We start from the raw sequence: 137,395 nt of genomic DNA, 5'->3' as shown, positions 1-137,395 counted from the left end.
TGTCCTTTTTTGGTTAGTTGGGCCAATGATGTGTCAATTTTATTTATTTTTTCAAAAACCAGCTCTTCATTTTGCTGATCTTTTCTATTTTTTCATTCAATTTTGTTGATTTCTTCCCTAATTTTAATTATTTCTCTTCTCCTACTATTTTTGGGTCTGGCTTGCTGCAGTTTTTCTAGATCCTTGAGGTGCATTGTTAGTCCATTTATTTGGTACCTTTTAAATTTCTTGAAGTAGGCACCTATTGTTAAAAACTTTCCTCTCAGCATTGCTTTTGCTGTATCCCATAAGTTTTGTATGTTGTATTGTCTTCATTTGTTCTGAGAAATTTTTGATTTATCTTTTGATTTCTTCTGTGACCCCCAGTTCATTCAGGAGCATGTTGTTCAGTCCCCATGTGCTTGTGTATGTTCTGGGGATTCCTGAGTTGCTTATTTCTAGCTTCATTGCATTGTGGTCCAATAAGATATATGGTATGATTTCAATTTTTTTTTTAATTTGCTGAAATGTGCTTTATGACCTAGCATGTGGTTAACCCTAGAGAAAGTTCAATGCACTGGTAAGAAAAAATGTGTATTCTGTGGGTTCGGGGTGCAAGGTTCTGTAGATATCTGGTAGGTTTATTTGGGCTCTAGTGTCGATGAACTCTTGTTTCCTTTTTGATTTTCTGTCTGGTTGAACTGTCCATGGCTAAAGTGGGGTTTTAAAGTCCCCCATCACTACTGTATTTGAATCTATATCTCCCTTTAAATCCTTTAACATTTCTTTTAGATAGTCACGTGCCTTGTAATTAGGTGTATATGCATTTATAATAGTCACATCTTCCTGTTGAATTGATCCTTTAATAATTAAAAGTATTTTTCTGTTGAAGTCTGTTTTGTCTGATATTAGGATGGCCATACCAGCTCTTTTTTGGTTTCTGTTAGCATGGATTATTTTTTCCATCCTTTCAGTTTACATGTATCTTTGTTGGTAAGATGTGTTTCTTGTAGGCAGGAAATAGATTTTTTAAATCCATTCAGCTACTCTTTGTCTTTTAACTGGGGAGTTGAGACCATATATATTCAGGGTGACTATTGCTAATTACCAACTTTGCCCTGTCATATTTCCGTAAATAGTCCTATGGTTGTATTTTTGATTTCTTTGTACTTTTGCTGGGTCATTTTCTGCCTTCATCTTTCATGGTGATGTTCTTGTTTCTGTGTTTCTGTGCATTTTGAGCATCTTTCTAGGGCTGGGCAAGTAATTACAAATTCTTTCAATTTCTGTTTGCTGTGGAAGATCTTTATTTCTCCATTCATAAATGAGAGTTTTGCAGGATACAGTATTCTGGGTTGACAGTATTTTTCTCTTAGGATTTGGAATATATCTCACCATTCTCTTCTTGCCTGTAGAGTTTCTGATGAGAAGTCCTCAGTGAGTCTAATTAAATTTCCTCTGAATGTGATTTGGCATTTCTCTCACGCACATTTTAAGGTCTTTTCTTTATGTTTTACTGTGGGGAGTTTTACTATAATGTGTTGTGAAGAAAATCTTTTCTGGCCATGTCTGAATTTCCTATATTTGGATGTCTCTTTCTTTCTCAAGATTGGAGGAGTTTTCTGCTATTATTTCACTAAGATGGCCTTCTAATCCTTTCTCTCTTTCCACACATTCTGGAAATCCTAGATCCATCTATATCTTGGGTCATTTGATAGGATCTTATAGATCTCCAATCATGTTTTTTTAGTTTTCTGATTTTTTTCTTTTATTTGGTCTGACTGTAATATTTCCAGAAATTTGTCTTCTAGCTCTGATATTCTTTCTTCTGCCTCACCTGTTCTTTTGATAAGGCTTTCTATTGCATTTTTAGTTGATCTACTGAATTTTTCATTTCTTTTCTTTTTTTTTAAACAGGCAGAGTTAGACAGTGAGAGAGAGAGACAGAGAGAAAGGTCTTCCTTCTGTTGGTTCACCCCCCCCAAAATGGCCGCTACAGCCAGTGTGCTGTGCCAATCCAAAGCCAGGAGCTAGGTGCCTCCTCCTGGTTCCCATGTGGGTGCAGGGTCCAAGCACTTGGGCCATCCTCCACTGCCTTCCCGGGCCACAGCAGTGAGCTGGCCTGGAAGAGGAGCAACCGAGACTAGTACCCGGAGCCCCAACCGGGACTAGAACCCAGTGTGCCAGTGCCCCAGGCAGAGGATTAGCCAAGTGAGCTGTGGCTCGGGTCTGAATTCTTCATTTCTAATATTTCATTCTAGTATTTCATTTCTAGTATTTCATTCTTTAATATCTCAATTTCTTGGGAGTACTTTTCTTGATTTCTTAATTTTCAATATCAAAAACTTATTATTATTATTATTGAAGAGTTGTAGTGTTCCTTTGAGGGGTCCATAGTGTCTTCTTTATTCTTATTTAGCATTTTTCCTTTGCTTTTTTGGCATTATGTATTTTTTCTTTTTTTGTCTGTTTGCTTTTCTCTTTAATTTGTGTCTTTGTGCTTGTGGTGAGGTTTCCCTCTGCTATGAGCTGCTATGTGTCTGTGTGTTGCAAGTGGAAGCACATAGCCCCACCTCTTGGAGCTCACTTCTCAATCATGGTGAGGGCGGGTATGAGCTCTGCTGCACTGAGCTCCACCTACTGGTTCCCAGCTCACTTCTCACTGTTAGATGGAATGAGCTTGAGTTTTTGATACTCAGGACTTCTCATTGTTGTACAACTTGTGTAGTGGGGATGAAATTATTCTGAAGTGTTGCGGTCCTCATGCCGAGGTGGGGAGTGTGGTGAGTGTGTGCCCATGTGGCAAAGGTGGTAGCCTCCTGCTTATGTTTGAAAATGTAAACAAACAATATGGCTTCTCCCAAGTCCTTGGGCCCCTGTACCTGCGTGAGAGACCTGGAGGAGGCTCCTGGCTCCTGGCTCCGGATTGGCACAGCTTTGGCCATTGTGGCCATCTGGGGAGTGAACCATCAGATGAAAGACCTCTCTCTCTACCTCTGCCTCTCGGTTACTCTGCCTTTCAAATAAATAAATAAATCTTTAAAAAAATTTTCAAAAGTGTAGTATGGGTAATAGAGCTGTAGTCTTAAATGAGATTGTTCAGGAGGCATGTGTGAGGTAGGGGGACAAGATAAAGGTGGTGCACTAACTTTAACATTTACTTGTTTATTTCTAAAGATTTATTTATTTATTTGAAAGGCAGAGTTAGGGAGGGAGAGACAGAGAGTTCTTCCATCTGCTTGTTCACTCACCAAATGGCCACAACAGCCAGAGCTGGGCCAGGCCAGAGCCATGAGCTTAATTTGTGTCTCCCACATATGTGGCAGAGACCCAAGCACTTGGGCCATTTTTTGCTACTTTCCCAGGTGCATTAGCGGGGAGCTGGAACAGTAGTAGAGGAGCCTGGACTCAAACCGGTATCATTTGGGATGCTGGCATTGCAGGTAGCAGCTTAACTTACTGTGCAGCAATGCTGGTCCCTGACATTAACATTTAAAAAGGTAAGACAATTATGCTTAGTGAAATAAGCCAGTTCCAAGAAGACAATATATGTTTTCTATGATATATGGTAGATAACTTAGAATACAAAAAAGAAGTATAAGAATGCAACTGACATCTTATAATTTGATTATTGTTTTTAGCTCTTGGCTATACTCCTGTGGAACAGTGGTCTTTCTAATTTTTACTTGTTAAACATTATGTTTGATGGTGCATTAAGCCTATGATTATAAAGTCAATTGAAATTATGTGATTGCAAATATTAAAGGAAAAAAGGAGAGAGGGGGGTTTGAAGGAGGGAGGAAAGTATGGTTGTCTTCTTAGAATTATACCTAAGAAATACATGAAATCTTTTTGTATTGATAAATATGTTTTTTAAAAAGGATGAAATTGCAAGAAGCCTCTGGGAGGACTGCTACAGAGATAAAAGAGAAATCAGGGGAGACCATGACACAAGCACTATAAAGAAATCAAGTAAGATGATTAGAAAAAAAAGAAGTAATTAGTGATCTTACAGAGAGCAGTTTCCATAGTGAGATGAAGCACCGAACCAGCTTATGGTGAATCAAGCTGTGGATAGAAAGTAAACAGGTGAGTGAGGTGAGGCTTTGCTTAGAAAGGGATATAGGGTGAGGTGAAAGCAAAGGTGAGAAAGTTTACAGGTAGAGAGAATGGAGCAGGTTTATATAATGAGGGGCAAAAGACAGTTTTAAAGGATATGAAAAGAAAAGGAAAGTAGGAGCAATTGAGAATTGAGGAAGGCAGATCTAGGACATATTAAGAAGGAGCGAGGGGCAGGAAAGCATTAGGAGATCAGGTAGGATAATTCCAGGGAGGTTATAGCTCCTGACAATGACCATATTGAAACCATGAGTGGATCAGAATTACCTGGCAAAATTGCCCTACCAAATACTTTTGCTGGGTTACATCCAAAATAACCTTCTGTCTTCAGTCTATTTAGTTGCACAAAAGCTATATCAAACACAAGGTAACTTGGTAATAGACAGGGTGATATTTTGACATACTTGATCAACTTAATCAAAAAAAGATTACAAATAATTTGAGTGTGGAATCAGACATTTAAAATGTAAAAGGGGTTTCCAATTCTAATAATGGTAGAGTTAGCAGTATCACATAACAATGGTGTATTCTCTTTGAAGACAATGAAGCTAACTGAAGGCAGAAAGAATTTTTATTGTATTTTAATTTTTAAAGCAATTTTAAAAGATTTAATTTATTTATTTAAGAAGTAGAGTTACAGACTGAGAAGGAGAGATAGAGAGAGGTCTTCCTTCCACTGGTTCACTCCCCAAATGGTCAGAGTAGCCACAATTGGGCCAATCTGAAGCCAGGAGCCAGAAGCTTCTTCTGGGTCTCCCAGATGGGTGCAGGGGCCCAAGCACTTGGGCAATCTTCTACTGCTTTCCCAGGCCATTGGCAGAGAGCTGGATTGAAAGAAGAGCAGCTAGAACACGAACTGGTGCTTATATGAGATGTCGGTGCCACAAGCAGAGGTTGAGCCTGCTATGCTATAACCCTAGTTCCTAGAATTAAAAAAAAAAAATATTTACCCTTTCTTAACATCTTAGTTTAAAAAAATTTAATTATTTTTAACAGATTCAATATAGTTTGTAGATACAATTCTAAGAATATAATATTCCCTTCCTCTCATTCAATAGCATGTTGTTTAATTTCCAAGTAGTTATGAGAGTTCCATTCTTCTTCTTGTTGATTACTAGTTTTATTTCTTTATGGTCTAAGAAAATATGTGGTATGATTTCTATTTTAAAATTTGCTGAGATTCGATTTATGGCCTAACATACGGTCAATTCTCGAGAATGTTCCATGTGTTGATGGAAAGAATGTGTATTCTATAGTTGTTGGGTGAAATGTCCTGTAAATGACTATTAGTTTAATTTGCTGAATAGTATATTTCAACTCTCATCTACCTTTATTGATTCTCTGTCTGGATGATCTATCCATTGATAAGAGTGGGGTATTTAAGTCAACCACTATTACTGTATTGGAGTCTATCTCTCTGTTTAGGACTAGTAGTATTTGCTGGTGGTCTTGTGTTGGTGTATACATACATTTATGATTGTTATGTCTTCTTGCAGAATTGAACCTTTTATCAAAATACAATTCCTTTTTTATCTCTTTTTACCATTTTTTAATTTAAAGTCTGTTCTATCTGATAATAGTATAGTTCTTCCTGCTCATTTTTATTTTCATTTGCCTTGTATATCCTTTTCTAGCCTTTCTTTTTTTTTTTAAGATTTTTTTATTTATTTATTTGACAGATAGAGTTACAGACAGTGAGAGAGAGACAGAGAGAAAGGTCTTCCTTCCACTGGTTCACCCCCAAATGGCTGCCACGGCCGGCGCTGCGCTGATCCAAAGCCAGGAGTCAGGCACCTCCTCCTGGTCTCCCACGCCGGTGCAGATGCCCAAGCACTTGGGCTATTCTCCACTGCCCTCCTGGGCCACGGCAGAGAGCCGGACTGAAAGAGGAGCAACCGGGACTAGAACCCGGTGCCCATAAGGGTTGCCAGCACTGCAGGAGGAGGATTAGCCAAGTGAGCCATGGTGCCAGGCCCCCAGCCTTTCACTTTCAGTCTGTGTGTATATTTGTTTATGAAGTGAATTTCTTGGAGGCAGCATGTAGTGGGGTCTTGTTCTTCATTTTTTTAATCCATTCAGCACACCTAATTTTTTTGGCTGGAGAATTTATTCCATTTATATTCAAGGTTAGTATTGATAAGGACTAAGACCTGTCAATTTTTTTTTATTGGATACTGATTATACATGTTCTGTTTGTGAATTTGGTTGTGAGATGTGTTTTCATAATGTTTAATTATAATGCAGGACACCATTCAGAATGTCTTGGAAGGCTGGTCTGGTAGTGGTGAATTCTCTGTTTTTACTTATCTGAAAGATACCTTATTTCTCTTTCACTTTTAAAGGATAGCTTTGCTGGAAGTAATATTCTTGACTGGAAGTTTTTTCCTTTATGATCTTGACTATATCATCCCACCTGTAGGGTTTCTATTGAGAAGTCTGATGTTAATCTAATTGTTTTGGCTGGCGCTGCTGCTCAATAGGCTAATCCTCCACCTGCGGCGCCGGCACACCGGGTTCTAGTCCAGGTCGGAGCGCCAGATTCCATCCCGGTTGCTCCTCTTCCAGGCCAGCTCTCTGCTGTGGCCTGGGAGTGCAGTGGAGGATGGCCCAAGTCCTTGGGCCCTGCACCCACATGGGAGACAAGGGGAAGCACCTGGCTCCTGGCTTCACAGCGCGCTGGGCGCGGCAGCCATTGTGGGGTGAACCAACGGAAAAGGAAGACCTTTCTCTCTGTCTCTTTCTCTCACTGTCCACTCTGCCTGTCCAAAAAAAAAAAAAAAAGAAAATCTAATTGTTTTCACTTTATTTGTAACTTGAAACTTTTATTATTTTTAGTATTCTCTCCTTGTCCTTAATTTTGGTAACAATTTGATTACTATGTACCTTGGAGAAGATCCTTTTTGGTCAAGTCTGCTTGGGGTTCTTTGATTTTCTTGTGTCTGACTATCGAAGTCTCTTTCAAGATTTGGGCATTTTCAACTATTCTTTCATTTAGCAGGTTCTCAATGCCTTTTTTCCTTTCTTCTCCTTCAGGAATACTGATAATACAAATATTTGCTTGTTTAAGGGTTTCCCATAGTTTGCATAGACTTTCTTCATTCTTTTAAATTATTTTTTCTTTATTTTTGATTGGCTTATTTCAAAAGTCTTATCCTCAAAGTCAGAAATTCTTTCACCCACTTGGTCTTTTCTGCTCTTAAAGCTCTCAATCATATTTTTATTCCACAAACTGAAGATTTCATCTCTAAATTTTCCATTTGGTTCTTCTTAGTGAGTTCTAGCTGCTTAGTAATTTTTTCGTTCATGTCACTCATTGATTTCCTCATTTCTTTAATCTATCTGTATCCTTTTGCATTTCATTGAGTTTCTGTACAATCATTATTTTGAATTCTATGTTTGTCATTTCATAGATTTTCTTCAGATCAGGGTTCTTTTGGAGGCATCATGCTACCTTGATTATTCACGTTTCCTGTGTCCCTACATTGGTATCTGTGCATCTGGTGTAATCATCCCTTCTTATTAATGGAGTAGGTTTTATTGGAAAAGAGTTTGGTTTAGTTCCTTTTGCTTTGGTTCTGGGTGAGCCTAGGAGTATAGTAGCTGAATAATTTACTTTGTCTTAGTCAATTTCAGGTTTGTCCATCAGTGACATAGTGGTCTAGGTGTGGCTTTGAGATGAATATGTGTTTCCTAGGGTGTGTATCTTTGGTCCACAGAGAGTTCTTTGTCAGCTGTTGATTACGATAGCTAGGGCCTTATTTTTGGTGCCAAGGGAGACCAAGTTGGCTGTCCCCTTGTCCAACTGGCAAGCCTTAGTTATGGCTTGTGGGACCAATTGCTGTGGCTCTAAAACTGTGTGAAGCTAGGAGAGTTTAATTGGTGTTATAAGAGCAACAGCCCTAATCCTGGGATTAGGGAATGTGACCCTAATCCTGCTCCAGTCCTATGGGGTGACTTTAATGTATACAGGAGATTTGTCTCTGGAGAGTATGAGTCCAGAGAGGTGGAATAAAGGTAGGTTCTTCCCTAGTTTTACTGGGTAGATTACAATCGCATGGAGATATTTAGAACTATTACAGTCCTGGTGTTTCAGGGTATAATGGGGTAATTACTCATTTCTCCTAGGGTGGGAGTGGATTTTTTTTATGGGCTGCTTCTGGTGTTATCCCCCAGAAGCTAAGCTGAATCCCCCGAGAACACATAGAGTGTTTGAGCATAGCTGAGGCTAATGCCCCAAAACTTCCACAATTTTTTTTCAAGGATTTATTTATTTCACTTGAAAGTCAGATTTACAGAGAGAGAAGGAGAGGTGGAAGAGAGAGAGAGAGAGAGAGAGAGAGAGAGGGCTTCCATCCGCTGGTTCTCTCTCCCATTGGCCACAATGGCCAGAGCTACATTGATCCGAAGCCAGGAGCCAGGAGCCAGGAGCTTCTTCTGGGTCTCCCATGCAGGTACAGGAGCCCAAGGACTTGGGCCATCTTCTACTGCTTTCCCAGGCCAGAGCAGAGAGCTGGATTGGAAGTGGAGCAGCCAGGACTCCAACCAGAGCCCATATGGGATGCTGGTACTGCAGGCGGCAGCTTTACACACTATGCCACAGCAGCTGGTCCCCGAAAACTTCCACAATTACAGTATATAAGTGATTATCCTTTGCCTTCCACATTGTTCTGATTCTGATGTTGGTAGGAGTAGAACAGAGGTATGGTGCATGACTTTTTTCTGCCAAGTATGGTGCTCTGGGGGAGTTGGGGAGGAGAGGGAAGCAATGCAGCTTCCCGGCTCCAAGCCTGGCAATTGCTCAGACCCGTCAGCTCCCAAGGCTGAAGTCAGTGGGTGACTATGGAATTCCCTCTCAGCTAAAACTACAAGCGGTGGGGTGCATGGCAATTTCTTCCTACCTTGGCATGGTATGATGGTAGCTGGCAGCTGGCGATTGTCTGTGCTGCATGGATAGCTGTGGTGGTGTCTGTCTTCTCTCCTCTTGTTCATTGCTTTCTCACTTCTTTTTTGAAAACTTTGGTCAGTCAGAGCCCTGGAAGCATGGTCCCTCCTTTGTTCTTTTCTTATCTCAGAGCAGCCGAAGTTAGCATGGCTATGCTCTATTCAGTCATGGTAAATTATAGCCCCAGTTTCCTGAAATTCCACACCACTCTAGTCCTGGCTAAGTGCAGAGATTGCTTTCTCATAGACATGAGTGTTTCTTTTCTACCATATTTCTAATTTTTTTTTATTTTATTTTTATTTTTATTTTTTAACAGGCAGAGTGGACAGTGAGAGAGAGAGAGAGACAGAGAGAAAGGTCTTCCTTTGCCGTTGGTTCACCCTCCAATGGCCGCCACGGCCGGCGTGCTGCGGCTGGCGCACCGCGCTGATTCGATGGCAGGAGCCAGGTGCTTCTCCTGGTCTCCCATGGGGTGCAGGGCCCAAGTACTTGGGCCATCCTCCACTGCACTCCCTGGCTACAGCAGAGAGCTGGCCCAGGACAGAATCTGGCACCCCAACCGGGACTAGAACCCGGTGTGCCGGCGCTGCAAAGCGGAGGATTAGCCTAGTGAGCCGCGTCGCTGGCCTTCTACCATATTTCTAACACTCAGTCAAGTCCCACTGATGTTGGAACATAAGAAAATCCTTCAGATTTGTGAGGTAGAAACCCTGTGCATGTGCACAGAGCACCCCTGGCCACCATGCAGGTGGAAATAAAAGGAAATCTGACTCTTTAACAAAGGAAGCTACAATTTTCATCTTAGGTCGCTCTGTGTTGTGTGGATAGAATGAAAGCTGAGGGCCGGTATTGCAGTGCAGCAGGTTAAGCTCTGTGATGCTGGAGTCTCATATGGGTGCCAGGTCAAGACCTGGCTGGTCCACTTCTGATCCAGCCCTCTGCTAATAGGACTGGGAAAGCAATGAAAGATGGCCCAAGTCCTTGGGCTCCTGCACCTGCATAGGAGACCCAGAAGAAGCGCCTGGCCCAGTCCTGGCCATTGCAGTTAATAGGGGATGAACCAGTAGATGGAAGATCGCTATATCTGTCCATCTGTCTCTCTCCCTTCTTTCCTCCCTCTCCTCCTCTCTCTGTAACTCTGCCTTTCAAATAAATAAAAAGTGAATCTTAAAAAAAAAGAATGTAAGCTGAAAGCAGTCTTCATGCCTAGAATGATATCATGGACATTATGCCTAGAAACTGAGAAGGGAAACACAGGAAAGGAAAAAGCCACGGGGTTGGTGGGTTTCCCTTCAAGCCCTTGACTGACCCCCAACCTGTGTATGCTTGAGTGAGGCTCCAAAGGGCCCAAAAGGAAGACAGCAGATAGAAGGCTGAAAGAGCAGAACAGTGACTCCAGATACTGTCCACTGTGGGGAGCAAATGGGAGCAACTCGGACTAGACTAAGTTACTGGAATTAAGACTTATTCTATGCATCTGCTCTCCCACAATATGGCGCTGGGAGAGGAGGAAACAGCTTCTACACAGCTGCCTCCAGTTCAACCAATAAACTGTAGGACCTGCTCCTGATTGGAGGAGAGCAGCGTACTTGGCGTGTGGGTAGCAGAGTTGGGATTGGTGGAAGAGGACTATAAAGGAGGAGAGAGACAACATGCACAGGGAACATCTATCTGAAGGAATACCTGAGCAGCCCTCGAGAGAGCCGGCTGGCGGTGTGCCGCTCCCCCGCGGAAGTGGGGAAAGTGGCTAGGGGGAACCGCCCTTCCACGGAGGTGGAAGGGTCGGTAGCCAACCCGGGAAGAACCAGCAGCAAACCCGGGGAGGGCCGAGCAGACGAAAGAACAGCGCAGGGTCCTGTGTCGTTCCTCCACGAAGAGGGGGAGCGACAGTTCACTCCACTTTGGGAGAAACAAAATCAGAGATTAATGGGAGGGGACTAATAGTAGACTGGGTGGAACAGAAGGAAGAATTGTTGAGCCTACAGGTGGATCAACAGAATCCATTCAAAGTGAAACACAAGAGAAAAAAAAAACAGTTTTTAAACAAACAGAATAACTCATAGGACAATCTAGGTAGAAAAGGAATATCAGAAAATATGCAAAACAAATTGTTTGAAGCCAAACAATTTACAAATTGATTAAAATAAGCAGCATCCTCCAATTCTAGAAAGTCAGTGAACTCCAAGCAGGACAACAAGAAAGACTATCATCGAGGCATATCACAGCCACAGGTGAGTGTATTTCCACCCTCTCATGATGCTCAGAGTCTTGTTCAAAGCAGGTATTGTGAGGACAGGTACTAAAGCTTACATATTCAATCACCTGGTACAGCGGGCTTCTGTCTGGACTACTAGAGTACTATTAAAATAGATTTGTTATTACCTAGAAATAGACTGAGGTGTCTGAATATCACTTGGTGCAAGGTTAGTATTTTTCCAAGTAATGTTTTTATTCAGTTTGTATAATGTTCTGAATTTCATAGAAAGTTCTGGGCTCCCCTTTTACATTCTTGTTCCCTATCTTTGTCAGCCCATTTCCTGAAGTATTAAACAAATTGTTTTAATTAAAGTAATGTTTAGATTTTGAATTTGGCCCTAACACAATAATTGCCATCATGTTATTTAAAAACCTAATTCATTTCAAAGTTCTTTCATTCCATTTCTCAGATCTTGGTATTGAAATGGAATTTTTGGGACTACTTTTTTGATAAGCCTCTGTTTTAGAATATTAATTAGCCATTATAAATTTATACACTAAAAACATTGAGTGATGTATTTGAATAGTATTGGCAGTAGTAATAGTAATAGTATTCAATTTAGAAAATTATACTCTACATCAGAGTAATAGGAAAGAAATTATTCATCTTGTAAAAGGGTACATAGCAAATTTTCCGTAGAAGCTTCTGGTGACTTGTAGATTTTTTTTTCAACTTTGAAAACTACAGTTAAAGTTGTTTCTGAGATTATATTAAGTATAAATGCCTTAAAAATTCAGAGGTATTGTCACTTCAGAGGAAGACAAGTCAATCATTTTGAATTTTTCAGTATACTTTAGTGAGGAAATAAAAGGGGAAAGAATTCATTAGCAATAACTAAATTTCTTACTCCTTTGTAATACTGATTGTGACTTTCTGATGTGAATCTTCACTGTAGTTATTCACTTTTACATTTTATGTAGTCAATCCAAGTTAAGCTAATTTCTGTAAGTGGAATGCAGTAAAGATCCAACATCATTCTTCTGTCTCAGAATTATATGTTGAAAAGACTATTCTTTCATTAAGTGATTTTGGTACTCTTGTGGAAAATTAGTTGACCATTGATAAATGGATATATTTCTGCACCATCAGTTATTTTTAATTAATCTACAGGTTTATCCTTAAGCCAATATCACAGTGTCTTGATTACCTTTATTGTAAGTTTTGAAGGTGTGTGAGTCTTCCCATATTGTTTTTATTTTTCAATTTTTTTTTCACTACACAGGGTTCCATGCAATTCCATAATTTCAGAATAAACTTGTCAGTTTTCACAAAGGAGTCAGCTGGGATTCAACCAATGTTGTGCTGATTCTGTGGATCAATTTGGGGAGTACTACCATGTTAACAACATTAAATTTTCCAATACACAAACATGGTATATTTTTCCATTAGTTTAATCTTCTTTAATGTTTTTTAATGATATATAGTTTTTAGAGTATATACTTATCAATTTTTTGTTAAATTGATTCCTTCCTCAGTATTCTTTTAAGTGCTATTATAAATGGAATAATTTTCTTAGTTTGATTTTTGGTTTATTTACTGTAAGTGTATGGAAGTACAATTGATTTTGTGATTAGACTGGGTCCACCTGGATAATCTAATATAATCTCTCCCTCTGTATGTTCTTATATTGATCAGATCTGAAAAATGCTTCTTGCTATGTAAGGTAACATATTTACAGGTTGTAGAGAAAAGGATATGGACCTCTTTCGGGGTCTCTATTCTGTTCATTATAGGCTATCTCACTGTGATAATCAACTTCTCCCAGAAATTTTTCTCACAGGAGATAGAGGGAGATGTCTTTCAACAGATAAAACAAGAGGAAAGAGGACATACTGCTTAGATCATGGATGTGTGATGATCCGAGGCTCACAGGGACCTATCTCTGTATTACCCCAAGGAGCAAAAAAAATGGTTCAGTGTTAGCCAATCCAGTGTTTGTGGTGATTTCATAGATCATGATTACTGCAAAAAATGATAATTGACTATATATAATGTGAAATTTTCTATGCATATAAAATACATATAAATACAACATAATGACCATATAGAACATCAACAAGAGAAACTTCAGCTGACATTGGGTGAAGAGTTCCTATGGTCAGGAACTGTTTTACCTCTTTTGTTACCTCTTTTACATTGTTATTTTTCCTACTACACGGCTGAGGAATCTGAGACCTAGAATCTTATGTAAATACCTGAAAAGTCTGATTCCAGCACCCTCTACCCTTAACAAATGGTCCCGCCTCTTCAAAAGCAATCTCTTGATTTAATCATCGGAGTGACCAAATAAGCAATCAGTGTCAGGGGCTGTGGCAGGATCTTGGGATGCAGCCAGATACCTGATGGTCCTGGTCTTTGTGGAACAAACACTAATGAGGATACCAGTAAGGAAATGCCTATTTGAAGTAATGGGTTCATAAAGGGAAATGTGTGTGATGCAAATTCATAGCAAGGGCACCAATCAAAAACCTAAGGATGTCAGGAAATGTACCCTAGATAAAGTAACATCTAAGTGAACCTCTTTAGGGTATGTGTAGGCTTGCCAGTTAAATGGATGAGGAGGTGAGTTTCAGGCAGAAAAAAGTCATATGCAAAGGCTTAAGGGCAGCCCAAATAAGTCTAGTTCAAAGGAGTAGCAGAAATCCCTCTCTCTTATATGTGTGTTTATGCAGGAAATATTAAAAGGTAGTCAGGACACAGATTGCAAAAGTCTTTGTAAATCATGGTGGGAATTTCGGAGTTTCTGTAAGAGCAATTAGGAGCTTACAGTAGATCTTGCACAGGGAAGAGGTACATATTAGTGTTTATAGCATTGTTCTTTGTCTTCTGATGGCTCTTGCAGTTTTTTTTTTATAAAAATGAAAGACTATAATTTCCATGCTTTTGGTGTATTAAGCATGAATGTTTTCATGGATTATGTCTCTGAAAAGAACTTCCCGGATTAAGTGGCATTTAACTGGCATTTCCCTTTCCTTTAGAAAACACACAGATTGACATTTAAGGGCTGTGTAGTTAGCAGGACATATCTTCCTGACTGTTGGCTCGTTTTTATCCCCCACTGGTTGGTTTTTGCACGTGCCAAAATTCAGTTATATTTGTTCACAAGCTTCTATTTTTGCCAATTCTATGTGTTTTTAATGAATGGATGGAATATAAGTTTGAAAGAAGTATATTCTTCCTGTGTAAACCAAGTATAACACTAAACATGTTGGAAAATTGTAAAAGTTTGGGAAAAAAAATTGAACATAGAAGAACTTGATGCTCAAATTGCTTGTCAATGGTCTTTAAGAATTCCTCCCATTTAAGCTAAAACTGCAAATCATAGGGGTGAATTATGATGGTTGTTTATGACTTCAAACCCTAAGATGTGGTTAAATGTACAAAGAAAATTCTTGTACTTCAATCAAAAGACTGGTGCATGAATATATATTTATTTATTTTAAGGTCAAATAAGCAGTTTATTTTTTAAATTTTATTTGTTATACAAGTTTCATGTATTTCAGATATACAGACTTAGGAATATAGTGATCAAATAAGCAGTTTAACATATCCTTAGGATATATTGATTTTTACATCTTTTGCCCAACTTCTTTGATTCAACATCAGCCTTTACTGTATCAGGTAACATGGCTTTTGCATACTGCACATAAAATAAACTTAATGAGTAACAGAGCATTTAAAAACCACTTAAATATCCATGATTGACAAAACTCTCTTTGAAGAGTTGACAGTATTGAAAAATTTGGGGCTCACTTTCTACTTGGGCCACCATTCAGTGGTTTTTTTGACTGGTGAAGGTCTATTTCTAATACATTAAAGATGATTTGGCCACCAAAAGACAAGACACAGGTATCCTGGCAGCATTCCCTTCCTTCTGATCCACCAGTCAGATTTTTGGAGCCATTTCCATTTTCTTCTTTCTTCTCCCCAGGAGCAGGGGTAACTTGGAAGAGAATTCAACAAAACAGCATGATGAGATTAATGAACGCTCACTGCACTCAGCCCTCTCCCCACAGCGGCTCCTGCTCCCAAACAAGGCAAACCAATGACAGAACACAATAGTGTTCCGTGTGAGAGGCATCACTTTGGAATCTATTTTCTAAGTATTAATATATGTGTGTATTTTTATTAAAAATGACTATAAAGTCAATACAAGCTTGTGGTAGAAGTTCCAAACAGTATAGTACAGTAAAGTCATATTGTACCAGATCGTATCAGTGGGGCCTTGAGCAAGACACAGAGCCTCCCTCATCTTCATTGGTTCCATTCACTAAATAGAATAATGAGAGCTAATTTGTAAAACTGCTTTGAGGATGTGAGATAATGTATGTAAAATGCCTATTATTATTATACTTTATGGTAAGATAGGCACTATTTTCACACCCATGATCAAAGAATAATTTTCTTTCTTTTTTTTTTTTTAAGATTTACTTATTTATTTGAAAGGTAGAGTTACACAGAGAGAGTGAGAGAGATCTTCCATCCATCAGTTTACTCCCCACTTAACCGCAATGGACAGGGCTGGGCCAGGAGCCAAGGAGCTTCATCCGGGTCTCCCTTGTGGGTGGCAGGGGCCCAAACACTTGGGGCATCTTCCACTGTTTTCCCAGGTGCATTAGCTGGATAGGAAGTAGAGCAGCTGGGACTCAAACCGTTGCCCATACGGGATGCCAGCACTGCAAGCAGTGGCTTAACCAGCTGTGCCACAGTGCTGGCCCCAGAATAACTTTCTACAACTGAGAAGCTTGTTGTTTTCCAGCAAGTTGAAAATATTGGGAGGGATATATGTAAGAATGGCAGGGTAAAAAAAAAAAAAAAAAAAAAAAAAAAAAAGGACTGCATGCCTGGGGTGTAGGGCCCGGGATCCGTGGATTCTTTACTCACAGTGGCAGTGAGACATGGACAAGGAGCAGCCACTAACCCCCCAAGGGCAGTGGGGCCTTTGTGTCCCAGCAGTGGTTGGACACACACACACCCAGGGACATTTAACATGCAGCCACAGGTAGCCACCTACAGCGACACATCCAAGGCTGCTGCATCTAGTCATGCTCCTCAGTTACTTATATGGGTTTGTACAAAAAAGTGGACCAGAGTCAAACAGACCCCTGGGCACCTAGCCAAGCAGGTAGACCTGTCAGTTACCATGACACCAGTTACCATAGAGATACTGAGATACTGGAGCACAGAGATGAAAGAGCAAGGGTGAAAGGTGCGGGAACCTGATAACTTCACCTTCCCAAGTTCATCTCCTCAACTGTCCACTCAATCAACTGAATCAACTACGATGGTAAATGGACATTTACAGATGAGATTTACGTTATACAGTGGCACTAGGAGACTACAACTGACCAAGCAGGGGCCCATTGCTCTAGACCCACCCTGCAATCCATCACCAGTTGATGTGGACAGTGTCATAGGGGGCTACCCAAGATCTCAGTCTGGCAACTTGTGTTTCATACCAGACAAGCTCACCCTGTCCCCCATCCCACAGCCTTGACTAAGCATTTGTGTTGATTCTAGCCTCAAATAGCCAATAGCCTCGAAAAAGCTAATATCTCACTTTCTCTTCTCCTTTTCAAGTCTCCCAGGCCTTTGAAGTCTCATGGGTTTTTGCAAATGTCTCTGAACTGAGGCACCTAAATACTTTGTGTCTCATCTACCACCTTCTAATCCATCTTCCACGCTGATATCAAAGTGGTCCTCTTAAAATGCACAACGGGTACTGGATCTCTCAATTTTTTCATCATTGTCCACTGTGTATGTTTCCATTTTCTTGCACAGCATGCTTATTACAAGAGTTAATATGTGCCGGCACCGCGGCTCACTAGGCTAATCCTCCACCTAGCGGCGCTGGCACACCGGGTTCTAGTCCCGGTCGGGGCGCCAGATTCTGTCCCGGTTGCCCCTCTTCCAGGCCATCTCTCTGCTGTGGCCAGGGAGTGCAGTGGAGGATGGCCCAAGTGCTTGGGCCCTACACCCCATGGGAGACCAGGAGAAGCACCTGGCTCCTGCCATCGGATCAGCGCGGTGCACCGGCTGCAGCGGCCATTGGAGGGTGAACCAACGGCAAAGGAAGACCTTTCTCTCTGTCTCTCTCTCTCACTGTCCACTCTGCCTGTCAGAAAAAAAAAAAGAGTTAATATGTATAAAGAGCTGAGTCCCTGATACACAGCAGGTACCACAGAAATGCTCTTATTACTATTATTTTAAAAATTTATTTCTTTATTTGAAAGAGTTACACAGAGAGAGAAGGAGAGGCAGAGAGAGGTCTTCCATCTGCTGGTTCATTCCCCAATTGGCCACAATGGCTAGACCTGTGCCGATCTGAAGCCAGGAGCCTGGTGCTTCCTCCAGGTTTTCCCCTGAGCGTGCAGGGGCCCAAGGACTTGGGTCATCTTCTACTGCTTTCTAGAGCCATAGCAGAGAGCTGGATTGGAAGTGGAGCAGCCAGGACTTGAACTGGACCCATAGGGGATGCTGGCACTGCATGTGGCAGCCTTTCTTGCTATGCCACAGAGCCATCCCCATGTTATTGTTTTTAATGACCTGGTCTCCACTTCATTTAACACAGTCCCTCCTCTGCCCACAATGTTCTAAGCTCACTGTGCTACTGTTAAGGCAGCTAGGTAGATATTAGCCTGTGTATATAAGAGGGACTGAAGAAAATGAGAAGTTTTAAAGAAAATAAACTTATGTGCAATGGAATGAGGTAGCAAATCCTGAAAGTAGAACCCCGCCTCTTGTCTGACTCCCCTAGCCCAAGGTGTCCTTGCCTGTCCTTTATCAAAAAAAGAATTCACTGGAGCCAGTGCTGTGGCTCAGTAGGTTAAAGCCATGGCCTGCAGTGCCGGCATCCCAGATGTGCACCGGTTTGATTCTTGGGTGCTCCACTTCCAATCCATCTCCCTGCTAATGTGCATGGGAAAGCAGCAGAGGATGGCCAAGTCCTTGGGCCTCTGCACCCACATGGTGGGAGCTTCTGGCTTTGCCCTGGCCCAGACCGGGGTTGTTGGGGCCATCAAGGGAGTGAACCAGCAGATGGAAGCTCACTTGCTCTGTCTCTCCCTCTGTCTCTGTAATTCTGCCTTTCAAGTAAATAAACAAATCTTTAAAAAAAAAAAAAAAGAAAAAGGAAATTCAATGAATTTCCTTTCTGGGCTGAAGGACTCATTTGCTCCTCCAATCGATAAGAACGCTGATGGCCAGTATTGTCCAGAGGGGTTTATTTAGGAGAATTCCATATCCAGAAGTCCTCCACTCAGATTTTCCCAAAAGAGGGAGGCAGAGAGAGGAAACGGGGAGCCATACTCATGTCCATAAATACGCCAGTCTGAATGCAGACTGGGCTCTCAGGACCTTATTAAGTTGCCCGCCGGGCTGTCAGGTGTAGGGATTTTTTGTCTCTTCACCTTTTCCAGGGAAGGCTAAAATTAGCTTTCTGTCTGCTTGTTCGTGGGCCACATTCTTCGGTGTGCACAGAACATGGTCTCTGGGTTTTACATGTTCAGGTCAGCGTGTGTGCGCAGGCGCCCACCTACACACCACTCCCTGCACTTTTTAGAGGGTTGGTTGCCTTCTATGTGTGGAATGGTCACTCTTTTTTAATCCCATCTTTCCCAGTGTTTCCCAACTCTATTTCTACATGAATTTCCCCCAATTCTGTGCAACCATGGGACACTGTACTGCTTCTCCAGTTGCAAGCACTTGCCTGGATTAACATTTGTTTATATGCACCCTCTGCCCAGGTGGTGAGCTTTTAGCAAGCAAGTATTGTACCTCACTTGTTCCACGAACCTAAATGCCCGTGTATAGAAGGCTCCTAGTATTTAGCAAAATCTCTTTTGAACAAATGCGAAGTGTAGCCCAGCTACACTTAGACAAAATGCAATTAATATTTTAAGATATAGAAGGAGATTCCCACTCAGGCAGAGTCAAAAACCGGAGAGCCATAGTTGAACTTCTAGGTAAGCAATGATGGCTGGGATGCAGCAGAGCTTATCCGGTTAGGAGACCCTGGCTTTTTGACCCGTTGCTGCCACATTAAGCGTTGCGATGAGCATAATCAACGTGTCCCACCTGGGGGTCTGCTGGGGGGGGGGGACGGGAATTTTTTTCCACTTTCTTCACATTTTCCCGCTGCTTTAGTAGCAGTGGGGAGGGGGGCCGGTCTGAAGGTTCCCCAGAACGGCTCTGCTTTCTTGTTCGGCCGGCCTCGGAGGCCTTCCCGAATCGCAGCGCCGACATCCCCGCGCTCTCCAGCCAGCCCCGCGGCGGCGGGCGGACGGCGCGGGGCTGCGGGTGCCCGGCTCGCCCCGCCCCAGCCCGCGCGTCACGTGCGCGAGGAGGCGAAGTCGCCGCGGCCGCTGCCTCCGCCCCCGCCGCCTGCGCGGCCTCCTCTTCGGCGTGAGGCTGTGCGCGCAGACGGCGCGAGGGGGAGCGAGCGAGCGGGCGCCGCCGGGAGCCCGCAACCCTGGCGCCCGCCGCAGCCCGGAGCCCCGCAATATGCCGCCGCGGCCCTCTGGCTCTCGGCCATGGCGAGGCTCTGCCGGCGCGTCCCTTGCACCCTGCTCCTCGGCCTGGCCGCGGTGCTGCTGAAGGCGCGGCTGGTCCCCGCGGCCGCCAGAGCCGAGCTCAGCCGCTCCGACCTCAGTCTAATCCAGCAGCAGCAGCAGCAGCAGCAGCAAAGGCAGCGGGAGGAGGCTGAGGAGGAGAGGCCAGGGGTGCCCGGGGCAGCCTCTACCTTGACTGTTCCAGGTAGGTCCCGGCAGCCCGGCCCTGCCTTTCCATCTCGGCCATCGATGTCATCCTTCGCTCTGGCTTCCTCAGCCAGGTTGCTTCCCCGCGTCAGTTCCTTCGCATCCTCATCCCTCTGTCTGCCCTGCCTGCCTGCCGGGTGTTGGGTCGTTGGGTCGTTGGCTCTGGGATCGGGAATCTGCCCTCCGGGTAATGAGCTTTCTGGGAAGCGCCGGCGGTGCCGTGGGTTGGAGAGGGGTCGAAGGGGTGGGGGAGGGCGACTGCCTCGGTTGATCTTTCTCTTCTCCCTTCCTTCCTGATTGCTTCCCTTTGCCCTGGGAATGAAAACACACACACACACACACACACACACACCCTCAAATCCTCTTAGCATTTCTGTATTTTTGTTCTTAATCCTTCTCATTCCTAGACACGGAGGAATCTTGACATAGACACCCACACACCCCATTTCAACGTTTCTCCCCGCCTACTATATTTAAATTTAGACCTGGAGAAAGAGATCTTGGTATTACAAAACCTAAGCCCACCTAACAGAAAGCCAGGAAGGGTTTAAGGCAATTTGCAACCTCCCCCTCCCCGCCACCAAATAAAAGACAAAACACAAAAATGCCTTCGATACAATAAGAATGAGACAACATGAAGCCAGAGTTTGTAATTGGAGGGAAGGGAAAGGGAGCGGCGAGGGACAGTTGAGTGGAGTCTGGAGTGAAGGTGGTACAGCAGAGTCTGCCCCCAGAGAGGGAGAGCACCCTGCTTGTTCAAGAACTTAGCAGAGCTCGACACTGCAGAACACACCTGTGTTATATGTGGCTAATCAGTCCCCCCATTTCTGCGTATTGGGCGCCCCAGCCCCACCAAAGCTTCCCTGGTAATCAAAAAGCTGGATAAGCCATTTAAATAATGTCTCCCCACCTCCCTACCCAGTTGCCTTTCTTGTTGTAGATGCTGCCTATTATTTGGGAAGGGAAAAAAAAAAAAAAAAAAAAAAAAAAAAAAAAAAAAAAAAAAAAAAAAACTACACCCATCAGTTTTCTGGCAAGTGGGCTTAGGTTTTGAAAACCAGGGCATACTATATTGTAACATTTGTTGGTGTTTTAAAATCCTGCCTAGTAACATTATACAGGAGGCTGAAGATGAGATTCTGAAGAGTGGAATCAGCATCTTGTTTTGTATTGCTTGCTCATCATCAAAGAGCAGTACTCAGGCATGCCAGCTGTGATTCATGACACAGCCAGGCTGATTTAATTTATCAGAGTGCTTTGAGCATGGGGTGAATCACCAAAGTGTGCAGGAAAGCATGTGTTTCTGATACCCTCTTAAACCAATTAATAGCACTCAAGGATGGCCAGAAGTCCTGAAAGGTATGCGATGTGCGCTGGTTTTCCTATAGCTTCTAATAACTTAAAGTGACAGCAGCGTGGTTTGGGTGAGGCTATGGGTGGACATGCTGCTCACTGAACTTAAGGGAACTGGAGATGCAGAGATTGTGTTCAAATATGCAACTGAAGTCTTGGAGAGTGTTGGTAGGTTTTATGCTTTGCAATAAATGATTATTCAATTTAGCTTTCAGAAATATTAGTTAAATTGGTTTTGACTACTATGGTATATGTTGGAATGAGGGTTGTGAATAACTTCAATGATATGAAACCTTTTGTATTTAGTATGCAAATTACAATATTTTCTGAGTTTTTTGAGGGATTCTTTGAAAAGTAAGATTGTTTGGAAATCAGCAATTTTTGTTTTATTTACCTATTAGGTTGATTACATGAAGGAACTACTAAAGCCTGAAAAGTACTGAGATTCTTATTTCTTAAAAACTAATCAGTCAAGCCAGTGGCAAACAAGAAGTTCAGTTGACTGGTATTTTAGTTATTCAAATATCAATCCAATCCATATAATGAAACCATCCTGTAAACAGATAAAGTTAAAATATTCCTCGGCATGCACTGTGATTTGTTGAAATTGAACCGGTCTTCCTGTCTCATCCTTTGTTCTCCTACTGTCCTCACACAGATAGTAATCTTTTTTTTTTTTAAGAGATTGATTGATTTACTTGAAAGAGTTACACAGAGAGAGGAAGAGAGAGAGAGGGAAGGAGGGAGGAAGGGAAGAAGGGAGAGAAAGAGAGATAGATTGATTTTCCATCTGTTGGTTCACTTCCCAAATCACAGCGATGGCCAGGCCAGGCTGAAGCCAGGAGCCAGGAGCTTCCTCCGGGTCTCCCACGTGGGTGCAGGGGCCCAAGGACTTGGCCATCCTCTGCTGCTTTCCCAGGCATATTAGCAGGGAGCTGAATGGAAAGTGGAACACCTTGATCTTGAACTGGTGCCCATAGGGGATGCTGGTTACCCAGTTAGTAGTCTTTCAATAAAATATACAGGATCATTTCTGCTCAGTCCTCCAGTGGCTCCCCATCTCTCTCACACTTGATGCCCACATCCTGAAAATAGCCCATGAGGGTGTGAGTCATTTGTATCATGCCCCTCCCTTCCATCTTAGTCCTTACCCTAACTCTGCTGTAGCTGCACTGATGGTTTTTTAAGTCTGAAGTGGGTTCAGGTGCTGGGCCTTTGCACTTGGCACTTTTGTGCCTGGGATTTTGGAACTCCGTAGGCTTCAGGTTTATTGAAATGTCACTGTAATTGAGGGACTTTTTTCTGAGCAAATGTATTAAGTAGCAGTATCCACAGCCTTCTACCCGTAACCTGATTCATTCTCCATGGTACTTCTTATTTTCAGCCCTTTTGATCAGTCTGTCTCCTTGTACTGAAATGTAAGCTCTAAGAGGGCATTCTTGTTCATTGCCATTTCTTTAGCATCTACAAGAATATCTGGTATGAGTGGACACTAAACCATTTGTTGGATGAATGAATGATGCATGAATGAATATGTTAGCATCAAGGATCACTTTCACTTTCTGAGCATTGGCCATTTACTGTCTTGCGCAGTTCTTCATTGGAACTTAGCAGGATATGTATACAAATTTTACATAAAGATTTCTAAGTAGAGGTTATAAAGTTTGTACATTTTAGATCTTTAATTTTAGTGTTTATCTTATGTTGACTATAGAGGACTGGTAGAAATACTTGAGTGAGCTTACTAGGTTCTGTCAAGAATATATTTACCTAACTGTACTTACAATCCTCTTATGAGCTGGAAGAGTATTAACACACCATTCCTTTAAATAGCTGTGATTGAGTCTGAAGTCATTCTTTGTCTCTATGTTGCTTCTGATTCTTTGGACTTACGGAAAAAAAAAAAAAAAAAACTTAGAAAACAAAGGCATGTTTGTTCAGTGACTGGTATGTGACCGAGTCTTATCAGTACATGGTGGAGAAATTGCCACTGATACCTTAGTTAAAATACCTTGAATTTTATTATGAATGTTTGTTCCTTTATATTGCTGAAAAATAAGAGAGATTTAAAAAAAACTTGGAAGATTTTTAAAAATCTAGATTTCAGAAAAAGCACATTTTCGTTTTTCTTATTAACGTCTAAAAACACTGTCTTCTGGGAGTAGTGAGAATGAAGACAGACTAAGGTTTGGCTCTGTCAAATCAGTTGCTTTCCGCAGTGGACAGATCAGCTCTGATTTCTCTATCTGCACTGGTATTTGCTAGAAATAAATATTTGAGGGTCCAGAGGAGAATCACTTTGGAGTCTGGTGGTAGTGGAGACAAGCCCATATCATATTTACCCTGTTGGCCCATTAGATGGGAGATATGCTGGGGTGGGGACAGGGCAGCTGGAGAAGATAATGAGCCCATTTAAAATCTGCAACGTGAAGCACAGACACAGGATCTCTGTGGATCTTGAGGAACCTCTCCTGGGTCCAGAGAAAGCTGCTTGAGAGGGATTTTTTATGGTACGAAACATTTTGATGGTATATTTCAATGACATGTATTGTTCAACTTATTTTGGAAAATGTCAGATACATGGAGAGCAAACATGACAACATGTGCTCCTCACGTAGCTTTAACAATTATAAAAATTCTGCCATTACTCTTTCTCTAATGCTTCCGCTTGTCTCTGCTCTGTGGAATTTCTCTGTTTTAGCTCTGGTTTTGAGGTATACTGTACAGGAGATGGAAGTGTGCATCCCTTAACTGCACTCTCCTTGACAAATGGGTACATCACCTGTATGAAACTATCACCTGTATCAAGTTTCAGCACATTTACATCTGCAGAAGTTTCCCTTACTTCCCTTTCCCTTCACCTAGAAATAGCTGCTGTTTTGATAGCTTTCATTATTGCATTTGTAGAACTTCACAAAGTGGAGTCATGTGGTATGTACTATTGTGTATGACTTCTTTAGTGTGGTATAATTTTCATAGTTGTGTGTGTGGTGGCACGTTCAGTGTGTTTCTTTTTACTGCTAAGTAGTCTTCCATTGTATGTACTATTACATTGCAGTTTGTTGCGTCTCCTGTTGCTGTTTGGATTGTTTCCAGTTTTAGCTGTGGTGAGTGAAGCTGCTACATTCATGTCCAGATCTTTGTGTGGACATGTTTTCTTGTTTCTTGATTAAAGGATGAAAGAGTGTAGTGTCTGGGCCAGAAGATATACTAATAAAAAATTAATAAAAAGATTTATTTGAAAAAGTTAGAGAATGGAGGGCTGCGCTTCCATCGGTTGGTTCATTTCTCAAATGGCTAGGCCAAAGCCGGGAGCATTATACATATCTCCCACATGGGTGGCAGGGGCCCAGACACTTGGGCCATCTTCTGCTGCTTTTCCCTGGGCTATTGCAGAGAACTGTATCAGAAGTGGAGCAGCTGGGACTTGAAATGGTTCCCATATGGGATGCCAGTGTCACAGGCAGTGGCTTTACCTGCTGTGCCACAATGTCAGCCTCAAGACATACTTTTGGAATTAAAAAGTAAATTGTTTTCCCCACATTCTATGTTTCTGGTGCCTGCCTTACTTAAAGAAAAGATTACTTAAAAATTGTAAAATTTTATAAATTATTACTCTATATGTCTTCCAAATTAGTTTATTTAAACTTTTATTCAGTTTTAAAACCTGTAATACATGATGTTTTCATGTTGTAACTAGTGAAATGGATACTTATAGTCAAGCTAATTTAACATAGGCATCCTCTCCTGTAGTGACTCTTTTTGTGTATAATGAGAGCACCAAAACCTGTCCTAGCAAATGTCTGGTATATAGTGAACAATATTACAACTGTATTCCTCAGCCTCTCTGCCCTATAGCAATTTCCTCTTGCCTCTGGTAACCACTGTTTTATTCTCTGTTTAAATCTGTCCTTCATGAAAGCTTTACTTATTTACTTTTGTTTAAGGAATTTGCAAATTAATAGGAAAAGTGTGATTAGAAATTAACTGTGCTATCTAAAAGTACTCATGCTTTAACGGCCGTATTCCCAGATGGGGTAATTATGATTTCTTTCCAGGATTTTAATAGCTCCAAAGGAGCTATTTCTTGGTGTTGATTACAGGTTGAAAAACACATGTGTTTGTGTCAAATCTGAATCCAGTATTTTTAGTGGTGGTTTTACAGTGTTCTTGATGTGACTTAACAGAAACTGTACCAAATATCTTCCTGAAACAAAATTCTTCCCCCAAGTATATAAATATTTAACTTGATTCCTTTTCAAAGTCTGTCTGACTAGGTTTTGTTGTCATTAATTTACTTGGCTTAGTGTAATGTTTCTTAATTTCCTTTTGTCCAGATTGCCTTAGCTAGGAAATGGATACACTATTTTCCATCTGATCTTGGTAAAATATGTGCTTTGGGATACTTACCTGAAAGACTCTAAAACTGTGGAGGCTATGTATAATAGTGAAATATAAGCTTAAGAAAACAACTTGTGTTTGCTTCGAATATTCTATTTGGAAGATGCTTCTCTTTTTTAACAAAAATTTATTTATTTACAAGGGAGGGAGAGACAGGCAGATCGAGAGATAGAGACAGAAATCTTCCATCTGCTGGTTCATTTCCAGATGTCCGTGACAACCAAGCTGGGCCAGGCTGAAACTAGAAGCTGGGAATTCCATCTGGGTCTCACATACGGGTGGCAGGAACCCAAGTATTTGAGTCACTGCCGCTGTATCCCAGTATGTGTATTAGCAAGAAGATGGAATCAGAAGTGGAGCTGGGACTTGAATCTGGGCACTCCAGTTTTGGATATGGGCATCCCAAGCAATGTCTTAACTACAGCAAATGTCCACCCATGGAGATGCCTAATTAATTGGCCTTTTGTGTAAACGCAGTCTATCCAAGATATGGAAGATTCTGTGCTTTTTGAATTATTTTTAATGAATGCTCTTTTCATAGCAACTAGGTCATTTTCTTAAAAACTTGTTGATGATGTCTGGCAATAAAGACCAAATTCAGTTGGTTCTAAAATGACCAAATGACTCTGAGTGTAATTTCATGTGGGATAGTTGGTGTAAATGAAATGAAAGTCATTTTCCATCATTACTAATGTCACATGCACCTCAGCAAACCAGGGCTGCACAGTGCCCTAGTGATGTACTGTGGCTCTTCAAACCTTTACTTGATAATGCTGAGCCTCCAAATTAAGGTTCTATGTCTTGCCTAGAAGTTAATATTTAAAAGGAATTTCACTTATAAAGGGGGAAGATTTTTGTTTATATTTAATGTAATATTTTTTTCCTGAAGCAAATTTCTGTATTACAGCAACTTAGGGAATAATTTACAATGTAAACACTTTCCAGGGTTATCAGTTATTAGTTCAGTTTTGTCCCTGTTCAGTAAAGAAACATTATTTATAAGCCATGCATTTTTAATTCACTTGTTAGCTCTGTTGACATTTAGAACCCTCACTTGGCTAAGCAAAAACAATTCATATCTAAGGACTAGTTGGGCTTTAAGTGGCCCAGTTGACCAGTTGGAACCTGGTGATTTGGTCCCTTTTAAATTCAGGGCTGATGTAAAGTCCCCAGCTTATATTTGGCCTAAGTGCTCCAGGAATGTCGTGAAATTCCATATCCTTTCATTTTTCCAAGAAAAAACCAGCATTCATGGTTTTATTCCCATCTACCTGCTTCTTGGTTCTTTTATTATAGAAATATGATACCAACAGGGTAGATGATTTTTTTTTTTCCTACAGTGTTAACTATAGCCAGGACTTGTGCAGAGACTGCAGCGTTCCTAGATTTTGTGACTCTGGATTTTATGAACCATTCTACCCTTGTCTGCTTCCCTAGGTTCTGGGAGAGAGTAAAAAATAAGCTAGAAAAAGAAGAAAGAAATAAGAAAAATTAATCTGTCTAAATATGTCTCAGAATAGTTAAATGGATTGTGGTTCTTTAAAACTTAAACATACTGCTACTGATCTTTCATATTGGCATGAGTAGGGATATTTATAAATGTCTGGGTGACTTAGACAAGAATACCAAAAGAAAAGCAATTAACTATAAACATGAAATAGAAGGAGACAATACTTTTGTGTGAGGGGAAACATGTCACCAGGAATAATAAGTATAATGAAATTTCTTTAACAATTTGATTTTAAAGATTTATTTATTTGAAAGGTAGAGTTACAGAGAGATAGAGGCAGAGGCAATGAGAGAGAGAGAGAGGTGTCTTCTGTCTGCTGGTTCATTCCCCAAATGGCTGCAACAGCTGGAGCTGGGCTGATTGGAAGCCAGGAGCCAGGAGCTTCTTCCAGGTCTCCCATGTCGGTGCAGGGGCCCAAGCACTTGAGCCATCTTCTGCTGCTTTCTCAGGCCATAGCAGAGAGCTGGAACGGAAGTGGAGCAGCTGGGATTCAATGGGATGCCAGCACTGCAAGTGGCAGCCTTACCCGCTATGCCACAGCGCCAGCCCCTTGAAAATGTAACTCAGTAAATTAACCATGATCAATGATTAGAAAGAGTCATGAAACAAGCATTATGATTAATTCAATTTGTGGACATGAATCTAAAAAAATACATCCACTTATTTGTATTTTTTCTCCAAAAAACACATTTATATAATGAGTACAAATTTCACAAGTACAACTTTAGGAATATAGTGATTCTTCCCATCATACCTGTCCTCCTATCCCACTCCCACCCCACCGCTTCCTCCCTCTCCCATTCCCAGTCCCATTCTCCATTAAGAATAAAAAGAAAAGAAAAACTGTTCCTCGACAGTCAAGACAAGGGCTGTTCAAGTCATTGCTTCTCAAAGTGTCAATTTCACTTCTACACATTTTCTTTTAGATGCTCTATTAGTTATCACAGATCAGGGAGAACATGGTTTTGTCCCTTGGGGACTGGCTTATTTCACTAAGTATGATGTTTTCTAGATTCATCCATTTTGTTGCAAATGACTGGATTTCATTTTTTTTACTGCTGTGTAGTATTCCATAGAGTAAATGTCCCATAATTTCTTCATCCAGTCTGCAGTTGATGGGTATTTAGGTTAATTCCATGTCTTAGCTATTGGTGAGTTGAGTTTCAATAAACATGGGAGTGCAAATAACTGTTTTATTTGCTGATTTCATTTGTCTTGGGTAAATTCCCAGAAGTGGGGTGGCAGGTCATATAGTAGGTCTGTATTCAGATTTCTGAGGTATCTCCAAACTGATTTCCATATTAGTATTACCAGTTTGCATTCCCACCAACAGTGGATTAGGATACCTTACCCCTACATCCTCACCAGCATTTGTTGTTTGCTGATTTCTGTATGAAAGCCGTTCTAAATGGGGTGAGGTAAAACCTCATTGTGGCTTTGATTTACATTTCCCTGACAGCTAGTTATCCTGAACATTTTTTCATGGGAATGTTGGCCATTTGGATTTCTTCTTTTGAAAAATGTCTGGTTAGGGGCTGGCGCTGTGGAGCAGTGGGTTAATGCCCTGGCCTGAAGTGCTGGCATACAATATGGGTGCTGGTTTGAGACCTGGCTGCTCAACTTCTGAACCAGCTCTCTGCCATGGCCTGGGAAAGCAGTACAAGATGGCCCAAATCCTTGGGTCCTGCCACCCACATGGGAGACCCAGAAGAAGCTCCTGGCCCCTGGCTTCAGATCAGCGCAGCTCCAGCAATTGTGACCAATTAGGGAGTGAACCAATGGATGGAAGACTTCTCTCTCTCTCTCTCTCTCTCTCTCTCTCTGTCTCTCTCTCTCTCTCTCTCTGCCTCTCTTCTCTGTAACTCTGACTTCCAAATAAAATAAAAAATCTTTAAAAAAATTTAAAAAAGTATGTTTATGTCCTTTGCCCATCTCTTTTATTTTAAAGTTTTTATTTAACGAATACAATTTTCATAAGTACAATTTTAGGAATATAGTGGTCCTGTGCCACCACCACCTCCCTCTCCCATCCCATTCTTCATTAAGATTCATTTTTATTTAACTTTTATACAGAAGACCAACCCTATACTAAGTAAAGATTTCAACAGTTTGCGTGCGCGCGCACACACACACAAATGTAAAAAGTACTGTTTGAGAATAAGTTTTGCAGTTAATTCTCATAGTACAACTCATTAAGGACAGAGATCCTACATGGAGAGTAAGTGCACAGTGACTTCTGTTGTTAATTTAACAATTAGCATTCTTATTTATAATGTTAGTAATCACCTGAGGCTGTTGCCATGAGCTGCCAAAGCTATGGAAGCCTTTTGTGACCACAAACTCTGATCTTATTTAGACCAGGCCATAAGCAAATTGGAGGTTCTCTCCTCCCTTCAGAGAAAAGTACATCTTTCTTTGATGGCCCCTTCTTTCCACTGGGGTCTTGCTCACAGAGATCCTTAATGTAGGATATTTTTTGCCACAGTGTCTTGGCTTTCCATGTCTAAATTGCTCTCATGTGCCCATCTCTTAACTGGGTTTTTGTTTTGTTGTGGAGTTTCTTGATCTCTTTATATATTCTGATTATTAATCCTTTATCAGTTACATTGTTTGCAAACAATTTCTCTCATTCTGTCGGTTGCCTCTTTACTTTCCCGAATGTTTCTTTTGCAGTACAGAAGCTTCTCAATTTGATGTAATCCCATTTGTTGATTTTGGCTTTGGTTGCCTGTGCCTCTGGGGTCTTTCCCATAAACTCTTTGCCTATGCCAATGTCTTGCAGGGTTTCCCCAATGTTCTCTAGTAATTTGATGGTATCGGTTCATAGATTTAGAACTTTAATCCATTTTGAGTGGATTTTTGTGTAAGGTTTAAGGTAGTGGTCCTGCTTCATACTCCTGCATGTAGAAACCACGTTTTCCCAGCACCATTTGTTTAAAAGACTGTCCTTGCTCCAGGAATTGGTTTTAGCCCTTTGGTCAGATATAAACTGGTATTAGATGCTTGGATTGATTTTTGGTGTTTCTTATGTTCCATTGGTCTATCCATCTGGTTTTGTACCAGTACCAGGCTGATTTTTTAAAAAGATTTATTTATTTACTTGATAGGCAGTTACACAGAGAGGGAAGGAGGGGCATAAAGGGGGAGAGAGAGAGACAGAGACAGAGACAGACAGAGGCAGGTCTTCTCTCTGCTGGTTCACTCCCCGGCTGGCTGCAACAGCCAGAGCTGCGCTGATCCAGAGCCAAAAGCCAGGAGTTTCCTCCAGGTCTCCATGTGGGTGCAGGGGCCCAAGGACTTGGATCATCTTCTACTGCTTTCTGAGGCAGCAGCAGAGAGGTGGATGGGAAGCGCAGTGCTGGGACTCAAACCATGATCCGTATAGGATGCTGGCACTGTGTCGCTCCCCCTCTTCATGGAGGAACGACACTAAACCCTGCCTAGGCTTCATATCCGAGTCACGGCACCATTATGTCGCTCCCCCTCTTCGTGGAGGAATGACACAGGACCCTGCGCTGTTCTTTTGTCTGCTCGGCCCTCCCTGGGTTTGCTGCTGGTTCTTCCCGGGTTGGCTACCGACCCTTCCACCTCCGTGGAAGGGCGGTTCCCCCTGCCACTTTCCCCACTTCCGCAGGGGAGTGGCACACCGCCGGCCGGCTCTCTCGGGGGCTGCTCAGATGTTCCTCAGGTGTTCCTGGTGCATGTTGTCTCTCTCCTCCTTTATAGTCCTCTTCCACCAATCCCAACTCTGCTACCCACACGCTGAGTATGCTGCTCTCCTCCAATCAGGAGCAGGATCAGCTCCTGCAGGTCATCACTCAAGTTGGTGAGAGACAGCTGCGTAGAAGCTGTTTACTCCTCTCCCAGTGCCATATTGTGGGAGAGCAGATGCATAGAATAAGTCTTAATTCGAGTAACAGTCTAGTCTGAGTTGCTCCCCACAGCACTGCAGGTGGTGGCTTCACCTGCTATGCCACAGTGCTGGCCCTCAGGCTGTTTTGATTATAACTGCCTTGTAGTATGTCTTGGAATCAGGTATTGTGTTGCCTCTAGCTTTGTTTTTATTGTATAAGATTGATTTAGTAGGGCCGGCGCCGTGGTTCAGTAGGTTAGTCTTCTGCCTGCGGCGCTGGCATCCCATATGGGCGCCACTTCTAGTCCCGGCTGCTTGTCTTCCTCTCCAGCTCTCTGCTGTGGCCTGGGAAAGCAGTTGAGCATGGCCCAAGTCCTTGGGCCCCTGCACCCAAGTGGGAGACCCGGAGGAAGCACCTGGCTCCTGGCTTCTGATTGGCGCAGCTCCGATCCTTGTGGCCATTGAGGAGTGAATCAATGGACAGAAGACTTTTCTGTTTCTCCCTCTCACTGTCTGTAACTCTACCTCTCAAATTAAAAAAAAAAAAAAAAAAGATTGATTTAGCTATTTGAGGTCTCCTGTGTTTCCATATGAATTTCAGTGCATTTGTTTCCAGATCTGAGAATAATGTCTTTGATGTTTTGATTGGTATTGTATTGTATTGAATCTTTAGATTGCTTTTGTAAGAATGGACATTTTGATGATATTGATTCTTCCAATCCACGAACATGGAAGATTTTTCCATTTTTTGGTATCTTTAATGTTTTGTAATTCTCACCATAGAGATCTTTGACATCCTTGGTTAACTAACTTATTCCATAGTATTTGATTTTTTTTTTTTTTGTAGCTATTATGAATGGGATTGATCTTAGCAGTTCTTTCTCAGCCTTGGACTTGTCTGTGTATACAAAGGCTGTTGATTTTCTGTGTATTGATTTTATATCCTGCTACTTTACCAAACTCTTCTATTAGTTCCAATTGTCTCTTGGTGGAATCTTTTGGATCCCCTATATATAGAATCATGTCATCTGCAAAGAGGGATAGTTTGACTTCCTCTCCCGATTTGAATTCCTTTAATTTCTTTTTCTTGCCTAATGGCTCTGGCTAAAACTTCCAGGACTATATTGCATAGCAGTGGTGAGAGTGGGCATCCTTGTCTGGTTCTGGATCTCAGTGGAGTGCTTTTAACTTGCAAGATGTTGGCCAACGGTTTGTCTTAAATTGCCTTGATTGTGTTGAGGAGTATTCTTTCTATACCCAGTTTGCTTAGAGTTTCATCATGAAAGGGTGTTGTATTTTATCAACCATCTCTGCATCTACTGGGATAATCATATGGTTTTTGTTTTTCAGTTTGTTAATGTGATGTTTCACACTGATTTGTGAATGTTGAAGCATCTCTGCATACCAGGATAAATCCCACTTGGTCTGGGTGAATGATCTTTTTAATATTTTGTTGGATTCGATTGGCCAGAATTTTGTTGAGGATTTTTGTGTTCTCTTCATCAGGGAAGTTGGTCTGTAGTTCTCTTTCTCTGTTGTATCTTTTCTGGGTTTAGGAATTAAGATGATGCGGGCTTCATAGAAAGAATTGTGAGGAGTCCCTCCTTTCAGTTGTTTTGAATAGCTTGAAAATAAGTTGAGTTAGTTCTTTAAATGTCTGGTAGAATTCAGTAGTGAAGTCATCTGGTCCTAAGCTTTTCTTTCTTGAGAGGGTCTTTATTACTGATTTAATTATCATCTTGATAATGTGTCTATTTAGGTTCTCAGTGTCTTCATGGCTCAATGTAGGTAGGTTGTATGTGTCCAGAAATATATGTACTTCTTTTAGGTTTCCCAGTTTGTTGGCATACAGTTCTTTGAAGTGATTTCTGATGATTCTTTTTATTTCTGTGGTGTCTGTTGTTACATTTCCTATTTCATCTCCAATTTTATTGATTTTGATCTTCTCTCTCCTTTTTTTGGTTAGTTGGGCCAATGGTGTGTCAATTTTATTTTTTTAAAACCCAGTTCTTCGTTTTGCTGATCTTTTGTATTTTTTTTTGTTTCAATTTTTTGATTTCTTCTGTAATATTAATTCTTTTCTCCTACTGGTTTTGGATTTTGTTTGCTGAAGTTTTTCTAGATCCTTAAGATACATTTGTAGCTCATTTATTTGGTATCTTTCCAGTTTCTTGATGTAGGCACCTATTGCTATAAACTTTCCTCCTAACACTGCTTTTGCTGTATCCCATACATTTTATATCTTGTATTGTTATCTTCATTTGTTTGCAGAAACTTTTTGATTTCTCTCTTGATTTCTTCTGTGATACACTGTTCATTCAGGAACATGTTGCTCAGTTTTCATGTGTTCGCATATGTTCTAGAGATTCCAGAGTTGCTGATTTCCAGCTTCATTGCATTGTGTTTTCAAGAAGTTGCATGGTGGCTGGCGCCACAGCTCACTAGGCTAATCCTCCGCCTTGCGGCACCGGCACACCGGGTTCTAGTCCCAGTCGGGGTGCCGGATTCTGTCCTGGTTGCCCCTCTTCCAGGCCAGCTCTCTGCTATGGCCAGGGAGTGCAGTGGAGGATGGCCCAAGTATTTGGGCCCTGCACCCCATGGGAGACCAGGAGAAGCACCTGGCTCCTGGCTTCGGATCAGCACAGTGCGCCGGCCGCAGCACACTGGCCGTGGCGGCCATTGGAGGGTGAACCAATGGCAAAAGGAAGACCTTTCTTTCTGTCTCTCTCTCTCACTGTCCACTCTGCCTGTCAAAAAAAAAAAAAAAAAAAGTTGCATGGTATGTTTCGATTTTTTTGAATTTGCTGAGAATTGTTTTATGGCCTAACATGTGGACCATTAAACCATGCACAGGTGAGAAGAATGTGTATTCTGCAACTGTAGCTTGAAAAGTTTGTAGATATGTTAGGTCCATTTGGTCTGTAGTGTCCATTAACTCTGATACTTCCTTGCTGATTTTCTGGTTGATCTGTCCATTGCTTAAAGTGGGGTATTGAAATCTCCCTTACTATTGCATTTGAGTCTATGTCTCCTTTTAGATCCCTTTTTTTTTTTTTTTTTTCAAAAATTTTTTTGACAGGCAGAAAGTGGACAGTGAGAGAGACAGAGAGACAGAGAAAAAGGTCTTCCTTTGCCGTTGGTTCACCCTCCAATGGCTGCTGCGGCTGGTGCGCCGCGCTGATCCGATGGCAGGAGCCAGGTACTTATCCTGGTCTCCCATGGGGTGCAGGGTCCTAGTGTTTGGGCCATCCTCCACTGCATTCCGGGCCACAGCAGAGAGCTGGCCTGGAAGAGGGGCAACCGGGACAGAATCCAGCACCCCGACCGGGACTAGAACCAGGTGTGCCGGCACCGCAAGGCGGAGGATTAGCCTAGTGAGCCGCGGCGCCAGCCTCCTTTTAGATCCCTTAACATTTCTTTTATATAGCCAGGTTCGCTGTCATTAATTGCATATTTGTTTATAAGAGTCACCACTTCCTGTTGAATTGATTCCTTAATCATTACATAGTGTCCTTCTTTGTCTCTTTTAATTGTTTTTGTGTTAAAGTCTATTTTATCTGATATTAGTATGGCTACACTAGCTCTTTTTTGGTTTCTCTTAGCATGGATTCTTTTTCTGTCCTTTCACTTTCAGTCTGTGTGCACCTTTGTTGGTGACATGTAGTTCTTGTAGGCAGCAAATGGATGGGTTTTGCTTTTTAATCCATTCAGCCAGTTTGTATCTTTTAACTGGAGAGTTAAAGGCATTTACATTCAAGATGACTGTTGATAAATAACAACTTTGCCCTGCCAGTTTCCATAAATATTCCTATTTTTTTTTTACTTTGGATTTCCTTTGTACTTTTCTGGGAATTTTCTTTCTTTTACCTTCTTCTGTGTTGATGACCATATTTCTGTGTTTTTGTGTGCAGCACTTCCTTAAGCATCTTCTGTAGGGCTGGATGGGTGGTCACAAATTCTTTCAGTTTCTTTTTGTTATGAAAGGTCTTTATTTCACCTTCATTCACAAATGAGAGCTTTGCAGGGTATAATATTCTGGGATAACAGTTTTTTTTTTTTTTTCTCTTAAGACTTGGACTATATCTTGCTATTCTCTCCTAGTCTGTAGGGTTTCTGATGAGAAGTCCGCTGTGAGTGTAATTGGAGATCCTCTGGAAGAAATCTGACGTTTCTCCTGTGCACAGTTTAGAATCTTTTCTTTATATTTTACTTTTTTTTTTTTTTTTGACAGGCAGAGTTAGTGTGAAAGAGAGACACAAAGAGAAAGGTTTTCCTTCCGTTGGTTCACCCCCTAACCCTAAATGGCTGCTATGGCCGGCGCGCTGCGCCGATGCGAAGCTAGGAGCCAGGTGCTTCCTCCTGGTCTCCCTTGCAGGTGCAGGGCCCAAGCACTTGGGCCATCCTCCACTGCCCTCCTGGGCCACAGCAGAGAGCTGGACTGGAAGAGGAGCAACCGGGACAAAATCTGGCGCCGCAACTGGGACTAGAACCTGGAGTGCCGGCGTCACAGGTGGAGGATTAGCCTAGTGAGCTATTTTTGGACTACATATGATTGGATTAGTGGAGTGTCTGCTTTCAGGGAATACCTAGAGGCCTGTGGTGGGAATGGCGAGGGCGCTTTGTTCAGTGCTCTAAGACAAAGGGTGTATCTGAGGTGACACATCCAGATTTGGCATGGTAAATGGTAAATCTCTCCTCCTTTTTTTTTTTTTTTTTTTTTTTTTTTAATAAAAGGGGAGGTTTCTTGTAGACTCAGCTGAGCTCCTCTCTTTGAAAGAAACCAGTTCCTGGGTGCTATCCCCAATGAGTATATTATTCATCCAGTCTGCCACAAGGACCGCACAAAGGATCTATGCAGTCCTCAGCATTAGCTCAGGTTCCCCAGAAATGTCTCTTGCCCAGTAACCAGGGAGCCCTGAGTCCTCCCAAGCAGCCTCAGTGTTTTCACAGTCCCAGCACACAAGCCTCCTACAGCGATGAGCACCCAGCTCCCTTTCCATTCTTCCCACCAGACTCAGGAGTCTCTGCTTGGCTGGTTGCTGGGCACAGACACGAGCTGGCACAGCTTCTATGTATGTCCAAAATGGTGCCTTCTCTCTGTCACCTTATTATAGGACGCCCTTGCAGGATGATCGGGGAGAGAGAAAACGTGTCTCTCCTTTGTGGTTTTTTTTTCTCTGCTAGATTGGCAGGTACACTAGCCCCCAAAGGGCTTCAGGCCAGATTCCCTCTAGTCTCTTCCTCCAGCTTTTTTGCCAGTGGCTTGGGCTGCTGCACTCTGTTCTCACCTTGGTCTCCAGTGCTGGGGTGGAGGCTCTTGGCTGGTGAGGTCCTAAGTTGTGTGCATCTTTGCCCTCCATGTAGGTCCACTGCATTCCTCCAATTTATGTAGTTTTCTCTGCTGTTTCCTCCTGAACTCTTTCCTGAGACTGCACTCTTTCCAGTTTTTTTAAGACTATCTTCTCCTAGACTCTAGCAGCAAGCTCCCTCCCTACTCTGCCATCTTAATCCTGTTGATATTCCTACTTATTTGTATTTAAATGAACTTGTTTTTATAAAGTATTTGCATTTATGTATTTGCAAATAACTTTCTTCATAATATATTTCTTAAATCACATTTTATAATACATTTATGATATTAGATTCTGGAGGTTTAGCTAAAGACCTGTGAGTTAATATTTTGATAATTTCATATCTTCATATTAATCAGTTTGACTCTTACAATAACATGCAGGGAAACTTTTTATGGTGGTGTATGTAACAACAGATCTGATCTAATGGTGTTTACAATGAAGCAATGTATACTATTGATTAAGATCTGTCACCCTATTTATAAGATCAGAAGCATTCCCTTCACAGATTATATGAGGTTCTATGCTTTTTTAAAAAATAAGCCTTCTTAGAAACTTCTCATAGGTGCTTGGTGTGGGGAGCAATCCGGACTAGACTGAGTTACTGGAATTAAGAATTATTCTATGCATCTGCTCTCCCACAATATGGCGCTGGGAGAGAAGAAAACAGCTTCTGCACAGCTGCCTCCAGTTCAACCAATAAACTGTAGGACTTGCTCCTGATTGGAGGAGAGCAGCGTACTCGGCGTGTGGGCAGCCGAGTTGGGATTGGCGGAGGAGGACTATAGAGGAGGAGAGAGACGGCATGCACCAGGAACATCTAAGAGGAACATCTAAGGGGAACATCTAAGGGGAACATCTAGCTGAAGGAACACCTGTGCAGCCCCCGAGAAGAGCCGGCCGGCGGTGTGCCGCTCCCCTGCGGAAGTGGGGAATGTGGCCAGGGGGAACTGCCCTTCCACGGAGGTGGAAGGGATAGTAGCCAACCCGGGAAGAACCAGCAGCAAACCCGGGGAGGGCCGAGCAGACGAAAGAACAGCGCAGGGTCCTGTGTTGCTCCTCCACGAAGAGGGGGAGCGACATAATGGTGCCGTGACTCGGATATGAAGCCTAGGCAGGGTTTAGTGTCGTTCCTCCAAGAAGAGGGGGAGCGACACTTGGAGAGCTGGAAGAGGTAGAGATGATCTTTTTGTAAGTGTTTTTCCTTGACGGTGTTTGAGAGGTTATGATACAAGCTAGAGCACATCCTGCCCAGGAACCGTGGTACCACTCGGCAGAGACCAGGTCTGATAAAACTGCTTATGGTAATTGGATGAGAGTGGGCTTTTTCATAATCTGAAGCTTTTGCTATCACTGATTCAAGTTTGTGAATCAGGAGAGCCAACAGAAGGTATATTTTTAAATGCTTCTATACCCTGGATTTCAATGTAGAAGAGAATTCTGGTGAGTCAGTAAAACTTGGCGAATGTCGGACACAGAGGGATCAGAAGTGAAGGCTCTGGAGGTTCAGAGGAAGAACGAGGTAACTGATTGCACTGTGGCCAGGATGGTAGGCGGGCCGTGACTCAGGAGGCCCTGACGGAGGAAGAATGCTTGTGAGTGGCGGATCTTATTTTACCCCTGTTTGTACAAGGAACTCACTTTCCCTCACTCCTTACAATACAAAGGTTCTAGGGCATATGGGCATCATGAGAACCTTAAAATTAATTATACAATCGGGAATTTTGTAGTGTTCAGTTGATCTGTGAGGTTTTCAAAGAAACTGCTGGCCCTCAAGGTTAAGAAAACCTGCCATGGTTAATTAAATCTTTTCAAATGGACTCAAGAATAGAACAAAGGTACATTCAGGCTCAAATACCATTTTTGTGTTTTCTTAGCGTCTGAGATTTTTCTGTTGTTGTGTAGATGGGATGGGTGAAATTAGTATGCATGACAGCAATATAACCAATCCTGCCGGGTTTTAACCCTTAAAAGAAGTGATTGTTTACTGTGGTTGTACATTGGTCACTTTTTCTGCCTTTGACTTCTCCATTCTATTTATAGAATGGGTACTAAAACAGAATAAGTATGTTTTGAAAAATCGCATGTTTTTACAAATTTTATACAGTTTATTTGTTTAAGAGGCAGAGAGGGCCGGCGCCGCGGCTCACTAGACTAATCCTCCGCCTTGTGGCGCCGGCACACTGGGTTCTAGTCCCGATCAGGGCGCCAGATTCTGTCCTGGTTGCCCCTCTTCCAGGCCAGCTCTCTGCTGTGGCCAGGGAGTGCAGTGGAGGATGGCCCAAGTGCTTGGGCCCTGCACCCCATGGGAGACCAGGATAAGTACCTGGCTCCTGCCATTGGATCAGCGCAGTGCGCCGGCCGCAGCACGCCGGCTGTGGCGGCCATTGGAGGGTGAACCAACGGCAAAGAGGGAGGACCTTTCTCTCTGTCTTTCTCTCTCACTGTCCACTCTGCCTGTCAAAAACAAAAGGGGGGGGGGCAGAGAGACTGACAGGGAGAAATCTTCCATTTGTGGTTTTATTCCCCAGATGTCCACAACAGCAAGGGTGGAGCGAGGCTGAAGCTGGAAGTTGGGACAATTAATTCACATCTCCTTCATGGGTGGCAGAGACCCAGTTACTAGAGGTACCATCTGCCACCTCCCAGATTGCGCATTAGCAGGATGGTGGATTTGGGAGTAGAGCTGGAATGCAAACCCAGACACTCCCAAATGTGATACCTGGTCCCAAGAGGTGTTTACCTGCGGCAGTGAACGTCTGCACCAATCACAAGCTTTTGAATTGTTGTATATCTAGATCTCATATTAAGCTGGCAGGATATCTTATACCCCAAGACACCCTCTGTTCCGAATTCTTTGGTAGGTAACCCATGAACTCTCTCTGTTTTGACTAATCCATCGAAGGACAGTGTGGATGAGATTAAGTTAGTGGTCTAAATGTGGCCTCTGATGGCCTTTCCAGATCCCCCTCCAGGCCTGTTGGTAAAGCGCAGTCAGTTTTTGCAGATGAGAGCCTCCTGTATTAATGATTCCCAAAGGAGACATCTGTAAAAACCTAAGTTTCCCATCTACTGGTAACAAGTACTAATCTTGGGTCTTCAAAGTTTTTGGAGATTGAAATAGAATTTCAGGCTGGCGCCGTGGCTCTCTAGGCTAATCCTCCACCTTGTGGCGCCGGCACACCGGGTTCTAGTCCTGGTCGGGGCGCCGGATTCTGTCCCGGTTGCCCCTCTTCCAGGCCAGCTCTCTGCTGTGGCCAGGGAGTGCAGTGGAGGATGGCCCAAGTGCTTGGGCCCTGCACCCACATGAGAGACCAGGAGAAGCACCTGGCTCCTGCCTTCGGATCAGTGCGATGCACTGGCCGCGGTGGCCATTGGAGGGTGAACCAACGGCAAAGGAAGACCTTTCTCTCTGTCTCTCTCTCTCTCACTGTCCACTCTGCCTGTCAAAAATATATTTAAAAAAAAATAAATAGAATTTCAGCCTACAGAGGTTTAAATCTGTTTTTATCACCAAGGCTGTGCAGGCTTTTGGAATTAATATCTCTAAACTCGGTGTAGCCCATATTTTTCTTATTTTTATGATTCACACTTTTCCTAGTTTCACAAATAGCTGATTACATTGGAAAAGCTGGATGCTGTGAAGGGTGAATAATGGAGTGAAGATTTTTTTGTTTTGTTTTTGAGGACTAGCTCTATCCTGAGGAATTTTTATTTCATTTAAAAATCCAAATGGAGAATTTTGTATTTCAGTACATTCTGATGATCCAAAGATTAATACTAGCATGTGTTGAGATTTGGAAAGCTACCGCTTCAGAGAACAGCATGGGGTATAGATACGAAGATAAAAAGGAAAATAGGCAGCCCTGACACATCCAAGTCCTTGTGTGGCCATTGTGCCTCTTGTATAAGACCTGTCTCAGAGGTCAGGCCTGTATATGGGACTGTGTATAGGGCCCATCATGGATCCTGTAGCTTGGAGATAGGTTTGACAAAGGCAGATGAAAATGTGTTGATCCAATTTATTCCCTTTTATTCATTATCAATATATATTATCAAGCATATAAAGTCTATAACTCTTGAATAATTTGCTGATAATTAAAAAAATTTTAAATATTAATATCACAACCATAAAATGTTTGATAATGTAATATATAGGTCATTAAAATATTTTTATATTTTAAAGCATAAAAATAGACAGAATTTTTCTATTTAATTTAATATTCTCTGACTTCTCTCTTTCCTCTCACAAGATGATCTCCTCCACAACAGTTGCTTTAAATGGCATCTATGAGGGGTCTTGGAAAAGTTCATGGAAAACATGCATTCTATTTTGATTTCATTATTCCATGATTTAAAAAATTTTAAATTATTTACTTATATGAAAAGCAGAGTTACAGAGAGAAAGAGAGGGAGGAAAGAGAGAGAGAGACAGACAGGCAGACACCGATAGACGTTCCTACCACAAATGGCACCAACAGACAGAGCTGGGTCAGGCTGAAGCCAGGAGGTTCTTCTGGGTCTCCTACATGGGTGCAGGGGCCCAAGTACTTAGGCCAACCTCTGTTGCTTTCCCGGGTGCATTAGCAGGGTGCTGGATTGGAAGTGGAACAGCCGGGGCTTGAACCGGCACCCTTATAGATTGCCAGTGCTGCAGGTGACGGCTTAACTCGCTAAGCTACAGTGCCAGCCCCATTCCATGATTTTTTTTAACTATCCTTATATATATTAAAATTTCCCAGAGTTCTTTCCTGGGGCAATTATTCTGACATCTTTATGTATAGATACCACAGATCTATCTGTTAAAACAGGTCTAAAACTGGAGTCTTTACCATCATACCATCAAGAACAATGCATTTTTCCTTCTTTGTTGTTCTTGCAAGCCAGTAGAGTGACCTGCTGGCCAAAGTCCCTAGCATCTGGGCTGCCTTTCTCCCTTCAGGGATGGGGAACCATTTTTTTCTACCAAGGGTATAACATCAACCTAAAAATTAGCCTGTTATAGACTTACTGGATTTGGCAGAGTCAGACCAGGTGATTTTGTGAGCCTTAAAAGGCCCGTGGGCTGAACGTTTCCCTCCCCTGAATCAGTCACTAAATTCCACCGAGGAGTCTGTGTACTTTCTAAATATTCTCCATCTTCACTCTCTCTGCTTTTGTGCAGGGTTACTCTCATACTGTAGTTCAGGTTGGCATATCAACTGGCCTGCTTGTGGGGCTCTAAAATCCATACTCCCCAAAGAAGGCATGAGGATAGTTCTCCCCTGCTCTCTCGTAGTGATAACTTAAAAAAAAATTATTTGAAAGTCAGGATTACAGAGAATGAGCAGACAGAGAGATATTGTATCTACTGGTTCACTCCCCAGGTGGCCACAATAGCTGGAGCTGGGCCAGGCTGAAGCCAGGAACTTCTTTCAGGTCTCCCACATGGGTGCAGGGGCCCAAACACTCAGGCCATTTTCTGCTGCTTTTCCCAGGCCGTAGCACAGATTGAATCGGAAGTGGAGCAGCCAGGACTCGAACCGGCACCCCTAAAGGATGCTGGCATTGCAAATAGTGACTTTACCCACTATATCACAATGCCAGCCCCAGTTACTTTTACTTAAAGTAAAAATCTGATCAGGCTTCCCATTACATTGAAATGAAGCGAGAAATCCTGACGAGATTTGCCACTCCAGTTTCAGCTGCTGTTTCTCTCCTGTCCTCACTGCTCCAGCTCTCTGTGTCTTGAGAGGGACAGGTTTTTGCACCTCAGGGAGCTTCACAGGTGGTTTCCTTGCTTGCAACTCTTCCTCTGTCCAGCATACACCCTTGACCCCATCACCTGGCTCATTGGATTCAAAGTTCAGACACTAGCTTAAATATAATTTCCTTCATAAAGATTTTCTTTGACTTTCCAGGCTGAGTGAGTTATGTGCTTTCTGTTGTGTGCTTTCATGAATATCTCTGCCTTGTTCAAGGTCTAGAATTAATCTGTGGCTAGGCACCTGCTCCATACTCCATTTTTGTCTTTTCCTCTGGATTGTAACCTGCAGTTCCATTTCAAGATGGAGAAGCCTTCTGTCCCACCAGGCTCCAGGGGTGAAGTGGCCCCTGCGCTGGCTGATGAATGGTCTCTGCCTCCGTTCCTGCAAGAGGCCTGCTCATGCCCCCCTGGGGGGCCTGTGCTCCCAGGGCCTCCTGGGCCTCTCCCAGGTGCCCCCACCTGCTGCAGGTGTCAATCCCCCTGCACTAGTGATCCACTCTCAACATCAAGGGTCCACCCTCCAACCTTGGGGGTCCACTCCCAATACCTGGTATCCACCACCAGCCCCTTCAGTTCACCTCCAGCCTCCTGGGATCTACCTACTGACCTCTGGGATCCATCCTCAAGCACCGGGGATCCACTCGCAGCCTCCTGAAGTTCATCCTGCACCTAGCTTCTCTTCTTAACCCCTCAGGGATCTGAATTTCAGTTCCACCCCCCACTATAAGGCAGAGATTGATTGAAATTGTTAATGATTGCAGGTGCAGTATCTAAATGGAGAGCTTAAATATATAAACTGCACATATCATTTGCCTGGTTTTCTGCTGTGTAGAATGGTTCATGAAAATCCTGAATATCAGAAATTGTGTGTATTCAGGTTAGCTAGAGATGTACTCATAGCAAGAGGCCACTTAGCTGGAAAGTATCTGAGCAAAATAAATGGTATTACCCTAACTTTAAACTATATATACCTATGCATGTGTTTTTGAGGGTACAACAAAGTTTGCTCTCACCACTTAGTGCATCCTGTGATGCAATTTCTGTACTTTTAAAATCCCTGAAATTCTGTAAATCTTCCAAGTTGGGGCACTGAGACACTGAACAGGTGGCTTAGCAGGCGAAGCATATGGGCTGACTGTGGCTGTTCTCCCTCAGGCTCCAGCCCAGGGTTCTCAGGCTGGTGTGTTGTCTTTCTGAGCATTTGAAGACTAAGGGGGAGATTATATCATAGACAGAACCTATCAGTATATGAACTATACAAGGGGGCTTAAAAAATTCATGGATTCATGGGAATGGAATTGAAAGTAAACTTAATTTAGTACAGAAAATTTTGAAATTGAGGCAAGGTTTTTTTTCATAATGCAGTGAAAGACACTGTATAAACCCAACAGAACTCCTTTGGACCTTATTCATTTCTACCATTTCTCTGGTTACCCAGCTTGGAGAAGCTGGATTCTTCCTCTGTTCAATTTTTTTCCTTTCCTTAAAGGATCCCATCAACAGTGTGTTTAGTATTTCCTGGCTGTTTTTCATGGCCGCTTTCCCTGTCCAGGCCCCAACTCCATCCATTTGTATGACTACTGTACTCTCCTGTTGGGTCTTCCCATATTTCTTCCCTCTTAGTCTATATCCTCTGCTGCATACATTTTCCTGTGACACTGCTTTCCTGCTTTCTCTTCTAAATTTTCATTGTATATCCATTAAAAATTTGAAGTCTTCCATCAGGTTTCTACATACCTTCAACTGTTTATAATGAAAACTTTGAAATATACTGAAAAATCAAAATTGACTGATAAATACTCATGTATCCTCCACCAGGATATAACAGTTGTTGAAATTTGGTCAATTTTTTTTTACCTCTATTACTGTCTTGTCTTTACACACACACACACTCACTCAAATATTTGCATGTGGAATTTCAGCATAAATTGCAGCTTAGTTTAGATATGCTGAGTTTTATCCCTGAAAGTTTCACCATGCCTCTCTGAAAGTCTGCGGGACTTTATGGATGATTCCTACTTTTTATTTTGAAATAGAAACAATCATTAGAAACATCTTAATAACCTCTATGAAAATTCAATGAGGAAAAGGTATAAAGCTTTAAGTAATTAGCACATGAAAGAATCTTAGACACTAATTGTATGTGACATATTCTTAAAAGATTCAGTGTGATTGGCATGCTCTGTTTGCACAAAGTTTTCTATCATATGTCAGCCACATTATGGTAAGACTGAATGTTATAGCATTTTAGCTCCTCTATTGTCATTTTGTCTTTTATTATTATTTTTTAGCAATCTGGGCTCTAGTCATTCCCAGGACTGACTAGATAATTGTTGTTCTCATAGTTTACTTGTGTAGCCTTTCCTGTATTCCTTGAGTTGACCAGTTCCCATTTTGCCTTAGCAGATTCTGTTCGTATTTCTGTCCCTTTCAACCAGAAAGTCTTATCTAGCTTTGTATGTTATTTCCTACACGATCTCCTAACTTCAAACAAATTTAAATCTGCACACATTTCTGTCCCTCTGGCACTGTCCTCTGTCCTATTCCTAACTGCAGAGGAATCAGCTTAGCAGTGTTTTCCCTGTAAAGGTTTTGCAGTCCACAATTATCTTTATCCACAAGATCACTTATAATCTCTATTTGGTGATTCAGTACTAGATAATATGTTGTATAGATTACTCTCATTATTTCTGGAGTGTTTATTTTGTTTCTTTCTTAGCTATTAAATTCCTTCAGAACATACCTGTTTTTATTCATTCATTGTATATCCCAGTTAGTAAGTGTAACATAAAAGCATTTTGATTCATAATATGTTTATATATTAAAAGAAATATCTAAGGAATTATGTATTTTTGTTACTTATGTATTTACTCCTGGATGTTCAGGGACTTTTAAGCAGTATTTATTTATTTTTTATTCTTTATTTTGCTAGGGTTGCTCTAGTTTTAAAATATAACATGCAATTATCTAAGTGCATCATTATGAGATATGATCTCTCATTGTACCTTTTCCTTTATACCCAAAGTGTGTCCCAAAATATGTTTAAATGGCATTAATTGATCATTGCCTCCTTGTCGGAGTAAGGTTTCTTCAGCCAGGTCCTCATGCTTCTCACAGTACCAGACTCATGCCAAATTCTTAACTGAAAAAGTTCTGCTCTCAGGTTTATGAGTTTGAGGCAAACGAGTTGGAAGATGATGAATTGAATGATATGAGATGCTTTGAGATTGAGAACTGTGCAGTTCTGAAACCTGAAGTGCTTTTTAGACTAATTTTCTTTCCTTGTTCTATATTTTTGTTTCTTCCATCTCTGCCTTCCTGATTCTCTCTCATTAGCACTTAGTTTTGTCACTTTTTGGTGCATGATAACCTCCTGCCTTCCCACTCCTGCCCCCTTCTTGTTCTCACCTTCATTTCTAGCCTCCTTACATCACACTACTCATTTAAATGTCCTTAGGATTTTTCTCTTCCAAGTTGGTGGTCTTTATTTTCTCCTCAAAATGCTGCCAAGGGTCTCTTTCTTCTAACAACACATTTCCAAATCTACATTGCAAGCAAGTACATTTAACCACTCCTCAATAATTAGCAAATAAAAGTTCTCATTACCACAAAAAGCATAACAAATGAGGGCAGTCTTTAAATCTTCTTGGCACTTGAAAAAAAAAAAAAAAAAAAAACTGTGTTATTGGTTTAGTACCAGTTTCTGGTTGTCATGCTGGGCAGGAAAGACCTTGGTGAGCCTGAGACCTGAAGAAGGTGGTGTGGCTGCCCTGGACAGTGAGGGGCAGAGTCCTGGGCTGGGGTTGGAGAGGGAGGCAGGCTCAGGTGTGGTAAGGGTGGATTGCAAACTTCTGTGGTTGATATAACCAGCAGAGGCTACATCACAGGGCTCTGTGTCTGTGGCTAGGGCATGACCTCTGTGTTAGGGTGACTAGAGTCCAAAAGTTGTTCTGTCCCTGTTAGCTGGATCTTGGGCAAGCTAAACATTCCCTGAGGTGCAGATAATGACACTTTACTTTGCAGAATAGAAAGCATTAGAGATGATGTATGCAGAATACCCAGAACTCAACAACTTTGTATCAGGTACTTTTATTATTAGAGATGAGTTTTGGTGAAATCAGTATTTCAGAAGTATAAATATTTTATTACTGATTTATAGTCTGTTATATGATGTTAGTAAGGATTGAATTACGACTTTGTAGTCAAGGAAGCTGGATTTGTTTTTTGCTGTTTCTTTGTACTTCCTGTAAATTCTCTCTAAAAGTGTATACATCTTTCTGTAATAAGATGTATTAAAGCGTATTGTGGAATCAAATTGCTGTCTTTCTTTTAAAACAACTTAGGAACAGAATTATCTTTGGCACATTTCCTCAAATAAGCCAGCAAGAAAAATATATTTGAAAGGCAGAAGTCAGTATAGTATTCGTTTGTGAGCCTCAGGTTTTCACTGTTGTATTGATTCTTTTTGTTTGCACAGAAGATAAATTGGCTCCTTAGAAGGGCTAAATTCAAATAGTAGTTTTTCTTATGCTTTATTTCTGTCCAGAAAATCTCAACAGGAGATAGAATATACTCAGCGTACAAATAAGCCAGCTAATATTGGCTGTTGTCCTTTGGAAAACTGCCTATTGAAAAAATAGGCAAAATAAGAATGTTTTATAGTTTTCTTCTTTTTTTCTTTGCGAGCACTGGCATTGTGTATCATTTGTCCATTAAAATGGTGTGTCTTCCAACAGCCTCTTTAGAAAATAATCTGCAAGGCAGATGGAATATTTTTTAAGATATGTACCTCAAAGGAATAGTAAATTATGTTCTTATTGTGTGTTGCAATTACTGCTTCTCAACAGAGAAGAGCATTAATGTCCTAATGGAGGCAACTGATTGATTAATATATTGATTAGATCTAGAAGATTATCTTTGAAATTCTAGGCTGACCCAATTCTCAAATTGGTATGGCAGCTGGATATGAATACTTAATTTTTTTTTCTAATGTTAACAGTATTCACTAGTTTTTGTTTTTTTAATCCTAAACAAGCCAGACAGGATAAAGGATGGCACATTTATTTATTTGACAGTTACACAGAGAGAGAGGTCTTCTATCTGTGGGTTCACTCCCCAGATGGTTGCAACAGCCGGAGCTGCACCAATCTGAAGCCAGGAGCCTGGAGCTTATTCCAGGTCTCCCACGTGGGTGCAGGGGCCTAAGGACTTGGGCCATCTTCCACTGCTTTCCCAGGCCATAGCAGAGAGCTGGATCAGAAGTGGAGCAGCTGGGACTCAAACTGGCACCCATATGGGATGCCAGCACTGTACGTAGTGGTTTTACTCGCCACACCACAGTGCTGGCCCCAACAGTATTTGCTATTTAAACAACGTCTTACTAGGCCGGCGCCGCGGCTCACTAGGCTAATCCTCCGCCTAGCGGCGCCGGCACACCGGGTTCTAGTCCCGGTCGGGGCGCCGGATTCTGTCCCGGTTGCCCCTCTTCCAGGCCAGCCCTCTGCTGTGGCCAGGGAGTGCAGTGGAGGATGGCCCAGGTGCTTGGGCCCTGCACCCCATGGGAGACCAGGAAAAGCACCTGGCTCCTGGCTCCTGCCATCGGATCAGCGCGGTGCGCCGGCCGCAGCGCGCCAGCCGCGGCGGCCATTGGAGGGTGAACCAACGGCAAAAGGAAGACCTTTCTCTCTGTCTCTCTCTCTCACTGTCCACTCTGCCTGTCAAAAAATAAAAAAATAAAAAATAAAAAAAAAAAAAATAAAAAAAAAAATAAACAACGTCTTACTCAATTTTTATCAAAAACTGGGAAGAAAGAATAGAAGAAAATTAGAAATTACACATTTAGACAAAAGTATGCAAAGATTATTTGCTGTGTATTCTTTATAAGTAGGAATCAGGAGAAAGTCATGAAAAAATGAAGATTTTTAGTCATTTGAGTGGTCTCAAAATTAAAGTGATAAATCAGATGAATTATAGAAAGTTGGTGAGACAAAACAAATCTGAGCATTATTTAGGATTCATTTGTAGTTCCCTCTATATGTAACTGAAAACAAGGAATTTAGCTGTGTTAAATTGATCTTGTTTTCTCTCTACTTCCAGAGCCTACCAGATAGCAGGAAGACAGAATGAACCCTGGACTTGTGTTAGGTTCCCAGGAATGGCTTCCTGAATACATAAATGTTTGCTTCTTAATTGGTTAGGTGGAATTGATGGACAAATGTGGCAAAAAGCTAATAAGGTAGCTTTGTCTCAGTTGATGACTAGCAAATGAAAGATTTGAGTTGTTATTCAGTTTGTGTTATTTTCTTGGGCTTTTTTTCAAAAAGAAAGAATCAGAAAAATGTACTTTATTACTGGTGGTTTCTTAGAGACTATAAAGTCCAATAATTAAAAGTAGACATGATACATTGAACTGCTAAGATGGAAAATTATTCAAACAGTGAAATAGAGAGGGGCATAGTTTATACTCAAGTTCAGTACTGCAAGTGCAGGTGAACATTTACTTGCACAGACTTTCTTTGGCTGTTTGAAAGTACTCTGAAGAGCTAGTTCTTTGTTCTCAAGGTACTTAACTTTTACAAGTAGAAAGAGTTAAGCATAAACACAGGATAAGATGTAGTATGTTCTATTAGAATTTCCAAGTGCTGTGGGCACATGGTGGGAGGAGAGACAAATATTCCCTCACTTTTTAAAAATTATTTATTCATGTATTTGAAAGACAGAGGTGTTCTGTCTGCTGGTTTCTCTTTAAATGTGTGCACCAGCCAGGGCTGGGCCAGGCCAAAGCCAGGAGACTGAAACTCAATCAGGTCTCCTATGTGGGACTCAGGCTGGCACTCCTATATGGCATACAGTGTCTTAAGAGCTGCACAAAGGCTCACCCAGAAGACAAATTTCAGTTTTTAAGAGACTGATTCCTCAACTGGTTACTGCTTACTTTCCTGGATTTTGATCATCTCAGTTTTTATGGTTTGAAAGGAATATGGAGAATTTTTGCTGTTTGTCTCTAAATGGAAGGCTATCTGGTAGAACGTGAAGCAGAAAATAGAAATACAATTTTGGTATGTCTTTTTATATATATTCACATTCACCATAGTAATGAATTCTCCAATATTCAAGAGGCAGAGAGGCAGAGAGAGGGAGTACTCCTATATGTTAGATCACTCCTCAGTTGCCTGCCAGTGGTGAGGGCTAGACTGAGCTAAATCCAAGTTTCCCACATTGGTAGCAGAAACCCAACTACTTGAATCTCTTAGGGTCTGTATTGACTGGAAGCTGGATCAGAAACTGGAGCCTGGAATTGAATCTAGGAACCTCTGTATGGGATGTGGACATCCTAATTGGTTTCTTAGCTGCTAGGCCAAACACCTGCCCCTAAAATTTGTCTTATGAAAGATTCTAGACATAGCAATACATAGTCTATATAGTGGATACCCTTGTACTCAGCATTGTGATGAACCAGATGTTAACCTTCATTGTTATTTGCTTCACATTTTTCTCTATCCATTTTAAGATATAAAAATTAAAGATAGGATCAGCCCAGAATTAGTCATTTTCCTGAAATTTATGTTATCTTCTGTTTAAAGAAATAACTGTAAATGAAAAATAAAAAAATAAAGGGATCTGGCACTTGGCATAGCAGTTAAATTGTTACTTGTGACACCTACATCCCATGTTAGAGTGCATGGGTTCCAGTACTGGCTCTGCTCTTGATTTCGTGTTGTTGCTAATGTGCATGCTGGGAGGCAGCAGGTGATGCCTCAAGTAGTTGGGACCCTGTCACCATGTAGGAGACCTGGATTGAGTTCCTGGCTGTTGGATTTGACCTTGTGCAGTCTCAGCTATTGTGGGCATTTGGAGAGTGAATGGAAGGTCTCTCTGTGTATCTCCATCTATCCACCTTTCAAATAATTAAAAAGTTAAAAAAAAAAAACAGGAATAGATGTAAATACATATTCTACATATTCCTTTGCTATTTGATTTTTTTCCTTAGCATCATACTTGAGAGACTTTTGTTATTGATACAGTCACATCTCAATTCATTTTTATGAAAATGTTTTTATTTGATAAGACACACATGCACAGACACAACACATACACAGAAGGGCGGCAACGTGGCAGTGGAGGGACAGAGCTATCTTCCATCTGCTGGTTATTCCCTGGGGGTAAGCTAAGTCAGAGCCAGGAGACAGGAGCTGTATCCTGGGCTGCCACACACTGGCAGGGACTTTGAACTATCATTTGCTGCCTCCCAGGATGCACAGGTAGGAAGCTGGATTGGCAGTGGCGTAGCTGGCAGCTGAACAGGCATTCTGATAAGGGATGCAAGTGTAAGTGGCTTAACTCTGTGTACCACAGCACCCACCCCTCATTAACTCATCTTAATTACTGCATAATACTGCATTGCATAACTGAGCCACACTGATAGACAGTTAGAATTTAACCCTTGTTTTTCTGTTATGCAGAGTACAATGTTCAAACTTATGTTTCCATTTAGGTGTGTTCTGAGAATTTATTTAGGGTTCTTACAAAGTCATAGAATTGCTGAGTTATGTGATAATTATATTTTCAGAATTTCTAAGTCTGTCCAAATGGCTCTCTGAAGTAGTTGTACAATTTGCCTCTTCCTGGTTGTAGCTAAGTGACCAATATATTTCTCATGTTTTTCCTTTTCCATTTTTCTTTTCTGAGAATTGTCTCTTTATATACATTGCCAAGAAAAAGAGCATTTTTTTCTTACTGATTTTGTAGTAATAATTTTGAGCAGAGTTCTGCTTTTTGTTTCAGGAATCAAATGGTGGTCTCATCCTTTAACACACAGCAAGTGGTTTCAGATATAAGCACAATATTTTCCACATTAGTAAATAATTATTATTAGTTATTCAGAACTCTGAATGCATTGCTTATGTAATGATTGAGAGAGTTATTTGGTTGGACAGTCTTCTCAGCAGAGCAGGACACTGGTTTTCCGTGGGGGTTTTGGGTGGAAGCATTGAGTTCTGGGATTTGAGGACTGTGGCTGGTGGTGGTCTGACATTGGCAGTAGAAGCTACCTGCTCAGGTGAGATTTTGTTGTTTGTGCTGACACGCATCAGCAGTCAGTGTACTGCATCCATTTCTGGATGGCTGATGCTTTAGAGTGTTGGTGTCTGCTTGGTCGAGTTACAGACATGCATTTAATAAAGCACCTTGTCAATGATTGATTAAATTAGCACTATGGTTATAAGGCAATAGAACTGTCATTGGGTAAGCATATCTAAAAACTCTTTCTGGCTACCTGTTACCATGGTTTCAGTACAATCTGTTTTAGGAGTGTGAGAATTTTTTTTTCTTCTTGCACATATAATTTATTTTCAGAATTGACTGCTTTATAAATTGGGTTTTTATATAGCTTCTTCAGAGCAACTTGTATGCAGATTTGGTGGAAAAAGGCAGTATACTGGGTTCTGTAATTTGCCCATATACAGTTTTTGGTATGATTTGAGATGGGAAAACAATTATGTAGAAGTCCATCTAATATTCTTGTATCTTTCTAATGGATAGTGTCACATGATTTCATGTATCTTTTTTTTTCTACTTAGTAAAGAAGGAATATTTTAAAAACTTGTTTATTTGAAAGGCAGAATGACAGAAAGAGAAAGAATGCATGAGAGCTTCTATCTGCTGGTTGATGACTAAATGGCTGCAATGGCCTGGGCTGGATCAGGCTGAAGCCAAGGACCTGGAGCACCATTCAGGTCTCCCTCATGGGTGGCACAGACCAAAGTACTTGGGTCATCTACTGTTTTCTCAGTCACGTTAGCAGGAAGCAGAGTAGCCAGGACTCAAACTGGTACTCTGATATGGGATCCTGGCATTTCTTATAGCATTGAAACATTGAGAGGTTACTTTGAATCCTGTTGGTCATTTTCAAATCAGAAGAAGAAAACCAGAAATGATGGTGAGACTTGAAATGAGCTAATGTGTACAAGATGGAACACCATGACTCAGTAGGCAGAAATATTATTATCTATCCCACTGTCAATATTTCTTCTTCAGTAAATGTTTGTTGAATACCTAAAATTTCTTACAAGACTTCCCTTTATGTACAATGTATTCAAGACAAATTAAGTGAATATTTAAATATGTGGTTAATTCTCTTCACAGAAGTAATAAAAACAAATCAAGTGTTCTAGTAACTCCCAAATGTGGACCATTTAGCAAAATTTGCTCTAAGACTTTTTAGTAAATATCAATATTTCTATTTCATTATACCATATGAATTGTCTTTCAAGCAAAATTATTTTATTGAGTTTTTAGTTTAGTTTCATACAAATAGCCTCCAATAAACTGATTTAAACAGGAAGAAAAATTTTCACATGAGCCAAATTATACACACTAACTGTAGACTCCTTGTCCTTAGGAAGTCTTCATAAAGTTAGGGCTTCCCTTCAATATCAGAGCAGGTTTATGTTCAGATGGTAAAGGAATATTTACAAGTATGAAATATTAACACCATACTCTGGTAGTACTCACTTCAGGAGAAGGCGCTATTCTGAGTTTGTAATCTGATTATGTCTTCACATAATCCCTTGGTAATTCTATGAGGTGTGTATGTCAGCAGACGCTGTCATTGCACTCATTTCCTAGGTGAAATTCAGGCAGACAGGCTGTGTAAATTGCAAGATGACATGAGTCTATACACGAGACAGAGCTGCAGTTGGCATTTGGCTATTTAATTCTTATTGTGTACAAGGATACTATAAAATGTGGCTAGTGGAATTAAGAAATAAATTTATTTTGATGTGAAAAATTGAAATGCATGCATACAAGGAGCCTTCAAAAGGTTCAAAACCAAAGGAGACTAAATTTGAATTAAAATCATGGAAGAAAACATCAGTGCTTAGCTTGGATGGCACCATTCAGTTAACAGATAATATGTATTTTGTGCCCTCCTCATTGCCTTCTTGGATAGAAAAGTCTCCGGTCCTCAAGAGCCTTGTTATTCCAAGACTGCAGGTGGAGTTCTAAGTGTAGGAGATCAATCATAATGTATAATATGATGTAGAGAATTTTGTGTTGAAACTTTCAATAGAAATGAGCTTTAAAAAAAGAAATGCCTTATGTGTATCAGTTTTGCTGCCAATACAGTGTTTTGTTTTAAATCTTAATCAAATTTATAGAATATATACTACTAAAGTCTTAATAATTTCATGACTATTTTAAAATTTCTATGAGTGAAGTTGAGCGTATTTTCATTACATTATTGTTTAAAGCCCTTGCCTATTTTCCTGCTGGACTATGATCTTGTCACTTTTTGTTTTTGTTTGTTGAACTATTTATTTAGTGAAGCATTAAGCCTTTGACTATAATGTAAATTACAAATGTTATCTCTAAAAATAATAAATAAATTTTTAAAATGTAAAAAAAAAAAAAAAAGGAAATGCGTATTATGAAAAATCTATGTGAGGTTACATAATTTTTCTTTGTACTGAAAGAAACTTATCCTTTAATTCTGTTTCCCCATACCCTTTTTGGAGTTGCCTCCAACAGTGTAGCCTCTGTGGGAGAGTACCTCATCCTTACCCATTATGTCAGAACACAGTTTTTGAAATTAGCAGTATCTAAAATGACCATTCTCATTTAAAAAAACTGGAAACAGAGCACATAATGAGGTCCTTAGCAACATTTCAAAGCTTAATTTATGGGAATTCTTGAGGCTCATGAAATTGCACCCAGAATGTATGTGTGTTTATTAGTATAGGCTTTTTAATTTTTTTTTTTTTTTTTTTTTTTTTTTTTTTTTTGGTTGGGGAGAGAGTAAGGAGAGATCTGTAGGCTAATCAGATTCTCAGAGGGATTAAAGAAACACTGCTCTGATATTGAGGAGAGAGGTGTTGTAAAGGAGAGGTATATCATAGTATTACCAGCCTGGGCCAACTTCGCAAGCTCACTTTGCAAGGTGTGAGGGATCTTGCATGATGTTTGTTTCCAGAAGGACTCTAGTAGTGAGTCTGGTGCAGTGCTTCAGGTCAGATGTTGCCTTTACCTCTGTTTCCTTCCTGCCTTCCCTTCCCGGCCCTAGGCAGGTTTTCCTGTGTGCTGTGGCTGCCTTCTGTGGTCTCAGGTCTCAGTATCTTTGCTCACTGACTAGAATTCTCTCTGATCTGGATAGGTGTTAAGGTGATGAGAGACTTTCTGCTGTCAGCTTTCACTTCCCTCAGGAGCCACTGGGGGTCCTTCAGACTGGCCCTGTGCCCTGTCAGGGTTTCCACAGCACTGACTCACAGCCTCACAGAAGCACTCTTCCGCTTAGCTGAAACAGCCTAGTGATGTGTTTGCAGCCTCCCGCTGGTCTTCTGGTCCACGGAGTGGGACTATTGTGTTTTGTTGTTCGGCTGATGGTCAGTGCCCATCACCTTGATAGACCATTACTAGGCACTCAGTAAATAGTTGTGAAATAAATGGATATTATTTTTCTTCTGGTTGTTCAAACTTAAGAATCTTGGCATCATTTGAAATTCTGCCCAATCTCAGTATTATGTCAGTTGCCAGGTGCTAAATATTTTTGTGTTTGGTCTTTGTCATGTCTCTATGTCTGCTCTAATTTTGACTTTGTTGATTTGGTCTCAGCTATTTTCAGCAGCTCCCTCCAGTTTCTCATGAACAAAGCTCCCAGAAAAAGAGGTGTTTTTATACTTCAAGGGTCTTGTCACACGTTGCTTAGTCTTCATCATATTGGCAATCAGAAGAAATTCAGTTATCTCCCCTTGTTCTCAGACTCATTTTTTTTTAATTTATTTTGTTGCTGCACCTGTGTTACCTTAACACTGCACTATTCAATATATGGTAAGTTTTGCTGCCCTTTCTCATGCTATTTCTTCTGCTGGATGGGGCCTTACCCCAACTCTAAATTGTAAAATGTATCTACTCTTTCAAGTTCGATCTCATTTAATTCTCACTTGGAGATATCTGACATTCCCTCATTTAGAGTTCATATTTCTAATCCTTTGCATAACTTTTATATGCCTATAGCACTCATTTTAGAACTACTTTAGGCTTGAAATTGGGGGATATTAAATATACAAATACATAAAGTTTTAATGTAGTTACTGGCACAAATAAAACATTGAATAAATGGAAGCTGTTTTGATGTGGTGGCACTTCAAATATTTTATGGCAACTGGAATTAAAAGATGTTTGGGGTGGGTAGATGGTGTAGTGGTAAAGACACTGCTTGGGACACCTGCGTCACATATCTGAGTCCTTTGGATTCAGGTCCCAGCTCCGCTCCAGCTTCTAGCTTCCTGGTAATGTGCACACTGGGAGGCAGCAGGTGATGACTTAAGTGTTTGGGTTGCTGCCATCCATGTGGAGAGATCCAGATTGAGATCTGGGCTTGCAGCTCTGGCCTGGCTCAGCCATGGCTATTGTGGGCTTTTTGGGGATGAACCAGAAGTTGGGAGATCTCTGTCTCTGTTCTCTGCCTCTCAGTTAAATAAATGAAAGTATAAGAAATTGAAATCCATTCAGTTTTTTCATAATGCACATTTTCCATGAACATTTGAAACACCCTCATATATACGCCCACTAGACTTAGCACTTTTTGCCCAGCAAGTATTCAGTAAATGTCTACTGAAACAAACTTATTGATATCCTAGTTTTTGAACATATTAAGATGCTATTTTTGGAGTTTTCTTTCATACAAAATGTGTACTGCATATGCATTGTGTCATACCTGCTTTGTCTTTTTTTTAAGACGCATTTTATTTATTTGAAAAGCAGAGAGGCTAGCATTGTGGTGTAGTGTGTTAAGCCTCCGTCTGCAGTGCTGGTATCCCATATGGGTATTGATCTGAGTGCTGCACTTCTGACCCAGCTCCCTGCAGATGCTCCTGGGAAAGCAGTGGAAGATGTTCTAAGTCCTTGGGACCCTGCCACCCATGTGGGAAATGCTGATGAAGCTCCTGGCTTCTGCCTTCAGATTGTCCTAGCCCCGGCTTTTGCGACCATTTGAGGAGTGAACCAGTGAATGGAAGACCTCTCTCTCTCTTGCTCGTTCGCGCGCACTCTCTCTCTGTCTCTCTCTCTGTCTCTCCTTCACCCTCTCCCTCTCCCTCTCCTTCTCCTCCTCCCTGACTGTTCTCTTTCTCTTTGTCACTCTGCCTTTTTCAAATTAATAAAATAAATCTTAAAAAAAAAAAAAGGCGGAGTGACAGAGAAAGGGAGATAGGGTGTGTGTGTGTGTGTGTGTGTGTGAGAGAGAAAGAGAGACAGACAGCGAGAGCGAGAGAGCACTTCCATCCAGTGATTCATTCCCCAAATGGCTGCACTGGCTAGGGCTGGGCCAGGGTGAAGCCAGGAGCCAGGAACTCCACCTGAGTCTCCCACATGGGTGGCAGAGGCCCAAGCACTTGGACCATCTTCCACTGCTTTCCCAGGTGCATTAGAAGGGTGTTGGATCAGATGTGGAGTAACTAGCACTCAACCTGGTGCTCTGCTATGAGATGCTGGTGTAGCAGGCAGCAGGTTAACCCATTGTGCCACAAAGCCCTGTGCTGTGTCTTTTAAACTCTTTCCCTTTAATATTTTTCATTAAAAATTAATGATTATTTTGTTCAAAGTTTCCAGGCTCGTCAGCTTGCTAATACTGTAGACTGCATGCCATTCATGCTGTGGCTTTCATGCCGTGCTAATGCTTTAGGCATTAGGTTCTCCATAGCACCTAAATTCTGTGTACTGGTCACTATTCCTATTAGATGTGCCTTTACAGGAAAAATGCTGCATTTACTCAGATGCCAGGGAAACATTAGAAAGAATTCTGGGACTCATTCTGTTTAAATCTAACCACTCTCCCAGCACAGTGGGTCTCACCTGCTTAAATGAAATGCTGACAGTAGGTTCCAAACCCTTATTAAAAGCTGATGCCTGTGTCTGGCACTTTCTAAGTAAGTTCCATTTTCTCCTCATTGATTTCAACATACTTCACATGTAGACAAAACAAGTGAACAGAGAGCTTTCTGTAAATGAGAAAATGGATGTTTTATTAAGTCTCTTCTACTGTAGTTTACTGTGAATAAAGTCTGAGAATTTACCAGTGGAATCCCAAACAACAGAGTGTCTGCTGCACTTCAGTTACTCCTCATTAGGCTATTGTTGGTATATTTAATTTTCCTCAACTTATTAGGAGGGTATTGTGAAGGAAAAAAACTAACAATGTTTGGAATACAAGGTAGATTAAAAGAAAATTGAATGATTTCAAAGCTTTACTGAATATTCTTTTTATGTTAAGTCCCTGGAGAGACAGGAGCTGTCACTTCCATTGTCAACTAGAGTAAAATCAAATAGTAACATTTTCCTGTTTGCATGAATTGGTATCATATTCTGGAAAGCAGTTTAGCAGTGCATGTCAAGAAGCTTTGAACAGTTCATTCCCTTGAATGATTATTTCTCTTCCCCAGGAAATAATTGAAAATTCAGACAAATATATATGTATGTACATTTTAATTAAAGCCTTATTTGTAATGTGAAAAATTAGAAACGATGAAACATACAGTAATATGAAAACTTAAATAAAAACCTCTAGATTTTATCTAATAATGTAATTTTGAAAATATTAATACCATGGGTGTTTGTTGATAGTGCAGTCTTAGCTGGGGAACATAGCATATATTCACTATTGTCATATTTTTCCCCTTCCTACCTGTAATAAATGCTCACTGTTCTGAGTCAGATCATACATTGTAGCAAGTTGCATGGTATTCCCTTCCCACAGGACCCAGTTGTAATAGTCAATATTAACAATTGGGTGAGGTCTTTTCACACCTTACCCCAAGGTTGTTCAAACATAGTCATGAGTTATCACATAAACATAAATCATCTTAATTCTTTTTTTTTTCCAGTATGTTTGTATAGAAAACATGTTACCTCTGAGTTGGGATTAGGGAGAATTTTCATTTTCTTCTGTATTTTTCTTTATTTTCCAATTTTTTATGTATTATAATTAAAAGTATTGAGTAAATTCAAACCCAAACTTAGCCTTGTAATAACTAACAATGATTGTCAGTAGATAAAGCAGTTATCAAGTTCAACTTTCATTTTTGTCAGTATTTGCACCTCTGATTGGAGTGCTCATACCTTGAGGAAGCAAAGACTAGCCGTGGAATATTAAAAAAATCAATGATAAGCAATTTGAATTCTTACTATTACATTAAAAGTTAACAATTAAAGATGAACTGAAGAGGATGCTGTGGATTCTGTTTCTGCCCTCTTGGGATTTATTTATCATCTTGGTCAGTGCTTCTTAACGTTGGCTGTGTCCTACCGTCATATGGGACCTTTTAAAATTGTGATTTTCTGGACTCCGTATGCAGTGATTCTGACTTAATTGGACTATAGCAGAGGCGGCTGGGGATATAGCAAAAGTTCCCTAGTTGAGTCTAATATGTAGCCGGATTTGAAAACTGCTTAGGTCTTAGGTCAAGAGTTAAATACTCTAGAGAAAGCTTAAAATAGTAACACATTATACAAATTGATAATCTTGAGGTTTTGTAAGATTCTCTTTCAATATTTCATTTATGTATAAAACCAGTCATGCGTTCAGAAAATATTAAGTAGACTGTATTTACCATATACTAATTTTTTTACATAAAAAGTACACTTTCCAGAATGTTCTTATTAAGATAATAAAGTGAAGCAGCATTCTTTAGAAAGATGTATATTAACAGTTCATATATGACTGATTTATTTTTAAATACTTTAATATTTTTAAATGATACATAATTACATTTATGGGGTATAATGTGAGTTTAGTTATATACATATCTTGTATAGTTGTCGAGTCAGGATAATTAGTATATCCATCACCTCAAAATTTATTATTTGTGGTAAAAAAAAAAATCCTTTCTTCTGCCTATTTTCATTATAGCCAACCCCCAACTTTAAGAGCTTGACTTTTTTAGATTCCAGAAATGATTGAGATCATGCACTATTTTTCTTTCTATGCCTGGCTTATTTCACTTAATATGATATCCTCCAGGTCCATCCATATTGTGGCAAATGACTGGATTTCATCTTCATTATGGCTGAATAGTACTCCATTGTGCATATGTAGCACATTTTCTTTATCCATGCACCCACTGATGGATGTTCAGGTTGATGCTACATCTTGGTTATTGTGAATAATGCTGTGATGAACATGGAAGTATCTTTTCCACATAGAGATTGCTTTTTGGAGGGTATATGTCCAGCCATGGGATTGGTGGGTTGTATGGTAGCTCTGTTTTCAATTTTTTGAGACCTCCATACTGTTTTCCACAATGGCCATACTAATTTACTTTACCACTAACCATGTATAAGTGTTCTGTTTTCTCCACATTCTCTCTAGCACTTAGTTATTTTTTTTTAAACCATCAAAACTGGAATGAGATGAAACCTTTATTGTGGTTTTAATTTGCATTTCCCTGATGAGAGGTGATATTGAGAGTTTTTTGTAAATATACCTGTTGCCTGTTGTCCATTTTTATGCCTTCTTTTGAGAAAAGCATTTATGACTGATTTCTTTGTTAAATGTTATTAACTAAAAAGATTTAGTTGTATGATTCTCTGAACACTCAGTTTATTTGTACTTTTCTTAATACTATCACTTCAGCTTTTTCATATATGTATTTTTTTGATTTATTTATTTGAAAGGCAGAGTTAGAGAGTGAGATCTTCCATCCTCTGACTTACTGCCCAAATGGCCACAACAGCTGGGGCTGGGCCCTACTAAAGCTATGATTCTTCTAAACCTAGATCTTCTTCTGGCCTCCCGCGTGGGCTCAGAGGCCCAGAGACTTGGGCCATCTTCCACTGCTTTCCAAAGTGCATTATCAGGAAGCTGGATAGGAAGTAGAGTAGCTGGGTCTTGAAGTGGTGCCCGCATGGGATACTGGCATTGCAGGCAGAGCCTTAACCTGCTATGCCACAACGCCAGTCCCTCATGTAAGTTTTTAATGACAGCTAATTTGTTTGGATCTCTCTCAGTGACTTGACTTTTTTTTTTTCAAGAGTTATTTATTTGAACATCAGAGTAACAGAGAGAGGTGAGGTGGAGAGGCAGAGAGGCAGAGAGAGAGAGAGACATCTTCTATCCGATGGTTCACTCTCCAATTGGCTGCAATGGCTGGAGCTGCGCCAATCTGGGGCCAGGAGGCAGGAGCCAGGAGCCAGGAGCTGCTTCTGGGTCTCCCACGCGGGTGCGAGGGCCCAAAGACTTGGGCCATCTTCTACTGCTTTCCCAGGCCATAGCAGAGAGCTGGATCAGAAGTGGAGCAGCCGGGACTTGAACCGGCACCCATATGGGACATTGGCACTGCAGGTGGTGGCTTTTACCTGCTGTGCCACAGCACCAGCCCCTAGTGTGATGTTTCAAATAACAGCTGCTTAATAAAAGTGTGTAGCATAAAGAATGCATAAACATAGTCTCTTAAACTTTATTTATTTATAGTCTCCTTAGTGTCTCAGCGAGTTTTTTGTTGATCAAACAACTTGTGATAACTCAGCAGGCATTTGAAAAATAAAAACATATTTGTTAATTACTGCATGGGATGCCTGTGCCTATTACGCACAGCACAACTTTGCCAATCTTGTAATAAAATTGAATACTGCCACCGCCTTATCTTTCTCTTTTTAAAAATTTTATTTTCATTTTATTGAAAGGCAGAGAGAGAGGAGGAGAGGAGGAAGGGAGGGAGAGTCAGAGAGAGAGCGTCCATCTGCTGATTCAGTCCTCAAATACCCACAACAGTTGGGGCTGGGCCAGGCTGAAGTCAGGAACCAGGAACTCAATTCAGGTCTTCCATGTGAGTGGCGGGGACCCAAGGACCTGAGCCATCATATGCCACCCAGGGTATGTATTAGCAGGAAGCTAAAATTGGAAGTGGAGTTGGGACTTGAACTCAGGGACCCTGAAATGGAATGCAGGCATCCCAAGCAATGTCTTAACCTCTGTACTGAATGCTTGCCTTGAGCCATCCTTAGTACTTGGCCACAGTTAACTTTAATGCAGTGTTTCCTTTCTACCAGAGCAGTCGCTGAAAATGCAGCTTCCTATAGATGCAGTATCCTTAAATTGAGTGTCCTATGTTCTGTTGAAAGAGAAAACTCTCTTGCTTTTGTGGTATCCAGCAAATGTTCATATTGTTCTTGTATGAAATCTTAAAATATTTTCTGATACCTCTGTGAGTTTGTTCTGTCACCCTTTGTGGCTTCAAGTGTAGTTTGAGAACTATGCCTCCAGATCTCAGGATTTTGAAATATTTGTTTTAGATACCACACAGGATTTAGTTACTTAGCTTTTCAGTCATGTCATTCAGTTGCTAAGCCTATGCACACATTCTATGAGAGAAGGCTGGCGACACTATTTCTTTATGGTATTAAGATTTGGAAACAGTGGAAATAAATGTTTTTCTTTCTTTCTTTTTTTTTTTTAGAGCTTAACTAGATTCAATGCACTGTGCTAATATGTACCTTATTTATTCTTTGAGATCAACATTTTAGTATTTTTGAAATTTGCACCCTTTACCAGTGATAAAAGAAAATACTGTGTTGTGGTATAGGAAATTCTGGGTTCCATGGCTGTATAGGGGTTAGTAATGATGGCCTTGGGTGGCTCTGATAGTTCCCTCGGCAGGAGGTGGAGGTCCTGGCCATCTCCCTGGGTGCCCTGGGTGTTGAAAGGCATTCACTTGGACTCCAGAAATTGATAATGTCTTCACAGTTGTTGACTGGGGATATTGCATCCTTTTTAGAAACTGAGGGAAATTTTTTTGGGGGGAAAATTTTCTGGGGACATTGCCAGTTTTAAAAGAAATTCTTTTCAGGACATTAATTGTATAAATAGCATTATAATATATTTTAAAATTATAGATAGCGTTATAATACGTTGATTCTATAAATAAAGGACTGTGGATAGGAATCTAGTCCTTTCTAGATTTCATCCATCAATTATACGGAATTGAGAATACTTAAGGACACTCAGTCATTAACTCGGGAAGGAAACCAGAGTATTCTACATGCAGTTCAAATAGTCCACATTTGATTTAACCCCAAGAGGATATTGTCCCTTCACTAACAAATCTACCCTGATTTTCATTGGTGTATTCATGGGAGGGAACATTCAGTAATTGTTGATTCCCCTAGGGCTTTGTGTCTCTCCCACATACTATCATCAGTATGCTTGAAACCAGAGCACAAACACGTGCTATCCAAAGATTCCTACAGGGTGATTCTTCAATAGTAATTTACTAAACAGCCTAATTCTGTGTGACATATGTTTTATCACAAGTCTATATTCAAAAATTTATTTTCCTAAATGGTGTACTTTCTTGTATAGTAAGTAGCCTTTTTTGTTTCCATCTCTCTTACTTGTTCTCATTTTTATTGCCAACTTCAATTTTGTTTCCAGTATTTTTCCAGTTAATTATTTAAAGTTAAGTAACAGATAATTGATGCAACTCAATAATTTTTTTCAAAGATTTTGCTTATGGGGCCTGTGCTGTGATGTAGAGGTTAAAGCCTCTGCCTGCAGTGCCGGCATTGCATATGGGTACCAGTTCGAGACCCGGCCATTCCACTTCCAGTTTCACTCTCTGCTATGGCCTGGGAAAGCAGTAGATGGCTGCCCAAGTGCATGAGCCCCTGCACCCACTTGGGCGACCTGGAAGAAGCTCCTGGCTCCTGGCTTCGGGATCAGCCCAGCTCCAGTTGTTGCGGCCATTTGGGAAGTGAACCAGCGAATGGAAGACCTCTCTTTCTCTGTCTCTCTCTCTCTAACTCTGTGTTTCAAATAAAATAAATAAAGATTTAAAAAATAATAAATAAAGATTTAGAAAATATTTTTTCAAAGATTTATTTATTTTATTTGAAAGTCAGAGTTACACAGAGAAAGAAGAGGCAGAGAGAGAGAAAAGTCTTCCATCTGCTGGTTCACTCCCCAGTTGGCTGCAATGGCCGGAGCTGTGCTGATCCAAAGCCAGGAGCCAGGAGCTTCCTTGGGGTCTCCCATGTGGGTGAAGGGGCCCAGGGACTTGGCCCATCTTCCACTGCTTTCCCAGCCCATAGCAGAGAGCTGGATTGGAAGTGGAGCAGCTGGGACTCAAACTGGCACCCATATGGGATGCTGGCGCTGCAGGTTGTGGCTTTATCTGCTATGTCACAGCACTGGTCCCAATAAAATAAATAAATCTTTTAAAAAAGGATTTTATTTATTTGAAAGGCAAAGTGACAGAGAAAAAGATCTTTCTTCTGCTGGTTCACTCCCCAAATGACCTCAATGGCCGGGCCTGGCCAGGCTAGCCGGGAGCCTGGCACTCCATCTGGGTCTCCAAGGTGGGTGCCACAGGCCAAGTGTTTGGGCCATTTTCCACAGCTTTTCCAGGCATAGTAGCAGGGAGCAGAGCAGCTGGATCTTGAAACAGCAGTGGAACTGGCGAGTGTTAAAGATGGTGGCTTACCCTGCTGAACCAAAATGCCACCTTGTCTATGTTTGTTTTGCTAAGGGCAAACAATAGTGGTTGCCCTAATCTTTTTAACATTGTGAGATTTTACATGTTTGTTGAAGTTGCTGAAGGAAGAAATAAAATGTTAAAGAATCAAAGCATTTGTATTTAGCTTGAAGCACGTACTTATAAATGTTCTATCATGATTGTTTCCCCATCTTTTCCTAGTCCTACTCTCTAATTCCAGGCTTGGCTTGTCTACCTCATTTCAAGTGTAGTCCGCCCCCCCCCCCCCAAGATTTACTTATTTATTTGAGAGGCAGAGTTACAGAGTGAGAGGGAGAGACACACAGAGATAGACTTCCATCTATGGGTTTGCTTCTCAGATAGCAGCAATGGCAGAACTGTGCCAGGCGAGGCCAGAAGCCAGGAGCTTTATCTGAACCTCTCGCATGGGTGACACATGGGTGGCAGGGGCCCAAACACTTGGGTCATCTTCCACTGCTTTTCCCAGGCTATTAGTAAGGAGCTGGGTCAGAAGTAGAGCAACTGAGGGGACGGCGCTGTGGTATAGCAGGTAAAGCTGCTGACTGCAAGTGCCGGCATCCCATATAGGCTCTGGTTCAAGTCCTGGCTGCTCCACTTCCTATCCAGCTCTCTGCTATGGCCTGGGAAAGCAGTAGAAGATGGCCCAAGTCCTTGGGTCCCTGCACCCATGTGGGAGACCCGGAAGAAGCTCCTGGCTTTGGATCTGCGAAGCTCCAGGCGTTTATGGCGATCTGGGGAGTGAACCATCAGAGGGAAGACCCTCCCCCTCTCTCTCTCTGCCTCTGCCTCTGCCTCTCTGTAATTCTGCCTTTCAAATAAAATAAATCTTAAAAAAAAAAAAAGTGGAGCAACTGGGACACCAACCAGTGCCCATATGGGATGCCAGCTTTGCATCTGGAGGCTTCACTCATCACATCACAGTGCTGGCCCCTATAGAGTCGTCTGGAACCAGTGGTTCCATCGGTAGTACCAGAAACAGAGTCAAGAATTCATTAAAACAGTTACATATCACTCAAAAATAAGTATTGGTGTTTGAGATTACAGCAGTAAATTAAATGAAAAAGTGCTTGACCTCATACAGTTAATGTTCTGGTTGGGGATACAGAATATGAACATTATGAGCAAATTACATATGTATTAAGGTAAGATAGGAAAAGATTGTGGAAAAAATAGATCAGGGTGGGAGGAAAGTATGTACATAGCAGGTTCAATCCTCGTGTTTCACGAAGCCTGGAACCCTGGTTGCCTTTGTCCTGCCCCTGGGAATGTGGCCTTCTGAGTGTTCTTTCTGTTACTGATTGGTAGTGATGTTTATATGCCTGGAGCAATGGGGCATGTTGTTCCAGCTTGTCATGGCTCCGCAGGACTGTTCCACAAGTTCATGATGTGTGTCCTGTGTGTCTGCTACCATGGCTCATTACATTACAGAAGTGTGTCCACGTGGCAGGTGCCTCTGTGACAGCCTTGGCCTCTGATTCAAGTCACTTTCTCTGTGCAGAGACTTCTGGCATGTGTCCCTCAGCTCAGAGAATCCACGATCTGTGCAATTCCAGAAGGGGAAGGGCCCGGAATCCTGGGCTGCCTTCTGTGGAGTTGGCCATTCGTATGTTTTTTCATGGTTTTACTCTTTTTTAATTTTTATTTATTTATTTTTGACAGTCAGAGTGGACAGTGAGAGAGAGAGAGAAAGGTCTTCCTTTACCGTTAGTTCACCCTCCAATGGCCGCCACGGCCGGCGCGCTGCGGCCGGTGCACCGTGCTGATCCGAAGCCAGGAGCCAGGTGCTTCTCCTGGTCTCCCATGCGGGTGCAGGGCCCAAGCACTTGGGCCATCCTCCACTGCACTCCCGGGCCACAGCAGAGAGCTGGACTGGAAGAGGGGCAACTGGGACAGAATCCGGCGCCCCGACTGGGACTAGAACCCGGTGTGCCGGCACCGTAGGCAGAGGATTAGCCTATTGAGCCACGGCGCCGGCCTCCTGGTTTTACTCCTAAACCTTGGCTGTGAGTACAACCTGGCTTTGAGTCCTGTGAGTACTTTTGGTGAATTAATGAACTTGAGGGTGGTCTCAGGATGCCTGAAACACACACCAGATAAGGGGGGTTTGGAGGATAGGAGGCACAAGGTCCTGCATAAGCACAAGGACCTGGATTATCTGCAAGAGAACTCTGGGAAGAAGGAAGAGCGTGTGCAAAGCTGGAGGTGGAAGCATGCGCAGTGTAGTGAGGCTGCTGTGGACCCAAGAGAGAGGATGAGGGAGGGGATATGAGCTCATAGGTGCAGTGAGCACGTGATCGGACGGGGCGTCCCCGAGGGTCTGGGATGACGTCAGTGAGCATGTGCCTGCTCCGTGAGCTAGTGAATTTCCGACTTTGCTCTAAGGAAGAATACCTGCTTCTCCCGTTGGCTCAGCTCAGTCACTTCTATTTGTGACAGCATCTTCACGTGTTCTTCCCACATTCTCTGTTGTTTCCTCACTCTTAATTTTTTGCTGACTTGCGTCGGAAGGAAAAAAAAAAGTCTCACTTTGTTCTCAGTCTCCTTTTCATCTGGGTGCCAAACAGGACACCTGTGTCAGGAGATCATGGTGTTTCAGCTGACTCCATCAGTTCAGAGGCAGGGGGACACCCCTTCTCCCAGCCCCCACCACCCCCATGGCCCTGTGGAAGTGATGGCTGGCTGAGCTGAGTCCTAGGGATAAGTAAGGATCCCTAATTGAATTCCTGCAATGCTGCTTGCCCCTCCTTCACACCCTTTGTTCAAAACTCATTTGCTGTTTTGTCTCCAGGAAGGAACCCTCTCCCACACCTTATTCTGACTAAGGTCCAGGACTGCCAAGGCAACAGTGACCAGCGCTTTTTCAGACACTGAAAGGAACAAATGACCTTTTGCTTGTCCTCATTGAGCTCTAGGCTTTTCTGTGGCTTTAGGTCTAAGTGCCTTCACTAATAAATGCTTCTTGAATGCATTTGTGAGTGGGTGAATGAAGGAGTGGTTGTAAGTGATGCCAAGGCAGGATGAAAAATTGGAAATAAAACGCCAGGACGATAAATGTCTGTGGTGTGAGCTTGAACAGTGTTTTAGGAGCTTGAGTCAGATTTATTTACTTCCATGGAGGAATGGGGCCCTGAGGGTGGGCAAGAAGGATCTGAAACAAATACTAATGTCTCAGCCCTGTCATTTGCCCCTCTCTGAGTTGCCTGTTATATGCTATTCTTGAGTTATAAAGGTGGTTCTTATGTTATCTGTTTCGTTATTTTTGGTGAACCACACTCATGTAAGCCTTCAGTCCTCATGGAGAAAATGTGCATACCGGGTTCTAGTCCCGGTCGGGACGCCGGATTCTGTCCCGGTTGTCCCTCTTCCAGGCCAGCTCTCTGCTGTGGCCCAGGAAGGCAGTGGAGGACGGCCCAAGTGCTTGGGCCCTGCACCTGCATGGGAGACCAGGAGAAGCACCTGGCTCCTGGCTTCGGATCAGCGCGGTGCACTGGCCACAGCGCGCCGTCCGTGGCGGCCATTGGAGGGTGAACTAACGGTAAAGGAAGACCTTTCTCTCTCTTTTTCTCTCACTGTCCACTCTGTCAAAAATAAATAAATAAATATTTAAATAAATAAATAAAAATGAAAAAAAGGTTTCATAACCTTTTCCACCTTTGGAGATAAAAATCCTCATTCTATCTCCTTAATGTCTTCTTAGCTGTGACATTTTCTTTGTAATGAATATTAGTTTACTGGTAATAAATTTGTGCTTCTAGTGTGCACTTTTTTTCCTTTTGCTTTTAAATTTCAAAGCCAACAAACACTTTGGATCTAATGTGGGGCTTACCTAATGAAAAGGAGAATTTCTATTTTACTGAGTTTTTGGGTTTTTTTTTTTTGTCCTCCCCCCACCCCCCCCATTGGTGCTCTGTGTTCCTTCAAAAGGAGGCTGTGTCTCTGTATTTGAAATGCTGTCAAGATTAGACTGTTGAAGTCCTTTCCACTCTGCTTCACAGAATGGATAATAATACGGTTCTTTCTTTTTATAAGTGTCAGTGCTGTTCTGGGCTATTTTCTAAAGGTTCAGCTTTCATTCCCACTAAGTTGGGAATTAAATTATATTAAATTGAAAAAGAAATTGTGCTAGCAGCCTGAGAGAAAGACTTGTCAAACCACTTTGTTGGTATTATTTTGTAATAGCAAAACTAAAAGTTTTAATTTAATCTTTGTGATATATTTGCCTTGTATTCATTTAGGAAGCATTTGATATGTATTCTTTAGTCAGAATTCCCAAGTTAAGTATTTTTATGAGCAAGAGGGAAAAGTTGTATTAATTCCCAAAAAAAGGGGGATCTTAATAAATTTATTTGTTGTGTTTATTGTAGCGATGCAAAGTAGTTTTCACTGGCAACTGTGGTGCTAACTTGAAAACTTTTACATCTAATGCTGAGGCTAGAAACCTCGCTATAATGAAAACTGGCCTCTGCTGAAATCCTATAATCATTCATTCTCCAGGGCTTGGCCACTTCTGATCTCTATCCTCTCTCTTCAGTCCTCTGCCTCTCCTACTTCCTTTCTTCCCTCTCTTTCTCCTTACCCATCCTCTCTATTCAGTAAATATCTACCAGGCAGTGGGTCAGAGTTGGCCTCTAAGTTATTAAGCTCTACTAAGATACAAGGCTGGGCTCGAAACAATATTGGCTGTCAAGACGCCTATTCATGCAAGAAGAAAAATACACGGAAAAGTAAAACACACACCTTGATATGTCATGTGCCATTAGACCCATCAGAACAGAAGTTGGGCTAAGAGCAAATTTGTTTGATTAAAGGACATTCAACTTAAACTTTGAAGGATGGATTAGGATTTTGACTGGTAGAGATGGAAAAAAAGCATTTCAAATGAAAGCAAGAAACAAAAACTGATGTAATAGGAAATTGGGTTGGTCATTATCATTATCAAGAGGGATCATTATCAGTGATCCATTTATGTGACAGTTTATAATAGGGTTCATCAGGCTTTTTCTATGAAGTGTCACATAGTAAATATTTTAGTCTTTGTAGGCCGTATGACCTCTGGCACAACTACCAACTTTGCTATTGTAGCAGAAGTGCACAGAAAACACATAAATGAATGGGCATGGTTGTGTTTCAGTGAAACTTTACACAGTCAGGCAGTGGGTCAGGGTTGGCCTATAAGTTATGATCGCCAGTCTCTGATAGAAGAGTATGGTATGATTAGGGGGAAATAGGGCTGGAGAGGGAGATGGTCATCCGATTTCAGAGGGTTTTGAATATCTGGCTGAAGAGTTGGGAATTAACTGGTACTCTCCTTAATGAAACTATGATTGTCATACCTCTGTGACTGAAAATTGTGTATAAAAATGGTATGTTGAGAGCAAACTAGATCTCTTAGAGTCCCTAGTAAAACCTGATTTAGATCAGAAGCAGAAATTAGAAAGACTCCATGAGAATGGACCAAACAGTCAGATCATGGAAAACAGGAGCTTGTGCGTGAACTGGCCCTTAGGACATCTGGACCAAAAATGTCAATGTTCACTCTGCTCAAAAAATGATAGTGAACTGACTCCAAAGTAGATATTATATACATATTTTGGATACTAATGTGAATAGTTATTTTATTGAAAGCTCAGACAAGTCCCTAGTGCTAAGTCAGAAAGATGAGGATAGGTTCGAGGGTAAAGGAAAAAAAGCAAGTTTAGTCTGCTGACAGGTGAGGGAGCAGTAGACCTCCAAGTCTCAAGAAATAGCCCTCAGCTGAATGCTTTGGGGTTTTTAAGGAGACTAAAAGAAAGGGGGAGCTGGTCTGGCAGAATGATGGAGGAGCCACAAAATATAGCCTGACCAGGTTGTCTTTCTCCGTTTGCAAAAGAAGTTGAGGTTAGGAACAAGACGGTGTATGACTTAGGACATAGACAAGCAGGAAACCAGCAATCCAGCTCCGAAGTAAGAACAAACTCTGCATAAGCTGCCTGCACAGTGTCACCTGGTTGGTTTGATGGCCAAGTGGGCTTCAGTAAGCTTGTGGGCTATAGAAAGTGGTAGTTATTCCTGGCCTAAACCAGATCCCTTGAGACAATACTGGCCAGTAAGGTATTATCTACTGGAGAAGCAAATGACCTCACAAGTTCCATGATTAGAAACTTGTAGGGCCAATTGTACCACTCCCCTAATTCAGTGAGTTAACCCAAGGGAGCATGGGCCTGACGGTATCTAGCATCTGTATTCAAGGCACTGTTTGAGGGCTCAGTTTCAGTTATACATGTTCTAAATTATTTTCTGTATCCCTTCACGGATTATGTTAGATATTAGAGAAAGTTCTTTTGTCTATTAGTTTTTAATTTGTATTTCTTTTATGGTAGAACCAAATTTTGCAAGACTTTTTTTCATGTTTCCCCTCAGAATAAACTTCCTCAAGGCAAGACTATGTTCTATTAATGCTTATATCCCCAAATACCTATCTAGTGCAGCTCTGACAAAGCAGTCATTAAGTCATTCAATGAATTGAAGTGAGCATTTCTAATTGTTCCCATTTTATTCCACTGTGTTTTTGTGCTATTCATTTCTTTGTGGTTCTCATCAGAGTACATTAATCTCAACCAAATATTTTAAATTCATTTCATTAGAATATTTAAATTAAAATAAGGACCTATGATTTATTTATAAAAGGTTATATTTTGGCATTATGATCCTATAAAGGAAACAGAATTATACTGCATTAAATAAAAATGTTGTAGCTGGTCCCAACATAATGGAAAAGAAATAGGCAATTTTTTTGGCAGTGGAAAAATGTGCAAATGAGGTGGTTTTCCCATATGCACAATTGGTAATGTAATGGTGATAACATTAAAGGATAGTATCAGAAAAGAAGTGGGATTATGATTTTATTAGCTCACTCCATGCATCTCATTAGCAGTATTTTTAGTCCCTCTGGGCTTTGATTTATTTATCAGTATGCTCTGGCAAAACCATAATATAATGTTTATTCTAATATGTCTTTTGACATATATCTCTTTATGTATTTATTAATCTGAGATGTAATGATTCTAAGTACTTAACAGTGCTTCTGCTAATCATGTGATAGATAATAAGCAGCCACCTCAGGACCTTGCTCATTGATATGTATTTTATTTTTACTTGTTTTTTCTCAACATGTAAATTACATGTTTTCTGAGGGTGCAGTTGAAATCATTTGGTCCATTTTAAACTCATGGTGACATAGTGAAAAGATGATTATGTGAACAAGACATAATAGTTATAATTAAGTGACAGAAAATAATACGTTCATAGAAAGCTGAAAAATACAACGCAGAAAGTAAGTAGATTATGTAGACAAATTTGTGGTTGAAAACCATATATTTAATCATGGAATCTGCCCAGTCTAAATGCCAGAGTGTTTTTGTTGTAGGCAAGGACTGCCGATTGCCGTGGGTGTACTTTGCTTTGGGCTGCCAGTGCAGTTTGCTTGATCAAAAGTAAACACCACAGAAGACAGAGGCATCCTGTCAGGAGCAGATAATGCTCTGTAACTTCCCCTCCTCTGTGGGGGAAAAAGAGTTATTCATGGATCTTTAATTGCTTTGACCAGGCTTTCAGCCAAACCTATTTTTTTTTAATGCTGTTTTTACTGTGCCTTGGGCTGGGGTGAGAGACAACACGCGCTCACAGATGTGAAAGGGAGGCACAGAGAGTCAGCAAATGAGCGTTTTCTTCTCAGCAATTGTTGGGAGCCAAAAAAGTCTGCTAGGACATGATGGAAGCAAATCCCTGAAACTTCCCCGAGCAAAGAGCATGGAATAGAGTGTGGGACTTCAGGAGCTTGTTAGTTATGAAACTATTACTTCTTAAAAAGATTTATTTATTTAAAAGGTGGAGTTACAAAGAGTCTTCCATCCGCTGGTTCACTCTCCAAATGGCCGCTATGCCCAGAGCTGGGCTAATCCAAAGCCAGGAGCTTCTTCTGGGTCTCCCACATAGGCGCAGGGGCCCAAGGACTTGGGCCATCTTCTACTGCTTTTCCAGGCCATAGCAGAGAGCTGGATCGGAAGTGGAGCAGCCGGGACTTGAACTGGTGCCTTTTTGGGATGCCGGCACTGCAGGCAGCTCCAGCCCCTCCCTGTGAAATTTTAACCTCAGTTTCCTTACCTTAAAATTGGGTAATGTCTTGCAAGTTTGTTAGGATACAATTGGACAATGTATGTTAAGTTTCCAGCACTGAAATATTACACAAATTAATGTATATTATATGTGTTCCATGATGTCAGTTTTCACAAAATGGGATTGAAAAGAAAGCAATTACAACAGTCTGTTAGTTTTTTTCAAATTGAGCTGGATTGGACCCTGTTTATCAAGTTTCCTTATATACTAACTTTACTAAGTTATTTAAGGTATAGATATAGTGGATCTCATCAGAAAGGGAGACTTTGATTTTGATAGCCCAGAAGTGGCCTGTGCAAACAGTTTTTCCTAATTGTGTTACTCATTTGCTCATCAAATTTGTATTAACATTATATTACATGTGACAAAAATAAACATGTCCATTTTGGATTATAAAATGTCTTAGATATTTTGTGAATCAAACCCGGTTTCTGAATGTCAAGAGACTTTAGAATGAAGAGGTTAGACTTCAGAAAGTCAAGAGTGTCTTACTTTGGCAAGTGTACTTTCACAAAGATGAAACAGATGGAATGTGTAGGTGTGTGTGCATGTATGTGTGTATGAATTTAGCTTAAGATCTTATCACATATTGAGATTTGTCTATAAATCCAACAGCTCTGAGAATTTCTGAAACTGATATTTGGAGCAGATGAATTGACAGAAATTATCTATTGAATATACTGTTTCTTACTGAATATGCTGCTGGATGAGCCATGGCAGGTACATTTAGTTTCAGTAAGACCAAAGATCAAATTGTACTAGGGACTCCTAATTCCCTCTTCTTTTGGTTCTTTCCAGTCTCTTATGTGGTTTATTATGTCTTAACATATTTTTGGCACTTAACCTTTATCTTTCCTTCACTTTCTCTTGTAAATGATACAGTACCCTATTAAATAAAATAGCCTATATTTATAGTGGTACCCTATATCATGTAAGGTACTTGGTTTAGGAACAAGCAATAGAAACTGACTCTGGCTCTGAGAAATAAAGGGACTTTGTAGGAAGGATTATGATGTGGTTTGCATTAGCAGAGGAGCTGCACTACCCAGCTTTGGGAAGGAGAGGGATCAGGGAGGTGCTGGAAAGCACAGTGGGTAACTGTAGCAGCCGTGGGCTTCTGTGTATCTTTAGGCACATTCCGAAGTCCTGCTAAAATCTGTGTGGCCTACTTTATGCCCGTGGCTCAGTATATTTTGACCAGTCGATGAGGGGCTGGGTGGCTGGGGGACTTTTTTTTTCTTTGAATTGAACAGCAGCTACTTGTTCTCTACATCTTTAAATAGCTTTTTGTATTAGATGGACCTGTTCAAGTACCTTTGGTTTAGAAGCTCATCATGTTCTATAGGTTACAATCTTTTATTTTTTTTATCCAAGTGTAAGATTTCCCATTTGAGTTTGAGACCATCCTTTAATGAACCTCTTTCTTTGTCCACCCATAAATGTGCATTTCCTAACATACAACAGTTTTCTATTGTTATTCAGATGTGCTGAATGATATCCTAAAGTGTAGTGGCCCATAGACTCTAGCATCTAACATGCTGGTTTTTCTGGCTTTTTTCACTTTCAGTGTCCATGTTTATGCTGAAAGTCCAAGTGAATGACATCATCAGTCGTCAGTACCTGAGTCAAGCAGTTGTAGAAGTATTTGTAAACTACACGAAGACAAATTCTACTGTAACTAAAAACAATGGAGCAGTGTTGATAAAAGTACCCTATAAATTAGGACTCAGCTTAACCATTATTGCTTACAAAGATGGTTACGTGTTGACGTCTCTGCCTTGGAAGACTGGAAGAATGCCAAGTAAGCACTTAAATGGGTTTTGCAGCCCCTAAATGTAAATGATTATTTTTTTCTCTGTTTATGATGCCTAAATGATGTGTTCAGAAGGACGTTAGAAGAGCGTGCCATTTTTAAGAAACCATTATCTTAGTCTGGGCTTCTCAGACTGCCATAAACTCAGTAGTTTATAAACAACAGGAATTTATTTTTCATAGTTCTGGAGGCTGAGAAATGCAAGATCTAAGTACCAGCAGATTTGGTGTCTGGCGAGAGCCTGACTTGTGATTTCTAGATTACACCTTCTTCCTGGGGCTTTAATCCATGATAGAAGAGGCCAAGGAGTTCTCTTGAGCCTATTTATAAGGGCACTAATCCCATTCATGAGTGCTCTGCCCTTTTGTCATAATCACTGCCCCAAAAGGCCCCACCTCTTGATACTATACCTTGGAAGTAAGGATTTCAGTGTAAGGATTTTGGGGAAGAAACAAACCTTCTGACCATAGCAATCATGAAGGCATTTTTCCTTTGTAAAATTATTCATTTTCATCTTATTTCAGAAGCAGAGACAGATTTTTTGTCTACTAATTCATTTCTCAAATGTCCATAACAGCTGGGGGCTGGGCCAAGCCAAACCCAAGAGCCAGACCTGAATCTGAGTCTCGTATGGTGTGCATTAGCAGGCATACTGGAATTGGGAGTGGAGCCGGGCCTCAAACCTAGGAGCTGTGGATGCTAGTGTCCCAGTTGGAGTCTTATTTGCTGCACCAAGTGGCTGCCCAGGCCTTTTCCTTCAAAAGAGACTGTTCTTCACTGCCTCCTAGAGTTCAGCTCTGGACAAAGCTTGTCTGCAGGTGCTGCTGCAGGGGCTGGGAACAAGGACTAGTGAGAGGCAGGGTGGGCCAGATGATGAAAGGACATTCTTAGGTTAAACCAGCAGTTTAGATTTCTGTGCTAAATAATAAGGCAGTTATTGTACATTGTTGAGCACAATGAGTGTAGGTTATATGGAAACTGGATTTGCTCAGTACGGTGTAATGAATAAGCCAGCAGCACAGCTAAAGTGAGAACCTGACTAGCAAACTATGGCAGTGCTCTTACCCAGGAAATTCAGCCTGAACCAGAAAGGGAATGAGAAGGACAGGTGAGTGTGAGAGACCTACTGAAGAAGGAATTGGTAGAACTAGTGCAGCTAATTGGATATTGGAAAGGATACCAGAACACAAATTTGACTGGAATTATGATACTTCAGTTATTCAGTCTTTTAAAAAAAAGGATGCTGGTTCTTATTAGGATTTAGATACTTTGTTTGCTTTCACACTGGAAACATTTGAATTCTTAAATAGTTATTTAAATTTAGAATGAGAGAAATAAGATGAAAAGTAAAGACATTCACACAAAACTTTAAGTCATAACTGGAAAAATCACAATAGGATTGCTTGAGGTGAATTCATAACTACTCATTCAGTAAAGTTAGAGAAATAAAGAAGAAACCAAGTAAAATGGTAAAAAAAAAAAGAGATAATAAAGATTAAACTGGATTGACATACATTGGAAAATACTAGGAAGAGATCATTGAAAAAAATCTTTTTTTTTTAACTTTTATTAATGAATATAAATTTCCAAAGTACAGCTTATGGATTACAATGGCCCCCCCCATAATGTCCCTCCCACCCGCAACCCTCCCCTTTCCCTCTCCCTCCCCCCTTCCATTCATATCAAGATTCATTTTCAATTCTCTTTATATACAGAAGATCAGTTTAGCGTATATTAAGTAAAGATTTCAACAGTTTGCACCCACATAGAAACACAAAGTGAAAAATACTGTTTGAGTACTAGTTATAGCATTAAATCACAATGTACAGCACACTAAGGACAGAGATCCTACCTGAGGAGTAAGTGCATAGTGACTCCTGTTGTTTACTTAACAAATTGACACTCTTGTTTATGGCATCAGTAATCACCCTAGGCTCTTGTCATGAGTCACCAAGGCTATGGAAGCCTTTTGAGTTCACCAACTCTGATCATATTTAGACAAGGTCGTAGTCAAAGTGGAAGTTCTCTCCTCCCTTCAGAGAAAGGTACCTCCTTCTTTGATGACCTGTTCTGAAAAAAGTATTTTTTTAAAAAGATTTATTTATTTGAAAGAGTTACACACACACAGAGATCTTCCATCTTCCATCCAATTGTTCACTCCCCAGTTGGCCACAACAGCTGGAGCTGCACCTATCGGAAGCCAGGAGCCAGGAGCTTCTTCCAGGTCTCCTATGTGGGTGCGGGGCCCCGAGGACTTGGGCCATCTTCTACTGCTTTCCCAGGCCATAGCAGAGAGCTGGATTAGAAGTGGAGTAGCTGAGACTCAAACCGGCACCTAAATGGGATGCCTGCACTTCAAGCAGCAGCCTTACCCACTATACCACAGTGCCAGCCCCAAGTCTAGTTTTGTGATATAAAAAAAGTATACGTATATTGGCTAATCTAAATTAAGATGAGGGAAATAAGACAACAAACAAATACATAAAAACTTTTTAAAAAGTGAAGAATGGTCTACACCAGGGACTGATGTTATGGCCTAATTAAGCTGCTGCTTATGACATTGGCATGACGAATGAGATCATGGTTTGAGTCCAGGCTGCTATGCTTCCAGTCCACCTTCCTGCTAATGCACTTGGAAAAGTAGCAGAAGATGGCCTGAGTACTTGGGCCCGTGCTACCAATGTGAGAGTCCAGGATAGAGTTCCATGCTCATGGCTTCAGGCCCTCCCAGAACAGGCAGTTGCACCCATTTGGGGAATGAACCAATGGATGAAAAATTCATTCTCTCTCTCTCTCTCTCTCTCTTTCCGTGTGTGTGTGTGTGTGTGTGTGTGTGTGTGTATCTCACTGTTTCTGTTGATTTGCCTTTCAAAAAACAAATCCTTTAAAAAATGTTTGGCACCAAATCTGATGGCAGTAATCTTAAAATGTTCAATAAAATGAATAGTTTTTTGATATATAAAAGACTTTTGATTTCAGATGACCTAGACCTATAACTGTTGGCTAGAATGTTCTAGGTACAAAAACTTGATTAAATATTATAAAGAAGTACTACAAATCTAGTGTAGCCTTGATTTTATATTAAGAGAACAAATTACAATTACTATGTAATAATAATGACCTGGGTAACAGTTGAAATACGTGTGTCCAAGTCTTCAGCTTTTTCATAAATGCTAACCCCTGCATCCGCTAGTAGTAATCTCTCTCAAAGACAAACATACAAATAAAGTGAATTGACATTTGTGCACCTGGATGTTGATTCCATATTTTTTAAAGAATGAAATGGTAATAGTCTAAATCTATAGTATTATGGCACTGCTTAAGTAAATCTTGCTACTTTACTTTTAAAAAGATTTGTTTATTTGAAATAGTGAAAGAGAGGGAAGGAAGAATGTAGAGAAGGGGAGAGAGAAAGAGATCTTCTATCTGCTGTTTCACTCTCCAGATGGCTACAATGACCTTATCTGGACTAGGACAAAGCCAGGAGCTAGGAGCCTCTTCTGGGTCTCCCATGTGGGTGGCAGGGGCCCAAGTACATGGGTCATGTTGTGTTGCCAGGCCATTAGTTTGGAGCTGGATCAGAAGTGGAGCAGCTGGGACATGAACCAGTGCCTATAAGGAGTGCGGCATCACAGTCCATGGCTTTACTTGATACGCCACAATGTTGGCCCCAAATGAAATATATGTCCTTAAAATGTTAAGAGTTTCTAATGAGAAACATATTTTTGAGAATGTAAAAATAGTCACTATATAGTCATACTCTGTATTTTTAAAAATCATTGGCTATTTACATTAAAATATTAATAGTTGGTGATATTGTGAAAATCGTTTTTTTATTCTTTTCTGTATATCTCAGCTTTTTCCAAGTTAACATTGTATCTTTTCAATAAATAGAAAAAATTCTAAGTAATAAGAAATATGAATGTTTTAGTGAGGTTCCAAAAGATTTTCCTAGGTTTTAATTGCTGATAAAGCTATCTGGCTGTCGTTGAAAGTCCAAATATGAAATAATGCCCTACTTGTAATCATTCTGAGGTCCATCCTAAGATCCCACCACTGTCTCCCCAATTGAATATATTAGTCTAAATGTTAATATATTCTGATAGTGAAATTACCTATTAATTTGGTCATTATTTTTTCCCTTGGAAACAAGAAGTATGTTTTACTTCCAGTCATTGCATGCTTTTTGTATGTACTCTTTCTCCTATTTTCTTTAAAGGTCTTTGAAATATCTCAAATTATTAAAGATATTTCCATGCAGATGTGCTTTTTTTTTCCCCATAAGAGGTTTGAAGATACTATGCTATTTCTGTTCAGTTTAAATATTTACATATCATAGAAGAGAAATATGAGAAATCATGCTTTAGGCAACTCCCCAAAATTATTTTTCTTTTGTAGGATTGGTAAGTTGATTTGATTAGTTCCTCAATTATAAAGCCATCTTTTTCCTAGCTTCTTGATTAAGATCTTGAAATGATTAGCCATCTTTCAAATGATCTTCTTATTCTATCAGTTATTTTATGTGCCTGTTCTTGTTGACAGGTTCAGCCTCACTCTGTGTCACTACTAAAGGGAGTGCATCGCTCTTTGTGGTATACTCTTTCTTCCTCTGCCAGCTCTGAGTCCACTTGGGAAATCACATCATGTGTAGAAGGGCACTGTGCTCTTATATAGGAAATTAAAAAGTGAAGAGTGGATGTAGTTCATCTAGATAACCTGGGATCGTGGAGCTGAGAAACTTAAACTTCAGAAGTGAATAACAAGTAACAATTAAGTAAAGAAAAACCAGAAGTTTATTCAAGCATTTAACTTAATATTTATATCTGGGGTTAGTAATGGAACATCATTAGTCATGTTGGTACGAACTACCATTTGAAGTAGAAAATATTAATGAATCTTTTTTCTTTCCATATTTTATATGTGGTGTCTTCAAAAAGAATGGAAATGCATTTTGTGAGAAAACTATGCATGCATTTCAAATTTTTGCATCAAAATACTTATTCTAATTGAGAAATCTTGAAATCCCTTCATGATCATTATTCCCTTGTTTTATTTTTGCCATCAAGTTTTCCACTTCTCAGGACTTGTTGTGAAAGAATTGTATTTGTCCTATTTATTTCCTTGTATTGCATATACTAATTGTGTTATGTTTCATAGTATATTCATCAGTTACACTTTCACTGTTCCCGCAAAGTCAAGCAAATATATGGCTATTTGAAGACACTGTTTTAATTACTGGAAAATTAGCAGGTAAGTACAGTATTTCTTACTCGGTAAATAACTGCTGCTTGTCATAATGATCTTGGATAGATCCTCATGAGCTGCAAGTTGGTGTGTGAAAGTGTCGCTTGACAGAGCTTGCATCTCTCTTTACCTTTTTTCTATGTTACTGTGCTTTTTCACTAAGGAGCTAATGTTGATTATGAGCTGGGAGATACCTAAATTTATCATTATTAGTATTGACTACAAGTTGATCAAACCACTTTTTATTTTACTATCAAGCGAAGAATTTATATGTAGTGGGAATTATTTTCTCCTTTGTTCTTTTTGTCCCTCATATAGGAGTTTTAAAATGCTTTTATTTGAAATGTGGAGACAGGGAGATCTTCCATTTGCTGGTTCACATCCTAAATGCCTGCAACAGCCAGGGCTGGGCCAGATCAAGCCAGGAGCCTAGAACTTGAACTGGACCTCCCACATGTGTGGCAGGGACCCAAGCATTTGAGCCATCACCTGCAGCCTCCCAGGGTGCACACTGGGAAGAAGCTGAGATTGGAGTGGAGTCAGGACTCAAACCCAGCACTCTGATACGTGATGTGGGCATCACAGCTGCAGTTTACCTGCTGAGCCTGATGCCCATGAACCACCCTCTCCCCGCACCCTGCAAGTAGGGAGTTCCGACTGTGGAAAGTACTGGACAAACTTCTGCTGTCCTTCCTACATCTCAGCTTCATTGGGCTTCAGTGGTTGGTGAAATTGGGAAAAAGGCAACATAGATTGCTTAGAACCTTGGGGTTTTTTAATTGCATGTCTTTCCCTTGTTACTTGCTACATTAATCTCACTGCCTGTCTGGGAGAGGCCCGAGATTTCGCTGGGTAAGGATCTGCTTGTGGGACATGCATTTCCCTGATTGCATACACATCCTAAGGAACTTAGTGCAGAAAGCCTTGTTCTGGGTGTTGGTTCAAGCTGGGTCTTCCGGTGTCATGTTACCAACCCTGAAGATGGCAATTTCATTTCTACCTCACCTATACCCACACCATAATTTGTGCCTAGGAGGAACCCCAGTATTCTGTGACTCCTTAAGATTTAGTGACAACAGTTTACTTTTGTTTGTTTTACATTGGTAAATTTTGTTAGATTTAAAACAATGCAAATGACTGGTAAAAGAAAATCCTCAAGATAGTAAGACAGGCATAGTAAAAAGAACAGTTTATGAGAATTCTTTTCAATTTTATAAGCTGTTCTATTTGTCCCTAAAATATTGAAACAAAAAACTTTAATGCATGGTCCTTGTGGCCCATCAGGTTAATGTGGATTAATCAGGATTAATCAGTATGTCAGCACCCCCACCAGAGTACTGGTTTGAGACCGGTTGCTCTGCTTCCCATCCTGATCCAGTTCCCTGCTGATGCACCTGGGAAGCATCCGATGATGGCTCAAGTACTCGAGTTCCTGGTTCCAGGCTAAATCCTATACCAGCCCTAGCTGTTGTGACTATCTGGGGAGTGACCCCTTGGATGGAAGTCTCATTCATTCATATTCTCATTCTCTCTCTCTCTCTCTCTCTCTCAAATAAATTAAAGAAAATTACCTATGGCTTGATTAATCTTACAGTAATCTACTGAGTGAAGCTGTAGAATGTCTTACTCTGAAATGCCTTGGTAAAATTCGAGGCACTTCTTTTGCTTATCTGTGGCAGAATGGCGGATATGCAATAGTGTGTAGAAGAATGTGAAATGCTAGGAACCACATGTCTGCAGAGAGAGATACATTTGATGTTGCTGGGGCTTTAATGAAATTAGATTTTTCCACTGCTCCTCTTTAGTTTTTTATTTGTTCTGACACATCCCTATCGCTGACTGGCTTCTTCAAACCCCACAGAAAATCCTAGTTTCTGCTTAAATGCATGCATGGATCAGTATGAAATGGCCTGGACCATTCCTTTGCCATTGTACCAAGCAGTGGTGAGTGCACATTGGTCTAGACAGTACTGACCATGCCTTGGGTTGTGCCCGTGAGAATCCTAAGTCCTCCTGATGTCTCAGGTTATTTGTACTGTATTGTTTCTCTCTGAGGTGACTCTCTGGTAAGGCCATGTGGGTGAGGATGATATATCTGATGATGAGGAATCTTCCCACAGAAGGATACATCCTCACTTCCACAAAATATTTGATTAAAAGAAACTCAGTTTGTACAGTGAAAATGTGTTAGGCCTGGGTATGGACGTATTTGTGGTCAAAGTAGTAGAGGAAATTGGAAATGTTAGGAATGTGTAAGCCCATACAGAAGTTTACACAGAAGTTCAGCTAGCAAATAAACTCTGGCAGAATTAAGCAGTCTTCAGTACAAAGGTGCCTTGTGTGATCTAAAGGAGGGGAACTTTCTTATTTAGTTATGAATTTAAAATATTATATGAGCAAATGTTTGTCATTCCGAAATTTTAAAATAATTATAACTGCTTGCTTTTGCTTAGTGTGCATTTGTTTTGTCTGTTTGCTAATGTGGTTTCCTTTTTTCAGATGCCAAATCTCAACCAAGTGTTCAGTTTTCAAAAGCCTTAATTAAACTTCCTGATAACCATCATATTAGCAATGTTACTGGCTATCTTACAGTTCTACAACAGTTTCTAAAAGTGGATAATTTTCTGTACTCAACTGGAATTACTCTCAGTAAACCAGGTATCATCTAATTTTACATAATTTAATCAACTTTGTAAGCAGTAGTATATAAATCTTTAGATGGGTAGGTATTTAAGCTTTGGAGAATAAATGACATTTTTGAAATACAAATCTGGTTATTAAGATGTTTATAAGCAAGTCCTCCTTGTATAGTGATACATTACTTTGAAATAATGGAAATTTCACTTTACTTAATTTGATAAATCTCATTTGATCCAAAGCAGGAAAGCATAGTATAGAAAACGTTGATTACCTTTATATATGGAAATTGTGTTTAAAGAAGCTTATATGCTTTAATAATTTGAGTTATTGATTCTTATAAGTGGCAATGATTGAGATATAAAAATTATTTTTATAGATTTGGATAAAATACTATATTAACTTTTTAAAAATGATTTATTTATTTGAGTTGTGCAGAGAGAGAGAGAGGTCTTCCATCCGCTGGTTCATTTCCCAGTTGGCCACAACAGCTAGAGCTGTGCCAATCTGAAGCCAGGCGCTTCTTCCGGGTCTCCCACATGGGTGCAGGGGCCCAAGGACTTGGGCTTTACCACTATGCCACAGTGCTGGCCCCATGTTTTTATCTTGATATATAGTTGATATTTTCTGAGTAAAAACTTAATATATCTGTTTCATAATCAACAGCTCTAATATATAAAACTTTCATTACTTAGAAGTTAAGGGAATGAAGGGACTTTGCATTTATTCAAGAGTACACATAGAATAAAAATGTCCTATATTCACTTAGCACATCTACAGTTGCTTCATCATTTCTACCACTTGTTACAGTATAACTAAAGTTACACTATTTAAAAATCACCTTGGACAATGTATAATAGCCAGAAATGAGAGTAGTAGAATAAATATATATTTGGTTAGATACTTTTTTTTTTTTTTTTTTTTTTTTTGGACAGGCAGTGTTAGAGAGAAAGGTCTTCCTTTTTCCGTTGGTTGACACCCCCCCCCCCCCCACCAAGTGGCCGCTATGGCCGGCGCGCTGTGCCGATCCAAAGCCAGGAGCCAGGTGCTTCCTCCTGGTCTCCCATGCGGGTGCAGGGCCCAAGGACCTGGGCCATCCTCCACTGCACTCCCGGGCCACAGCAGAGTTGGACTGGAAGAGGAGCAACCGGGACTAGAACCCAGGGTGATGGCGCCGCAGGTGGAGGATTAGCCTTAGTGAGCTGGGGCGCTGGCCTAGATATTGTTTAACCTGCAGTTAGCTGATACTGTCAGCCATATGGTCCTTGCTCTTTTGTTACAAAGGGGTGTTTCCTACTGCTCACATCTATGACTGCCTATGGGCATTCCCTGGTAGGTTTGGCTCTTAACATGGGACAAGCCTTCATCCAGTGACAGTCAAGGGTTGGTCCATAGATTCCTTGCTTTGGCTTCAAATCTGAGCCAGCTTCTCTCCTCCATGGCACTGGATTGGAGTTTCTACAGCCACTCCCTTAGTAGAAGGTGCTTCCTGAGCTTGCCTCCCAAATAACATGTACTCTAATTCTCTCAGGGTCTGCTTCTTGAGGGAGCTAATCTAGAATGCCTACTAGGAGCTTCCAGATGTAACTTAAAGGATGTTCAAAACAGAAACAAAAGAATGGTGCTAACGTATGCATCCATAAATGAAGCACCTGTTACGCTGGAGGACATTCATGGATAAGACTCGTTAGATTGAGTGGGAAGGGGTCACAAGCTCTGTCCTTTCCCCAACATTCTTCTACAAACCACACAACTTTGGGACTATTCATTAAAATTTTTGATTACCCAGAGAATGCTACTATCTTTTAACAAGTTCTAGAGCAGTGCTGCCCAATGGGAATGTTCTGTCCAGTATGCTGTCCACTAGCCACGTGGGACCCTGGAGCTCTTGAAATATGACTGGTACATTGAGGAGCTTGATGAAAGCTAAATTTTAATAGCCACATGCAGCTTGTGGCCTCTGTTGGATTTCGTATTCCATAGTCCTGGAGTTGTGTGAGTATGAAAGTGTTCTTTTAGGAACATTTCCCCATCCTCCTCATTGTATTGGCCTTTTCTTTTTCTCGCCCCTTCTTGGAGTGTGCTTTATCTAAAATGATGGGTTATCAGTCTGCAGTTTGTGAAGCCATAAACTTCATGGAGCTGATGGGGGAGATGGAAGGAGGCGCTTGGGGAAGCTAGATGCTGGGTTTTACCGAATAGTTTGATATATTGTAGGTATTTAGCAGACTATGTAAAAACTTGTGTTTACACTGGATTACTTACTGGTATATTTGTCTACAAAATATGCATGACATTAATTTGTTCATTTGATATTAGTATCTAAGGAGTTTCCCGGCTAGTTCTCAAAGTGGACATTGTCTGTTAGCCAGTAGTTGCTGAGATAACTGAAAACATATGCCGAATGACAGTGCTAGTGATAACAGGAACTCCTTTTCTACACTGCCACCTCCCTGCCTCTCTGCATCTGCCAGGATCACTCCTTCCCTTCCTTCCTTCTTTCCTTTATTTATTTGAAAGTCAGAGTTAGAGAGAGTGGGAGAGAGAGGTATCTTCTATTTGCTGGTTCACTCCCCAGATTTTTACGAGGGCTGAGCCAGGCTGAAGCCAGGAGCTTCTTCTGGTCTCCTACTTGAGTGGCTCAGGCACTTGAGCCATCTTCACTGTTTTTTCAGGCCATTAGCAGGGAGCTGGATTGGAGGTGGAACAGCCAGGACATGATCTGGTGCCCATGAGGGATTGCCAACATTGCAGGCCATGGGTGGCTTTACCTGCTACATCATAATGCCAGCCCCCCAGGATCACTCTTGATGTGAGGTCTTTGAACTTATTTCTCCCATCTGTAAAGTTCTTTTGAGGTCTTTGCACAGATGGTTTCTTTGCATTTGGCTGCAGCTCAAATGTGCATTTCTCCAAGAGGAGGCCTTCTTTGTTTTTCTAGATTGTCAATACCTACACACACACCCTCTCCACCTGAATGTAAGTACATGGCAATGTGTAAAGAAATGGGGGGGAAGGGCTGAGGGGTTAGGATTTTTGAGAATCAGTGAGGACTACAGAAAAAAATATTGCAGACAATATAAGAGATCATGTACTTATTGTATTTTAGGAGCCCATATGATTACATTGGGCCAGTTAGGACTTTAAAATATGTTAAATGATTGAATAGCACTGTAACTCTTTGAGGACAAAAGTTTCAAGATTTGGACAAGAAGCAAATTATGTATACAAAGTATACTTTCTCTAACTGATTAATATGTTAGTAAATTACTCATAAAATCTAAAATTATTAAATTACTCCTAGAAATCAACATTATAATTAAAAATTATCTATAGCTACATTTTATTGTAAATATTCTGGTACATATAACTTTGCTTGAAATTGATAATATTTCAAAAATAAGAGAATCATCTACTGTTTTTTTAAATAACAAATCTCTAACTCCTGATATTTAAGGAAGCATAGTATAAATTATATGATCAAATCTTTAAAATCTTAGGCAAAACAGTATAATTTTTCTAGTAATCTTTTCTCCTATTTTCAAGCTTTGAAGTCTAATACAGTGTGATATTAGTATTGAAGTCTTCTTTCAGTTATATTGTGTTTATCAAATAATATTACATAATGATTTTATTTTATTTGATTGCCAAGCCTATATGTTAAACTGTCCTGGTGGTAATGATACCAATTAAGAAGCAGGTATTCCATAACAAGTACCTGGGTTCAGTTCCTGGCTTCAGTTCCTGGATCCAGTTCTGTGCTGATGCAGATCCTTGGAGGTAGCAGTGATGGCTCAAGTAATTGGGTCCCTGCCAGCCACCTGAGAGAACTTGAGTTCCTGTTTTACAGTTCAATTTGACCTATCTTGATTAATGTAGGCATTTGGGGAATGACTGAGTGGTAGCCCTGTGTGATAAACCATTTCTTTTAAATTGCACTTTGATTTGGAACGCTTCTTACAGAAGACATAGAGCTAGTGTGTTGGTTCTAGCACTCACTGAAGCGAGTGATCTTGGGTGAAATAGGGCCAGATGTAGCAGATCTGCATCTGCATTGATATGACACTACTGAGAGATGGTTTTTTTTTTTTTTTTTTTTTTTTTTTTTTTTTTTTTGGACAGGCAGAGTGGACAGTGAGAGAGACAGAGAGAAAGGTCTTCCTTTGCCGTTGGTTCACCCTCCAATGGCCGCCGCGGCCAGCGCGCTGCGGCCGGCGCACCGCGCTGATCCGGTGGCAGGAGCCAGGAGCCAGGTGCTTTTTCCTGGTCTCCCATGGGGTGCAGGGCCCAAGCACCTGGGCCATCCTCCACTGCACTCCCTGGCCACAGCAGAGGGCTGGCCTGGAAGAGGGGCAACCGGGACAGAATCCGGCGCCCCGACCGGGACTAGAACCCGGTGTGCCGGCGCCGCTAGGCGGAGGATTAGCCTAGTGAGCCGCGGCGCCGGCCCGAGAGATGGTTTTTTTGATTGTTGGTTTTTAGATTTTTAAACATTGAATTAAATTCTGGTGCTCTTAAATGACTGACAGCATTAGATAAATTAGGCTAAAATTTATTTGTCAGTGTTTCATTGTAGAGCTCATAATTAAGAAATATTTTGAAATAACATTTAAGAAACACTTAATATGGGGCCAGCGCTGTCATGTAGTGAGTAAAGCCACTGCCTGCAGTGCCAGCTTCCTATATGGGTGCTGTTTCGAGACCTGGCTGCTGCACTTACAATCCAGCTATCTGCTATGACCTGGGGAAGCAGTAGAGGATGGTACAAGTGCTTGGGCCCCTGCACCCAAGTGGGAGACATTGAAGAAGCTCCTAGATCTTGGCCACTGCAGCCATTTGGGAAGTGAACCAATGGATAGAGAATCTCTCTCTGTAACTCTGCCTTTCAAATAAAGCTTTAAAAAAAGGTTTTTAAAAAAGAAATACTTAATATGGATCCAGTAACTACTTGGTATTAAAATGGATAACCATAGGTTAAATACTTATATAACTAGATATTGCAGACCCATTATTATGAAATTATAACCTCGGTTTACATTTTATTATAATAAACTGATCTCTTTAGGTTTTGAAAACATTGAATTGACTCCTCTTGCTGCGATATGTGTGAAAATATATTCTGGAGGAAAAGAATTAAAGGTTGATGGCCCTATTCAAATTTCTCTTCCACTTCTACATACAAATGATATAAGTGTGGGGGATCGCATACCTGCTTGGACATTGGATATGAACACAGGTGAGTTAAATAGGTGAAAGTATTTTGTTTAAATATTTGGATATTTTATCTAAGAGTGTTGCAGCTACAGTTTTTCAGTAATGTTAAAATTTTATGTATTTTGTTAGTGACAAAATTGTTTTCACTTTGATGAATATAGTACAACTATGGGGAAAAATTTAATAACAATTCATTATGTCTTTTAAAAATAGCATTTGAGCCAGGACCAGCATTGTGGGTAAAGCTGATACCTGCAATGCTGGCATCTCATATAGGTGCCACTTTCTGTCCTGACTGTTCCATATCCTATCCAGCTGCCTGCTAATGGCCTGGGAAAAGTAGCAGCAGATGTCCCAAGTGCCTGGGTCCCTGCTACCCATCCTGGCTCTTGGCTTTGACCTGGCCCATTTCTAGCCATTGCAGCCATCTGGGAAGTGAACGAGTGGATGGAAGATCTCTATGTGTCTCTTCTTCCCTCTTTGTAACTCTAACTTTCAAATAAATAAATAGATCTTTTTTAGAAAGATAATATCACTGCTACTTATTGGCAAGGGAATACAGTCTAATATTATTGCTATTGTAAATCATTAGAGTAAGAGCATGATCTGTTTATGGAAGTATGGTTTTGAGCAAGTCATATAAGTTACCTGGATTTTAGCTTTCCAATTTGTTGAATGACAGAGATGTTTCACAGCATTTTAAGGAGAATAGCTGCTGTTTTGAGGTCTGGTTTCTGATTGTTCCTCCTGGCAAGCACCTTTGCATGTAACTTTCAGTGATAATATTTTTGAATTGGCTTATCACATTTACAGTATTTTAATTTTAAAGTGACTGCACTTACGCATTATTTAACAGTGGAGGTTCAGTCTGAACACATCATTAGGTGACTTTGTCATTGTGTACATTTAATGTAAAGTAACTATGATGTAAGCAGGTGATATAATCCAAGGGGAGCACAATTGTAAATGTGGTCTGTGTTTGACCAAAATGTTGTGTGGCACATTTAAAAGCAGTAGAGTGAATTATTGCCATCATGTCAAATTCTCCACCTTACTAAAAATACTGTTTTACATATTGTAGATAATTGACTATTACAAATCAATAAGCCAGAATACAAACATATACAGTAAGGCTGTGAGCAGCTTTGTTATGCTATTTATACATAAAATTTCATATATGGTATGGGTTTTACTGAATTCTTCTTTCCATAGATGGCAAAATTTTATTGGTTTAGATAGCATTTTCTGAAAGTTTAAAAATATCTAGGCCCAAAACAACTATACTAATAGTACTAGAGTAGTGTTTGACAAATAAAAAATTTCAATAAGATTTTTAAATATGATTATAAAACACATATTGTGAGAGTTTAATCAAAATCTCAGAACAACCAATATGAATTGGGATTTTACTACTTACACCCTTAAATGTTTAAACATGGAGCCTGCACTGTGATGTAGTCTGCCTGTGATGCCGGCATCCCATGTTCATGTCCTGGCTGCTCCTTTTCTAATCCAGCTCCCTACTATGGCCTGAAAAAGCAGTGGAAGATGGCCCAAGTGCTTGGGCCCCTGCATCCACATAGGAGACCTGGAAAAAGCTCTTGGCTCCGGATCGGCCCCTCTCCAGCCGTCACAAGCCATTTGGCAAGTGAACCAGAGGGCGGAAAACCTTTCTCTTTGTCTAACTCTGCCTCTCAAACAAATAAAAAGAAGATGTTTAAATAATTTAAACTTTATTTCCTTTGGTCATAAATATTTCAAATTATCCTATTTTTTATTTTATATATATATTGTATAATATGTCATTTGTCAAGGGGCTTCCAAATGAACATTTTGAAGCGTCCTTATTTATTATCCCATGATAATGTGTTGCCATGGTTTTTATAGTCTTGGAAAAAAGTCCTGTAAAGTATTCTTCATAAGACTATAAGCAAAATCCTATCAGTGCTAAAGATATAATAGCTAGTTGTTTTTTTGTTTTGTTTTGTTTTGTTTTACTTACATTCCTTTTTAGGTGCTTGGGTAAATCATGGCCGGGGGATGGTCAAAGAACATAACAATCATTTAGTTTGGACATATGACGCACCACATTTGGGCTACTGGATAGCAGCTCCACTTCCTGGATCTAGAGGTATTATAAATATAAAACAAATTAGTTTTTAAAAAGTTAAGTAGACTGGAATTAATATTAGCAGACCTGAGTTTTATTCTAAGTGCTTTTACTTACCTGCTATGGAAAAGCGTTTAATCTTTAGATCTCTGCTTTTTTTGTTTTTCATGTGTATATGAGCAAGTTAAGCTTCATGAACTCTGAATTCTCTTAGGTATAAGAGATGCATCTGTGAGAATGAAGTTTGTTCAGATCAAACATTTTCTTTACTCTTTCACTAATAAATTCTACACAGATCAGGTAGAGTTGCAAGAAATAGCAGTAGGAACAGATTTTGGATAATTGAAAAACATTTTTTGGAAGAATCTGGGGAAAAGGCAGGAATGCCTGCAGTGCCAGAAGACCTAGTAAGCAGCCAAGTTGCTGCTGTGTGGTGGCTGGCTCCACCTTTTGCAGTTCTTTTATCACACTGTTCCTGATGACCTTGTGGGTAGAGAATCTGACCCACCCTTGGGTCATATGCATACCCCTTGTAGTGAAGAGGGCAGAAGAGGATGGACTCTTGTTTCCAAGAGAAGACAGGTGATATTCTAAATGGAAATTGACCTGACATTTTGAACAGAAGGTGGATGGGGGCTTGTGCCAAGAAACCAGGAATAGTCCACTAGGGATGATGTACGTGTGTTCTAGGAGAGGTGAATATTTCATTTTCTTGGACTTAACAGTGTCAGGTAATCTAGATGATTGGTGCCAAAGGAAACACCACCTTCATCTCACGATATTCAAATATTGTATATCTTAAGAAAACAGTCCTGTAACTGCTGTAGTCTAGATCAGTTGTGCTGTTGACTTGTTATCACTTTCTGGGTCTTTGGAGTGTTTGCTGGCATAAACTGAGTTGCTTCTTGGTTTTCCCTGCTGCCAGCTTTGCTGAGTCAGTTCTGGCCTCCAGCATTTTTGTTGCTGTTGCCTATTATCTTGGTTTCCTTGTTCCTTGTAGGCTTATGAATTTACAGAATTGAAACAGGCAGAACTTTTAGTGTTACTTCAGTGAGGATTTGGTAGTGGAGTTTCATGCCTGTATCGCTTCTCATCCTCAGTCATGTGTCAGGGGTGATTGTTTGGGTTTATCAAGTGTTGGGCTCCCGGCTGAGAGGCAGCTGCTACCTGGCTATTTCATGCTGGTCAAGAATCATCCCGATAGACACCCTGATCCAGGATGTGAATGATATTTTACACGCATTTCTCTGTAGTATGTATGCTATCATCTAGCTTTGCACAGGTTCTTCAAAAAGATCATAGAATTCTGTATTATGAAAAAAACTGCATGGATTTCAAAAATTTTTTTGCACCAAAATAAACTGTTTTAAATTCCATTTTACAAGAACTTTCTGAAGCTCCTTTGTATTATAACTATTATTTTGAAGGCTCTCAGTTTTTCCTGAACTTTTATTTTAGTTATTTTAGTGCAGTTTGGGTTTTATGTTCCTTTTGTGTTGACAGCATTTGGACTTGAAGCCTGCAAGATAAGACTTTTCTTCACTGAAGCCAAAATTTACTGTTCTAATAGATAAACATGAGCCTTTATTGCCATATGTGATCAAGAGGGATTTTTTTTTGTTTCTATTTGAAGTTAGAGTGTATGAGATTATTTATTAAAAAACCAGAGGGTGGTTGTTTTTGTTCTTTATGATGCAAAAATATCATGCAGTCTTGCCAGCTGTCTGGCCTTATCCCATTTTTAGATTTGCAGCTGTAATGAAATACTGATAAAAAGAACAATTAATAATTTACTACTTCAACTAAATCCAGATTATTTCATTTTTAACAAAACAACATAAGGAGCATTTGGATTTTGTTGGAAAATGTACTTAATGCTAAAAACATACCTGAAACAACCAGTTTACTTAAGATAGCTTTAGGAATTTTAAAAACCAAGATCGTTTCTAAAATAAGTGGAAGTTCTGTTTCACTTTATCTGTTGCTCCTGCATAGATTAGAGGACTGAAGTAGAAACATCAGATTCTTGTTTAATTTTATTTAGATTCTGTCTGCTGATGCTTTGAAAAAAATCTATTCTGCAAGCATATTAAAGTTAAAGGAACAAGATATTACTAGCTGTATGGATAACTTGTATCCCAGCTGCTCCACTTCCAATCCAGCTCCCTGCCTAGGAAAAGCAGTGGAAGATGGTCCAACTATTTGGGCCTCTGCCACTCATATGGAACACCAGGATGAAGGTCCTGGCCCAGCCATGGCCATTGCAGCCAGCTGGGCAGTGAATCATCAGATGGGAGATCTCTAAGTCTCAAATAAATAAATCTTTTTAAAAAAGTGATGTTGAAGATAACTAATCTTGGGGTAATCTAAAAACATACATCTCCATCAATCTTAGTAGCCTCTGCTGATCATCTTAGTGTGTTTGTCAGCTTTTACAGCAGTAAAGCATATCACGGCAGCATTTGTATGTAAGGACACTTCAAAGAGTTCATGGGAAAATAAAATTGGAAAATAAGTTTATTTTTGTGCAAAAATTTTAAGGCCATGCATAATTTTTCATAACATGAATTTTCCATAAATTTGATTACCCTTCATATGCATGGGTTTCAAAAACCTGTCTTTAAAACATTCATAGAAAAATGAGTTAAGTCCTCTCATAACAGGAGGTAATGGGCCAGCTGTGCCTAGAGCACAGGTGGAAACAGTCACAACTTTTAATCCTTCAAGTCCCAGCATTTTTAGATTGTTACTTTTCTTTATAGCTCTGCTTGCCTGCTTTGCAGATTCTTCCCTTGGAATTTAAAGTTTCTTTTAAAATCAAATGCAGCTGATAAATCAACGCTCATTACCAACATTCTGTCTCAAAACTTCTTTGCAAATTAGTCAGAAATATTTTCTCCTGGTTTATTTTACCAAATGTTCTGCTGCTGTATGGTTTGGGTCATAATTTCTGCTACCAGCTAAAACAGTTTCCTCCTCATTTGTTTCCTGGCCTCTCCAGGAGCCACCATCACATATTGTTAGTTTTAGTTATAGCAGCCTCTCAGCAGCATCTACTGGCAGTTTCTCCAACTGTGGCCACTGCTGCAGTAACAAACAAAGCTGTGGTCTCAGGGCTCACAATAGTAAACATCTACTTGCTACTTAGATTTCATGGGTGTTTTGGGTTGGGTTTGGTTCAGTACAGTGTGTTCTCTCATTCTAGACCCCGGATGGAAGGAGTAGTGATGCTCTTCATATCCGAGTATTAGGATGCCCTAGTGATTGGCCAGAGCTAGACCATGCAACCTCAGTTAAACTGCACACATTTCCTTGGTCAGAGAAATCTAATGAGAAGTCTGTCATGGGGGTGGGCTGGGGTCAGAGCAAACAGAAGTGTGTGTACATTTTCAGTCTGTCTTACCTAGGATGTGACGTAGTTAAAATTCTGATCCAAAATATTTTCTCTTTATCTTGAACCATGTAGGCTCAGGTGCAAATGAAGATTCCAAGGACATAACTGCCTACCACACAGTGTTTCTTACAGCCATATTAGGAGGAACAATAGTCATTGTCATTGGATTTTTTGTTGTGCTGCTTTGTTATTGCAGGTAAGAAGAGCATTAATGAATGAATATAAACACAGACCCATCAAAATATCATTTTAGTATATTCTGTATATTCCAAATTATATTTGTAGAAATAGTATTCGACCTTCAAAATACATAATTAAAAATAAAATGGTTGTATTATACAGTAGCGTTGCTTATGTGATACCTATAGAACAGGGTGATTTTTAAGAATGAACTTTCTTGATCATAACTTTTAAATTTGGTTTTGCCTTCTCTCTAGGGGTAAGTGTGGTACTCCGCAGAAGAGGGAAAGAAATATCACTAAACTTGAGGTCCTCAAGAGAGACCAGACAACTTCAACAACACACATAAATCACATCAGTTCTGTCAAAGTTGCATTAAAAGCTGAGGAAAAGTCACAGCTATTCAATGCCAAAAACTCCACACATAGCCCTCAAAAGAAGGAGCCAGCAAATGCAGAACCAGAAGAAAGAGTTTCAATGGTGAAAACTCGGGACAATTTTAAAATCTACAATGAAGATGTTGCGTTTCTGTCAGTCAATCAGAACACTTACTCAAGAAACGCAACACAGTCTTTGGAGCCCAACGTAGGGTCCAGACAGCCTAACCACATTAACAACAATGTGTCTTCATCATTAGGTGATGCTCAAGAGGAAAAGAGGTATCTCACAGGTAACGAGGGGGTATTCGGGCATTCCCACATTCCAGAACAGCTTATGCATATCTACAGCCAGCCCATTGCCATCCTTCAGACATCCGACCTTTTCTCCACCCCAGAGCAGTTACACGCTGCCAAGTCAGCTACTTTGCCAAGAAAGGGACAGTTAGTATATGGCCAACTGATGGAGCCAGTAAACAGAGAGAACTTTACCCAGACGCTGCCCAAAATGCCGATGCACTCTCACGCACAGCCTCCAGAGGCCAGAGAAGAGGATATGGTACTCGAAGGCCAACAGAGCTTGCCGTCCCAGACTTCAGATTGGAGCCGATACTCCAGCAGCTTACTGGAATCAGTCTCTGTTCCTGGGACACTAAACGAAGCTGTTGTAATGACTCCGTTTTCATCAGAGCTTCAAGGTATTTCAGAACAGACCCTCCTGGAGCTGTCCAAAGGAAAGCCCTCGCCCCATCCCAGAGCCTGGTTTGTGTCTCTTGATGGAAAGCCAGTCGCACAAGTGAGACACTCCTTCATAGACCTGAAAAAGGGCAAGAGAGCTCAGAGCAATGACACGAGCCTGGACTCTGGGGTGGATATGAATGAGCTTCACTCAAGTAGAAAGCTGGAGAGGGAGAAAACATTTATCAAAAGCATGCATCAGCCCAAGATCCTTTACTTAGAAGACTTAGACCTCAGCAGCAGTGAGAGTGGAACCACCGTCTGCTCGCCTGAGGACCCAGCTTTAAGGCACATCCTGGATGGAGGGAGTGGAGTCATCATGGAGCACCCTGGGGAAGAATCCCTGGGAAGAAAAAGCACTGTTGAAGATTTTGAAGCCAATACATCCCCCACTAGAAAAAGGGGCAGACCGCCGCTAGCCAAAAGAGACAGCAAGACCAATATCTGGAAGAAACGAGAGGAACGCCCACTGATTCCCATCAATTAATTCCAATAGTGGTTGTGTTTCTGCTGTCTTGTGCTGTTCTTGCTTCTTGTTGTCAATTACAGTATGAACTTAAGAAGTGAGACTGAGCAATCTTAAGGTCCATCGGCAGTCTCAAGCAGAGTAGATAGTAAAATGGTAATTCAGTAATCAGAGAGAAAGATACTGAGGAATGTTTTTTCTGGCCTATTCCTTTCATTTATTTTGGGTATTAATTTGAAATATCCAAGTTTTCAAAATGTAAAGTAGTGTAAGGTGTTATCTGAAAACATTACTTAGTCAGCCAGATGGGCCTTGACTCTCTAGAATAACAATGAAATGAGTACTCCTAAAGTTGCTTCCAAAAATAGAAATGAAACTCTTTTTCAGGCTTCGAATTCCTGTGAAATGTTACTGTGTTCTTCTCTGCCTACACTTGAAAATAGCTTGATAAATGTTCTGGATTGATGTCATTCTAGAGTTTAAAGACCAAATAACATTTTTAATTGATAGAAACAGCATGCATATTGTATCATCCCAAAACTGGTTGTCAGGGAGAGAGATGCAAGCTCTTAGTTATTTTTGGATATAACTTTACCCAATAAGATCTTACTTGGAAATTATCCAAGTTTTATTTTCAATTTTTTTCCCTCTCTCAAAAATAAATGAGCTTAATTGTCCAGGAAAACTTTTTCCAAACTGAAAAAAAGAAAAAGACAGTTTAAGGCTCACTGATACGTTACCAATTTAAATGTATTTCTTCTATTCCAAAACAAATTTAGTCACTTAAATGGCTATCAAACTTGATGTTTTAAAAAAATCAATGACGTAGAAGTTTCTTATGAACATCAAAACATTAAAATATGTGAGATAAAGGATGTAGACATTTCACCCTTTTGTCTGAAATGTTAATGAACAGGAAAAAAGGCCATTTTCCAGAGGCTCAAAAACAATTTCGGGGATCAGCATTGTGGCTCATCAAGTTACACCCTCATTTAGAATGCCAGCATCCCATATCAGAGCACCAGTGCCAGTCGCTGCTGCTCTTCTCATTCAGCTTCCTGCTAATGTGCCTGGGAAGTCAGTGGAAGATGGCCCAGGTGCTTGGGCCTCTGTCATCTGTGTGGGATACCTGATGAAGTTCTTGGCTGCAGCTTGGCCCAGCCTGGCCATTTGGGGAGTGAACTAGTGGATGGAAGATCTGTCTCTCCAACTCTTTCAAATAAGTAAATCTTAAAAAAATAACTTCAGGATAGTATCTGGGAATTCAGATGGTGGCATTCGTGAAACATGTTTGAAGAAAACACTTTCCATTTCAGGAGAAAAGTGAAAGTTTTTGTTTAATCATTTATGGTCCAGCATTTTTTGGAAATAATTTAGTACAGAATTCAGTGTGAACACATTCAAGAACTGTTTTTAATTATGTTTTTAACTCTGAATAATAATTCAGGTGTTCTAAAAATAAAAAGTCCTTGTTAATTAAAGTCAACCTACCCCATTTTTTTTTTTCTGAAAATTTCCATGAAGGCAAATGTGTGAAGCACCTCTCCTTTTCCTTTTAAGGGATAAATAAAACTAAAACTGCTTTAATTCTCATCCTCGGACATTCAACATGGGAGCAACTTAAATACCTAAGCAACATAAACAAGTTGAGAGAACCAAAATAGTCACATGAGCTTTAGTAAGACTGTAGATACATGTACAATGAACTACAACATTTTTTTTTTCCTACACCAAAATGTTAGCCTTCAGCCAATTTTTTTCCTATAACCACTTCTAAAACAGTTGTCCTTTCAGGTAAATCACCTACCTTTATGTATTAACCCAAAGAATGTAAAGACCCTGGCAAATGCTTGTGATAGATTACCCCAATCCATGGAAATGATAAATGTTTTGGGTAGTACCTTGGCTTTTTTTTTTTTTTTTTTTGAGTAATGATAAGGCTCATATTTGGAGGAGGCTTCTTATTGGTCTTACACAGAAAGATAAAAGCAGCATGAATGAAAATGATTTGGAAAGGGTTAAGGGATAGTGCTCTGCTGAAGTGCCTTTGCTATAGAATCGCATTATTAGAAGGATATAATAACATCTTTTGTAATTGTACATTTTCTGTTAGCCAAGTTAAACAGATGTGCAGTTTTTTATTTAAAAAACATAGACCTAGTGTTTCATGTTGGAACAATGAACTTTGCATGTAAGTAACATTTATCTCCTTCTTTTGTGGGTTTAATTTTTTTTAAAACCAGTATATTGATAAATGTTTATGTTGGAGTGAATTTAGAAACTGTATAGCAAAATGTTGCATTTCCTCAACATTTTAAGTATTTTTCTCACCTTCAAGTAAAAATATTTCATCTCCACTTGGTAATAGAATACATATAATATTATAAGGTTGCACCATTCAGTTGTGTCACTTTGTTTTTTTGTGGAAGGGAAATGAAACAGTGTATTCCAAGGGCTTTTCTAGAACTACTTACTTGGTTTATGCTTTTTTACACTGCACATGCTGTTTTCAATTGGGAATTTGAGGCAATTTATCTTTTTCTAATGATCAGAAGAGTGTGACTCCTTATTTGTGAGTAGTTCAAAGATTTCCTGTTAAAAATTGAAGCCATCTACTTTTTCTTAACCCAAGTGACAATAAACCAACAATATTCACTACTTTCTTAAATTTTTAAATTGAAAGCCAAGAGGTTTTCTGCAAATGTAAGCCTAGATAATTTTGGCCATAAATTGTTAACATTTGTGGATCCTTTTTACATACTTTGGATATATCTTGAAGGCAAAACTTCCCTCAATTAACTGATGGGTTCATTCACTAAAAAGCACAGCTATATGTAACTTTTGAATACATAATGATCTTTTGAGACTTTATAAAAATCAATTTTTATGACTTTATGCAGTTGTATAGGGATTATGCCCTTTTATAGTAGTATACCACAAAGATCACAAATGTTGAGGAATGAAAGTACTTCTTTGCTTTGGCAATCGTTTTCAGATTACTTGCTGTGTTTGAATTCTCTGGTATCAATGCATATTATGGGTTTTTAGAGATCTGTATGTAAAATGATGTCCCTCCAAACTTCACAGAAAGGTGAAGTTCAAGGTAACACATTGATTTGTAAAATATGAGTTACTTATTTCCCCATGCACCAGCATCATGAAGGGATTTGTCTGTATTAATTTCCATTTCAGATCTAGAATTGACATTTGGCCTTCTTGTTTCCAAGTGTTTTTATGTTTTGTATTCTTTTCAGAGAAATTCACAATTCAGTGTATTTATTGCCATTACTACCACATTTACTGCTGAAAACTGTAATAATCTGAAGATTTGTAAAATGTTAAACAGTTCATTAAACATAAAATAAACCTAAAATTTTATTTGGTGCATTGTTTAATTCTAGGTAAGCTATGAAGCACACTCATTTAATCCATAAACATTCAATCGATTTTACTTTTTGTTCATTACACACCCTACTAGTAAAATCAACCCTTGGTTTATATGATTATACTTCATGTCTCCAAAGTTCACATTTAAGGAGATAAAGTTAAAGACAGATTTCATATAGTCAGAAGATTTAATCTGATAGAATGTAAAATAAATTGCAGTCTCCAAAACAGCAGTGAGAAAATGATTCAATATCCATTTCACCTTTTAAAATATTTCTTGGACTTTCAAATTCAGAGTAAATTATAACAAAGAATCTAAACAGTGTTAGATCCCCAACAGCCCTTCTGCTTAGCCAACGATATTAAGTTTAAGAGGTTTGTATTTGGGAACTGTACAATACTTTGTAAAATCATCCTGGCACATTTCATATATATATTTCTATATATATATATATATATAGAAATAACTTTGCTTACTTCTGGGAACTGGGCTCTAAATCCATTCATAAAAAGCAAGGTATCTGGGGCTGGCCTTGTAGCACAGTGCGTAAAGCCACTCCCTGTGACATCAGCGTCCCATATGGGCACATCTTCTCCACTTCCAACCCAGCTCCCTGCCAATGCACTTGGAGAGGCAATGGAAGAGAGCCCAAGTGCTTGGATCCCTGCCACCCACATGGGAGACCTAGAGGAAGTTTCTGGCTGTTGGGGCCATCTGGGGAGTAAACCAACAGAAGATTATTTCTCTCACTCTGACCTTCAAATAAATATATCTTTAAAAAACAAAACATGATACCATAGAGCCTATGACCCTTAACACTAGCATTGTGTTAAAGACTTCAGTTAGAGCCCTCCAAGTGCCAGCTAGGCTGCGGCTGCCTTTATTCCAAGGCCTGATCTCTATGTGATCCTAGAGACTTAGCAGAAATGATGCAAACCCTGGAGGAGTCATGAGGATCCAAACTACACAGAACTGGTTTATGATCAAAAACATTTCTTAGATCCTAATCATGTGATTTCTGAAATCACAGTGTTCATGAGCTGGTCATAATATTGTCTTCTCAGGAAAACTAGTGAGACTGAAAAATAACTGTAGGAAAGGATGTTGAATGGAGGTCATAGAATTTTAAATTAGTTAATCAAAAGTTTTTTACCTCTTAGTCCTTAATAATTGTGATAGTCAAGAACACTTCCCTTGAATCACATGTTGGGAAAATGTTAAACACAATATTTAGGATCTGAAATTCACTTTTTGATCTTGTGTAGATTTCTTTTTCATGATACATGGTGAGAGCTTAATTCTATGAATAAGTTCTCTGAATCAGATGGGGGGTTAATTTCTGAGGTAACTACCTCATTGCTTTAGATTTGGGTTTGTTTCTTCCATCAAGGAAATTTCCTGTGTTTTCTCTTTATTTTAAGCCTCAGTGTAGGTTGGTATTGTAGAATTCTATTAAGATTTTTTTTTAATACTTTCAAGAAGTGGTGCTCTGTTGCAGCAGATTAAGCTGTCATTTATGACAATCACATCCCAAGTATTGAGTACAGGTTTGAGTCCCAGCTATTCTGCCTGCAATCCATCTTCCTGCTAAAGTGCTGGGCCCTGCCACCTACTTGGGAGACCTGGATGTAGTTCCTAGGTCTTGGCCTTGGCCTTGCCAGGCAACAGCTTTTTAGTCATTTGGAGTGACCAACACATGGAAAATCTCTCAAATGACTAAATATTTAGAAAAATATATATGTACTTTCAGACAGCATCTAAGAAAAACACTAAAAATCAGCCATGGGGCCAGCGCTGTGGTGTATAGGGTTAAACTGATGCCTGTAATGCAGGTATCCCATCTGGGTGCTCTTTGGTGTCCTGGCTGCTCTACTTCTGACCAGATCACTGCTAATAGGCTAGGCAAAGCAGCAAAAGATGGCCAAAGTTGTTTGGGCCCCTGCCACCCACATGGAAGACCCAGATGAAGCCCCTGGCTCCAGCCTGGCTCAACCTTGGCCATTGTAGCATTTGAGTAATAAACCAGTGGATGGAAGATCTTTGTATCTCACAAGTAAGTAAATCTTTTTTTTTGACAGAGTGGACAGAGGGGAGACAGAGAGAAAGGTCTTCCTTTGCCGTTGGTTCACCCTCCAATGGCCACTGCGGCCGGCACACTGCGCTGATCCGATGGCAGGAGCCAGGTACTTATCCTGGTCTCCCATGGGGTGCAGGGCCCAAGTACTTGGGCCATCCTCCACTGCACTCCCGGGCCACAGCAGAGAGCTGGCCTGGAAGAGGGGCAACCGGGACAGAATCCGGCGCCCCGACCGGGACTAGAACCCGGTGTGCCGGCGCCACAAGGCGGAGGATTAGCCTAGTGAGCTGCGGCGCCGGCCCTCAAGTAAGTAAATCTAAAAAAAAAAAAAAAAACAAAACAAAAAAAAAACAATTTATAGCGTTAGGGGCCCAAGATGTTATAAACTAAAAAATGGTAAAATGTTTCCATTTTAAGGACAAAAACCCAATCACACTTTACTCCGTCTGTTAGCTATAGATGAACATCTTCCTATTTCTGTTGGAAAAGTTCACATGTTGAAAAGCATATGCTATTTTTTTTCCTTAGGTGACAAACCATTCTTAGTTTCACTGTGTATATCCTGGTTTTCAGTCATACACTTGATATAGCTGTGAATAATATTCCACAGTGTTGTAGGAATACCCCGATTTCCCACATGACTTGGTCTTTTTCTTCTATTCTCTAAGTTTACTGTAGGTTTCATAATTTATCTGTTGACTGGTTCTAATCCTTGTAGACCTTATTAAAACCCTAGACTTAACTGCAGACAGTGTGATTCAAAACAAACCAGGTAATTACATTCCCAAGAGACTTTGGGCTTATTACACATGAACAACTTAGATAACAACCTTTCCTAAATGATATTATAAAAAGCACAATTGTGGCTAACAGGTGTTATGGAATAAGTATCTTGGAATGATTTTATCGAATATATATATTTTAGTCCAGAAAATATAATACTATTTTACATACAAAGTAGTTCCTAAAGTGTTTCAATTTAAATTTATTTCCAATAGGCAGAATTTTATAAGTACTATTTTGAAACTGATTTGTAATTTAGATAACTTATGCAAAACTTTGTCCATTAAAAAGTAGAATAGTTTAATATTTTTATATTTTCTCATTGTTACTATTTTTAACATTTAGTGTTTATGATTTAAAAAATGAATTACTTATTCTATGGATTATTTAACAAAAACATTGATCTGATTGGTCATTAAAGAGGATGTTAATGACAAGTAGATGAGGTTTATAATTTGAGTTTAACAGCTGTTTCTATGGAGTGCTTAATATTTATAAAATAAAAGGGAAAAGAAACCAGAATTACTTCTCTGGCAGATTATTCTGTTTTTATTAATGTATAGGTTAAATGGAAAAAAAGGACCATGAAAATGAATTTATGTTAAAGGCCTTTAGCACGTGCTAGTTTTCTGAAAGCCTGGTTTCTCAAAAAGTCATTCTATTGGTCTATCATTTGCTTTTTCCATGATGCAACATAAGCTATAATGAATTAGCTAACAAGATAATTGTACTTTTTCTCCTTTGTATTGGGACTTGTATATTCCTGCTTCATCTAGAAGTCAAGATGAAATCTGACACTATTAAATGTAGCCTTAGTAAAGCAATTTGAATCTGAATCAGAGAATTTCTAAAATTACATCTGCCACTGGATGGACTCCTCAGTTCACTTCTAAAAATATAAAATTTGTTGATTATGTATGGACTGCCTTATGATATGTACTAAATTATTATATTGAATGGATATTTATATCATTTATTTTTGTCTCCTTAGATCGTTAGATTCTATGGGAGGGAGTATGCTTTATAATTCACCTGAGTCCCAACAATATATTTAAATAATATACACGCAGTAAATATTAAGAAGTTACATATTGAATGGATAATGGATTTTTTTCAGTGGAGGAGGAAGGAGAGTGAAGTCACCAAGATGGTAGGAAAAAACAACTCCCATATTTGTATTCCTGCATTAACCATAATTTAGCAGTTACCCACAGACAAAAGCACCTTTGTGGGAGATTTCGGATCCAGATAGGAGATTGTGAAGCCCTGATAGAGTCCAAGGCCTAGGAGCGCTATTTTGAGAAGGTATTACCATGCCCAGTAAGCAGGTTGGTAGACTGTTGTCCATAGTCTATAACTAGAAAAGGCCCTGACCTCAAGGAACTCAATTAGCCCTGTTTGGCTTGGGTTTTGCTACCAGAACCATCCACCAAGGATCTAAGAGTTAAACCCACTTATGCCTGATATGATAGGTCTGCTGATCTTTTTGTTGGCTGTAAATTCCCAAGTGACCCAGAGACCCTGCTCCAGTCCCTTTTTGCTGAAGGCTAAAGAAGACCTACTCCCAGTGAGATACCTGGTGGTGGTGGTGATAGTGTTATGTATGTTTGAGTCCCCAGGGACAGACCCAGAGAACTTGATTTTGGGGCCAGCGCTGTGGTGCAGTGGGTTAATGCCCTGGCCTGAAGCACCAGCATCCCATATGGACAACAGTTCTAGTCCCGGCTGCTCCTCTTCTGATCCAGCTCATCAGTTCTAGTCCCGGCTGCTCCTCTTCTGATCCAGCTCTCTGCTATGGCCTGGGATAGCAGTAAAAGATGGCCCAAGTCCTTGGACCCCTGCACCTTCGTGGGAGACCTAGAGGAAGTTCCTGGCTCCTGGCTTCGTATCGGCGCAGCTCTGGCCGTTGAGGCCAAATGGGGAGTGAACCATCGATGGAAGACCTCTCTCTTTCTCTCTCTCTCTCTGTGTGTGTGTCTCTCCTCTCTCTGTGTAACTCTGACTTACAAATAAATAAATCTCTTTAAAAAAAAAAAAAAAAACTTGATTTTAGCTGTGTAACTGGAAACAGCCTCATGACCAGATTCGAGCCCATCTAATCAGTTGGGGGCAGGGAGCCAATATGGCCTGCTTAGCCAAGTCAGTGGGAGCTCGCTCAGGGATTCAGAGGAAGCCACATTTGATTTGTACACCTGGTAAAAGGCCTGTCTTTAAGAACCCTGAAGCAGATCCTCATTCCTGCACCAGCCAAGGTACTTGGGGCAGCCTAGACCACCTAGAGACTGCCAAGGATCCATACCCAGTATAAACAGGCTGGCCAACTGTGGACTCATCAGCCACATGACCTAGCTCCAACCCCACTTGACTACAGCACTGTAGGCAATCCCATGATCCCAGTGACCCAGCAAGAGAAGGCCCATTCCTGACAAAACCAGTTAGTAAAGACTGGAAGAGATGCTTTCTCCTTCAAATGCACAGACACCAATTTAAGGCTGTGCAGATAATGAAAAATCAGAAAAACATGACCCCACCCCCAAGAAAACTAATAATACTCCAGTAACTGATCCCAAAGAAAGATCTATAAGTGGTGTGAAAAATAACTCAAAATAATTTTTAAAAATGATTTATTTATTTGAATGGCAGAGCAATAGAGAGAAGGAGAGATCTTCCACCTGATGGTTCATCCCTCAAATGGCCGTAACAGCCAGGGCTGAATTCAGGAGCCAGGAACTCCATCCAGTCTCCCACATGGGTAGCAGGGCCCCAAGTACTTGTATCATCATCTGCTGCTGACCCAATTGCATTAGCAGGAAGCTGTATTGGAGGCAGAGCAGCTGAGACTCCAACTAGGACTTAGAGGCAGGATGCTGGTGGTGTGTGCAGCCATGGCTTAACCCTCTGTGCCACAAAAAGAAATATGAATCCCTTCACAAATTTGTGTGTCATGCTTGAGCAGGGGCCATGGTCAGTCCGTATCTTTACAATTTGAGCATCTGCTTCTGTAGTGAGCACCCGAATAATCACCTTAAACCCAATGAGAAGCAAGGAAATACAGACAACTAAACAAAACTAGGAGAATGATTGAACAAAATGAGAAATTTCATAAGAAATATAAACCAGGAGGCTTTCACAATTGCCAAATAAGAGTGCCTAACATTTACCTTCACCTTTAAAGAGAACAAAAACAATAAATAACTACATTTCCAGGTGAATGACTGAGGAAGAACTCAGCAAGCAGATTGGGAAATTTGTTGAACCATGAGATATGGGTTGGCATCACAGAAAGTAGAAAAAGCCAACTGGCAACTGCAACCCAGGCCCCAGGACTAGGGGAAATTCTCCTTCTCATTGCAGAGGAAAGGGGTAAACAGGGAAGCCTCAGCAAAGCCAGTCTCTGCGGACACCTTATGCTGGCAATGCTAGCTACTGGAGGGATCAACAGTTGTCCCAGGCTTGGACCAATTAAAGGAAGTTACCAGGAATATACACAGCTTTGTCGCTCCCCACCTCTGGAACACAGGCTGCAGCAGTTGGCTGTCATTTTGAGAGAGGTGTCACTGTTAGAATCCATACTGCCCTAAGGAACAGAGTCCCTCCATATCCCCATCACTGGGGCCCAACAGACATTTTACCACACTAGCAAAAAACAACAACAACAACAACAACAACAACAAAACTGCATCCTCAAGTAGACCTCACAAATTAAACCAAGTCATACTTACCCATACAGCACTCTGTATCACAAGAAAAAGGGAATTCAAAAATAAATGGGGGACTCTGTCTCAAAGTTTCTACAAGAAAAGGCTGTTTCCTCTTGAGACTTGGGACCCTACTCCCTATTCTATCACATTTGCCTCCTACCTGGGGGTGCTTGCCACCACTGGGATCAACAACATGCACCAGGATTGCCAACAAAGGATCTCCAACATCTGCCCCCGCCCTGATGGCTGCTGATGGGACTGTATATCCACCCAAATAATTTGACAGTAGAGTTTCCTGACCATGCAACCATTGTATTTGGCCATGAAAAGGACATAGTACCTTGTCATTGCGGTGTGTTGGTGCTCCCTTGACCAAGCACATATTTGGTGAATGGGTGAATGATAGAACTGGAAACCACATTGGGACCTAGGACCTAGCTCCACAAATGCAGATCACTGCCTAGACTTATATGACATTGCCAGGATTATGAGCCTGTGCACCTATGTCCCTGACCCTGCCACAATCCTCAGGACATAGGCAACCCCAATGACTTCAGAGCATTCCCCCCACACCCCCGCCACTGCTGCCATTGATTATAACAGAAGGTACAGGACTACAATAATGTGTACAAATGTAACTAAAGTGAAAGTAGCCTACTACCTTGACAGTTGAAGATATGTCTTTGGAAAAAGTCTTTCAGTACAAACCCCACTCTTTAAAAGTGAAAGAGACAAATGATATGCCACATACATTTATATCAACATAGAAGCACAAGAAGTATGAAAGCGCAAAGCAATAAGAAGCCCTAAAGAGAACACAATAACACATCAGTACAAACAAAAAGGACAATGATAAAATGCCTAATAAAGGACTCAAAAGAATGATAATGAAGATATTCAAAGAGATACAAGAGAATTCAGACAGAATAAGGAAAACTTTGCATAATAAAAATGAAAAATTCAGCAGAGATGGAGATATTGATAAAGAACAAAATGAAAATTTTAGAAATGAAAAAGTAAGACAAATAAAAATACACTGAAAGACTCAACAACAGTAGATCAAGCAGAAGAAAGAAAATATCTGAGGCGGAAAGCACTGGTATTGGTGCAGCAATTATTAAGACATTGCTTGGTAGTTTGTACCCCATCTCAGGGTGCCTGGGTTTGAGTTCCAGCTCTGCTTCTGATTCTAGTGTCCTGGGAGGCAACATATGATGGCCAAGTGCTTAGGTCCCTGCCATCCATGTGAGATTTTAAAAAATGAAGGCAAACTTTGAGATATTTTGGACACCATTAAACCCTAAAAAAACTGAATATTGAGAAATCTTGAAGGATGAGAGATAAAGGCATAAATAATTTTAAGACATCAATAGTTAAAAAAAATCCCCAAATATTGACAAAGATTTGCATAGTCAAGCACAGGAGGCCCATATGAACCCAAATGTATGCAAACAGAAAAGATCATCACTGTGACACATTATAAACTCCCAATACAACTGAAAGAAAATTCTAAAATCTGCAAGAGAAAAGTACCAGTTCACACTGAAGAGGGTTCCCATTAGACTAAGGCTTCTCAGCAGAAATGCTTCAAGCCAGGAATAGAATAGAATATGTATTCTGGGTTCTGAAAAAATAAAAAATAAAAATAAAAAAACTTCCATATATATTCCATATATATAATATATATTCCGTATATATAGCCATAGAATATACCCAGCAAAGCTATCTTTCATAAATGAAAGAGAAATAAAGATGTTCCAAAAAACTTAAGGAACTTACCACCCCCCAACTTGTCTTACAAAAGATACTTAAAGGGGTTCTACATAAAGAAACAAAAGGATAATTACTATTGTCAAACCATGTTGAGGTACAAAGCTCACCAGAAAAGCAGATATATGAAATGGAAATAAATAGAAATAAGAAAATATTATCAGAGTAAATTGCCACACTCAAAAGAAGAACAAGAAAAGAGGAAGAACACAAGATATTCAAAATAAGAATAAGGGAAATTTACAGTAAGAGATATTCCAAGATGGCAGAATAGGGAGGGAGTTTACTGCTTTAGTCTAGGGGAAGATAGTTTAAAAAAAACTCCTCAGTTAAAAGGCTCATACTGGCCGAATGGATTAAAAAACAAAACCCATCTATTTGCTGCATACAAGAAACACATCTTTCCAACAAAGGTGCATGCAGATTAAAAGTCAAAGATTGGATAAAAGATATTCCATGCTAACAGAAACCAAAAAAAGGGCTAGCATAGCCATTTTAATATCAAACAAAATAGACTTTAACACAAAAACTGTTAAAAGAGACAAAGAAGGGCACTATATAATGATTAAGGGATCAATTCAACAGGAAGATTAACTTATAAACATATGCACCTAATTACAAGGCACCTAGCTATTTAAAAGAAATGTTAAGGAACTTAAAGGGAGACTTAGATACAAATACAATACTACTGGGAGACTTTAACACTCCACTCCCAGCAATGGACAGATCAACTAAACAGAAAATCAACAAGGAAACACCAGATATAATCGATACTATAGGCCAAAAATACCTACATAACTTTTCATCCTACAGTTGCAGAATACATATTCTTCTCACCTGTGCATGGAACTTTCTCTAGAATTTACCATATTGACTAGGCCATAAAGCAAGTCTCAGCAAATTAAAAAAAATCAAATTATACCATGCATCTTCTCAGATCACAATGCAATGAAGCCAGAAATCAGCAATTCAGGAATCTCTAGAAATATATGCAAACACATAGAGACTGAACAGCATGCTCCTGAATGAACAGTGGGTTATAGAAGAAATCAAAACTTTCTGGAAGCAAATGAAGATAACACAACATATAAAAACTTATGGGATATAGTAAAAGCAGTGTTAAGAGGAAAGTATAGCAATAGGTGCCTACATCAAGAAATTGAAAAGGCACCAAATAAATGATCAATGCATCTCAAGGATCTAGAAAAACTACAGTAAACCAGCCCCCAAACAAGTAGGAAAAGAGAAATAAGTAAAATGAGAAGAAATCAACAAAGTTGAATCCAAAAGAACACTACAAAAGACCAGCAAAATGAAGAGCTGGATTTTGAAAAAATAAACAAAATCGACACACTTTTGGCCCAACTAACAAAAAAAAAAAAAAAAAGAAAAAGAAAAAGAAAAGAAAGAAAGAAAGAAAGAGGACTCAAATCAATAAAATTAGACATGAAATAGGAAGTATAGCAACAGATAGCACAGAAATTAAAAAAAAATTGTCAGAAATTACAATGAAGAGCTGTATGTTAACAAATAGGGAAACCTATAAGAAGTACAAAGATTCCTGGACACATACAACCTACCTAAAATGAACTATGAAGACATAGAAAACCTAAACAGACCAATGATGAAGACAGAAATTGAATCAGTAATAAAGACCCTCCCAACAAAGAAAAGCTCAGGACTGGATGGCTTCACTGCTGAATTCTACCAGACATAGAAAAAACTAGAGTGCTGGGTTCTAGTCACAGTTGCTCCTCTTCAAGTCCAGCTCTCTGCTGTCGCCCAGGAAGACAGTGAAGGATGGCCCAAGAACTTGGGCCCCTGCACCTGAATGGGAGACCGGGAGGAAGCATCTGGCTCCTGGCTTCAGATTGGCACAGTGCTGGCCATAGCAACCATTTGGGGGGTGAACCAACGGAAGGAAGACCTCTCTCTCTTTCTCTCTCTCACTAACTATCTGTCAAATAAATAATAATAATAATAATAAACTAACTCCAATTCTTCTCAAGCTATTCAAAACAATTGAAAGTGAGGGAATCCTCCCAAACTCCTTCTATGAAGCCATTTTAAACTTAATTCCCAAACCTGAAAAAGAGACAACAGAGAAAGAGAACTACAGACTAATTTTCCTGATGAATATAGGTGCATAAATCCTCAACAAGATGCTAGCTAATCAAATCCAGCAACATCATAAAGATCATTTATCTGGACCAAGTGGGATTAATCCTTGGTATGCAGGGATGCTTCAACATTCACAAAATCAATATGATACTTCACATAAACAAACTGAATAAAAACCATATGATTATCTCAATAGATGTAGAGAAAGTATTTGATAAAATATAACATTCTTTCATGATGAAAACTTTAAGCAAACTGGATATGGAAGAATATTCCTTTATACAATAAAGACCATTTATGACAAACTACAGACAGCATCCTATTGAAGGGGGGAAAAGTTGGAAGCATTCCCACTAACATCCAGAACCAGACAATAATGCCCACTTTCATGATTGCTATTCAATATAGACCTAGAAGTTTTTGGAAGAGCCATTAGGCAAGAAAACAAAACAAAACAAAACAAAGTGATACAAATTGGGAAGGAGGAAGTCAAACTATTCTTATTTGTACATGACAGAATTCTGTCGCTCCCCCTCTTCGTGGAGGAACGACACAGGACCCTGCGCTGTTCTTTCGTCTGCTCGGCCCTCCCCGGGTTTGCTGCTGGTTCTTCCCGGGTTGGCTACTATCCCTTCCACCTCCGTGGAAGGGCAGTTCCCCCTGGCCACATTCCCCACTTCCGCAGGGGAGCGGCACACCGCCGGCCGGCTCTTCTCGGGGGCTGCACGGGTTCCCTTAGATGTTCCCCATAGATGTTCCCGGTGCATGCCGTCTCTCTCCTCCTTTATAGTCCTCCTCCGCCAATCCCAACTCGGCTGCCCACACGCCGAGTATGCTGCTCTCCAATCAGGAGCAAGTCCTACAGTTAATTGGTTGAACTGGAGGCAGCTGTGCGGAAGCTGTTTACTTCTCTCCCAGCGCCATATTGTGGGAGAGCAGATGCATAGAATAAGTCTTAATTCCAGTAACAGTCTAGTCCGAGTTGCTCCCCACAGAATTCTATATACAGGGGATCCAAAAGACTACACTAAGAGACTATTGTAACTCATAAAAGAGTTTGGTAACGTGGCAGAATATAAAATCAACACACAAAAATCAATAGCCTTTGTATATACAGACAATGCCATGGCTGAGGAAGAACTACTAAGAGCTATTCACAATAGCTAAAAAACAAATTTAATTTAATACCTTGGAATAAGTTTAACCAACATCAAAGTTCTCTATTATGAGAATTACAAAACATTCCAGAAAGAAATAGAAGATACCAAAAAATGGAAAAATCTTCCATATTCATGTATTGGAAGAATCTATATCAAAATACTACTGAAATCCATTTATAGATTCAATGTGATTCCATGATACCAATCAAAACATCAAGGACATCCTTCTCAGATCTAGAAAAAATGATGCTGAAATTCATATGGAATCACAGGAGACCCCGGATAGATAAAGCAATCTTATACAACAAAAACAAAGCTAGAGGCATCATAATGCCAGATTTCAAGACATGCTACAGGGTAGTTATAATCAAAACAGCCTAGTATTGGTACACAAACAGAGTGGATAGAGCAATGGAACAGAATAGAAATGCCAGAAATCAAACCAACCATCTACAACCAACTTATATTTGATGAAGGAATGCCTGGATTAAGGACTGTCTCTATAAAAAAAGGTTGCTGGGAACCTGGATGTCCTTGTGCAGAAGTATGAAACTAGATCCCTACCTTACACAAAAATCCACTCAAAATGGGTTAAAGACCTAAATCTGTGACCTGATATCATCAAATTACTAGAGAACATTGGGGAAACCCTGCAAGACATTGGCACAAAGAGTTCTTGGAAAAGACCCCAGGGGTCCAGGCAATCAAAGCCAAGATCAACAAATGAGATTGCATCAAATTGAGAATCTTCTGTACTGCAAAAGAAACACTCAGTAAAGTGAAGAGGCAACCAACCGAATGGGAGAAATTATTTGCAAACTATGCAACTGATAAAAGATTAATTTCCAGAATATACCAAGAGCTCAAGAAACTCAACAACAAGAAAATAAACAAATGGTAAAGAAATGGGCAAAGAACTTAGCAACTTTTCAAAAGAGGAAATACAAATGGCCAATGGACACATGGAAAAATGCTTGGGATCACTAGCCATTAGGGAAATGCAAATCAAAACCATAATGAGGTTTCACCTCACCCCAGTTAGAATGGCTTTCGTACAGAAATCAGCATACAACAAATGCTAGTGAGGATTTGGGGAAAAAAGGTAACCTAATTCACTGTTAGTGGGAATGTAAACTGGGATAGCCACTGTGGAAGACAGTATGGAGATAGAAATCTGAATATAGACCTACAATATGACCCAGTAATCATGCTCCTGGGAATTTACCCAAGGGAAATTAAATCAACTTGTGAAGGATATATTTGTACCCCCCATCTTTGTTGCAGCTCAATTCACAATAGCTAAGACATGGAATCAACCCAAATATCCATCAACTGAAGAATGGATAATGAAATTATTGGATGTGTACATCATGGAATACTGCACAGCATTAAAAATCAAAATAAATCCTGTCATTTGCAACAAAATGAATGCAACTGGAAAGCATTATACTTAGTTAAGTAAGCCAGTCAAAATGGAGAAGTACCATCTATTTGTGTTAAAATTTCTTTTTCTATTTTTTTCTGGTTTTCTTCTATTCTTTACCAAAAGCATACATGATATAATTCTCATTTTTTTATTGTTGAGATTTGTTTTGTGACTTAATATATAGTCAGAGGATTTTTCAAATGCTGATCAAAAGAATATATATATATATATATATATTCTTATGCTGTTATTGAGCAGAATGTTCTGCAGGATCATTTTGTTTTAATATAGTTTAACTTTGAGGTTTGTTGATTTTTGTGAGAGACTTGATGACCTGTCCATTGATGAAACTGAGGTGTTGAAGTCTCCTACAATTATTGTATTGTAGCTTCTCTCTCTTTTTAGATCTAATAATGTTGGTTTTATAAAATTTGATGGTGCTGCATTAGCTTCATTATTAATTTAAAATAAATATATCTTCTTGGTAAATTGATCCCTTGATCATTATGCTTGGATATTCTTTGTGTCTTAAAATTTTTTGCCTGGAATAATTTTCACAGCAAGAATAGTTATTGTTACTTATTTTTCATTTCTATTAGTGTAGAACATCCTTTTCTATTCTTTTACTTTCAAGCTGCATGTGATTTCACTGGTGAAGTAATTTCTTGCAGCCAAAATACTGTTAATCCTTGTTTTTTTTTAATCTTTTCATCCAATTTGTATCTTTTAATTGGGAGATTTAGTGCATTTAAATTGAAAGCAATTATTGATAAATAATGACTTTTTCTTGTCATTTAAAATTTTCCTTATTCTCTTGTTTCATATATTTAAATATTAATAGTCATGCATATTTTTCTAAGTGGTTATATAAATTTACATTCCTGTCAGCAGTGTATAAGAGTTCCTGCTTCCTGTTGCTTCCCATCCTTATCAACACTTGGTATTGTTAGGCTTTTTATTTTTGCTAAATATAGTAAATTCCATTTGTTCTATTATTTTAACCTTTTAACCTTTTATTTAAGGTATATAAGCTTCATAGATTTCATAAATACAAATTCAGGAACAGTGATTCTTCCCACCCTCCCCCTGCCCTCTGACCCTTCTTCCTCCCTCTCCTATTCCCATTCTTATTTTTTTCTAAGATCTACTTTCAAATAACTATTTTTAAGAATTATTTATTTATTTATTTATTTTAGAGGTAGAATTATAAACAGTGAGAGGGAGAGACAGAGAAAGGTCTTCCTTATGTTTGTTCACTCCCTAAATGGCTACAATGGCCGGAGCTGTGCCAAACTGAAGCCAGGAGCCAGGAGCTTCTTCCTAGTCTCCCAAGTGGGTGCAGGGGCCTAAACTTGGGCCATATTCTTTTTTTTTTTTTTTTTTTTTGCCATATTCTACTGCTTTCTCAGGCCACAACAGAGCTGGATTGGAAGAGTAGCAGCTGGGACTAGAACTGGTACCCATATGCACTTTGAGTATGGTCTGGAACATTAGTGGGGGCAAGGTACCCACCTAACTCTGAATAGAGATCACATTGCCTGCTTCCCATACTCCCAACAAGGGCTTCCACAGACAACCAGGAAGGAGGCACCATTTTGATAAATGAGTAGAGGCAGCTTCAGTTCCTGTGCTTGCAAATAGGGGATTTTATCTGAGGGATACATCTGTGGTCCCTACTGACATTGAGTCTTGCCTGGAGGATTGGCAGATGGCAGGGGCCCACTTAAGCCTGTGAGGCAAAATCCTCCCCAACTCCAAGAAGGAACACTGACAGCAGCTCTAGGAATGCCTTGACTCTCTCCAAGGATGGAGCAGTCTCATGAGACTTAGAGTGGAGTCCCTGCTCCCTATGACTCTGGGAGCCCCGCACACTTTGACTGTGGGAATTCTGTGACTGCACAATAGGGTGTGGGTTGTAGCTGGGTCTCTGGGCAATCACTGTGTTTGGCTTCAGAGGCTCAGAATTCCCTGAGTACTTGGGGTAGGTCATTGCAGAGGTTTTTGTGCACACACTGAGGACTACACGGATCCCTCGTGTGGTTCATGTGCATGTGTGAGTGGGGTGTGAGTGGGTTGTGAGTGGGGTGTGAGTGGGGTGTGAGGCCACTGTGTGTCTCATGCAGGTGTTGATCATCTCGGCAGAGAGGAGTTGAGGCAGTGATCACACCAGCTGATGTGATCATATCCTCCACTGCTGCTGACATTAGAGGAGACCTACCAAATATTCAGAGGGCCATAGACCCCAGATTCATGGCACTCAAAGAATATCAAGCAACATTGAGCCAAGGAAGAACAGTCGTATTACAATTGAATTGTCAAAATTTAAAGACAAAGGAGGACTATTGAGAGCTGCAAGAGAAGAGTGACTTGTCACATGTAGAGAAATGAAGGAAGAATATTACTGGAATTTCCAACGCAAGTCTAGCAAGACAGGATGGAAGGGGATGACATATTCAAACTGCTAAAAAAACTTATCAGAAATGAATCTATACCAAGAAAATCTGTCTCTTCAGGAATAAAGGACATTCTCAGACAAAAGCTGAGAGAGTTCAGCCATTAGATATGCCTTACAAGAAATAGAAAAGGTAGATCTACAATTTGAAACAAAAGGCCAATAATAATCTGAAACATCACAACATGTCAATATGTAATATGTAAATGTCAATATGTAGATCTAGAATAAATACTACAATGGTGTGACTCACAGAGTGGCTGGGACTTTGAGCAGTCTCAGTGGGAGACTCCACAAGCTCGAGGGTTCCTGGTTACCTGGTGAGAGACATTTCTGGGGAATCTGAACTTACACTGAGGCATAGATTCTTTGCATGGTCCTTCAGACAGAGGAGATAAATATTATACCCACTGGGACTAGTGCTCAGGCACTGGTCTCCATTGAGGAGAGGAGCTCAGCTGAGCAGAATAAACCTCTCTTCTGATAAAAAAAAAAGATTTACCATGCCAAACCTGAGTGTGTCACCTTAGGCATGCCCTTAACCCTGGAGAACTGAACAGCTCTCTGGCCACACCCACTACAAACCACTAGAACTTCACTGAAAGACATTCCACCTATCTACAGAGCCATAGCACAACAATAAAAGACACCACAGCAAAAACAAACTAACAAAAAACACAAAAAAACAATGAACATCTTCACAAATGCTGAACAACAAACGCGACAATCCAAGAAACAAGAATAAGGAAGACAACATGATGCCCCTAAAGAACATGACACTTCAATACTAGATTGTGAAGATGATGAGATAGAAGAAATTTAAGAAATGGAACGCAAAAAATTTATCCTAAGATTACATAGATGTAATCAAAAGCAAATGCACAAACTACTGAAATCCACGCAGGACATGAAAGAAAAATTCTCCCATGAAATTGAGATATTAAAGAAAAACCAAAATGAAATGAAGAATTAAATAGAATGAAATACCTTAACAACAGAATTGGTGAAACAGAAGAAAGAGTTTTGGACTTAGAAGACAAAGCACAGGAAAGTATACAGTCAAACCAAGGACAAGAGGAAATTAGAAAACTAAAACACACTGTTAGGAATCTACAGGATACTATAAAAAAATCCCAACATTTGGATTATAGGAGTTCCTGAATGCATGGAGAAAGAGAAAGAGAAAGGATTAGAAGGCCTGCCTTTTTAGTGAAATAATAGTGTAAAACTTCCATTGTTTGGAGAAAGAAAGAGACGTCCAAGTACAGGAAGCACATAGAACTCCCAAAAGACATGAACAGAAAAGATCCTTGCCAGGATACACTGTAATCAAACTCACCACAGTAAAACACAAAGAGAAGATTCTAAAATGTGCATGAGAAAAACGTTAGATTACTTTCAAAGGATCTCCGATTACACTTACAGCAGACTTATCAGAAACCCTACAGGCTAGGAGAGAATGGTGATATATAGTCCAATTCTTAAGAAAAAAAACCTGTCAATCCAGATTATACCCTGCAAAGCTCTCATTTGAGAATGAAGGTGAAATAAAGACCTTCCATAACAAAGAGAAACTGAAAAAATTTGTCACCATCCATCCAGCCCTACAAAAGATGCTTAAGAATGCGTTGCACACTGAAACCTGTTCATTACTATGAAAGAAGGTAAAGAAAGAAAATCTCTAAGTAAAAGATCAAAGGAAGTTAAAAGTATAAATTAGGAATATCTGGGAAAACGGCAAGGCAAAGTCATTATTTATTAACAGCAACCTTGAATATAAATGGCCTCAACTCCCCAGTTAAAAGACACAGACTGGATGAATGAATTAAAAAACAAAACCCATGTATTTGCTGCCTACAAGAAACATAACTCACCAAAAAAGATGCACACAGACTGAAAGTGAAAGAATGGAAAAAGATATCTCATGCCAACAGAAACCAAAAAAGAGCTTATGTAGCTTTCAGAATATCAGACAAAATAGACTAACACAAAAACTGCAAAAGAGACAAAGAAGGGCACTATATAATGATTAAAGGATCAATTCAATAGGAAGATGTAACTATTATAAACATATATGTACCTAATTACAGAGGACCTGGCTATTTAAAACAAATGTTAAAGGATTTAAAAGGAGACTTGGATTACAATACAATAGTATTGGGGGACTTCTATACTCCACTTTCAGCAATGGACAAAGCAACCAGACATAAAATCAATAAGGAAACAGCAGATTTAATCAACACTATAGACCAAATGGACCTAACAGATCTACTGAGCCTTCCACCCTACAGCTGCAGAATAAAAATTCTTCTCACCTGTGCATGGAACTTTCTCTAGGATTGACCACATACAAGGGCATAAAGCAAGTCTCAGCAATTTTTAAAAAAATCAAAATCATACCATGCATCTTCTCAAAGCATAATACAATGAAGCTGGAAAAATCAGCAACCCAGAAGTTACCAGAACATACACAAGCACATAGAGGCTGAACAATATGCTCCTGAATGAACAGGGGGTCAAAAAAGAAATCAAAAGAAATAAAAAAATTCTCAAAACAAATGAAGAAAATGCAACATACCAAAACTTATGAGATATAGCAAAGGCAGTGCTAAGAGGAAAGTTTATGGCAATTGGTGCCTACTTCAAGAAACCGGAAAGGCACCAAATAAATGAACTAACAATGCCCCTCAAGGAACAGAAAAACAACAAACCAAACTCAAAACTAGTAGGAGAAAAGAAGTAATTAAAATTAGGGAAGAAATCAATAAAATTTAATGAAAATCAACATAAAAGATCAGCAAAACGAAGAGCTGGTTTTTGGAAAAAAAAAAAAAATTGACACATCATTGGCCCAACTAACCAAAAAGAGAGAAGACCCAAATCAATAAAATTAGAGATGAAAAAGGAAATGTAACAACAGACACCACAGAAATAAGAATCATCAGAAATTATGCCAGCAAACTGGGAAACCTAGAAGAAATGGGTATATTCCTGGACACATACAACCTACCTAAATTGAGCCATGAAGACAAAGAAAACCTAAATAGACCCGTAACCAAGACAGAGATTGAATAATTTATAAAGGATCTCCTAATGAAGAAAATCCTAGGAACAGATGGCTTCACTGCTGAATTCTACCAAACATTTAACGAAGAAATAACACCAATTCTTCTCAAGTTGTTTATTATTCAAAACAACTGAAAGAGAGAGAATCCTCCCAAATTCTTTCTATGAAGCCAGCATTACCTAACCCTGAAAAAGATGCAACAAAGAGAATTACAGAACAATTTCCCTGATGAAAATAGATGCAAAAATCCTCAACAAAATCCTAGCCATGAGAAACATCATCCACCCAGACCAAATGAGATTTATCACTGGTATACAGGGATGCTTCAACATTCAATCAATGTGATACATCACAATAACAAACTGCTGAACAAAAACCATATGATTATCTCATTATATGAGGAGACAATACCCTTTCATGATGAAACTCTAAGCAAACTGGGTATAGAAAAAACATTCCTCAACACAATGAAGCCAATTTATGACAAACCCACAGCCAGCATCATATAGAATGGGGAAAAGTTGGAAGCCATACCCACTGTGATCTGGTACTAGACAGGAATGCCCATTCTCACCTTTGCTATTCAATATAGTACTGGAAGTTTTAGCCAGAGCCATTAGGCAAGGAAAAAAAAAAACAAAGGGATGCAAATTGGGAAGGAGGAAGTAAAAATATCCCTATTTGCAGATGACATGATTCTTTGGTAGGGGATCCAAAAGACTTCACTAAGAGACTATTGGAACTCATAGAAGAGTTTGGCAAAGTAGCAGGATATAAAATCAATACACAAAACCAACAGCCTTTGTATATACAGACAATGCCACAGCTGAGAAAGAACTGCTAAGATCAATCCCATTCACAATAGCTACAAAAAAAAATAAAATACCTTGGAATAAACTTAACCAAGTATGTCAAAGATCTCTATGATGAGAATTACAAAACATTAAATTAAGAAATAGAAGATACGAAAACATGAAAAAAATCTTTCATGTTTATGAATTAGAAGAATCAGTATCATCAAAATGTCCATTCTCCCAAAGGCTATTTACAAATTCAATGTGATACCAATCAAAATACCAATACATTCTTCTCAGATCTAGAAAAAATGATGGTTAAATTCATATGGAGGATCAGGAAACCCCAAATAGCTAAAGCAATTTTATACAACAACAAAAAAAGCCAGAGGCATAACAATACCAGTTTTCAAGAAATACTACAGGGCAGTTATAATCAAAACAGCCTGGTACTGGTACAGAAACAGATGGATAGACCAATGGAACAGAATAGAAACACCAGAAATCAATCCAAACATCTACAGCCAACTTATATTTGATCAAGGAGCTAAAACCAATTCCTGGAGCAAGGACAGTCTATTCAATAAATGGTGCTGGGAAAACTGGATTTCCACATGCAGAAGCATGAAGCAAGACCCCTACCTTACACCTTACACAAAAATCCACTCAACATGGATTAAAGATCTAAATCTATGACCCAACACCATCAAATTAATCAAGAATATTGGGGAAACCCTGCAAGACATTGGCACAAGCAAAGAATTCCTGGAAAAGACCCCAGAGGCACAGGCAGCCAAAGCCAAAATTAACAACTGGGATTACATCAAATTGAGAAGTTTCTGTACCTCAAAAGAAATATTTCGGAAAATGAAGAGGCAACTGACAGAATGGGAGAAATTATTTGCGAACTATGCAACTGATAAATGATTAATGATGAGAATCTACGAAGAGATCAAGAAACTCCATAAACAGCAAGACAAAGAACCCAGTCAAGAAATGGGCAAAGACCTTAAACAGACATTTTTCAAAAGAGGAAATACAAATGGCCAACAGACACTCGAAAATAGGTTCAGGATAACTAGCTGTCAGGGAAATGTAAATCAAAGTCCAACAATGTTTCACCTCACCCTGGTTAGAATGGCTTTCATATAGAAATCAATAAACAAAAAATGTTGACAAGAATGTGGGGGGAAAGGTACCCTGATCCACTGTTGCTGATAATACAAACTGATAAAACCACTATGGAAGACAGTTTGGAGACACCTCAGAAATCTGAATACAGTCCTACCATATGACTCAGCCATCCCACTCCCCAGAATTTATCCAAATGAAATGAAATTGACATTTCCATGTTTATTGCAGCTCAATTTACAATAGCTAAGACATGGAATCAGCCTAAATGCCTGTCATGAAGAGTGGATAAAGAAATTATCGGATATGTAATCTATGGAATACTACACAGTGGTAAAAAAAAAATGAAACCTAGTCATTTGCAAGAAAAATGGATGAATCTGGAAAACATCATATTTAGTGAAATAAGCCAATTCCAAAAGGACAAATATCATATGTTCTCTCTGATTGCTGACAACTAACTGAGCACCTAAAAGTAAACCTGTAGAAGTGAAATTGACACATTGAGAAGCAATGACTTGATCAGTCCTTGTCCTGACTGTAGAGGAACAGTTTACTATTTTATTCTTTTTAGTATTTTTTTGTTCTACTTAATACCATTGGTTGAACTCTTTACTTAACATAGAATTATTCATAGGTGTTCACATCCAATTGAAAACTGATCCCTGTAAAAAAAAAAATGAGTGGGAATAAGAGAGGGAGGAGATGTACAGTTCATCAACTACTAGAAATACTAAAAATTCTACAAGAGTAGTGTGGTGGTAGGGAGAAGTGTAGTCTTATATCCTATCTTATATCCTATTTAACTTATATGGTCATCAGCTTAACATGGAATGTTTTAACTATAAAATATTTCATTAAATCCAATGATAATTGTGAAAAATATTAGTACATACATAAGAGATAAAGACCAAAAAATCAAAGCATACCACTGAAGAATTTAGTAAATGACAGAGAAGATGGAAATATTGTAATAAAAGTACAAAGGAGGGGTCAGTACTGTGTGATGCAACAGGTTAAGCCACCATCTGCAGGGCTGGCATGCCACATGGGCGCTGGTTCAAGTTCTGGCTGCTCCACTTCCAATCCAGCTCCATGCTAATGTGCCTGAGAAAACAGCAGATGGCCCAAGTGCTTGGGCCCCTGAACCCATGTTGGAGACCTGGATGAAGCTCCTGGCTCAAAAGTCCTAGCATTGGCCTGGCCCAGCTGTGGCTGTTGCAGCCATTTGGGGAGTGAACTGGGAGTTGGAAGATTTTTCTCCTCCTCTCTGTAACACTTTCATATAAAGAAATTAGAAATTTCATAAAAAGGAACTAAAGAGTAACAACAATTCAGCAACAATTAACAAGGTAGTGGTATTTTTAAGGCTATAAAGCTATTAGAAGGCTTTTATTTAATGAATACAAATTTCATATGTACAGCTTTTGGGAAAAGAAGTGGTTATCAAAGAAGGATGCATTTTTCTCTAAAGGGAGGAGAGAACTTCCACTTTGCTTATGGCCCTGTCTAAATACTGAAGGAGTTCATGGACTCAAAAGGCTTCCATAGCCTTGGCAACTCATGTCAATAGCCTCAGGTGATCACTGATGTAAAAACTGTTAATTGTTAAATCAACAACCGGAATCACTGTGTACTTACACCCCATGTCTGACCTCTGTCCTAATGAGTTATACTCTTAGAATTAATGGTAAAACTATCATTACTTTAAATGTAAAACATATAAATTTAAAATGTTATCTCAAAATCGAAAAATGAAATGAAGAAGAAAGGAGGGTGAAAGAGAGAAAGGGGGAAGGAGAAAGGAAGAAAGAGGATATGTACATTCTTAGAATTGTATCTAACAACCATATTTAATCTGGTAAAAACTAATAAAAAAATCTGTAGGGGCCGGCTAATCCTGTCTTCAGTGCTGACATTCCATATGGGTGCTGGTTCATAGCTGCTCCTCTTCTGATACAGCTCTCTGCTATGTCCTGGGAAGAAGCGGAAGATGACTCAAATGTGTTGGTCCCTGCACCAGCGTGATAGACCCTGAAGAAGCCCCAGGTTTCGAATTGGCTCATCTCTGGCTGTTGCAGCCATTTGAGGAGTGAAAAAACAGATGGAAGATCTTTACTTCTGTATCTCCCTCTCTCTCTGTGACTCAACCTCTCAAATAAATAAATGAAATCTTTAAAAAAAAACTGTAAATCATAAATAGAGGAGCTGAGTGGTTGAAAACTGAAGCTGGGGATTTCAAGATAGTTGAATAGGGAAAAGATGTGCTGCTTTTGAATGGGAGAAAATAGCAGAAGAAAAGCAGAGGAAGCGCACATATAGGGTAGAGCAGGAGAGAAGTTTGCAGTGGAAATTCTACAGAAGGAAGAGGGATACTGTGGGGCAGCATAAAAAGTGCACAGGTGCAGGAACGAGTGAGGAAAACACACACCACCCTGCAGCCAGGAGCTCCAGCTTTGGACAGTGAGAGAGAGCAACAGCCTGTGATGGTGGTGATATTTCTGGGAGTGGTGATATTGCCTTGCAGACCAGACTGTCCAGCCTGGAGCCCTAACGGGGCACAGGGTATCTTCCCAAAACAGCAAAAGAAAAGCACATTTCTTCCTCCCTAACCCCCCACAAGGGTGCTAGGCAACTGGTGGGAAGTTGCCATTTTGACATCAGTAGAGGCTGCAGTGGCTCTTGCATGTGCTTGTGACCAAGGGATTTTAGCAGAGGGAAAACACCACATGCGCCACTTTGAGTCTGGCTGGGAGGGTCGATAGGACACTGAGCACCCACATAGGCTTGTGAGGTACTCCCATCCTCTCAACCTACCACAAGTTCCAGGCTCAAACTGTCAAGGCAGAGCACCTACAGGCCACTGATTCTGGGAACGTTTGCTGTCTCCATGGCTGGGGAAGGCTTGTGGGACTGAGTGGCTCCCTGGACTCTGTGATGGAGGAAGCCCTGAATGTTGTGACTGTGGAAACTCTGAGACTGAGTGATAGGGTCTGGGGTGTAGCTGCATCTCTGGGCAATCACCTTGTCTGGCACCAGAGGCACAGAGAGCCCTGATGGCCTGGGGTGGGTCAGTGCAGAGGGTTACTTGCTCACACTGAGGAGGACCACATGGATCCTCTGTGAGGTTCATGTGCCAGCACGGATGGAGCTGTACTCACTGTGGGATAACCCTAGTTGCGGATCACCTTGGAAGAGTGGAGATGAGGTTGTGATTATGCCAAGAGGCATGAACATACCCTCTCCCCTGATGACAATAGAAGGGATGTACCATGCATAATTCAGGTGTCACCCTGGATCCTCACCCCGCTCTGGAGCACTGATCAGAGTTCCCAGACCACACCCAGCACACGCTTCTGGACTTCAACTCCACTAAGCCACAGAGGCATAATCCAAAGATAAACCCAGCAGAGGGGAAAACCAGCACGTATTTGCACAACCACTTAAAAGTAAATGAAGGAATTAAACAATAAGGAAGATGTCATCATCATGCCCCCAGAGCAACACAACTCCAATATTAGAATGTGAAGGTGAAGAGACTGGTGAAATGCCTGAAAAGGAATTCAAAAGAATGATCATGGGATTTCTCAGAAGCAATGAGAAGAAAAATCATGTATTAAAGAAACCCATACTTGACATTGAGGAAATATTTTCTTGTGAGATTGAGATTTTAAAGAGAAATAAAACTGAACTACTAGAAATGAATTCAATAGATCAAATAAAAATACATGGAAAGCCTTAACAGAGTTGGTGAGGCAGAAGAAAGAACATCCAAGGTAGAAGACATACCTTTGGAACTATCTCAGTCAGACCGAAACAAAAGAAAGAAAAAGTAGAAAAAATTTTAAAAAGTGTTGGAGATTTATGTGATACTATCAAATGACCCAAATTATGGGTCTAGGAGTTCTGAAGGTGTGGAAAGAGAGAATGAACTAGAAGGCCTAGGTAGTGCAATAATTACAGAAAACTTCTCCAATTTGGAGAAAGAAAGGCTTGTTCAAGTACAGGAAGCACATAGAACTGCTAACAGACATGGCCATAAAAGATATTCACCATGACACATTGTAGTCAAACTTTCCACAGTAAAACATAAAAAAAAGATTCTAAAATGTGCAGGAGAAAAACAGCAGACTACTTTCAGAGGTTCACCAATTAGACTTACAGCTGACTTCTCATCAGAAACCCTACAGGCTAGAAGAGAATGAAAGACATAGTCCAGGTATTAAGATTAAAAAATTGTCAACGCATTGTGGTTTTGATTTGCATTTCCCTGATTGCTAGTGATCCTGAACATTTTTTCATGTGTCTGGTGGCCATTCGGATATCCTCTTTTGAAAAATGTCTATTGAGGTCCTTGGCCTATCTCAAATGGGCTGTTTGATTTGTTGTTTTGGAGTTTCTTGATCTCTTTGTAGATTCTGGTTATTAACTCTTTATTTGTTGCATAGTTTGCAAATATTTTTTCCCATTCTGTCAGTTACCTCTTCACTTTCCTGACTGTTTCTTTTGCAGTACAAAAACTTCTCAATTTGACGCAATCCCAAATGTTAATTTTGGCTTTGACTGCATGTGCTTCCGGGGTCTTTTCCAAGAAGTCTTTGCCTGTGTCTATATCTTGCAGGGTTTCTCCGATGTTCTCTAATAATTTGATGGTGTCGGGTCATAGATTTATATCTTTAATCCACGTTGAGTGGATTTTTGTTTAAGGTGAAAGGTAAGGGTCTTGCTTCATGCTTCTGCTTGTGGAAATCCAATTTTCCCAGCACCATTTATTTAATAGACTGGCTAGTTGTCACCAATCAGGGAGAACATATGATATTTGTCCCTCTTGGACTGGCTTAATTCACTCAGCATGATGTTTTCCAGATTCCTACATTTTGTTGCAAATGACTGGGTTTCATTGTTTTATACTGCTGAATAGTATTCTATAGAGTACATGTCCCATAATTGTTTTATCCAGTCTACTGTTGATGGGCATTTGGGTTGATTCCAGGTCTTAGCTATTGTAAAAGACTAGGTCATAAAATAAGGCTCAACAAATTTAAAAAATTGAAATAATATCATGTATATTTTCTGACCACAATGGAATGAAGCCAGAAATTAACAAAAGAAACTCTACAAAATATGCAACATGTGGAGACTGAACATGAGCCTGAGTGAACAGTGGGTCATAAAGAAGTCAAAAGTGAAATAAAAAAATTCCTCAAAATGAATGAAAGTAAAAATATAACATATCAAAACCTATGTGCTATAGCAAAAGCAGGGTTAAGAAGAAAATTATAAGAATACGTGTCTACACCAAAAAAATGGAAAAAAAGATATAAAATAATGTAACAGTGCACCTCAAGGACCTATAAAAATAACAGACCAAATCCAAACGTAGTAGAAGAAAGAATAAAATTAGAAAAGAAATTAAAAAGAAAATTATATAAAAGATTAATGAATAGATGCTTTTAAAAATACTTACTTATTTGAAAGTTAGTTACAGAGAGGGAAATAGAGAGAGAGATTGATCTTCTATCTGCTGCTTCACTCCCCAGATGGCTGCAACAACCAGACAGGACTGGGCCAGGCTGAAGCAAGGAGCCACAAGATTCATCTAGGTATCTTATGTGGGTGGCAGGGGCCCAAACACTTTGACTATCTTCTGCTTTTCCTAGGCCATTAGCAGAGAGCTGTATTGAAAGTGCAGCGACTGGGACTCAAACTGGTGCCCATATAAGATGCTGGTATCATAGGCGGTGGCTTTACCTGCTCTTTCAAACTGCTGGCCCTGAAAAGCTGGTTTTTCAAAAATAAAAACAAAAAAAATGATAAAATAGGGGCCCAACTAATCAGAAGAGGGAAAAAGACCAACTAACAAAATAAGAAATGAAAAAAGAGATGTTACAAGTGATACCAAATAAATTCAAACAATAATTGGAAATCATTATAAAAAACTATAGAGCAACATATTGAAAAATGTTGAAATAGATTTCTAGACATGTATTTACCAAATTTGAAGCACAAAATAGAAAACCTACACAGACAAATAGCAAAGACTGAAATTGAATCAATAATAAAAAAACCTTCCAATAACGAAAATCTCAGGAGCAAATGGCTTCATTGACGAGTTCTATCAAACTTTTAGGGAAGAACTAATCTGAATTCTTCCTAAATTATTCAAAGAATTTGACTCTCACTTCCTTGCTCCTCCTAACCCCTCCTCCCTCTCCCATCTCTACATCAGATTTTGTAATGGTATTATTTTAATCTACAAGCTTAATTCACCATTAATCATAATATTCAATAAGTAAAAAGTAGGAAGACCACAGTTCACAGGAATATAAACAAGGGCAAAGAATGATAATCATATCACACAAATGGCATTTCACTTCATTACATTTTTGTATTTTATATTAACTTCACATATCAGAGAAAGCATATGATATTTGTATTTTGGGTACTGGCTTATTTCACTAAGCATAGTGGTTTCTAATTGCATCTTTTTTATTGCAAAGAACAGAGTAGTGTCTGCAAATACTAGCTGATAGAATAAAAAAGGGAGAGAACGATCCAACATGGGAAGTGAGATACACAGCAGACCCATAGAATGGCAGATGTCCTAAACAGCACTCTGGGCTCAGAATCAGCCCTTAAGGCATGCAGATCTGGCTGAAAAGCCCATGAGACTATTTCAGGCATGGAAAGCCAAGACACTCTGGGGAAAAAAAAAAAAAAAAAAAAAAAAAACTAAATGAAAGATCTCCATGAGTGAGATCCCAGTGGAAAGAACGGGTCATCAAAGAAGGAGGTACCTTTCTCTGAAGGGAGGAGAGAACTGCCACTTTGACCATGGCCTTGTCTAAATATGATCAGAGTCAGTGAACTCAGGGGGCTTCCATAGCCTTGGCAGCTCATGACAAGAGCCTAGGTTGATTACTGATGCATAAACAAGAGTGTCAATTTGTTAAGTCAACAACAGGAGTCACAGTGCACTTACTCCTCATGTAGGATCTTTGTCCTTAGTGTGCTGTACATTGAGATTTAATGCTATAACTAGTACTCAAACAGTATTTTTCACTTTATGTTTCTGTGTGGGAGCAAACTGTTGAAATCTTTACTTAATGTATGCTAAACTGATCTTCTGTATATAAAGAGAATCGAAAATGAAGCTTGATGTGAATGGAAGGGGAGAGGGAGTGGGAAAGGGGAGGGTTGCGGGTGGGAGGACGTTATGGGGGGGGGGAATCCATTGTAATCCATAAGCTGTACTTTGGAAATTTATATTCATTAAATAAAAGTTAAAAAAAGATTGCTTTAGCTATTTGTGGTCTCTTGCATTTTTATGAATTTTAGCATAGCTTTTCCAGATATGAGAAGAATGTCATTGGTATTTTGCTTGGGGTCACATTGAATTTGTAAATTAGTTTTGGTAGTATGGACATTTTGATATTAATTCTTCCAATCCATGAATGTGGAAGATTTTTCCATTTTTTGTGTCTTCTTCTATTTCTTTCTTCAATGTTTTACCAGTTTTATTGTAGAGATCTTTCACCTTGATTCCAAGGTATTTAAGTTTTTTGTAGCTATTGTGAATGGTACTGATCTTCCCAATTCTTTCTCAGTTATGGCATTGTCTGTATATATAAAGGCTATTGATTTATGTGTGTTGTTTATATACTGCAAATTTACCAAACTCTAATGAATTCCAGTAGTTTTTTAGTGGACTCTTTGGTTTCTCAATATGTAGGATCATGTCATCTGCCAGCAGAGATATTTGATTTCCTACTTTCTACTTTGTATCTCTTTGAGTATTCCTTTCTTCTGCCTAATACCTCTGGTTAAAAGTCCAAGAACTGTATTTACAGCAATGGCCAAAGTAGGCATCCTTGTCTGGTTCTGGATCTTAGTGAAACACTTCCAACTTTCCCTGGCTGTGGTTTTGTCATAAATTACCTTGATTTTATTGAGGAATGTTTCTTCTATACTCAATTTGCTTAATGTTTTTTTTTTTTTATCATGAAAGGATATCATATTTTATCAAACGTTTTCTCTGCATCTATTTAGATAAACATATGATTTTAGTCTTCAATTTGTTATTGTGACATATCATATTTATTGATTAGCATATGTTGTAGCATACCTGCATTCCAGGGATAAATCCCATTTGGTCTGGGTAAATATTTTCTGATATATTGTTGGATTCAATTAATCAGTATTTTGTTGAGGATTTTTGCTTCTATGTTCACCAGGGATGTTGGTTTATAGTTCTCTTTCTTTGTTGTATCTTTTTCTGATATTGGATTTAAGATGATGCTTGCCTCACTGAAGGAGTTTGGGAGGATTTCTCCCCTTTCAATTGTTTTTAATAGTTTTAGAGGAATCTAAATACCTTTGGATAAATGTAACCAAGTACGTGAAAGATGTCTACAATGATAATTACAAAACGTTAATGATCAAGATAGGAGAGGGCAAAACAAAATAGAAAAATCTCTTATGATCATGGATTGGAAAAGTTGACATAATCAAAATGTCCATACCACCCAAAACAATCCAAATATCAGGACTTTTTTTTATAGACCTACAAAAAGCAATCCTAAAATTCGTATGGAATCACACAAGACCCTGAATAGCCCAAAATAATCTTAATAACAACAAAAGTATGGAAAAAGACAATCCACACCAACAGAAACCAAAACCGAGCAAGAGTAGCCCTCATGATATCAAACAAAACAGACATCAAGATAAAATAGACTTTAAGTGAAAAGAGCCAAAGAAAGGCATTATGTAAAAATTAAGGAATCAACTCAACAGGAAGATGTGACTATATTATATATATATGCACCCAATAATAGGATACCTAGCTATTTAAAACAAATGTTAATGGATCTAAAAGATGAAATATGTTATGATACAATAATGATGGGAGATTTAAACTGCCAGCTGTGGAGCAGGGAAGCCAAATTGCTTCTTCCCGTCCTCTACTCCTGAAGAGTATCATACTCAGCAGTGAAAAGTTGGCAGTGCTCCTCTGTTCTGCTTCTATGAATATCAAAATCAGCACCGGGAGGCGATACCATCTTCTTATAGAAACCAGAAAACTACAGCAGCCAGTTTCATTGGTGATATTGCCTGAGAGACAACCTTATGCACCACATGGACTTTGAGTGTAGACTGGAGTACTCATGGTGGGGCAGGGTGCCCTCCTAAACTGTGAAGCAAGAGCACATTGTGTGCTTCCTACACCAACAAGGGCTCCCAGTAAATATTAAGGAAGACCATTTTAAAAGGTGAGTACAGGATGCCATGACACATGTGCATATCACTAGAGGATCACATCTGAGGGATAAATCCATGGTCTCACTGACTTTGAGTCTGGCCTGGAGAGTTGGCAGAGGGCAGGGTGCCAGTTATACCTGTGAGGCACTTCTCTCCCCTTTATATCACTGGCACCTGTACTCACATTGCCAAGGCTGAGAGTAGATCACAAGCTCCATGTGACTGTGGCAGCCCTGCACACTATATGGGAATTCCTTGACTGCATGATAAGGTATAGATCTCTGCTAGGTGTCCGGACAATAACTGTGTCTGGCTTCAGAGGCTCAGATTTCTCTGAGAGTCTAGCGTTGTCATTACAGAGGGTTCTATGGTCATAATGATGATTACACAGAACCTTTGTGTGGTTCTTATGAATGAATGTGTGTGAGGAGTATATAGCCCCTGTGGGCTCATCCTGGGCATTGATCACCTTGGCAGAGAGGAGGGAGGTGAAACAGAGATCATATCAGCCAATGTGATCATGCCTTACCCTCCTGATGACAATAGAGATCTAACACACCCAAAGTGAGTGCCATGCTGGACTCTTGTACCATATCCATACACTGACCAGAGTTCCCTAGACCCACATAGCACATCCCTCTGAGTATACACTGAGGGAACAGACAATCCAGTAAGCCACAGATATATTTCAAAGATAAAATCAGAAGAGAAAAACCAGTAAGTAGTTCTACAAGTGGCTAAAAATAAATGTAGAACATGAGAAACATGAAGAAGATAATATGTTCCCTCAAAGGAACATAACACTTAATAGAATGTGGAAATGAAGAGATTGATGAAATGCTTGAAAAGGATTTCAAAAGAATGATTGTAGAATTACTCAGAAGCAATGAAAAGCAAATTAATGAGTTAAAAGAAATCTATACATGACATGTATGAAATATTTTCCCATGAGATTGAGATTTTTAGGAGAAATCAAGCTGAAATATTAAAATGAAGGCTACAATATTCAAATAAAAATACAGTGTAAAGCCTTAACAGACTTGTGAGGCGGAAGAAAGATTATTTGAGGTAGAAGATGAATCTTTGAAAATATCTCAGACTACAAAATGAAGAGAAATTAAAAAAAAATAAAAACCATGCTTGAGATTTATGGGCTACTATCAAATGACTCAACATATAGCTATTAGGAATTGATACAGGTATAGAAAGAGAATGGATTAGGAGGCCTATTCAATGAAATAGTAACAGAAAACTTCCTTAATTTGGAGAAACAGAGATGTCAAAGTACACAAAGCACATAGAACTCCTAAAATACATGACCAGAAAAGATCTTCACCATGACACATTATAGTCAAACTTTCTAAGTAAACATAAAGAAAATATTCTAAAATGTACACAAGAAAAATGCCATATTACCTTCAGAGGATCTCCAATTAGACTCACAGCTGATTTCTCATCAGAAATCTTACAGGACAGAAAAGAATCAAGGGACATAGTCTAAGTCTTGAAAGGAAAAAACTGTCAACCCAGGATACTATACCTGGCAAAGATTTCATTTATGAATGAAGGTGAAACAAAGACCTTCTGCAAGAAACAAAAATTGAAATAATTCATCACCATTCATATAGCTTTCCATATGATGCTTAATGATGTGTTACCTACAGAAACACAAAAATAGTCAGCATTATGAAGGAATATGAAGGCAGAAAATCTTCCAGTTAAAGTACACAGGAAACCCAACACAAAAAATAGAAATATTTATGGAAAAATGGCAGGGCAAAGTTGTTACTTATCAATAGTAAACTTGAGTGTAAATGGCCTAAATTCTGCTGTTAAAAGATACAGATTGACTGAATGGTTTGTAAAACAAGACCCATCTATTTGCTGCCTACAAGAAACACACATAACCAACACAGATAAATGCAGACTGAAAGTGAAAGGATGGAAAAAGATACTCTATGCTAACATAAAGAAAAAAAGATCAGATATCCTGATATCAGACAAAAATAGACATTTACACAAAAACTGTTATAAGAGACATGAAGGTAATTATATAATGACTATGGGATCAATTCAACAGAAAGCTATAATTAATGTATATGCACCTAATACCAGGGTGCCTGGCTATTTAACAGCAATGTTAATTGATATAAAAGGAGATATAGGCTACAATACAAAAATAAGAACTTCAATGCCCCAATTTCATCAATGGATAGATGAACTAGGTAAAAATTCAGCAAAGAAATAACAGCTAATCTACATTATAGACCAAATGGACCTAACTGGTATCTACAGAACATTTCATCCTATAATTAAAGAATACACATTCTTTTCATCAGTGCATAGAACTTTCTTTAGGATAGACCATATACTAAGCCATAAAGCAAGTCTCTACAAGAAAATTGAAATAACATTTCTGCATCTTTTCTGACCCCAGTGGAATGAAATTGGAAATTACCAACTTACAAAACTCCAAAATATATACAAAACATGGAAACTGGGCAAAATGCTCCTGAATGAACAGTGAGTCATAGAATAAATCAAAAGGGAAATTAAAAAATTCTTGAAATGAATGAAGATAATACAATATGTCGAAACTTCTTTTTACAGCAAAAGAATTGTTAAGAGGGAAGTGTTAGTAATTAGTGGCTACATCAAGAAATTAGAAAGGCAACAAATAAATGACTATTCAATGCATTTTAAGGACCTACAAAAACAAGCCAAACTCAAAGTTAGTAGGAGGGAATAAATAAGATTAGAGGATAAACAAACAAAACTGAAACCAAAGAAACAATGCAAAAGATGAGTGGAATGAAGTGTGTTTTTTTTTTTAAAGTAAATAAAATTGATTGACCATTTGTGGAACAAACCAAAAAAGATAGGGAAAAGACCAAAGTCAATAAAATCAGACACTGAAAAGGAGATGTAGGGCTAGCACTGTAGAGTAGCTGATGGGTGGGCTGCCACCTGTTATGGCGGCATCCCATGTGGGCACCAGTTTGAATATCAGCTGCTCCACTTCTGTTCTGGATTTCTGCTGTGGCCTGGGAAAGCACTAGAAGATGCTTCTACACTCACGTTAGGGACCCAGAAAAGGCTCCTGGATCCTGACTTCAGACTGGCCCAGCTCCAGCTGCTTTGGCCATTTAGGGAGTGAACCAGCAGATGAAAGACTACTCTCTCTCTCTCTTCTGTTCTCTTTATCTCTCTCTTCCCCTCTCTGCCTCTGCCTCTCTGTGACTCTGCCTTTAAAATAAGTAAATAATTTTTTAAAAAAGAGATATAGCCATGGATACCACCAAAATAAAAAAATCATCAGGAACTATAACAAAGAGCTATATGCCAACATACTATATGCCAATATATTGGAAAATCTAGAGGAAATGGATAGATTTTTGGACACTGACAATACACCAAAATTGAATCATGAAGGCACATAAAACTAAAACAGACCAACTGAGACTGAGAATGAATAAACAATAAAGTTCCCATCCCTAAACAAAAAATGCAGGACCTGACGGCTTCACTGCTGATTTCTACCAAACTTTTAGGAAGAACTAATTCCAGTTATTCACAAACTATTCAAAATAATTGAAAGGGAGGGAGTCCTCTAAAACTCCTTCTATGAAACCTATGTCATTTTTATTTATAAGCCAGGAAAAGATACAACAGAGAAAGAGAATTATAGAACAATATCCCTAATAAATATGCAAAAATACTCAATAAAATACTGGCTAATCAAATCCAACAATATATCAGAGACACCATTCACCCAAACCAAGTGGGATTTACCCCCTGGAATGAAGGGATAGTTAAAAATTTGCATATCAATAAATGTGACACATTACACTAACAAACTGAAGAATAAAAACCATATGATTATCTCAATAGATGCAGAGAAAGCATTTGATAAACTACAACATCCTTTCATGATTAAAATCTTAAACAAACTGGGTACAGAAGAAACATTCTTTGATACAATCAAGGCAATTTATGACAAACACACAGCCAACATCTTGCTGAATGGGGAAAATTTGTATGATCCAGAACCACAGATGTCCATTCTCACCATTGCTATTCAATATAGCCCTTGAAGTTTTAGCCAGAGCTATTAGGCAATAAAAAGAAATCAAAAGGATCCAATTGGAAAGGAGGAAATCAAACTATCCCTACTTGCAGATGCTATGATACAATATGTATGGGAACCAAAAGAATACACTGAGAGACTATTGGAACTCAAAAAAGAGTTTGGTAAAGTTGCAGCATATAAAATCAATAGAAATATCCACAGCATTTCTATAGACAACTAATGCCATGACAGACAAAGAACTTGTAAGATCATTTTCATTCACAGCAACTACAGAAAATTAAATATCTTATAATAAATTTAACCAAGAAAATGAAAGATTGCTAGAATGAAAATTAAAAAAACATTAATTAATAGAAGAACACACACACACAAACAAAAATGGAAAAATTTTCCATGTCATAAATTGGAAGAATTACTATCATCAAAATGTCCACATTACCAAAAGCAACTTACAGATTCAATGTGATTGCAATCAAAATACCAAAGACAGGGAGATCTAAGATTGTGGAATAGGGTATAGCCACACTAACTTAAGCTGCACTGGGATATTAAAAGCACAAAGGTAGAACTACATTTCCAGAGGTCTGACAGATGGAAATGTTTTATAAAGCAGTGACCAAAAAGCCATGAAGACTCTGTGGCACAAGAGAGAAGACAGATACTTCTGCAGCCAGCTACATGGTGCAGTCAGCTGCCAGCTATAGGCCACCAGGAAAAAGTTGCTGTATGCCTACCACCTACAATTTTAGTTGAGAGAAAATTTCACAGTAACCCATTGACTTTTACTATAACCTGGAGAGCCAATTTTGGTCTAGGAAACTGCTGGACTTGGAGCAGGGAAACTGTCTTGCTTCCTTCTTCTCCCCTATTCCCACAAGTGATATACTTGGCAGCAGAAAGTCACATAGCATGTCTCTATTCTGTTACCAGCATTGTAGTCAGAGTCAGGGAAATGTGTGGGGCAAAGGGCAGACTCCTGTATATGTAATTGTGGAAGATTTTAGGCATTAGCCCCAAAGCTATGCTCACATCCTCTATGTGAGAAAGGGGGATTCACCTTAGCTTCTGGGGACTACCAGCAGGAACAGTCAATAAAAAAATTTGCTCCCACACCGGGAGATCTGGGTAATAACTACATTATACCCTGCAACACCAGGACTATAACAAGTTATTCTAAATTTCCCAGTGTCTATAGAATCTGCTCAGTGGACATACCTGCATTCCACCAAATGAAGACAATACAACATAACCAAAATTTGTGGGATACAGGAAAAGCAGTGTTAAGAGGAAAGTTTATATCAATTGGTCCCTACATCAAGAAACTGGAAAGGCACCAAATAAATTAACTGTCCATGCACCTCAAGGATCTAGAGGAAAAACAGCAAACTATACCCAAAATCAGTAGAAGGAAAGAAATGATTAAAATTAGAGAAGAAATCAAAATTGAAACCAAAAAATGAATACAGATGATAAGCAAAATGAAAAGCTGGATTTTTGAAAAAATAAAAAAAAAATGACACCATTGGCCCAACTAACCAAGAGAAGGACAGAGAAGACTCCAATCAATAAAATTAGAGATGAAAAAGGAAATGCAACAGACACCACAGAAATAAAAAGAATCATCAGAAATTACTACAAAGAGCTGTATGCCAACAAACTGGGAAATCTAGAAGAAATGGACAGATTCCTGGAGACATACAATCTTCTTAAATTGAGCCATGAAGACATAGAAAAACCTCAATAGACCCATAACTGAGGTGACCCTTCTCCCCCTCCCCCAAATAGCCCAGGACCAGAGGACTTCACTGCTGAATTCTAGCTGACATTTAAAGAACTAACTCCAATTGTTCAAGCTATTCAAAACAAATGAAAGGGAATCCTCCAAAATTATTTCTATGAAGCCAGCATCACCTTAATCCCTAAATCTAGAAAAGATGCAACAGAGAAAGAAAACTATAGACCGATTTCCCTGATGAACACAGACACAAAAATCCTCAACAAAATTCTGGCCAATAATGCTGGCCAATAGATTTCAATAACATCAGGAAGATCATTCACCTGGAATGAGTGGGATTAATCCCTGGTATGCAGGGATGGTTAGAATTAGAATCTTACCATGCAGCTTCTCAGACCACAGTGAAATGAAGGTGGAAATTAGCAACTCAGGAATCCCTAGAGCATATGCAAACACATGGAGACTGAACAACATGCTTCTGAATGAACACTGGCTCATAGAAGAAATCAAAAGAAATAAAAAAACTTTCTGGCAGTAAATGAGGGTAGCAGCAGAACATATCAAAACTTATGGGATATGGCAAAAGCAGTGTTGAGAGGAAAGTTTATAGCAATAGGTGCCTACATCAAGAAATTGGAAAGGCACCAAATAAATGAGCTTTCAATGCATCTCAAGGATCTAGAAAAACTGCAGCAAACAAGACCCAAAACTAGAAGAGAAATAATTAAAATCAAAGAAACCAACAGGATTGAATACAAAAGCATTATAAAAGATGAGCAAAATGAAGAGCTTGTTTTTTGAAAAAATAAACAAATTTGACACACCATTAACAAAAAAAGAAGAGAAAGGACCCAAATCAATAACTGAAATATGATGGGCTGTTAAGAGTTTTTGTGTTAAAGTTTATTTTTTCTAATATTAATATGGCTACACCTGCTTTTTTTGGTTTCTGTTGACATGGAATATCTTTTTCCAAACATCCACTTTCAGTCTGCATGCATCTTTGTTGGAAAGATGTGTTTCTTGTAAGCAGCAAATAGATGGGTTTTGTTCCTTAATCCATTCAGCCAGTCTGTGTCTTTTAACTGGACAGTTCATGCCATTAACGTTCAATGTGACTATTGATAAGTAGTAACTTTGCCCTGCCATTTTCCAAAGATATTTTCTAGTATATGTTTATATGTTTTGAGCTTCCTGTGATCTTTTACTGGGAGGTTTTCTTCCTTTACCTTCTTTCATATTGATGGCCGTGTTTCTGTGTTTCTATGTGTAGCACATCTTTAAGCTTTTTTTGCAGGGCTGGATGAGTCGCAACAAATACTTTCAATTTCTGTTTGCTATGAAAGTTCTTTATTGCACCTTCATTCACAAATGAGAGCTTTTCAGGAGGTAATATTCTGGGCTGGATTTTTTTTCTCTTAGTACCTGGGCTGTATCTTGCCATTCCCTCCTAGCCTGTAGGGTTTCTGATGAGAAGTCAGATGTGAATCTAATTGGAGATCCTCTGAGAGTAATCTGACATTTCTCTTTCAAATTTTAGAATCTTTTCTTTATGTTTCACTATGGTGAGTTTGATTACAATGTGTCATGGCAAGGATCTCTAATGGTCATGTTTATTGGGAGTTGTGTGTGCTTCCTGTACTAGGATGCCTCTCTCCTTCTCCAAACCCGGACATTTTCTGCTAGTACCTCACTAAAAAGGCCTTCTAATCCTTTCTCTCTCTCCATGCCTTCAGGATCTCCTAGAACCCGAATGTTGGGTTTTTTAATAGTATCCTGTAGATTCCCAACAATATTTTTTAGATTTCTAATTTCCTCTTCTTTTCTTTGGTTTGACTGTATACTTCCTGTGCTGTCTTCTAAGTTAGATATTCTCTCTTCTGTTTCACTGACTGTTTTTAAGGCTCTCTAATGCATTTGTCATATGATCTATTGAATTTTTCATTTCATTATGATTTCTCTTCACTATCAGTTTCATGTTCTACTAGTTGCTTCACTTCTTTTTGATTCCTCCTTAATATTTCATTTTCGCAGAGAGATTTTCTATCCTGTCCAGTAAGGATTTCTGTAGTTCAAGAATTTGTTTTTGAGAACTTCTTAATGTTCTTATCAATTTTTTGAGATCTGTTTGTTGCATTTCTTCCATCTCATCATCTTCATAATCTTGAATTGGGGTACCTTGCTCATTTGGGAGAGTTTGATGGCAGGATCATATGGTGTCTTCCTTGTTCTTGTTTCCTCAGTTTCTGTGTTTGTTGGTTGGCATTGTGGAGATATTCTTTGGTTTCTTTGCTGTAGTGGTTTTTCTCGTTATACTATGTCTCTAGATTAAGTGGACTGTCTGCTTTTGATGGATCCTTAGAGGCTTATGATGGGTGTGGCCAGAGAGCTCTGTTTCTTCAGGGTTAAGGGTCTGCCAAAGGTGACACACCCAGGTTGTTCTCTCACTCACTCTCTTTAATTCAGAAAGGAAGTAATTCCACACAGCTGAGCGGAATTGAAGGTAGTCAATGTCTGAAATCTGGCCCCTGTGGGTATAATATTTGTCTGCTTTGCCCCAAGGACTACACAAAGAATCTATGCAGTCCTCAGTGTAAGCTCAAATTTCTCTGCAGTCTCCCACCGGGTTGTCAAGGTTACTGAGCTTGTGTACTCTCCCGAGAGTACTCATGTCTCCATGAGTTCTCACACCTTCAGTTTTTCACAGTCTCAGTTCATTAGCTCCACACATTCACTAGGTCCTAACCTCTTGTTATTTCTCCCCACTAGAGTCAGGTTTTTCTGCTTGGCTGATGGCAGGCGCCACTTTTACGTATGTCCAAAATGGCACCTGCTCTTTATCTCGCTCGCCTTTGTGAGGTGAGTGTAGAGAGTGACTCGTGTCTGTGCCAGTCCCTTTTATTTATTTATTTTTTTCTCTCCTCTAGTTAGCCTGGTGAACTTTCCCCAGTGGGGCTTCAAGCCGTGTACCCTCTAGGCTCTTCTTGCCGTTTCCCCGCCAATGCTCTGGCTACTGAGGTTTTGCCCTACCTCCCTTTCCAGCACTGGTGCGTAGACTCCGTGGCTGGGTTCCCGAGCTGTGGGTGCCCTTGCCCTCCACGTAGTTCCACAATGCCCCACTAGTTCCAGAAGAGTTTCCTCTGCCGTTTTTTTTTTCCTGAACCTTTCCCTCAAACTACAGTATTCCCAATTTTATTGAACTATCTTTTCCAGGACTGTCAGTGTGCTTCCTCACTATTCTGCCATCTTGGCTCCCCTCCTCAACCAACTTACCTTTGACAAAGGAGCAAAAACCAATCCCTGGAGCAATGATAGTGTCTTCAACAAATGTTTTGGGAAAACTGGATGTCCTTGTACAAAAGTGTGAAACTAGATTCCTACCTTACACTTTACACAAAAATCCACTCAAAATAGATCAAAGACCTAAATCTATGACCTGATAACTCAAATTGCTAAGTACATTTGGGAAACCCTGCAAGATATTTGCATAGGCAGAGAATTAATGGAAAATAACCCAAAACCACAGGAAATCAAAGCCCAAACTACCAAATGGAATTACATCAAGCTGAGGAGCTTCCACACTGCAAAAGATATACTCAGCAAAATGAGGAGGCAACTGACAAAATGTGAGAAAATATTCACAAAGTACACAATGTATAAAGGGTTAACATCCAGAATCTGTAAAGAGCTCAAGAAATTCAACAACAACAAAACAAATAATCTGGTTAAGAAATGGGCAAAAGACTTGAACAGGCATTTTTCAAGGGTGAAATTGAAATGGCCAACAGATATTTAAAAATGCTCAGGATCACTAGCCAGAAGGAAAATGCAAATAAAAACTATAGGGTTTCACTTCACTTCAGTTAGAATGGCTATCATACACAAATCAACAAACCACAAACACTGGCGAGGATGTGGGGAAAAAGGTATGCTGGTCCACTGTTGGTGGGAACATAAACTGGTGAAGCCACTGTGGAAGACACTATGGAGATTCCTGAATGTATTTCTACCATATGATCCTGCCATCAAACTCCAGGGAATTTACTCAAACCAAAAGAAATCAGCATCTGAAAGAGTTACCTGTACACCTGTGTTCATTTCAGCACAATTCACAATAGCTAAGATATGGAATCAACCCAGATGTCCATCAACTGTTGACTGAATAAAGAAATTATGGTATATGTACTCTATGGAGTACTATGCAGTAGTAAAAAAAAATTCTGTCATTTGCAACAAGATGGACACAGCTGGAAACTATTATACTTAGTGAAATAAGCTATCCCAAAAATACTGATATCATGCATTTTCCCTGAATCAAGGTAACTAATAGAGTACCTAAAAT

At 39.8% G+C, this 137,395-nt stretch overlaps 1 protein-coding gene and 1 pseudogene across 3 annotated transcripts; one reads left to right on the top strand and one right to left on the bottom strand.

The window, feature by feature from the left end:
- The first annotated feature begins 19,661 nt into the window (after nucleotides 1–19,661).
- On the top strand, nucleotides 19,662–97,470 carry FAM171B (family with sequence similarity 171 member B). Of its 3 annotated transcripts, none has more exons than XM_002712331.5 (8): nucleotides 19,662–20,051; nucleotides 73,492–73,725; nucleotides 78,895–78,987; nucleotides 81,481–81,639; nucleotides 86,684–86,854; nucleotides 88,847–88,963; nucleotides 92,409–92,532; nucleotides 92,774–97,470. In XM_002712331.5, the coding sequence occupies exons 1-8, from the start codon at nucleotides 19,829–19,831 to the stop codon at nucleotides 94,116–94,118; spliced, it is 2,466 nt and encodes an 821-aa protein (XP_002712377.1). In that variant the 5' UTR covers nucleotides 19,662–19,828; the 3' UTR covers nucleotides 94,119–97,470. The 3 variants fall into 3 exon arrangements, with proteins under 3 accessions (XP_002712377.1, XP_051705331.1, XP_069927616.1); XM_070071515.1 differs by lacking the exon at nucleotides 19,662–20,051 and adding an exon at nucleotides 72,623–72,644; XM_051849371.2 differs by lacking the exon at nucleotides 73,492–73,725 and having other exon boundaries at nucleotides 19,688–20,051.
- A 5,786-nt stretch (nucleotides 97,471–103,256) lies between these two features.
- Nucleotides 103,257–103,355, bottom strand: LOC127491893 (U6 spliceosomal RNA; annotated as a pseudogene).
- Nucleotides 103,356–137,395: the final 34,040 nt, after the last annotated feature.

This window comes from Oryctolagus cuniculus, chromosome 3 (assembly GCF_964237555.1).
Source record: "Oryctolagus cuniculus chromosome 3, mOryCun1.1, whole genome shotgun sequence".
In the NCBI taxonomy this organism is placed as follows: domain Eukaryota; kingdom Metazoa; phylum Chordata; class Mammalia; order Lagomorpha; family Leporidae; genus Oryctolagus; species Oryctolagus cuniculus.
Note: the sequence above shows the minus strand (reverse complement) of the source record. Positions and strands in the feature narration are given on the sequence as shown.

Coding starts and splice junctions, on each gene's coding strand:
- FAM171B (XM_002712331.5), top strand. CDS start 19,829: ATGGCGAGGCTCTGCCGGCGCGTCCCTTGCACCCTGCTCCTCGGCCTG. Junction 20,052..73,491: donor CTCTACCTTGACTGTTCCAG/GTAGGTCCCGGC, acceptor TTTCACTTTCAG/TGTCCATGTTTATGCTGAAA. Junction 88,964..92,408: donor TCCACTTCCTGGATCTAGAG/GTATTATAAATA, acceptor TGAACCATGTAG/GCTCAGGTGCAAATGAAGAT.